Source organism: Pseudonaja textilis, chromosome 1 (assembly GCF_049901715.1).
Source record: "Pseudonaja textilis isolate UNSWEBS1 chromosome 1, rPseTex1.2, whole genome shotgun sequence".
In the NCBI taxonomy this organism is placed as follows: Eukaryota; Metazoa; Chordata; class Lepidosauria; order Squamata; family Elapidae; genus Pseudonaja; species Pseudonaja textilis.
This window is the reverse complement of record NC_141990.1, coordinates 228436855-228558750: the sequence shown is the minus strand read 5'-3', so window position 1 is coordinate 228558750 and position 121896 is coordinate 228436855. Positions and strand designations below refer to the sequence as shown.

The 121896-nt window shown below is 38.7% G+C and overlaps 4 protein-coding genes across 15 annotated transcripts; 2 read left to right on the top strand and 2 right to left on the bottom strand.

Moving 5' to 3' along the window:
* Window positions 1-6727: 6727 nt before the first annotated feature.
* INCENP (inner centromere protein) lies at window positions 6728-34105 on the bottom strand. Of its 7 annotated transcripts, none has more exons than XM_087920883.1 (18): window positions 33986-34105; window positions 28688-28832; window positions 28061-28171; window positions 23056-23813; window positions 21470-21518; window positions 20740-20773; window positions 18767-18863; window positions 17952-18003; window positions 14850-14964; window positions 14632-14766; window positions 12281-12390; window positions 12071-12191; window positions 10690-10812; window positions 9892-10064; window positions 9582-9696; window positions 9367-9462; window positions 8128-8278; window positions 6728-7051 (listed from the first exon to the last, which is right to left on the bottom strand). In XM_087920883.1, exons 2-18 carry the CDS (start codon window positions 28813-28815, stop codon window positions 6846-6848), a joined length of 2574 nt encoding a protein of 857 aa, XP_087777009.1. In that variant the 5' UTR covers window positions 28816-28832; window positions 33986-34105; the 3' UTR covers window positions 6728-6845. The 7 variants fall into 7 exon arrangements, with proteins under 7 accessions (XP_087777009.1, XP_087777012.1, XP_087777014.1 ...); XM_087920886.1 differs by having other exon boundaries at window positions 34025-34097; XM_087920888.1 differs by having other exon boundaries at window positions 28061-28168; window positions 33986-34085.
* Window positions 34106-34131: 26 nt separating this feature from the next.
* Window positions 34132-69869, top strand: LOC113440363 (inner centromere protein-like). Of its 3 annotated transcripts, none has more exons than XM_026706743.2 (18): window positions 34136-34282; window positions 34868-35008; window positions 37047-37163; window positions 38911-39626; window positions 41073-41121; window positions 44886-44916; window positions 46240-46354; window positions 46726-46819; window positions 58062-58197; window positions 58272-58391; window positions 59631-59740; window positions 59963-60083; window positions 60821-60916; window positions 61602-61699; window positions 62066-62147; window positions 62709-62810; window positions 68519-68678; window positions 69563-69869. In XM_026706743.2, the coding sequence occupies exons 2-18, from the start codon at window positions 34872-34874 to the stop codon at window positions 69775-69777; spliced, it is 2499 nt and encodes an 832-aa protein (XP_026562528.1). In that variant the 5' UTR covers window positions 34136-34282; window positions 34868-34871; the 3' UTR covers window positions 69778-69869. The 3 variants fall into 3 exon arrangements, with proteins under 3 accessions (XP_087777017.1, XP_026562528.1, XP_087777016.1); XM_087920890.1 differs by lacking the exon at window positions 34136-34282 and adding an exon at window positions 34289-34591; XM_087920891.1 differs by lacking the exons at window positions 68519-68678; window positions 69563-69869 and adding an exon at window positions 63990-64163 and having other exon boundaries at window positions 34132-34282.
* Window positions 69870-82103: 12234 nt separating this feature from the next.
* Window positions 82104-86886, top strand: LOC113440352 (ferritin heavy chain). Its single transcript, XM_026706727.2, has 4 exons — window positions 82104-82357; window positions 84159-84305; window positions 85627-85752; window positions 86571-86886. Exons 1-4 carry the CDS (start codon window positions 82247-82249, stop codon window positions 86733-86735), a joined length of 549 nt encoding a protein of 182 aa, XP_026562512.1. The 5' UTR covers window positions 82104-82246; the 3' UTR covers window positions 86736-86886.
* Window positions 86887-90201: 3315 nt separating this feature from the next.
* LOC113440207 (bestrophin-1-like) lies at window positions 90202-116781 on the bottom strand. 4 transcript variants are annotated; one of them, XM_087920880.1, is made up of 11 exons: window positions 116697-116774; window positions 115113-115358; window positions 112316-112478; window positions 111063-111157; window positions 109868-110101; window positions 102721-102875; window positions 101720-101797; window positions 96775-96927; window positions 96174-96254; window positions 94927-95078; window positions 90202-92840 (listed from the first exon to the last, which is right to left on the bottom strand). In XM_087920880.1, exons 3-11 carry the CDS (start codon window positions 112465-112467, stop codon window positions 91655-91657), a joined length of 2286 nt encoding a protein of 761 aa, XP_087777006.1. In that variant the 5' UTR covers window positions 112468-112478; window positions 115113-115358; window positions 116697-116774; the 3' UTR covers window positions 90202-91654. The 4 variants fall into 4 exon arrangements, with proteins under 4 accessions (XP_087777006.1, XP_087777005.1, XP_026562234.1 ...); XM_087920879.1 differs by lacking the exon at window positions 115113-115358 and having other exon boundaries at window positions 116697-116781; XM_026706449.2 differs by lacking the exon at window positions 115113-115358 and having other exon boundaries at window positions 112316-112475; window positions 116697-116777.
* Between the last annotated feature and the right edge of the window lie 5115 nt (window positions 116782-121896).

The window sequence follows — 121896 nt, the reverse complement described above, 5'->3', positions numbered from 1 at the left end:
TTACTGTATAGTTGAGTTTGGAATTTGTTGTGACTTATCAATCTATCCCATGCCTTTTGAATTCCCCAATGGTTTCCCCCTTTCAAATATTAACCAAGACTGACACTGCTTAAATTCTGAGATCAGGCTAGGTAAATCAGGTTGAAGTCAAACAGGTTTATTTTGGAGTAGACAAACGTAGAGATTTTTATGATTTACAAATAATTTACTTACCTACGTACCTACTATATTTGTATGCCACCTATTCCTCAAGGCTCCAGGGCAGATGATGAACAATATTTTTTTAAAAAAACCTAACCCTCTCATCCCCCCTCCCAATATTTATATAAGGCATCAGCCCTATGGAGCCTAGTGGCATTTGCTTCTAAAACATGCCTGGAATTACAGTCAATTTTCTCTTCTTTTCCCTTCAATATCCTGCATAATCTTTCTTTTATTACAGGAAGCAGTGCTGGCTGCATGCTGAACCTTTTGCAGAATTCTGGCTTTTGCAACAAGCTAATGCAAGATGCTGACTACGAACATCAGGAGTTGAAAAATAATACATTTTAGAAATGTGAATTAGCAATTAATCAATTCATTTATGGAATCTGTGTGTGCTGCTATTGTTTCACACTGACTGGGTCTTGAACACTTCCTATTTTATTAAATCGATTGTCTAGTGTTTCTGCATTTTACTAATGAGTGACAAATGCCTGCCATTGGTACACTTAATTCTGAAATGGTTCTTGTGGATTGAAGGAACATGATCAATAACTCAGCACTTTCTCCATCATGGACTGAGCATCTGTACTGCTGCACCAGACAGCATGCATATAAACCTGGCTCAAGTCTTTGGACCAGGTTCCAACGTCCCTTACACCTTTCTCCAATAGAAAACTGGAAAGGTATACCCAGCCCAGGACATAATAGGATGGAAAAGTTGTTTATTGGGGATCCCCCAAAGTTTATATATCTCAAACCTACTGGCTTGGGGCAAGGTACATAAGACTTGGCCCTTTTCATTGACTCTAGACCAGGGGTGTCAAACATTGTCACGGCATCGTCACGTTGACATATCGGGACCTTTTCCCCTCTTCACTAAACCGGGCATGGCCAGCACGTGACACATCCGGCCTGCAGGCTGGGAGTTTGACCGCCCTGCTCTAGACACAATTTTGCTAATCACTTAGAGTTAAGGTTAATAGATCTGATTTAGGGCTTCTTCCGCTCAATTCCTTTCACATTTGGGTTTTATCGGTTTTAATGCCATTTAAGCCATCCTGTTTTTATAGAATGGGCAGTTTTAGAAGTCAACTAATTAATCTACAGTAGCGCTATGCACAATAGAGGTGGGAATATCGATTGAGTTCATGTAGATTTTTTGTTCTGATCAAGACTGCAATCCACTAGGGAAGAAAAGTCAGAAGCCGTTCTAATTACAGAAATGGACAACAATGCAGTTTCAATCTAGGCTTTATATCCATTGTAGCAGGTACATTTCTAGACAATGTTGTAGGACTGTGTTTACTATTCAGACTGAACTCCAGTTGCTAGGGTGTACTACCCAATAGGGTTCTCGCATATTTTTTCTCTCAGCTGATAATTCTTCTAATTAGAGCCAAGGTACTGGAAAATTTACTATTTTATTATGTATTACATTTATTACGGTTGCCCATAAACTCCAAAAAACTTAAATCTTTAATTTAAACAGTTTAAATATCCTTAAATGTTTAAAGTTTAAAAATCATGAAACAAGACATTACAGCCTGGACTAAAAGAGCAACCCCCAAACCCTTACAATAGGGTCCCTGCAAACATTACTCCCCAGCCTCTCCCACCCTAACAAATACTTCAACCTGCTTTGGGATGATTTTGGCTGCTGCCAGTTATCAGCACAGTTGTTAAACTGCATCAGTGCCATATATAACAAGCTTTTATCAAAAGTAATGAGAAATCACTATAACTCTGGATCAGATAAACCTGAATTTAGTTGGTTTCTAAGCGTGTTTCTCCTGGGTATTAAAAAAAAATGGAACAAAATACATAAATCCAATTTTACACCAAGTTCCTACTATGTATAATCATGAGATATGACCATATATTTTCTATACAATAAAAAGGCTGATAAGTGTATTTGTTTCTAAAAACAAACTGCTTACCGTTTAGTGATATGTCATAACAGTGCAAAATATTGCTCTACTGGCTGATATTTTTTCCCCTCAAAATTATAAGATGGTGCTTTGCAGAACCATTCCAGAACAATCTAAATGGCAGAATTCATGCATTGTGTTAGCCCATAATTGTATGGCCTAAAAATGCAACTTGTTGCATGAAACACATTTTTTTATTTGTAACTATGGTTTGTGCCTTAGAATGAGGGTGGAAGAGGGGCAACTTTGCCGAGGCAAATATATTATGGGACAAAGTAATCAAAAGACTGATGCAATTTATTAAGGATACTAGAGATTAATAGCAGCCAATCCTATGCGCAGCTTTACTGAAAACTAAGCCCCTTTATCAGCAGTTGCATTCTGTATCACAGAGGTCCCCTACTGTTGTGGCTTGGCTGGAGGAGGGAACTGGGCCACATGAGTGGTGGGCTGGTGCGCACGTGCCATAACAAGCCTGCTGGTCTTCCGCGTCCATGGCCTGGTTGTTAATAGGTCATAGCCCAGTAGTGGGCCATAGCCTGAGGACCCCTACTCTTTCAAGTTTAACAATAAAGATAAAAAAATATATAAGATAACCTTAGACATGCTCCATGGTGCATTTCTATCTCCTCTACCCCCTTCAAGGACTTGATCTGTCCCAATTTACATTCAGTTATCTAATGATAGATTAAAATGAGCAATTACCTAGCCATTCAATGCCAAGGGAAGACATGTCCTTATTCTTGGTCCTACATGTCAATCCTACTGGACGGAATAGACTAGAAAATCATTGTCAGCCTCAAGATCTCTTCGGGTACCCCAACTATTATCCTTTATTTCTCCCTTAGTATCTCTACTACTAGGCTTACTTCTTTCGGCTGTCATTAGCAACGGGGGAGGGGTAATTGTGGGGGGGAAGAGAGCTGGAGGTGTTTTGCATTCTTTTACTGTGGGCAGAAGAAGGGGGATTTCTTCTTTCCAATTTTCCATTTCTTTCCTAGCCTCTATCCTTTTTGCGCAGCTGCGAGGTCTTATCAAAATATGTCAAGGTCAACGGACAGAGGCCTCATCACTACCTGAAGATGCTCACATGATCATATTCGGAACTTTTAATTGGCAGAGACTTCTGGACTTTGGGGGTGGGAACAATTCCATTTCTTTGTATGTGTGATCTGCGGCAAATTCTCACTTTCGAATTCCATTTGTAGCTTCCTTTTCATCTTCCAGTAAAAGAAGAACTTTGCTCTGAACCATGGAGTCTGAGTATTTCTTTCTTGGATTTTGAAAGGAGCACATACCGACATTATTCCGAAAGTCCCCATCAGCCCACCCGGAGAAAACACCAATTTTTCTTCCGAGGGGTTTTCACATCATGTCATCTCCAGCCAGCGAGGAGGATGAGCAGGGAGCTGTGGGGGCAGCAAATGCTGTTACCAGAGATGCCAGCCACCGATTTGTTAGCTGACCTTACACTGGAAGAAACTCCAACCGAGATGCCCAGATGGTCGTTAGGAGTTGGATGGAAAAATCGGAAGACCCCCTCCTGGAATCACTGTAAGTCGAAGAGGTGCGAGGGAACGGCTGTGGCAGGGGGAGGAGATGGAATGCAGGCTGGATCAAGCCGGGAAAAGCTTTAAGGATGCTTCTGAGAAACCCGGCAGGGCTCCAACATATGAGGGGAAGAGAGAGCGAGTTCAGCCTGGGGAAGTCGGGCTGCCACCACCCCCTGGCCCATCCCACGCCGGCGCAACCACCAGCTCCCGTCTGGGGAGCCCCAGCAGCGGGGGTAATGCCTAGAAGACGCCACCTGCCCTCCTTAGATGTGAAGTTTGGAGGAAATCCCAAGGACTTGGGGTTTTTCCTGGTGCAGGTTGGAAGCTATATGGCAGAATATGAAAGGGAGTTCACCTCTGAAGCAGCCAAAGTAAGATGTGTTACCAGAACCCTGGAGGATGGCAGCTGACTGGGTGGTGACTCTGTATAATGATAACTCCCCCCAACTGCGAGCCTTGATGTTTTATGACTGCCTTGAGGAGGAGGTTTGAAGACCCTCTGGCAGAGAGAAGGGCCAGGATCAGGATGAAAACCATAACTCAAGGGGAAGATCAGTTGCTGACTACACCCAAGAGTTCAGACAGCTGGCATATCGCATTCGAGGCTGGTCCCAGGAAGCTCTAATAGAAGCCTACAAAGATGGCCTAAATGAAGAGGTATACCACATGTGCATCTCCAGAAGGGATCCCCATGACTTGCAGTTGTGGTACCTGTTAGCGGAAGAGGTGGAAATAGATCTAGCCCGAAGTAGACGCAGAGGAGGCTCCGCATGGAGCACCATGCTCCCTCCTCGGCCCGAGAGATCCCTAAGCCCCGGAAGGGAGGGGTGATAACAAGGGCCAAATCCACTGCCTGTTTCCGTTGTGGGAAGGAAGGCCACCGGTGCGGATTGTCGAGTCAAACCAGATCCAAAAAGGACGGGGCCCTGGAAGGAAGCCGAATCCTCCCCAACCAGGCCTCGCGAAACCGGGCTAACGATAGGGAGGTTGTAGAAGTCACTCCCCAGCGGAAAAAGAGCTGGGACCCCCGACTCCTCCCGACGAGAGTGAGACCGACTCGGAAGATGACGTCTCGGTAAGTCCTAACCGGGGCCCCCTTACCATTCCAATTAAATTAAGGGTGCCCACCTCTGGGCACACGGTGATCTGGGTGGTGACCGACTTGTTTTCCAAACAGGCACATTTCATACCTTGCACCAAGATTCCCTCGGCGAAGTCGTTAGCCAAACTGTTCATTATACACGTCTACAGACTGCATGGTGTTCCTGAACGTATAATATCAGATCGAGGAGTTCAATTTACCTCGAACTTCTGGAGGGAATTTTGAAGTTGATAGGCTCCACCCAAGGGTTAAGCTCCGCCCACCACCCCCAAACTAATGGGGCCTGCGAGAGGACTAACGGGTGCTAGAGCAATATCTCCGATGTTACATAAATTATCAGCAAGACAACTGGGTGGACCTGCTACCTTTTGCCAAGTAGCGTATAACAACTCCGTTCACAGCAGCACTGGTTTTACCCGTTCAAAGTGGCCACGGGACAAGATTTTGTACCCATACCTGAACTTCCTCGCTGAGAAACCCAATATCCAGTCATTGGATGACTGGATATCTCAACTACAACTCAATTGGCCAGTCGCTCGCAAAGCTCTGGACGAGCGCATCAATCCCATAAGAAGTTTGCAGACAAGAAAAGAGCCCCACAACAGTCGTATCAAGTAGGCGACAAAGTATTCCTCTCAACCAAGTATCTGCAAACCACTCAGAGATCAAAGAAGTTAGGCCCTAAGTATGTGGGGCCTTTCCTATTGAGCGAATTGTGAATCCCGTGACAGTTCAATTGACGCTACCAAAGACTCTTCGTCGCATTCATCCTGTTTTCCATGTCAGCCTGCTAAAACCCGAACACACCTGTACATTGAGACCGACCCAGACTGATCCCCCGTCCCATTGTTGATTGAGGGTGAACAACATTTTGAAGTTAAAGAGATTTTAGACTCTCGTAAAGGAGGGGTCGCCTACAATATCTTGTAGCCTGGAAACATTTCCCCCTCTCATGCTGAGTGGGTGAACGAAAAGACGTTAGGGCTCCTGACCTGCTAAAGAAATTTTATACTAAGTATCCTGATAAACCATAAGAATGTATGCAATGCTTAACATATCTTTTTATTCTCTCTTACAGGGACTAATGTCCTTTTTCTAGGGGGTCCGAATGTCAGCCTCAAGATCTCTTCGGGTACCCCAACTATTATCCTTTATTTCTCCCTTAGTATCTCTACTACTAGGCTTACTTCTTTCGGCTGTCATTAGCAACGGGGAGGGGTAATTGTGGGGGGAAGAGAGCTGGAGGTGTTTTGCATTCTTTACTGTGGGCAGAAGAAGGGGGGATTTCTTCTTTCCAATTTTCCATTTCTTTCCTAGCCTCTATCCTTTTGCGCAGCTGCGAGGTCTTATCAAAATATGTCAAGGTCAACGGACAGAGGCCTCATCACTACCTGAAGATGCTCACATGATCATATTCAGAACTTTTAATTGGCAGAGACTTCTGGACTTTGGGGAGTGGGAACAATTCCATTTCTTTGTATGTGTGATCTGCGCGCCAAATTCTCACTTGAATTCCATTTGTAGCTTCCTTTTCATCTTCCAGTAAAAGAAGAACTTTGCTCTGAACCATGGAGTCTGAGTATTTCTTTCTTGGATTTTGAAAGGAGCACATACCGACAATCATATACTTTATTGAGGTAGGATATAGAAACAGAATCTTGCATGTCTGATTGTACTGTATCCCCCACCCTTCTTCTTATACCTCAGTGAATCAAGCAAACATTTGACTCAGCTGCTTCTAAATATTATCTTGTTTTCCAGGACTTAAATAATGTTTAAACCCTCTTTGCCTAGGTAAAGGTTTTTATATTTCTATCAAGGTCAACTCCCTTACTCTGCACAAAGATTTCCAATAGCTGTCATATATAACAGTTGGATCATTACAATACTTTTGTTAATCCTAGGTCACTTAGGCACTATGAGCAGAGACAGCAACTTCATTATAGGAGTATAAAATTTATTAATATGGATAAAAGAAAGAGTGTACAACACTATTAAAAAGCAACTCATGTTCTCCTTTGACAAACATATCCAGAAACACATTAGACTGAACAGGCATCAGAACCTCTTGAAGGCAGAAGACAGAGATTTGCCCCCTTGGAAAGGTGGGGAATTCCACACTGCGGAGCTTGTGCGCTTGAAATAACGTGGCTTGCTCTTATCGAAGATTTCTTCCAACTTGGGACTCTTCACTACTCCAAAGAGTGCTTGGGTGTTTGGTGGGTTATAATATTGATGCATGATTGCTTGGCTTAGTTGATTTCCTAAGGGAGGGAAGAATCAACATATTGAATGCCATCGATGGTTTGTATTGTGAGGTTTCAGTTCTTAAAATGCACAGCAAGGATTCCCAAGATTCCCAGATACATTTCCCCCAATCTCAGAGGAAATGGTCTTCTTTCCTCATAATTCAAATACATACAAAAGACAGTAGCAACAATTATGAACATTTTAAAATAAAAAAAAAAAAAAAACCACCCTGAAATTAGAATTGATCTTGATTTTGTTAACAAACCATTTCCTTCCTGAAATATTTTTGGACCATTATAGATTCCTGCTAGAAGCAGTGAAATCTACCTGTCAAAATATACTTAACGGATTTGGCCCATAAGAGAGATGAACATCCTATATAGAATGTAATTGTAAATTATTTGAAATATATTTATGCTATTTCTATAAAGTATTTTTTCTATATTAAAAATAAAAAGTCACCATTATTAAACCAGCAGGAAAAAGAAATTCTGCTTCCTAGCACATTTTTAAAATATATTCACAAAGTGTGCAAAAAGACAAACTGGTAAACCACCACATTTAAAAGACTATGTCAGGTTTTCAAATACATCATGAATACCATACTGTCACATTACACAGAATTTTCACATTTTTTAGTAGCCCAGATCTTTAGAAAAAATACAGTTCCATGTTGCATTAAACTCTGATTTGTTTTTAAGCAAGCATGTTACCGAAAGTTACAGTGGGCTATATCTAGCCCAGTATCTCATTCTCTCCCAAAGTACTAATGGCTTCTTACACAGCTTCTGAGCACAGATGTTCTGCTCAGCACTCAAAACTAATGCAGGATAAAGATGTTTTCTGTAAACCTATCTCCCACTTTTAAATACAAAGGTGAACTACCATATTCTGTGATAACAGTTTCCATAAAATACTAGGAAACCTTCCACAACCTAGCACCCTCTTTGCATGTTACTATTTTGTCTCTGTGAATTCTTAGCAATTCTAGAAGCTGCACTTTCCACACATCTGAACACTGGATTAAGGCGATCTAAGCAAGTGCTTAGCTGTAATGTGATTCAAAGAACACAGATGGGTTTCAACGTACCAGAAGCCCAAGCAGGGATGGTTTTGCGGGGCTGACTCTCATCATCTGTTGAATCATCACTGTTCAAATCCATTCCATAATCATTTAGATCAATCTTGGGTTGTTTGGGGCCTTGAGGTGTCATTGGATATGAATTATAGATAGGTGAGTTCTAGAAAAAAGAATGTCAGCAGCAAAATCAAGTCACTGGAACTGGATCCTGGAATTACTAAAAGTTGCAGCATATGCCAGACGATATCTGCTAGTAGTTTCCCACTGTTTTGCAGAAGAGTAACCCACATAACTTACGCATCCTCATACCCAAATAAACTCTCTAGTTCTTCCAACAATTACAGCAGTAAGTCCTAATTGTCTGAGCTGTACCCTCCCTTCCTTTTAAGCAGTTTTGGACATTTGTGGTAAAGCATAACCCAAAGATCTGAAGTCCCTTTCTATTTCAAGAAAAAATTTTTTAGAATAGTCTTATTTTCCCAACAATAAGCTCTAGGAAGCAGGGTTTTTTTTAAAAAAAAAAAACCCCAATGTATAGATCCCTATATTTTTTTCTAGCAATTTTATTTTCTCTCCTTAGATTTTAACTTCTGATACTTCCAAGTTTCTCCAAATCTGTGAAAGGATGTCTCAGAACGACACAGACACACTAAAAATCCCCCCACACAACACAACACATACACAGAGGGAGGAGTGATGGGAGAAGCAGATTTGATATTAAAATGACATAGAGCAATAAAATAGGCCAACATTTGTATTTGTTGTTTTTAGGACCAAGGCTATTTTATTCTGATTTATTCAGTGTCAGATTGTGTTTATTGCAGAATAATTAATTGGGAGCCACTCAGTTTGTTATAAGATGGGCAGCTATACCTTTTAAATACAAATACTAATAAAAAGTGACTGACTCCAGATGCCGCCAAGCTACAATTTCCAGCAGAAGAGGTGTATACAAAGAGATGTATCTATTCAACAACTGGAATTCTACTTTATTGGCATTACTAAAAATTGTTCTATATTTTAAAGCCTGTTTTCCAATATAATATTTAAGACCATATGTTTAGGGTTATTGTTACTTTTTGCTAATTATTCAGGGTAGTTCTGAGGTTACCTCAATATTCACGGTTCACAATATTCACAAATCTTAAGACTGGTAGAAGTAGCCTGCTTTCTAATATAATATTTAAGACCATATATTTAGGGTTATTGTTACTTTTTGCTAATTATTCAGGGTAGTTCTGAGGTTACCTCAATATTCATGGTTGCATTCAGTTGCTTATTAGCAACCTTTGCTTGAGCCTCTGAAGTTGTTTTCAATAGTTCCTCTTGCTTCGGTTGTTCCTGCTAAAAAGATACCATACAACATTGAGAAAGGTCATTGCTGTTGCTCAACAGAATACAGATGAGATGGATGGAGGGCAAACATAACAGGAGACATTCAGAGAGATGGAGTAGTCCCTTACCAACTTCCGCTCTTTTTCTTCCATTTCTTTCCTGAGCCTCTCTTTTTCTTTAGCTGCTTGTAAAACCTCTCTCTGCAAGCGGACAGCCTTTTCTTTTTCTTGCTGTTCGTGCTTCCTGCAAGCAAACATGCTACATTTACCACCTGAAGAGAAAAGCAATCAATCTTTTCATCATTAACGCGAACCCTATGGCAGTCCTAGCTATGCTGTCGGGTACATATATTAATCATATATTTGGGCATCTCAGAACCTTTCCCATGCCTACTTTTATGAGAATTCATGGAAGGATGCTCAGCTACTCTGTTCTTACCGCTGTGCCTGGATCTTTTCCTGCTCTTGCTTCTTCTCCAGTTCTCTCTTAGCAGACAGCTCTTTTTCTCTTGCCAGCTCAGCCTGGTGTTGTTCTGCAATCTTTCTTGCTCTTTCTTGTTCCTCCTCTCTTTTCTTCTGCATCAATTCCTTATGTCTACGTTCTTCCTCCTCCTAGGAAAAGACCTTGTTATTTTCCAACTGAAAGCCTGTTCATCTGAAAATCAGAGGAGTCAATGGGGACAGGGGGAAGTCATACATGACACTAGCTACATCTCTTCCATAATCTCGTATGAGATTGTGAACCTGAAGCATCCTGGGTTTTTTCCTACTCAATTCTCAATATGCAAGATTGTAAAGAAAAAAAGAAGCTAAAAAATTCTTCCAATTATACAGAGTGACATTTTGAAGTTTATCTTTACTATGTGGTGAACAGTTTCTCAGAAAAAAGTTCTATACAGGAAGAAAGTCTAATTGAACTTCATCTTCCTAGTGCATTTTTGCAACCACTGTACTAATGTGGGTGCTACTGAGGCAAATGACTTATCCAAGTGCTTTCCCCATTTCTATGATTTTGGACTGATTCAAATCTGCATTGGATGAGATCTGTTTTATAATCCAGGTTTTCCTTGATGCTCATGATATAAACATATTTAATCTGGTTAATCTAAAGACCACCCAAAATCAGCAGAAATTAAAAGAATTGTATCAATAATAAATAGGAATGCATTCATTTCCCCTTCTTCAGTCTCCTAGGTCCACCACTGTACTGCTTTTGCCCCTCAAACCTCTACTTTACCAATTGCAGTGCTCTCTGTTTGCGGGCATCTTCCTCTTGCTTGCGCCGGGCTTCAAGTTCTTCCAGCTTCTTAGCCATTGCCCTTTTCTTAATTTTGCCTTCTGCAATTTTTTCCTCTCGGACCTAAAATACACAACTTGTCTGGTACATAGAACATATTCTGTTCAAAACATACAGTGAGCAGATAATACATTATGCCAACTGGGCAGGCAGTATTTCCATCCAGGAGGGCTGCAGTGTCCACCTAGAAGGGAGTTTTGTTTCCAGCTTTGAGAAAAAATGGGGGAAGAGGGTGCTTTGTTTTTCTACAGTTTTCATGTATTCCTCACTTCAGATGATTAGAAAATGATTCTAACACCTTGGTAGGAAAGTATTGGGAGTAAGTAGAGAAGTAAGAATCATAAAAAGGTCTTATGATCTATACAAGGAAGAGAGATTCTAGAGTTGTACAGCAGCGGCTTAGAAAAGAACTAAGTCCAAAACATGAATGTGATGTGGAATTATATTCTGAAAAATTTGGAACTGAGTGAAGTATGAATAACATGAATCTATCCTGCATGGGAACAGCAGTAGCTCAGATGTTCTGCTGTACCTGAGTTAAAAGTTTCTAGAGATCAGGGGTACCAAACGCGATTTCATCGAGGGTCACATCAGGGTTGTTTGACCTTGGGAGGCCAGGGTAGACGTGGTCAGCATGATGTCACTCATGGTGTGTGTGTGTGTGGGGGGGCTGCCTGTGGTGGCCCAAGTGCTCTGCCAGAGAAAACGGGCTCTCAAGCTCTGTTTTTGGCTGGGACAGTCTCCTGCAACCCTGTGAGCCAGTCTTTCCCTATTTCCAGGGCGGCCCTGTGGGTCAGATCTAAGCACCTGCACTGTGCCAGATCCAGCCCCCGGGCCTTGAATTTGACACTCCTGCTATAGAATTTACTTTCCATCAATGCTGTGAGAAATCTGATAAATATGGTTCTGGTGTGGCCAAGGTTCAATTTGTTATTTAAAAGTAGATTATGATCATATTTCATTGTTCTAATATGTATATGTTGTTTCTGTTTTTATTACTGTTTTCTTCTTTCTAAGGCTTAGTTTTATTCTTTTGGCTTTTTTGCATTATCATTTATTACCGTATTGGATTCTTTCCTTTTTCTCTTTTGTTACAGATTAAAAAACAAGTTTTTTTTTAAAAGGAAATAAAAGCTATATGTGGTATTTTTTTTTTGCACAAGTCTGAAAAATCTGGTATAAATAGTAATGTGGTACATAGACTAGGACTAGTTCTGAGTTGAGAGCATGATTTTAACAATCTCACCTGGCTTTAGCAGAAGATACACTGGCAGTATCCTAGAGATCCCATCTTTCCCCAAAGCTATCTCACTGCATTTACCTTCTCATTCTTCTCTTCATGGTGAGCCAACTTTTGTTCAAGTCGTTTTTTCTTTTCCTCCTCTAACTGCTCTACTCGCTCCCGAGCCTGCAACACCTTTTGAAGGCGCTCTTCACGTTTACTGAGGGCACACAGGGGATCAGTTAGAAAAAAGTCAAAAAGATCAGGAGAGAATATAAAAGGAACAGCCAGAAGGACTCAAATCCACACCGTTTCATCTCCTCTAATCGCCGTTTCTTTTCCTCCTCCATTTTCCTTTTTCTTTGTCGCTCGGCCTCTTCTTTCTTCCTCAGATTCTCTAACCGCTGCCTCTCTTTTTCCTATATAGAATAGAGGGAAGAAGCTCATCTTAGGATCTTATGAAAAGCTGCATCCATTTTTATTGCGACTTAAAGTCCTCCCTGAGGTGAAAGGTCCAAAGCAGAATTGTGGTTTTAGCAACAACAAAAAAGTAACCCTTTCTCCACTGTCGCAAACACATTTCATGGTAAAACTGCAATGGATTCAGACACTAAATAAACCACCCTATTTGGAAGATGGGAAATTTCTGAGGGCATCAAGATTTATTTTTTTCCTGGACCATCATGATCGAGCCCTTTATTTGGGTTGTTAAAAACTTTCTGAAATAGACTAGCAGAAATAGGTATTCTTAAATATTTTTGAGTCAACATCAAGACAACTGGATTGGTGAGGCCTGGGGAAAATGGCGGGTAATATTCAAGAGTTCTACTCAACCTTACTTCAGGAACAAAATGTTTTATGTGTATGCAAAATAATAGTGTCAATTACTCACAATTTTCAAAAGGGGGGGGGGGGAGGCAATGTAGGAGCTTAAATAGTTCTTTGCAAGCCCAGCTTTGCTCCTGTAAGTCATATTCACTGCCACTACAAATTCCTGAAATTTTCAAGCTGTTGGCATAAAAAAGAAACTATTTTGATAAAACCTGAAACATATGACACACTTAAGTCTTAGCACCCTTTACAGCAGGGGTGTCAAACTCGTTTTCATTGAGGGACACATCAGGGTTGTGTTTGACTTGAGGGGATGGGGCAGTTCGACGTCACTCATGTCAGGGGACACCTATGGTGGCCCGAGTGCTCTGCCAGTGAAAATGGAGCTCAGGGTGGCTGTGTGTGGGTTTTTGAGTTCCGTTTTTGCTGGCAGATGTACCATGGGCCGGTCCTTTGCTGCCTCCCCCCATAGGCAGCTCTTTTGCTTTTGGAAACAACTAGGCAGTTAGGTAAAGGGATTGCTAAGCAAAACCACAACTCTGCTTAATAAATCTGGTTATTTTACTTCAATTTTCCTTTGCTCTGCGGACTTGCCAACGTTGTAAATGTGAAGACTGATCATAAAGTTATTTTTTAAACCACCATTTTAAGTGCAGACAGTTGCTAAAGAAGGCAGTCGCTAAACAAGGACTACTTGTACAAAAATACTGAGCATGAATGTTGTATTTTATTTACATTTCACACTGCACACCTTAAAGCAGCTGTATTATTAACAATATACATGAAGCGATCCAAAGGTAGCTTAAATAGTTTTTTTAGCTTGAAAAAATGGATCTAAGTTGAGACATGAATTAGATGAAATAATGTACAATATTCTGGAATATTAAAGGCTATCACAATAAACAGTACAATTCTAATGATGTATGTGCACTATCTATTTTTCAGTAGAATCTATGCTGGGCTTCTCTTAAAAAGATCTCTATGCAAGTTAGGACAGCTTTGGACAACACACACTGGGTTAATTATGCACAAATGCACCTACTGTAAGAGCATTCTTGTTACTTACAACAAACCCTCCCTGTATAAAGAAAAGATTGAGAAATGGTTAATAAATATATTCAGGTTTTAGAAAATCTTTTCAATATTTTGCCTACCACAGGGTTGAAAAACAGCCTCATATAAGATCCTGCCCTATTACACATTTCATTAATTCAGAATTAGAATCAATAAGTGTAATCTGCTGGGATATTTAACCCCAGAAGCAGCAAAGGATTGAACTATCTGCCAGAAACTCATATGGGAAGAATATTGAACTTGATGCATGAGGCAAAATTATTGAGCTTTCAAGTTTAACGAAGAGTTAAATCTAAAAACATTGCTCAGAATGTCAAAACAATGCATCTCTCAAACCCCATGTTTGCCTTTCAGTCTCTTTGGCCCCTTTGCCTATCGACTTTCTTGCTCCCACTGGTGAACAATTTCACCTGTTCAGAAGTTACCCTGGTCCTCCTTAAACCTTGTTTCTTCCATCAATTGTTCACATTCTTGCTCTCTTTTACTAACTCAACTCAGTTGAATATAATCATACAGTACTTTAAAGCTTTTCGCTATTTGAACCCAAAGAGCTCCAAGCAGGGACTTTCAAACTGAACATTTGTATAAACTCCTCGGTTAACAGCAGAATAAATGCAACGTGAGACTATGTTCTTAGCTAAACTTGAACCTGAACCTTTTGATGTTTACAACTTTTGAGGAGGGGCAAGTTCCACCATCAATTCAGAAGCCCCTCCCCTCTTTTTTGTCATTAAATACAGAGTACTTTACATTACCTTGGGAGTGAAGCGGAGGGGAGTGTTCTGCCTAAGGAATGATTTTATTGTGCTGTTTCGATTTACAGAGACAGGAGTCATCAGCATCTGGTTCTTCTGCACTGTGTGCAAGAATGTTTTGAAAGGACGCACAACCTGAAAAACCCAGAACATTCTCAATCCACAGAAGTCAATCCCTTGTCCTGGGTGTGCTTTCAGGGATATAACGCTTGTCTTACCTTGCTGGCAGGACACTGAGGAGATAGTGTCTTTTTTCTTGGTGGAGAGTGCTCATCTTCTGAGGGCTGTCCATTATCTCTATCATTAATTGCTCTCTTATAGCTTGGCTTTCTCCTGCAAGATTATAAAGAGCTCATTGGACTCATCCCTAACATTTCCTTGTTTCAGATACATGTGGGAAACATAAATTTTATATCCTATGGCTTTTAAACTCACAAATGATTCAGGGGCAAAAATAGCTGCTTGGCAACTATTTAATGAGGTAGAAGTCCAAGATCAGCTACTTAGGATTTAAGACTGCATCTAAAACCCCTTAACCTAAAATCTGAGGTACAGACAGGGGAAAGGATACAGAGTCTTTGTAAGATTATTATCACTTAAGCAGCGGATCACTAACTGCCTCCCATATATTACAGGAAAATTAAATGCTAAGGCTCTAGGGATTTTTTTCCCCCTTTTTCCAAGAAAATTCTCTTGATGTTTCCAAAGAACAGAAAAGCCCCCTTTGGTTTTAACCATCTGCAAAGGTTGCACTTATTGTTCTTTTCTCCCACTGGTGGCTCCTGATAGTAGTTTCCACATGTCTGGGATGCAGAATAACCTGCAGAGTTTATTAAATACTAACTATCATCAGCATTAAGCAAAGGTAACGCATACTGAGAGATGTGGAGCACTGACATCTGAAAAACTACATGAAGCCCACCTTGGCAGGGGGTACATAGAGGCACCACTGGATTATTTTGGCTGGAAGCTGGTAGAAGATTCCATTGAATCCCTGGAGGGACTGCTCTGTGGGAGGCTTCTGCTGATCATTTCTTAGTTAGTATTTGCGCAGATGGCTGGGAAGACTAGCAGCAGGAATTCCCTCAATAGCTTGGCCTGAAACCAATGACTCTTTTTTTGTCCTGTGACTTGGACCTGCTGAGCTTTCTTCTTTGTGGGTTTGCTACATCACATACTTCACTGGGGGATGCTGTGAGAAACAGAGGCAAGGAAAACAGAAAGAAACTGTGCAGCCTTTTTTCCTATCAAACTTAAGATTACAATGCTCTGAAAGCAGAGAAGTTTCAAAATCCTTGAAACAAGGTTTGGGGAAAAGGATTGCATCTGTTCTGAGCACACAGAAGAACTGGGAAGGAATACAGCCTTTGATATTAAATCACACAATTCCCTGTAATTAGCTACAAATATTTAAACCTTACCATGATTATCATCAAATTGTTTTTAACTCCTAGCAACCAGTGATAGATTTTTCTTCATGACAATCTATCTCTAACCTGTCTTTTAGTTTTAGTTTACTTGTCATTGCACCTCGTACAACGAAATCAAACACCATCTTCAGTGCACATCATGACCATGACCATGACAATAAACACAAACACACATCTTTCATCCTTCACACATTGAACCGGAAGCCCCAAACACCACACCAACACTGCATTATACAGCAGAATTCAACAGAGCTACTGCCCTGGGATAGAAGCTGTTTTTCAGCCTATTTGTCCTTGTTTTTATTATTCTGTACCATCTTCCGGATGGTAATAGTTCAAAAAAAGGGTGCCCAGGATGCGATGGATCTTTGAGAATGTTTTGAACTTTCTTACGGCAGGAGCTATAAAGCTCTTCCAAAGAGGGGAGAGGGCAAACAGTGATCTTCTGAACAATGATGTTTACCCTCTGGAGTGCTTTCCTATCTGCCACTGTGCAATTGGCAAACCATACACAGGTGCAGTATATTAAAATGCTCTCTATGGTGCAACAGTAGAAGGTCACCAGCAGTTTTTCATTCAGTTGTTGTTTTCTGAGAAGTCTCAGATAGTATAATCTCTGCTGGGCCCTTTTGACTAGGGCTATAATGTGGGCACCCCAGGTCAGGTCCTCTTTTAGGGTAACACCCAGAAACTTAAAACTGGCCACTTGCTCCACTCGGTCTCCATTGATAAGCAAGGGCTGGATGTTTGATCTGTTCCTTCTATAATCCAGTATAAGCTCCTTGGTCTTATTGGTGTATTGTCTCCACGAAAGCAACTGGTCCACCTCATCTTGGTAGGCAGACTCATCCCCGAACCCCCCGGAGATAAGTCCCACCACTGTTGTATCATCTGCAAATTTAGCAATAGTATTATTAGCGTGAGTGGGAATGCAGTCATGCACATAAGGAGTGTAGTGTAAGGGACTCAACACGCAACCCAGTGGTGTACCAGTGTTAAGAATAAGGGCTGAAGAGGTATGATTACCTAATCTGACCCTCTGTGAGTGGCCAGACAGGAAATCCATAATCCAAAGGCAGATTGAATTAGAAAGACCTAGGTCCAGAAGTTTAGACACTAGTCTATTTGGAAGAATTGTTAAACACAGAACTAAAATCCACAAAAAACTTCCTCCTATAGCCCCCTCTCCGCTGTTCTAGATGAGTCAATTTTTAATTTTCAAATGTCCCAATGGTGCACTCATCCCCACTGTAACTGAATCCATCCTTCTTGCTGCTGGCCATCCTATTTCACCATGCTTAGCACTACTTTTTTCCAGTGAGCTGATAACTCTGGTTTGATTTGTTCAATGATCCAACCATCTGTTTTACTTGGCTGTCCATGGTATTTTTGGAAGTCCAGCTTTGACTCCAGCTTTGATTTCCACAGAGTGTCACAGGGAATACCATGGCCTGCAGGATTTTGATCTTTATAGTATTGATATATATGGCATTTGAATATCTTTTTCAAAGTATTTGTGGCTAAACTACCAAGTGCTAGTTTTCAATTTATTTCTTGATTGCTTGTGTCTTTACTGTTGAAGGTTGATCCTGAAAGAAAAAAGCTACCCACTACTTCAGTATTTTCATTGTTAATTCTAAGGCTGGTTGCTGTACCTATTGTTAATTACTTTTGTCTTCTTTAAAAAAAAATTAATCCCATTTTTTCCAGTTTGCTTTTTGACTTTCAGGATTAAGATCTGCAGATCCTTTACATTTTCAGCTATCTTTACTTACCCTGGCTACCTTCTATACTCAAAGAACAAAGTAGAGAAGTTTCTTTTCTTATTTTCCTCCACCTCCCTAAATCAGTGTTTCATAGCTTTTGTCAAAAAGAGGTAAAGAAACATACCGGGCACTCAGAGGCTGCTTTTGTAATTCATCACTCATTTCAGAGCTGTCTTCTGCATAAAAAGAAAAATAGAGGATGAGCATTCAAGGGTTTGGCCAAGTTAGGCAGAAGCAAAATTGTTTTCATCAGAAAATAAATAAGCAGTCAATTATCAGGGCAGAATATTCGTATGCGTAGTTTATTTTTATAGAAAATACAAGTTTAGTGTAAACTAAATGATGGCAAACCCGTGACATGCCATCAAAGGTGACATGCTACCATGTTTGAGTGAGATACCAGCATTCACCAACACCCAACAACTATTCTCCAAAACATGCCCATCCTGCAGCACTCTGCCGGCCATTTGGCCAGCAGAGTGCTGCAGGCCATGGAGGGTGAAAACGAGGCACCGAGGGGCGCACACAGCCCATTTTAGCTGCAGAGGAACTGCGGCCTGGTCATTTGATATTTCCAGCCAATCCCACAGGTCAGATTCGGACCGCCGGCCTTGACGCCCCTGAAGTAAGGCATGAGTGACATTTTTAATTTTAATTTGTATTAGCTTTTTATAGTGTTCTGGCTTTAATTTTTTTAATTAGGCACTTTACTTCACAAAGCAAAAATGCAGTGTATAAATTAAATCTGACTACCAATGGAAAATGGCTGATTCTCCTCCCCCCTGAAAGAAAACCCTTATTAAAACTATTACTGCTATTAAACTTGCCCTCAAATAATTGGATTAGTACTGAATAAATATGGTTAAAGTTTTGTATTCCTTAGTCATGTTCCATCTGCTTCAAAGTTGGCTATTTTTGCTACTTAGTCAATATACTGACCTTCCCTGTCTCCTTTATGCTGTTTTTCTTTGGACTGGGGACTCTCTGGCAAAACAGTCTTATTAGAATGAAGGGATTTGTTGAGATTTTCATCAACCTATGATAAAGGTAATCATATTTTGAACTGCTTTCCAAGCAAATCACATAGAAGTATTAGTTGACTGAGTTAATGCTTTAATGGTTCAACCTAAATTTAGGATATTTCCAAACTGAATGTAGTAATATAATTTCTTTTATTGAAATTTATGCTTCACCCACTAAAATCAATGAGGCTTAAGTGGCAAGAGAATTCTTATTTTATAAGTTTTCACCATGTTCTGACCTAGGCTCCCCCAAAAAGCACCAACCAGACTCTTTGTCCCAGCAAAACCCCTTGTATTAAACAAAGGTGAATGTCTTGCATTCACTTTCAACCAAAGGCCTGGCAAACAGTCTTTCAAGGATGTAACTAGGAGCACAGACCTTATCTAGCTTGGAGAGCTGCCAAGTAAATATTTTCAAACACAGTGCTAACAAGGAAGGACTCGGCACAGAGTCTCTGAGATGCAGACAGATCTTCACACTGCTGCAACGAACTAATTGTTTCCTGCAAAAGCCCCCTCCCCTTTTGCTCCTAACCCTAACCCTATGGGGGGCATTCACTGTCCACCTGTGGCTTTACTCCCACATGGACCCTAAGTTCGTAATTTTTCTTTTCTTTCGGCAGCTCTGCACATGCGCAGCCGGGAACCGTCTTTAGCTGCTCCACTGCCTCACTGTTGTCTGATTCTGAAGGCAACTGATAACTGCCAGACTACCCTGGCCCCATCTCTGCCTCTGACGCAGAGCCCTCGTCCGAGCCTTCCTCAGCCTCCAGGACTGGCCCATGTTTCTCCCCAACATCCTCAATGTCCCACTCTGCTGCCAGCTCTGCTAGCCACTGGCAAGCTACAGCACCGCAGGTTAAGTTTGGTAGATTTAGAAATGTTTGTTTTACAGATGATCTGACACTAGCAAGAATCATAAGGCTCCCATGATATAATTGATATATTCTTTGTGACAATAGAGATTAATAAACAAAGAACTTTTTAATTAGACAGTCACAAATATAATGTTCATGTCACTTTAATACAAGCTGCTTTAAAACAATATAAAAATAGTAAAATCACTTAGGAATGTAAAGCTCCAAACAGGAATAGTTATTTTTATTGTACGACAGTTCATATAAGAGATTATACAACTCTCTATTATTAGGTCAATGTAACCAATTATGAATACTACAATACAAACTAAAGGTTCCTACTTCCGAGAACAAAATGTTCAAGGCTTGGCCACAAAAGCTGTATGCAAGGAAGTATTACATTTGGCCAAGAGTAAGTCGCTTATAAATTTTCTCATCCCATAATACAAGCTCACATGAATATATATTGTATGAATACACATTTATGTGCATAAATTTAATAAGTATATATAGTACCAACCATAAAAAGGCAACCTTCTGCCATTTAACAATGAAGCAATTGTTTCCTTTGGAAACACTAAGAAAATACATTTATAAATGGCCACCTGAAATTTAACATGTGCTCTGATATGGGACACTGAATATAGTCCCAGTAGTATTATAGATACTATACAATACAGATACTGACAATATATTATTATTATTGTTGTTATCATTATTATAGATGTAGTTCCTAGGGACAGAAAATTCTCTCTCTCTCTCTCTCTCTCTCTCTGTAAAGTTAGAAATTATCCAGGAAGTTCCAAAATGCAGTTCGGTAGACAGAAGGATAGAACAAAGCATTCAAAAGTGATCCAATGTTTGTTAATGACAGCAAATCCCTTCCATTCAAAAGTCTTTTTTGGCAGGCTTATATTAGAAGTTAGAATGACCCTTTGAAGTAGTTATACATTCTATCGTGGCTGATTAATACTTTATGAAGGAATGCTCTGCTTACATCAGCATGCTTTTATAAACATCTATTTTAACTTACCTTCTGACGATGAGACATAGAATCTAACGTTGCTCTATGGGAGAAAAAAAGAATATATATATATATTGATTTACTACAGATTTCATTTTAATAATAAGATTTTAATAAAGACTGTACAAAGCTCACAGATTCTAGAAAAGTCTGTTACTCTTTAATCGGTGATAAAACTTTTCTCTATCTAGATTTTGTTTTTCAAAGATTTGCAGTTTTTGGAATTAAGATTCCAAACCAGAAGTAGACCAAAGCAACCTATGTAGGGTGTTCCAGACCCCACTGACATACATCACTGTACATTAGGCTTCATGGAGAATAATTAAATTGCCACACAAGCATGAAGATATATCTATTTTGAGTAGCTTTGATTGTAGAAAAGCTAAGAAACTCTTGTGAACAAATTTGAAAGACTGCTATGTGTGAAAAGCAAGCTCTAAGTACCACAGGCAGTATTCAAATGTCTTGTTCCTCTTTCAGTTACTCTACATAAGGAAAATAGAAGTGATTTGCTTTTGTGCGATATAGTTTCCACCAATTCTTTCTTTTGTTGTTTTATCCGGTATTTATTTTTATTTACTTTTGTTCATGCAAGAGCATCTCTTCGACGACATATAATAAATGAATCAAAATGATTAAATTAAATTAATTGCTTATCAAAGACATTCCATATTAAACTACTGTCTTCAATCAAGAAGTTATTACTTTCACAAAACCTCTTCAACTGAAATCAGCTTACCTGGATTCAGTACTTTCTTTATCAGGAAACTCTTCTGTAATAGCCTCAGCTGAAAGCACAAATAACGTTTTATCCACAACATAAGCTAGACCATTAAAATAAAACACAGCGACTACAAACATATCTTTTTTCTACTGCATTTTAGCAGCACTCAGGCCAAAAGGTAACTCAATTTCAATTTCAAACCTTTATTGTCAGTGCACATCATGTGTATTCTATCTGAGACCAGACTTTTTTTTTCAAACCAGAAATTTGAGCTATATATATTGAGTGCATTTTAATTTCCTTTATGAATGTTGATTTGTTAAAATATTCTTTTACTGGCTTTTTAAAGTTTTAAATACTTTTGCCAGTTAGCTTCTGATATATTTTTAAGGATCAACTTTAAAGGTGGTCCTTGACTTACAAGCATTTAACTATGGTTCAAAGTTATGATGGCCTTGGAGAAAATCACTTGCATTTATAACCATCATACCAGCCTCACCATCACATGTTCACAATTCAGGCACTTGGCATCTGGCTCATATTTACATCTGTTGCAGCATTCTGCAGTCGCATGGTCACAGTTTGCAACTTTTTGGTTTGCTGTTTTCCAGCGAAAAACCCACCATTTGACAAACTGGATTAACTTAATAACCTTATAATTAACTTTACAACTGCTGTAAAAATTGTCCTAAAATTGGGTCAGATTCAGTTTATGATTACAATGATTTATGATACAAATTCTAGTTCCAATTGTAGTCTTAAGCTGAAGACTATGTGTATATTAAAAGAAAAGTGGTTTATAAGAATGAACTTTCTCCAGTTAAGATGCCTCTCCATTGCGAATATCAGCTATATTATGCTAACTCAGGTGTGCTTTATCTGTCCAATACATATAGCTATCCATCTCACAAACACGTGACTCTGGTGGCATACAAAATGATAAAACTATCAATAAATACTCAATACAATTATCATAATCAATAAAAGTGTTAAAATTTAAAAACAAGATATTTTCAGAATGCTCACTTACTAGACCCTCATGAAGGTCAGTGTGGCAGAGAGGTATTAGAATGAGGGACTTTTCTTTGGAGTAGCCCCAATCTCATTAAATCAGTTCCCTCTAGGGACATTTTAAAGGAGTTTTGAAAACACCTTAGACTTTAAATAAACCATGCTGTGTTAAACACTTTCACTCTTAAACTAGAACTGTTTTGGGAGGGATATGTGTCTTTGAGTTAGCCTTGACTCCAGACAACTGCCTGGGCTAGTCTGTCTGAAATAGCAGTATCCTTGGCAAGATTTCAGAAGGGACTTGCCATAGCCTACTTCCAAGGGCTGAGAGTTTGATTGGCCCAAATTACCCAGATAAGATGGAACTAGAACTCAGTCTCATAGTTTCTACCCATATGCCTTAACCACTACACCAAAGTAGCTCGTATCTAGTTTGAAACTGCATATAATTTTTTTTTTAAATTGAACTTCTTTAAAAGTAGTGTTTTTATAGTTTGATAGGGAAAGTTATTTTGAATTATATCCTCTGAAAGAACCACGCTTGGAATGATAGCCAGGAAACTTACAAAGTGAAAAGAAAAAAAACTTACTATTTACATGCATATGTACAGGTGACTGCTGGATAGATTCTTGTTTGGATACAGTCCTGCTACTGCGCCTCAAGACAATTTGTTCCCTTTTAGTACTTAGCGAGTATCTGTTGGCCAGAGAGGCTCTAGAGCTTGTGGAGGCTCTGCCCATCAGGCTTCGGCGCACTGAGCGACGGCTTCCTTTAGAGACAGTAGGCGTTTGTGGACATTCATTTAAGTTCAAAGTGGCTTTGGGTTCAGAGAGTGGCTTATCTTCTTGTTGCTGTGGACATAATTTTTCAGTGCGGGGCTCTTCATTTTCAATAGTTTTGGAGAGAGACACATTTGCTATCTTCAACTTACATGCTGTCCGTCCCACCTCTTTTTTTAGCTTTTCCTCAGGAGTGTCTTGGATTATAATCATAGACATTTCAGACAGGGTTTTTGATCTCTTAACAGGTGATGGAGACAAATTATGGCTTATGGAAACCTTTGCTATTTGAGGTGGTGTTTTTTCTATCTGCCCTTCTGCACTGCGCCTCTCATTGGCACTAATTTCTACTAGAGGTATCCTCCCTTTGGCTAAATCGATAACTGGATTCTTAACAGCAGCAACTGAGAGAGACCTGAAAGACCTGGCAGCCTGTGCTCTAGTTACACGAACACAAGGAGAGGTGTTCTCTAGTTCAGCTTTCTGAATGTCTAATTCTTTTTTGTGCTGCACATTTTGGGAGATCCTCTTTGAAGCTCTTATTCGGGCACCGTTTCTTTTAGATGATCTGGTAAAAGAAACATATTGTTAAGTGCACAATGACAAAACCAGCACTTAATGAGTGAGGCAGAACAAGTCTCCACTTACTTTTTCACACAATAAAAACAATTGAGAGTAGGCAGTTTGCTAAAATTAACTATGCAAAACATTTTGCTGATCTTTTGATCTGAGAGAGTGACCTTTGGTGGGATACAAATAAAGAAATAAAAATAAAGCCAATCTTTAAAACATTTCCTCAAAATTATGGCGAACACTATTTTACTGAACAGAAAACACATCATAATCATAAAAGCCATTTAGTATTACATAATCTAGTAGGCAGACTCTACCCAATCAATGAGCTCTAAGAAACTGCCTTCCTTTAAAAGGGCTAATGGAAGTCAAAGCGTTTTTGATGGAGTAGTGTTTGCAAATACCAAAATCTTCTCTTTTTGGCCAACAGCTGGGCTCAGAAGGCATTTCATTAGCCATTGTATGCTTTGTGATCAGAGATATTAGCTATCTTTCAGAATACATAGATGGTCCCAATCTGAGCAACTCTAATCAATGAACAGGAAGCAAATCAAAAACAGATCATCCCAAGCATTAAAAACAACACAATATTTTATAACGAATAAGTAATGGCAAATCATCTGGGCGTGAAGAGTATACTAAAAGACTTAAGAATCTTTCTGAACAAGAGAGCATGAGCCAAACATGTTGTCTTCCATAATGAGGGAGGGAGGGAGAGAGAGAGAGAGAAAATCAAGTTCAAAAATTGGCTGGATCAGAATTTGAGATATGCTGGGGTGGGGTGGGGAGACTCTTAATATATCCCTATGAAAGTTGGGCATCAACTTTGAAACACAATTCCAAGCATCATTTTGAAATGCCTAATTGCGGAAAGCAAACTACTTTTCAAACGTGTTGCCTAAAAGAAATTGGCTATTGTACAATTGTAATGAAAACCACTTATCTGGGGGGGATGAGTTTGATTTTTGTGAGTTAAGTGCAGCAGCTAATGAAATATTTTAAAAGCCCCTCTGTGACTGCTGAGTTCCCTAGAATCAGTTCATATTTCCTCCAAATAATTACATTTAAAAATAACCTATAATAAGCTATTATTCCATATAAAGCAATTCTTGCTCATCAGGGTCGTTGTATTTCATATGCTTTTATTACAAAGAAATCAATGCAGCCTTCAATTATCATCTTATTTTGCATGTTTTAATGTATGACCAGCTCCATTGACACTCAAGAAACAGTTCCATATAATTGAAACAGGACAACAGCAAAGACACATGAGTTGTGCTATTTATTTATTAGACTTATATGCCACTTATCTTGCCTAAGTAGCTGTGTTTCCCTGAAAGTAAGACCTCTCAGGATAATAAGCCCAATCGGGTTTTTGAACGCATGTGCTACAATAAGCCCCCCCCCCCCCGGCAAAATAAGCCTCCCCAAATATTAAACTGCACGTGCTGCCAGTCCTCTGTGCATCTCCCTTCTCCCCCGCCCCACCTGCCACCCCCAAATCGCATCCATAAAGGGAGTGGGTGGCCAAGCAAGGGGGAAGGAAGCCCTGCCTGGCAAGGGGGAGGAGAAGATGTTCTTGCCATCTTACCTGACTTCCAGCTCCATCGCGTTTCTCACCGCAGGGAAACAAGCTGTACCTTGTAATATTTGGGGAGAGGGCTTATTTGGGGGGCGGGGCTTATTGTAGTGCATGTGTTCAAAAAGCCAACCGGGCTTATTATCCTGAGAGGTCAGTTTCAGGGAAAGATGACTACCTAGGCAAGATAAGCAACATACAAGTCTAATAAATAAATAACACAACTCATGTATCTTTGCTGTTGTCCTGTTTCAACTGTATTAAAAAAAAACTTCTCATGAGTTCAAGGAGTTGATTGAACTCGCAAGGTTTTTTTTATTTTTATGGTACAACTTGTTTCCCTGCACACGGCGGTGAAAAGCACCGCCTCTTGGAGCCAGACTCTGCAAGGCTTGATGCGGCGGTGGCACAAGTCTCATTTCTGGCGGAGTATGGAGAGAAAGACTTCTACTGCTTTCCTTGCATGCAGCCAAAAGCAGAAGCAGAGTCCTGCTCCAAAGGGGGGTGGGGGGGGGGAGAGAAGAGATGGCAAGAGGAGCCCCGTCTTGCTCCATGTGTCTCGCTTTTCCCCTGCCCCACCCCTCCCCACCTGCCCCACCCCCCAAATTGCATCCATAAAGGAGGTGGGTGGCTAAACAAGGGGCAGGAAGCCCTGCCATGCCCAGAGAGAAGGGGAGAAGATGTCTCTTGCCGTCTTACTTGACTTACAGCTCCCTTGCGTTTCTCACCATTGTGTGCAGGGAAACAGGTTCTCACAAGTTCAATCAATTAACTCCTGGAACTCACTAAGTTTTTTTTAATGGTACAACTTTTTCTCTGCACACAATGGCGAGAACTGTGTCAGGGCTGGAAGTCCGGTAAGATGCATGTCCAGCTTCTCCCCCGCCCCACCTGCCACCCCCAAATTGCACCCCAAAATAATAAAATCTCCCCAAAATAAGGCCAAGTGCCTTATTTTCAGAAAAATATAAGACAGGGTCTTATTTTTGGGAAACCACGGTAGCTATGCCATCTTCTCAGATTTTTTTTTTCCTTTTCAACACTAGAGACTGCACATATTTCTGTACCAATGTAGGAGTGCATAGTTTCAAGTTCCTTACAAGCAAAAGAAAATTCAGGCATGCAAGAACACAAGCTGAATTCCTAGGCTCAAAATTCCAAAGATCTGAACTAGCCTGCACAAGTTTGCTAAGTCTGTCTTCAGAGATTGTGGCAAGTTGTTTCTTATCCCCAAGCATTATATCTGTTTGGCTTATTTTCCCTAAGATACACAAGCTCATTTCATTATGAATCTATAATCCATATAATTTGAAGTATCTTGATTTTCTCAACATGTCCACTTAAAAAAAATAGTGATCAAAATAAAGGACTGGTTGCTCTGCAAGATTTATAAAGAGGACAGGGAAAAAGAAACAAAACGCTGGATCTTCCAAAGATCCTCTGGCTCATGCAAACACACCACAGATATTTTAGTACATCAGACAAGCATCTTTAAAATTGGTTACAACTGAATTCAATTGGGGAGGGGTGTGTGTGCAAAACCTGTCAGTTCGAGGTTATCGTAGGCAGATTCCAATCTTGAAAACTCCCAAGTAACAGGGAGCCTTCAACTCAGTGGATCGAAGACCTAGAATACAATTATGCTGAATATTCAGAACTGCAAATCAACAATAAATTTCTATCTATGGAGATTTCTACAGGTACACCAAGATTCTGCTCCTGTTCCCACTGTCCATTTAGACAGCATATCCTAGTATCAGATAGGAGTGATTTCAGAGCAAGGACTAATAATTATGAGATCATAATATACTTATTTACAGATGCAGATAGGTACTATGTCTTTGTCTTGTAAGCCATAAACTGTCCCATTAAAAAGTATTAAAGTTTATAGCATTTGTAAACCATTCCCAGATGATAAATTTATTCAGTTCACTCTAGGTACTCCTAATCCTAACATTTTCCATAATTATTTATTATGCAATTTGTTTGCTGCCAATCTCGTGTCCAATGACTCGGGGAGGAGAGGGTTACAACATAAAAACATTTTAAAAAATTTAAATCATCAATTATAAATAACACAGCTGATAAAATCATTAAGAAAAGATGGGCAAAAGAGGGAGCTGGACAGATGGGGAGGAGGTGGGATTAGATTTTAATTAGTCAACCACCTTCAGTGTGAAGCGCCCCCATTGATTCTCCAAGCCATCTGGCAGAGCCACATCTTAAGCCTTGGAAGAGCGTGAGAATCAATCTTGCCTCAGGAGGTAAGATATTCCAGAGGGCAGGAGCCACGGCAGAGAAGGCTATTCTCCTGGATCCCACCAGGCAAAATTCCTTGCCTGATGGGATGAGCAAGATGCCCTTTGATTGCTTATTGTACCCTATGACTATTATTAAGTGTTGTACCTTATGATTCTTGACTCTTGACAAACATATCTTTAATTTTATGTATACTGAGAGCATTTGCACCAAGACCATTTCCTTGTGTGTCCAATCACACTTGGCCAATAAAGGAATTCTAATTCTTTGCTGGCACAGGGTGGGGCAGGCCAATCTCATTGGGGTGAGACAGTTCTTCACGTATACCAGATCCAAATATCAATTGGAACTGTACATATAACGTAAACATTCACATATTTTCAAACATGAAACAGAAACCCTACCTTCTTGTGGCAAGTCGATCATTCTTAATAGAAGAGATACATTTCTTTCTACTACGATTTTTCTGAGATGGGGTTTTTGGCATCAGCTCTGGTTCTCCATCAAAGCTACTACTTTGACAAAAGAAATACCAATTTAAGCATATTTGATAGATGCCTTTATTAAAAATCCCGTCAATTTTTCCTAGGATATTTGCTGACCACTAATTTAATTGTTCAGATTCAATTTTGTTCAGTATAGGATTGAACATTTTCTTAAAAAAGGAAAAACACCCAATTCATACTATAATGGTTGAACAAGAGAGCCATTTGGTGATCTGTTTCCACAAAGGCTGCTGGTTGGTGTGTTAGCACCTTTTTTGAAAATTAGAAGAAGCCAATGACCAATAACTAGGAGTAAGAACAAAGGGTCAGGACCAAAACTACTTACTTTTATATGTGTTTAATTTGAATATAGATAAAATCATTTCCTGTATTCAATGATTTTCTCCTCTTGTTTATAAAGATTTACATTAAGAATTTGAGATTGAAGAGTTTCTGGGAGCTATTATTGTTTGGATAGGTAGGTGGAAACACCACTACCCCACCACCTTTTTAGTACCATTTCTAGCAATTTGTTAGTTCTCTTACCTTTTGAACATCTTGATAGCTTCTTCAAGAATCTCATCCATCCATACACTATCTCTATTATGAACATTCTGGATAAATTCTTTGAGCTTTTTATTTGCCGCCTCTTCTAATGCCATAGGATTCAACATATTTAATATGTTTTAGCCTGCAAAACACAACAATAACAATTGCTGGATAAAGTCACAGAAAACATTCTGTAAATTTTAAGATGCTGTAAATTGCATTTTTCAATGTAAAGTTCCAAAAAGTAACCTTTTGTCAAATTCCATATGACCTTACAATTCTAGTCATATTGTTTAGTAACTTAATTTTGGTTAATATTACATTCTTTCTTTTCCTTGTGTTCACTATCGGGAATCCCCTAGTCTTAGTTAAGCAGCCATTTAAATGCTTAAATAAATAAGTAAACACTAATAATTGTAAAATATTGTCAAATTTGATATTTTTCCTCAGAATCACCCAAGCTCAAGTAACCTTAAAACTAAAATCTGTTTACAAATACATTCATCAATTTTAAATGTACAGTGGTACCTTGGTACTCACTGTTAATTCCTTGTGGGAGGTGTGAGGAGCATCAAAAATTATGAGTACCAAACAAATATTTTCCCATAAGCAATAATAGTGAATCATAAGGCAGCCAACAACAAAAGTTCTAGCTTGACAATAACAAGTTCTAGCTTGTGCATTGAGTACAAAACAAACAATGAGTATCAGGACAAAATTTTCATGTGTTGAGTACCAAATTTGATAAGTTTCAAAGCACTTGAGTGTAATTTTATAATATTAATATTTAATATTAACATTTACTATAAAATATATACTGTATAATTTACAGGTTTTCAAATGCTGTAGAATTGCAACTTCTTAAAACATTAAAACAAATTGACTGCTTCCCCAACAAATGGGAAATATTTTAATTGACATTATGACTGGCCAAAAAACAAATATTCTACTTTCCAGAATACATTTTGACAGCACTTCCTCTTGCTGCACATAGATGGTCTTTTTTTCCCTAAGTGTCCCTATCCCTTTTCTAAGTTGATTATAACCCAAGGATACAACTCAACCTGCAGAGCTTGACAATGAACAAATGAAGCAAAATATGATTTAATTGGCTGAGCTGACAACTGATTGGTATGGAAACCTAATTACCAGGAGCTGAAATTTTAAATATAATACTGTGGTGTTCTGCAAGATGTCCATCTTGACAAAACAACCTGGCCAAAAACTTAAAAGTGAAACCCATCAAAACATCCTTCAAGGGTAATCTCGTCAGAAGCAGGTACTTTCTCATATTCTTTTCCACGTTACAGACCATTTGGAAGGATATTTGGGTGGAATAACAACACCCTAGACTGTATTTGCACAAAAACAACCAATATCTAGATCTAGATGCAATATTTGCACGTGCAAACTTGGTTCGGTGTAACTTTGGTTATACAGCAGTATATCTAAAATCCATGATAGGGTCCCAGCAGCCGTTGGCTTTTACGAAATTACGATTCAACGCATCATGCAAACCCAAAGCGGATTTTTCGTCAACCAAGTCAAGCGCGCTGTGCAAATGCAGACTTCAGATATCAACCTTCTTTCAACACTCGCTTTTCAAACCCGCTAGCGATATCGGACTACAATTATTATTCCTAACCGAAACCATGTTGGAAGAGAATCGTGTTCCGGAGATGCACTCCACATTGACCGTTACTCGCCATTGAATCCACGAGAACAAAATGAAGCCTTGAAAGCTGTAAAACCCACCACTGTCCCCACCGTCTGACGAGCAAAGAGCCAGACAGACACCGATCGTCCTTCTTTCATGAAAGCTCGCCCGCTCGCTTATTCACCGCTCCCGCGGGGGGGAGACGAGCAGCCCGTTTCCTCCTGACCCGACACAGATGCGATGCGAGCGAATCTTTCTCTTTCTCTCTTCCAGCAACGGGCGCGGCAGGAACATCGGCATAACAGCCCCACTCGTGGCGCCCGCTACAAATTTCAAAGAGCGTCACGCTGCCAGACGTCCAATCAGAAGCGGAGTTTTTAAAAGGCGGGGATTGCTATTGGCCGAATAAAGGAAAGAAGACCGCCCCAGCGGCAGGTCCTGCTCGGTTCCGGGGGAGAGGCTTCCGGATCATCTGGAGGAAAAGGAATCGCGCGCAAGGGCGCCTGCTAGACGCAGGCTTTTTTTTTTTTTTTGGGGGCGGGCGGGCGAGCGCGGAATGCACAGACAAGGCAATCTCAATTAATTAATTAACTTCATTAATTACAATACAAAATCGTTGTAGGAAAGTCGTGCGGTGCCTTCGAGTCAGCGTTGACTCCTGCCGATTACCTGGACTACTTCCTACAGTTTTAATTGTTAGTATTCAGTTGCAAAAATAAAAATAAATCAAGATTCTTGCAGCATCTTTTCCGACTAATCTTATTTAAAGGCAAACCTATTTTCGTGAAAAAAATGGTATGTGTTACTCGGAAAAGATTTCTGTGTGTGCGACATGGTTGTAGCTGATAATGCAGAAATCAGAAAGTGAAGAAATCTTTTAATAACTGATTTAAAAATGACATTTCTAATTAAGAAACAGGAAAGGCAAAGGCAGAAACAACGAAAGTTTTGCACTATAGATCAAGGAAGAAGTGCTATCCAATAGTCCCAGAGATGCTTTATCAAGAGGTAACTGGACTTCGTTTTTCTTCTCATCCAAGAAGCTTCTTCAGTTCTGAGTGGATGGTGGGGAATGGAAGGATTTTATATTCCTTGCAGACAGCTGGTCATTTGTATTATTTTAAAGAATCCTTGAGGCTCCTTGGAGGTTTATCTGTGTCCTCAGGGTCATCTGAGTAGTGCAAATATGTGTGGAGTCTTGAAACTGCTGAAAGGACCAGAGATAGATGATGTCTATCCCACTCCCACAGTTGAGAGGGCTGTTTGCTGCCTGCAAGGAGTATAAAGCCTTCCATTCCTCACACAGTCAGAGCGAAGAAGCTTCTTGGATGAAAAGTGGAACATCTTCCAAAAAACAAACAAACAAGAAAATCCAATTGCCTCTTGAAAAAGCACCTTTGGGACAACCATGACTTGGATATCTGAGAATCATCATTGACATTTTGCTATCCAATAGAAATCCATTTTGAAGTAAGTCTCATGAACACAATGGGCATTACTTTCAAGGTATTTTTAGGTAGTATATGGTGCTTCTGGACCTACTGTGCAAAGTGTCTACAAGTTCTTTCTCCCTCACCATGATTGCAATCAGGCTCTTATGGCCACATCAGTTTTTCCAGATTTGTTTTACATGTGGGATTTGATTCTCTTTTCAGCCATGTCTTTGCTTTGACTTCACTCTTCATCCTCCTCAACAGGAGGAAGGCTCACAAGTGCTTTGGGTATAAGGGAAAATTACAGGTAGTCCGTGATTTAACAACCATTTGTTTAGTGCCATTCAAAGCTACAACAGCACTGAAAAATGTGACTTAGGACACATTTTGCTTATGAAGAATGGTTGCAGCATCGCCACAGTCACTTGAACAAAATTTGGACGCTTGGCAACTGGCATGTATTTATTATAGTTTGCAATGTCTGAAGTCATGTGACCATCATTTGCACCTTTCTGACAAGCCAAGTCAATGGGGAGGCCAGATTCACTTGTGTTACTAACAACTGCAATGAGTCACTTGACAACTGGCAAGAAAGGCTATAAAATGGGACAGAATTCACTTAACTGTCTCACTTAGCAACATAAATTTTGAGACTCTCTTATGATCACAAGTTGAGGACTACCTGTATTGCAAAAATTCAACTTGCTATACAGGTAATACAAATTCAACTTCTGTTGACTCTCTGGAGCAGTGGTTGCCAGGCAGTGGGCTGAGACCACTGGTGCGCTGCGAGAAAATTTTGGTGCTCCACAGAGAAATGTCACGCCCAAAGCAATTAATCCAGGCTGCGTGGGAACACAAGGCTGCACCACCCACATAGTCCGTGGGAACACAAGGCTTGCATTGCTTGCATTGCAAACACTAGGTAGTGAGGGGAGGGGGGAAAAGGCAGAGCAAGAGAATTTGCCCCACTTGCCTCACATACCTCTCCTGGCTGCTTCTTTCCACTTCTGCTTTTGGCTGCATGCAAGGAAAGCAGCAAAGGTCTTTCTTTCTGTCCCCCAAACTCTGACAGAAATGAGTCTTTGGGATCCTGCAAGGCATCCTGCTCTAAGAGGCTGCACTGGTGTGACAAGTCTCACAAAGACTCATTTCTGGCAGAGTTTGGGGGAGAGAAAGAAAGACTTCTGCTGCTTTCCTTGCATGAAGCCAAAAGTCTCTCTACCCCCCCCCTCCCCCAGAATGGAGTTGGAAACTGTATCCTGCAATCCCAAATAAAGAATGATCGATTGGTAGGAAAATGGGATTGGGGATTTTCCCAGGGTATCTGGTCCACGGGATTTAAAATTATGATTTGGATGGTCCCTAAAATCCAAAAGGTTGGCGACCCCTGCTCTGGAGCTATTATTCCTAAGGCTCCCTTAGCAACAACAGGGAAGTCGCTTGTCCTTGCTCTTCACTACTTAAAAAAATCCTCAGTCTAATTCGATCCTATAACCGAGAAATTTTTCTGGGGCTTCTCCAGCTAAATCAGGCCCCATTACCTTTTTAGAGATCAGCCACGACCACCTACTTACTGCTGCCGCGACCCTTACAATAAGTACCGCCATCCGTAGCTCGCTTTTCAAGTCGTTTGCTCTCCTAGTTCAGCCCAAGAGAAACCATTTAATGAGGCTAAGAAGGAGCGGCAACTCCCTTCTCAAAATAACTTTGCCGTTTCCCCACCTAATTGAGAAAGCGCGCAGACAAAAAGGCGACAAAAGCCCCCTTTTCCCAGAAGGGATAGGGGTGCGAACGAAAAACAGGAATCCAGCAAAAGCAAGCGAAGTGCACCTTCTTCTGTTACGTGACGAGGAAGCGCAACGCCTCGAATGGGATCAGCGGGCAGCTTCCTAAAGACGTTGTAGAGAGTAGTCGCCAGTTGCAACTCCTTCCTGAGCAGGTTCTATAACGTCTGTTGGTTTTCCTTCCTCCCCCGAAGCCAGTCGTTGCTTTGATCTGACTTCAAAGCCCCCTCTAAGGCGGAGAGTTTGGGGGGGGGGGGTCCTCCAACTTCAAGACTCGTGGACTTCAACTCCCAGAATTCCTCAGCCAGCCATGTTGGCTAAGGAATTCTGGGAGTTGAAGACCACGAGTCTTAAAGTTGCCAAGGTTAAAGACACCCACCCCCCCCCCCCACCCCCTCCTAATGCACCTGACACGAACCCGCGTCCCTTCCCCGTTCCTCTGCTACTGCAGCCTGACCGGACTCATTCAACGACTCTTCTTCCTTTCCTTTCCACCCTTGGATTTAAACGTGCAGAGAACGGAGTTAGTCAGGGCGCTTTAATTTAGAGAGAGAGAGAGAGAGAGAGAGTGGTGGGGGGCGGGGGAAATCCAAGGAAACTATCGGAGATGCGACGCGGCTGGAGATGGTTTCCAGCGGCGCAGCAAGCGCACGCCCACATTTCGCAGGAAGCGCCTTGTGTGTTTGGCTCAGGTGTTGGCTGTTGTTCCAGCGGGGTATGCTGTTGCAAATGCGTGCTATCTCTTGCAGAGGAATTGTCTTTTTTTTTTGTTGTTGTTGTATCTGAAAACTGCCTTTATTGTTAATAATGAAAGGGGAATATATTTATAAATGGAAGGAGGACAAAGTTTTGTTCTTAAAGTTTGTAGGACACATTCGTTATTTCTTACTCAGCTCTGCATTTGGTTCCTCTGGGGTTTTTTCTGTTACGTTTTTCAGATAAGCTAGAGATTGTCAAGAAAATGAACATGCCCCCCACAAACAACTAGGTAGAATTTAACTAAGTCTTCTGGGGATAGTTATCTGTAAGTGATTGTGAACTTCTGCAAAATGGTGACACTGTTCAACTTGTGCTCATCTATAGAAAAATTGTAGTATTACTTACTTTGTTGCTTACTAACTGTAGAAATCAAATCAAGATAAGAAGCTAAAGAAAATAAAGGAAAAACAATGTTTGACTTCTTCACTAAAAATCTGAGCATGTGGCTGTGTAACTGCACAACTGTCTTTCCCATCTGAAAACAAAATATTTCTTTAACATTCTGTTGCATTCTGTTCTCCTTTTCCTTTGTTTTATGCAGCATCATGGCTGAAGCAAGACAACCCATTCATCTTCTAGATGTTTGCAATCAAAAATTCTCAGAATTCCTGTTCAATGCTGAACACAAGTGCTTGATGTGGTTGAGAGAAATCGAGGAAGAAGCCATGAAGATATTTGATAGGTAGAGAATCTTGAATCTTGCAAAATGGAAAGATGGTTAAATTTTTTACTCCCAAGGGCTGTAAATTGATTGGTGTGTGTGTGTGTGTGTGTGTGTGTGTGTGTGTCATATTTTCACAGCAAAGTTTATTGCCTAGGGTGGGACTTTTTAAAATGACTTATAGAATCCTAGGGTTCCAGGAAAACAGTTGGGAGTTCTGAGAAAGGCAAAATAATAATAAATTACTCGAACCCAGCTACATTTCTTATCATTAGAGCTTTCTATCATTAGAGTCTCCTGATCAGTGATTTGGGTATTTCTAACCAGCAGGTTCTGCGACCTGAAAATGTTTGAAAACCTGTAGCATAAAGCAATGTTTCTACTACAGGTAGTCCTTGACAAAATTTATGTTGCTAAGCGAGATAGTTAAGTGAGTTTTGCCTCATTTTACAACCTTTTTGCCACAATTGTTAAGTTAGTAGCACGGTTGTTAAGTGAATCTGGCTTCCCCATTGACTTTATTTTTCAGAAGATCACAAAGGGTGATCACATGAGCCAGGGACATTGTAATTGTCATATATATGAGTCAGTTGCCAAGTGTCTGAATTTTTGATCATGTGACGGGATGCAGCAATAGTTGTGTGTATTATGGTGATAAGTCACTTTTCAATGCCCTTCTAACTTCAAATGGTGACTAAACAAATTATTGTAAGTTGAAGGCTAGCTGTATTCTGCAAGAAAGGCAAAATACATAGCTTCTTACTTCTTGGGAAGGAAAGCAGAGTGTAAAAAAACACCAGTCACTGGGAGTCAGGTAACAAAATTTAATAATAATACTGTACTTCCTTTGTCCATCCTCTTCCAAAAAAGTCTTATTAATTAGGAGTTTATTAATTACCCTGAATTAATGGATTCCTTTCTTATCAATGTAAGGAATGAAGTTGGTCAGATAGTAAGTCAAGTTACATTTCAGCATGGGTCATGAAAGCAAGCTACAGACTTCCTTTATTGTTGTTAATTGCAATTCTTGAGATCAATAGGTTGTTATTGTTGTTATTATTAAACACACAAAAAACAGTGTACACAGCAAATGAGATAACTATGTTGGATTTTGTATCACAAATCACTAGTTGAACACTTCCCAAGTGTTTAGGACTGCATGATATATCGATGGATTGTGCGAGCAAATCCCAGTAAGGTGGCCTTCTGCAGCTGACCAATGGTGATTTTGTCAGCGCCAATTGTTTTCAAGTGCTTGCCTAGGTCTTTAGGCACAGTACCCAGTGTGCCAAGTACCACTGGAATCACCTGCACTGGTTTATGCCAGAGTCTCTGCAGTTCGATTTTCAAGTCTTGATATCTGGTGATTCTTTCAAGTTGTTTCTCGTTGATTCTGCTGTCACCAGGTATGGCAATGTCAACGATCTACTCTTTTTTCTTCTCCACAATCATGATATCCGGGGTATTGTATTCCAAAACTTTATCAGTCTGTATTCGGAAGTCCCACAGTACTTTTGCATGCTCATTTTCAACCACTTTTTCAGGCTTATGATCCCACCAGTTCTTTGCTACAGGCAGATGGTAGTTGTCACACAGGTTCCAGTGGACCATCTGAGTGACTGTGTTGTAATGTTGTTTGTAGTCAGTCTGAGCGATTGTCTTGAAACAGCTCAGTATGTGATCAATGGTTTTGTCCACTTCTTTGCAGTCTGCATTTGTGGTCATCAGCAGATTTTTCTATTCTGGCTTTGATTGCATTTGTTCTGATGGCTTGTATTTGGGCTGCAAGAATCAGGCCTTCTGTCTCTTTCTTCAGTGTTCTGTTGGTCAGCCATAACCAGGTCTTTTCCTTATCTACTTTTCCTTCGATCTTTTCAAGGAACTGTCCATGCAGTTCTTTGTTACACCAGCTGTCAGCCCGAGTTTGCAATGCTGTTTTCCTGTATTGATTCTTGGTTTGCTATACTTTGAGCAGCTTCCTATTGTTGACCTCCATCAAAGCTGGGTTTTTTAAATTGTTGTTATAATTGTTATTATTGTTGTTGTTATTTTGGACCAGTAACAACTTTAGTACCGAACCTGAACTGATGCCCAAAACACCATCTCAGAAGAAGTATCGGAAAAAGAAGCGATCTTCATTGTTTAAGGATGAAAATAAAGAACTAATTAGAAAAAGGTAAAAAAATGGCTCACAATATTTAAGCTTTTGATTTTGGAATTGTACCCAATTCCAGGTTGTTTGGATTTTTCTTGTGCTATAAATTGCACAAGGTCTCCAGTCCCTCTGTGTATCTGTCCATGTAAAACTAACTTTTTGATGTTTGGCAATATAGATTGATAAACTAATGCAACTATCAGATTTCACCAAGATCATGTTCTTCACTGTGCTAGTAATATCTTCCTACATACTACCATAATATAAATGCCCTTCCCTTTTTATTTTTCAATTAAGTCTTTAATCCTATTTTTCCATATTGACTGCTTTTAAAGAGCATTTATATATACTGATAGACTTAGTTGAAATCAACATGGTTAGACAGCTGTTGATGGAGTAACCTACGCTCATTGGTGACTAAAGAAAATTCAGTGGAACATATTTTTAAAACTCCATTTTGACAAAAAAAAATAGCATGGTGGATGGAGTCACCAAGGATCTTCTGTATCATTAATGTTGATGTTCATGGTCCTCTAAAATAAATAACTTGGCTTACCCAAAATAACGTTCTTTGATTTCTAAAGCAAACAACTTGCTTCTTCCTTTAATTCTTTAACCTTTGATATGATTAAATGTTTTGATAATATTTACAAATCTTGGCATAACCTTATTAATATTAGGCCCAGATGTCTCACAATTGGAGATACAGGAAATGCATTGGTGTCTCCATATAATTTACTTTTAATAGATATTATTGTAAAAGCTTGCTATGTTACAAAACTTCATATATAAATGATAGTGCTTCATATATAAATTATATTTTCATCTCCTAAAACTTCTCTACAAAAGCTTCCTTTTTTCATACTTGCTGAATTTCCCTGCAAACTGCTTGATTTATTGCATGCCAGTCCATGAATTTTATTTAAAGTCAAAATATTATATTTTACCTTTCTCTGGTGAAAATGAAATGATTGCAATACAGTTTAACACAAACCAAAAGTTCCTTATATTCACTTATTTTCAAGGAAATTTCCTTCCAAATGCACATGGAATGATTTAATCCTAGCTATTTTGTATTTTTAAGACAGATTTATGTGCTTATGCATTTGTCTAACGGTTACCACATTACTGTATTACTATTAATATTAATATTCTCATCTTTCTTATCACCCACCTCTTCCCACTTATGACTTATGCAGTGGTGCGATTCAAAAATTTTTACTACCGGTTTGGTGGGCATGGCTTGGTGGGCATGGCAGGGGAAGGATGCTGTAAAATCTCCAGTCAGGTGGTATTTGCTGGTTCTCTGAACTACTCAAAATTTCTGCTACCGGTTCTCCAGAACTAGTCAGAACCTGCTGAATACCACCTCTGGACTTTTGACTGTATGACTGTAACTTGATGTTTGTATCTTTACGATTTATATTGATTGTTTCCTAGTATGACTTGATTGTTTATTTGTACCCTATGACTATCATTAAGTGTTGTACCTTATGATTCTTGACGAAATGTATATTTTCTTTTTATGTACTCTTGAGAGCATATGCACCAAGACAAATTCCTTGTGTGTCCAATCACACTTGGCCAATAAAGAATTCTGTTCTATTCTATCTATTGAGGAAAATTGCTCTATATTTTATTAGGTGCCTAGTCAATCTAGTAAATACATAGTGATGTAGGAAATACAGAGAATTGTTTTAATTTCTACCTGAACAATTTTATTGAAATTGTTTTAATGTTTGAATTAATCATTTGTTTCTTTTTTAAGATTATCTAAAGGACATGGCAGTGGAAAGACTGAATCCTTCCAGAAGCATTCTCCAAGAAGAGTACTGAATAACCTCAATGTGGGAGATACAATATCTTTGCCAGATATTATGACAAACTCTTCTAAGGGAAGTTCAAAAGTTCAGTTTGACAAGATAGCTATGGGTCCAGTAGGGGAACCACTTGTTACTGGCTGCTGTAAAAATGGTGAAGTAGAAGAAAAAAGAAATGAGGTCATGAATGGAATTCCTGAACTTTTTATTGTGCATTCAGATGATCATTTAGCTGATATTTCAAGGATCACTGAGATTCCCACCATGTCAGAGAGTCCTGTAATGATAGTTTCAGACATCACTGATCCAATAAAGGCAGAAAAAAATGGAATTAAACCAAGATTACCAGGTACACCCCCTCCAAAAGAATCTTTAAATGGGAAGCACACATCTGGAAAAGAGATTCCACCCCAAGAATTAGTTAATAATTTAGATCCAGAAGGAGAACTCTCCCAAGGCCTGAAAGAAAGTTCTGCTGCCTCCACAGGGCCTTTGTCGGCCCATCATCCTCTAAGTAGACCACACAAAACTCCAAGGATCTCACTGGTGGAGAAATACTCACTCAGCAATAAAAGAAAAAGCACAGTTCGAAAATCCATTAGCAGGACAATTGCCAGGAAGCAAGCAGCTCAGGACTCATCATCTGCTTCAAGTCGAGTAAGCTGTAAGTAAAGGCAATTAACCATGTCAATGTGCAATTGTTATAAGTTGGAAGAGAGTTGATAGGTCCAACTGTTTTTTCCCCCATAAAAATATGATACAGGGCTTTCAAAAGGGGCATCTTGCAATGGTCAAGACACATTCAGAGTACTTTAAAGGTAGGCATTGCTTACATTTCCCACTGAAGTTAACATGCGGACCTAGAAAACAAGAGATGTGAGTTTGAGCATAAAAGCTAGGTGACTTTGGGCCAATAGCTTTCTCTCAGCCCAACTTACCTCATGAGATGGTTGTTTTGGGGAAAACAGGAGAAGGAAGGAGCATTATGCATGTTTTCTGCCTTGAATTACTTATAAAATAATAAAGGTGGACTAAAGATCCAAAAAATAAAATGCAAAATTTCATCATTTGTCATGCATGGTGAAAGTGTAAATGGCTTGTAACTGGATCATCTGAGATAGCTGATTATTTCACATATGATATATTGTTCAGAGACCTCAGCATATTTAAGACTGTATCTACTACAATTATATATTATAATATATTAGATTAATATCTGGGCTTGCCTCTTTTCTAATTCAAATTTGGTATGGATCTGCAGAGCATTATTTGCTTCCAACTCTCTGAAGTCAAACTTGAATCTTGAATTTATTCAGTTATTTTAAAGTGTTTCTAGCCTTTGTTGGTAACATGTTTCCTGAAAAAACTATGCTTTGTCAGCAGAATTTGCTTGTTTATACTAAACATTATTACAGGTACTCTGGGGTGGGATTCCACTGGTTTGCAATGGTTCGGGTGAACCCCTTGTTCCGAAGATCAGCTGGCAGGGAACCGGTTCGTTACAACGATCATGTGGGCCCGCCCCCCCACCCCTGCTCTTTCCTGTGCTTTATTTCCTTTTGTTACCGCACAGCTGATTTGCGCGGCAGAGTGGTTTGCCATGCCTCAGCTGTTTTATTCACAGGGACTCCTGTAGAAGGTGCGTTTTTTAAATGTGGAGCTCACGGGTGGAGCTGAACCGGTTGTTATACCAGTGGAGTCCCACCTCTGCAGGTACTCATAACATACCTTTCTTGTAAATCCAAGTGAATATAATTTTTGGAATGAATAACCAGCTCTCTTTCTACTGGGACTATACTGATCAAAACTAGGCTTTGTTTGACATCACAGGTCTATTTTGGTGGATGAATTTAAGGAAAGTATTATTATTATTATTTATTATATTTAAATATCTTTGCCAGTCACTTGCCAGAGACTCTGAGTGGTTTACAAATTATTTAAAAGATAAAAACAAGATAAAAACAACAAATGCTGGAAAGTGCTAGAATTCCTCCTGCATTGGATGTGCAGTTTCTCTTTTATTGAAAGCAATACTCATATGTACTCCTATACTTACTACATACTTACTATGCTTACTATATTTATTCAGTCTAACATTTCTGTTCTCCAGGCCATAGTTCCACTGAAGTAGTTTTGAATGATGAAAATCACAAACATGGGTAAGCAAACTTGAAAACCTTTAAAGGATTCTGGTAATGTGAACCTTACTGAGTTTCATTTAGAATCAATGAACATTTTCTAAATCTGTTGTAAACCATATTTTTAAAAAAGATTTGATTAGAATCTTATGGTTCTATTTACATATTCAAAATTAACACTATGTTAAATGATTCAGAATCATGTAGCATTCAGACATCTGATTAAGAAGTTGTGTTTTTCTAGAACTGGAAAAGAGGTTATTCCTGGTGTTCATCTCTTCTCCATCAGTCTCACCAATTCATTTTTGAGGAATGGAACAAAGATTACCATAATACATCATTAGACTGTGTAAAATACCAAATGACAACAACATTTTCCTAAAGTTTGATTCAATGGGAAAAAAATAATCCAAGGTTTAAATGTGTGATGGAAGAGTGGGTGAACCAGATATGGAGATTTATATCAGTTCCAGTTTTTTGTTGTTTATTTACTTTGGTTTAATTATTGAGTATAAGTATTTGTATTTCTTTGGGACAAATATTTTCAAGGATTATATTTTTCAATCGTGCATGTCTTTGAAGGTTATTGTTAAATGGTCTATACAACCCACATCTGTGCTTTGATTTAATTTGGTATACTTGGCCCAAAGACTGGTCATTGCTTGTATTTTAGGAAATTGTACAATTCAGATAATTTGTACTGTGCTACTAAAGATCAGTGGTTCTTGTTGGGTACTTGGATCTGATACAATCATTTGTTTTCAAGTCCTTGGAGACAATAGCATATTCACTTTATAGTTATGCCACATGCTGTATAAACAAGTGGATACTAGTTTTATAATATTTACCCATTAATAAGAATGTTTAAACAATGATATCCATATATATGTATGATATTCAGCTTTGTTTGGGTATTTTCCCACGTCATTATAGTTGTGCTTTTAATGTTGTAGTGACGTTTAGGCAGAATCTCATCTACCATCATCAGGTTTGTGTATTGGGTTCGTCTGTGAGTCAGGTTTTCACAGCCATTTCTGTTTTAAATTTGGTGCTAGCCTACTGCTATGTTAGGATGGTTTTTTCTTCATCCTGATTGGTTGGGAGTCTTGGTCTGTGTTTATTGGTCTTGGAGTTTGCTGTGTTCTGCTTGATTGGTGTTTCTAATATCTGTCTTTTGTAGCAGTTTTTTTTGTCTTGATTGGCTTGCAACATTGTGTTTCCTGTATTGGAGGCTTTTAGTGCGGCTTGGCTTTGGGTAAACAGACGGCTATCATTTATTAGGAAGCTAGGTTTCATCTGGGTGTCTGATTGGGGTGTATTTGAGCTGGAGGTATGCGGGGGGGGGTCTGTTTGTGCCCAGGTGTTTGCTTGGCTTGTGGTGTGGAGATTTTTTAGTTTGTGAGTGCAGGCTTCCAGATAATTGACAGTCTGGTGGAGTCATCCCTTCTATTCATGCTTTCGGGTCTTTTTTCAATCTCTATGGCTTCTCTGATAATTCTGTAGCTGGGTTTTCTATAGTGGCTAGGGTTTTGGTGCCATTGAAGTCGATGCTATGACCTGTGGCTTTCATGTATTGGACTAGTGAGGAAGTGTGTTCCAGCTTTTTTACTGCATTTTTGTGTTCATCCAGGTGGGTACTTATTCTTCTATTGGTCTGTCCAATGTATGTGGCAGGGCATGATGCACAGGGGACTTCATATATGCCTTGGTTTTCCAGGTCAATTTTATCGTTGGGGTTTCTTAGGATGGCTGCTATTTTTCTGTCTGTTTTGAAGGCAGTCTTGATGTGATGCCTGTGTAGTATCTTACTGATTTTGTCTGTAGTACCACTTATGTAGGGTAGGACAGCTATTCCATAGGTCTGTTCATCTTCTAGGTCTCCATTATGTCTCAGTGTGATTTTGTGGATCAGGCCTGTGATTTTGCTTTTGTGGAAGCCGAACACAGCAAACTCCAAGACCAATAAATACAGACCAAGACTCCCAACCAATTAGGATGAAGAAAAAAGCATTTGAACACAGCATGAGGCTAGCACCAAATTTAAAAAAGAAACGGCTGTGAAAACACACAGACGAACCCAATACACATGCCTGATAATGGCAGATGAGATTCTGCTGAAATGTTGCTACAACTTTAAAAGCAAAACTATAACGATGTGGGAAAATACCCGAACAAAGCTGAATAACATACATACATACATGCATACTGATTATATGATACATTGAACATGGATCATATTGAACATTAAGATATTGAAGATGACATAGATGATGAGGAAGTGAATGATTGCAGGTTATACCTAAAAAATAAAAATCAGAGCAAGAAATGAGTATGTGTACCTTAGTAAGTTTATTAAAGATGCAGAAATGAAAGGAAAAATAGAGTACATAGATACTGGTAAAATATAATGAATAGTATGTGAGGATTGTTTGAAAAAATGCAAATAATTGTATTTAAGAGTGTGCTTCCGCCCACTGTCTTATGTGGAAATGAGAGATGGATGTGTTAGAAGAAATGTGAATATAAGTTGGCTGCAGTGGGAATGAGTTACATAAGAAATATGAGTAGTAAAATAGAAAGAAGTACTAGTAGGACCAAGAATGAATTGGTGAATGAATGTTGTTTTAATATAGAAATGAAAAAGAAGTGCTACACATTGTTGATATGGCCACTCAGAATTAATGAGGATTAAATTACAAAGCTAATATATGAAGAAAAAAAATGAATAGATGAAGAATAGGAAGACATATGATAGAATGGAATTGGTGAGGTTCTGAAAATGTCAAAGCTGGTAATTGGAAAGAAAAACAAGACCCAGTAATGAAATCATTAATGAATCAGTAATGGAAACAAATATGGCCTACAAATGTAGGAAATTATGGAGAGCACTATGAATGACTTTGCTGGAAACTAAAAACTAAAATAAAGTTTAGTTGGATTTCCTTTCCCCCACTTTTATCTCCTACCTGTTTTTTAGTACATTTGACTTTTTCCTATATTTTGCATAACATTGAAAGGAAATAGTATGTTGGGCATATAGTATATAGTGTGTTGCAGGAACTGGGCTTGGCTAGTCTAGTAAAGAAAAGAACTAGGGGAGACATGATAGTGGTATTCCAATATTTGAGGGGCTGCCACAGGGAGAAGTGGGTCAAGCTATTTTCTCAAGCTGCTGTAGACCAGACAAGGAATAATGGATGGAAACTGAACAAGGAGAGATTTAACCTGGAAACAAGGAGAAATTTTCTGACAGTGAGAACAATCAACCAATGGAACAGCTTGCCCTCAGAAGTTGTGGAAGCGCCATCAGTTGAGACTTTCAAGAAGAGATTGGACTGCCATTTGTCAGAAATGGTATAGGGTCTCCCGCTTGGGCGGGGGGTTGGACTAGATGACCTACAAGGTCCCTTCCAACTCTGATTATCTGTATCTATATACACAGGTAAGCTTGATTCAGCAACCACACTTGAGACGAGGAAACAGTTGCTAAATGAAGTTTTGACTATGCTTATGATCTTATTTCAACTTTGCTTTGCAGACCTGCAAAAGTCATGAATGCAAGAACTGATTGCAACAGTTGTAACTGTAAATCATCACTAAATGAAACAGTCGTGTGTATGTGCGCACGCACATGCGTGTGTTCACACAGACATCCATTTTCACTGTTTTTTGCATTGTTATTTTTATTTTGTCTTTAAATAATGTTTGTTGATCACAGTACATTTAAATAAAATAATGAAAATTGGAAAAAAGAATGGTTAATATTTGCCCAAATTTCTCTTTAGGCCTTTGACAGAGAATGCTGAATTAGGAGAGGTAAGGTCTTGAAGATGCGCCTATTTGTGTTTACATGATTGCCTTTTGCCTTTAGTGCAGTTCTCTGAACTCTGATCACAATTCTTAAGATAGCTCTAAAGTTATACGGTTGAATTTACCATTTCAGTTAATTATTAAGGCAAGGTTGTGGGTGACCAGTGCTTCAAATCATCTATTAGAATGCATGAATTTTAATTCTGTGGAGATGTGAGAATGTCCAACCCTACTGAAATCAATGGATTTAGATCCATAAACGCATAGGATCTGCTGGGACAGAAAATAAATATGCTATTCAGCATAGTTTTCAACTTCAACACTACAGCTTAATACCCAATGTGATTTTGAGAAAGCGCTTTTATTTGACATTTGTTTTCCATTCATAGGTGTTTTTTTGAGAAGAATTAGTGTTGTGCAATTATTTCATTTAAGGGGTTTTAACATATAATGGTGAACAATCAAGTAAAGGAAATAACTTGAAGTTACTACTTCAAAGTGTGGGGTATTCTTAATCTCTGTTGACCTAAGAAAAATTTAAAGCAAGCTGTTCTTTTTTATGGATTAGTAGTTTATATGTCTGGGCTAAATTGCAGATGAGTTTTATGGAGTGTCATTTCAATCTCAGTCCATGCAGATGCATACATATTCCTCATAGTCTAGTCTTTCTAGACTGTGGAAAGTTTAGAAGTTTTATTTGATCTTCACATGTAACATATATTCAGACTCCCTGGTAAGTATTTTCATGGCTTTGACAGGGTCTCTCTTACTTGGTACTAACCGGAAATTTTGCTTTTCTTGAAGATGGAAAATAGAAAATTAACTGAATGTTATGACACCCCCCCTTTTCCTTCATTGGACAATGTGAGAAATGATTGTTACTGTATTCATATGTAAGTAAAGGCTTCCTTTACTTACATATAGTGGAGATGAACACCTGATGAAACATGTGAATGTTGCTTTCTTAGTAACAATATGGAAATAGTTTGCTATTGCCTATTACTGAATTCTTTTTTCCATTTCTCATTCCACCCAAACGCTGTCCATCTTTTTAAGAACAGAAAAAGTCAGCTCAGAGCTGCCACATTCAACGACATGTGAAATGTTACTTATTTAACAAAAATGAAAAATAACCCCTCTTGCATTTGTTCCCATTGATAGCCCTGCTGCTTTAATTCCCCCCCCCCATTTTTCTAATCGTGGTACCTTGACACATATATTCATTTTAAAATGAGAGTCCAGAAATGGGAAAATATGATAAGAGCAATATTCTTCGATATATCTCTTTATCTAGAAAGTGTAAAAATAATATATTGTTTTTTTTCTTAGCCTCTGAACAGTCTACAAAAAGAGCCCTGTGCTCTGGATGCACCTAGTCTAGTTAGCACCTCTAAGCACAATCCAACACAATTTGAGAGGCACCAAGACAAGACTTGCAGTAAAGGTAAATAATGTCATGAATAGATAGAAATTTTCATTAAATACTATTAAAACCCTCACTAAAATTATTCTGTTTTCCCTATATAATTTTTATGTCTATGATCTTTGTCTAGACTTTTGTTTTTAAGTCATAACATAAAACAGTTGTCATTATATTTGCTAGTATACAATATTTGGTATCTTGTCACTGTAATTAAAAGCATTTTATGAAGCAGTTTTGAATCTTGATATAGTTTTTCTACTTACGGTACATTAGTGCAACTAGGAACAAGTTCTGTCTACAATATATGCTTTATTTCAACTTAACTGTTTTTATCAGGCAAAAAGATGGATTTTGTGACAAGATCTCTCTTATTAATTGTGCTTTTCTTGCAGACCGACTTGAGACTACAATTACTGACTCCCACATCAGTAATTCTGAAGATTTAGCCAGGAACAACAGTCCCCATGAACAAATGCAGAACATCCGGTATTCCTTCCTTCCTTCCTTCCTTCCTTCCTTCCTTCCTTCCTTCCTTCCTTCCTTCCTTCCTTCCTTCTTTCCTTCCTTCCTTCCTTCCTTCCTTTGGTTTCTCAGAATTCAGAACAGTAATCATTTGAGCACTTACTTAAAACTGCTTCATTTAGAAAGAGCTATCTTAGAAACTCTAGCTAGTCTTTATATTAAATATTTGTCTTTTAGGTTACAAGCATTTTTTAAATAAAAATTTCCTATAAATTTGTGCATTTTTCTGGCAGACTGGCTGCTATAGGCATTATAGCATAGATTGCTTCTGCAAGAACCTGCTGTATATATAATACTACAATGCTGAGGTTATTTAGAGAAAAACTGAATTTAGAAAATTTACCTAAATGTTTCGTTGAATTTAGAGCGAAGTGATTTAGTAGCATGGGCAACATATCTTTCAAATAATATCTGTGTATTTACTGTGGTCACTGCTGACTTTCATCTCAAGTAGCATGTTGGAGAACTTGTTAACAATTACCGTAATACTTCAACAATATAAATCATACTATTTTGATATACATTTACCTGTCAGTATTACATTTATGAAATGAAATATGAATGGTTTAATAGAATAGAATACTTTATTGGCCAAGTGTGATTGGACACACAAGAAATTTGTCTTGGTGTAAATACTCTCAGTATACATAAAAGAAAAGATACATTCGTCAGGAGTCGAGAATCATAAGGTACGACACTTAATGATAGTCATAGGGTACAATAAGCAATCAATCATAACTAGAAAACAGTCAATATAAATTGTAAGTATACAAGTGACAGTTACAGTCATACAGTCAAAAGTGGGAGGGGATGGGTGATAAGGAGTGATGGCAAGATTTAACAGTAATAGTAGTGTAGACTTTGTAATAGTTGAACAGGGTTGAGGGAATTATTTGTTTAGCAGAGTGATGGCTTTTGGGATAAAACTGTTCTTGTGTCTAGTTGTTCTGGTGTGCAATGCTCTATAGCAGGGGTCCCCAACCACCGGTCCGGGGACCAGTATCGGTCCGGGGAACAATTTCTACTGGGCCGCCAGTTTGCTGGGGGCCGCCATCTTGTTTTGATGAAAAAGTGCTTCCGGTGAGCTTTTCCGGGTAGAAAGCGGCGTTTGGGTGCTGAAAGAATCCTCGCACCTTAGTTTCATCGAGGGGGGGTGGCTTCGAACAAAACTAAGGCGCGAGGATTCTTTCAGCACGCATGGCAAGGCGAGCTGAGCAACCGTCCCGAAGTCGTCGTGAAGCCCATCGACACAGGTACAAAGGAGGAGTTGAAGGTGGCAGGGAGAAGCGGGGGTCGGCTGGCTGGCCGGTCGCTCGGCTCACCTTGCCAAGCATGCTGATGCCAGTACTGGGCCGCGGATGATTTTGTGATGCCGGTACCAGGCCGCGGCACAAAAAAGATTGGGGACCACTGCTCTATAATATCATTTTGAGGGAATGAGTTGAAACAGTTTATGTCCGGGATGTGAGGGGTCTGTAATATTTTCACAGCCCTCTTTTTGACTGGTCCTCGATTGAAGGCAGGTTGGTAGTAATTGTTTTTTTCTGCAGGCCTAATTATCCTCTGAAGTCTGTGTCTGTCCTGTTGGGTTGCAGAACCAAACCAGACAGTTATAGAGGTGCAGATGATAGACTCAATAATTCCTTTGTAGAACTGGATCAGCAGCTCCTTGGGCAGTTGAGCTTTCTGAGTTGGTGCAGAAAGAACATACTTTGTTGTGCTTTTTTGATTACATTTTTGATGTTAGGTGTCCATTTTAGGTCATGTGATATAGTAGAACCTAGAAATTTGAAGGTCTCTACTGTTGATACGATATTGTCTAGTATTGTAAGAGGTGGTAATATGGGAGGGTTTCTTCTAAAGTCTACCACCATTTCTATGGTTTTGAGTGTGTTCAGTTCCAGATTGTTCCGGTTACACCATGAGGCAAGTTGTATAACCTCCTGTCTTTATGTGGATTTGTTGTAGTCTCGAATGAGACCAATCACTGTTGTATCATCAGCAAACTTCAGTATTTTAACAGATGGATCATTTGAGATGCAGTCATTGGTATATAGGGAGAAGTGGAGAAAGCACACAGCCTTGGGGGCCCCCTGTGCTGATTGTACAGGTATCGGAAGTGATTCTGCCTAGCTTCATCTGCTGCTTCCTGTCTGTTAGGAAGCTTATGATCCACTTACAAGTGTGTTCAGGTACTGCTAGTTGGTTTTATTTACTTAGAAGAGTGTCTGGAATGATGGTATTGAATGCTGAACTGAAGTCTACAAAGAGGACCCTTGCATAGGTATTGGGAGATTCAACGTGTTGTAGGATGTAATGCAGAGCCATGTTAACAGCATCATCTGTCGATCTATTTGCTCATTATGCAAACTGCACGGGATCTAACAGCAGATTAGTTTTCAGATGGGACAGCACAAGCCTTTCAAAGATTTTCATAACTACAGATGTTAGAGCAACTGGTCTGTAATCATTCAGTTCCTTGATGGGGATGATAGTAGAACATTTGAAGCAGGAAGGAACATAGCCCATCTCTAGTGATCTATTGAAGATTTGGGTGAAGATGCGGGCCAATTGGTCAGCACAAACTTTTAAAAGGTCAAAGCAAAAAAGGTCTCTTTGGATGGTAGTGCGGCGGTGGTTGAGGAGTTGAACAATTTTTTTGCTTGATTTGAGATCCATCAAACTGAAACTGTCCCTTTGCCATCATTTACTCAGCAGAGCCCCCCCTTCATTGTGAATGAGCAGGATGTGAGGCAGACAATGAAGGCGGTTAATTCCAGAAAGTCAGCTGGGCCCGACTCAATTCCTGGTCGTGTGGTAAAAGATTGTGCTGATCAGCTAGCTGGGGTGTGGACTGAAATTTTTAATTGATCCTTGACACAAAGTGTGGTTCCTATGAGTCTCAAGGCTTCCACCATCGTTCCACTGCCTAAAAAGTTGCCCACAAATGGTCCTAGCGACTATTAGGGATATACCCTAGCAAGATCTGCAGGGCAGGCAGGCAGGCAGGCAAAATATGTGAGATAAGTGTTTTTGTAGCTTACACTCAGTAAACCAGATACACAGTGCCAATTAAATAGTTTTATTCCAGCAAGAGTTAAAGCATAGTCAAAACAGTCCATATATCATTCACTTAGTTCAGTCCGTCCAGGGATTATTCATTTGCAAATTGCTCCCTCTTATGGTGGTTTCACACCACACCCAAAATTACATGCTTTGCAGTTAAAGTGACACACACTTAAACTAACAATCATAGCTTATATATATTATTTTACCCAAACTACGTTAGGTGACCTATGTTATACCTAACATTCTCCCCTTTTGGGTACTATAATAATATATATATCTATTTACAACCTTAACCCATAGTCATCACAACTCTCTTTGTGTTTCACTGCACCTTGGGCTTTTGTGAACTGATCAGCAATGTTTTGCTCAGTCATACAATATTCCAATCTTATTAAACCATCCTTTACAGATTGTCTTACATTCAGATATCTAAGATCTGTATGCTTAGATCTCGTTTTTACAGCAATATTTGTAGCCATCTGTATGGCTGCTTGATTGTCCTCATACACAACAATGGAATCGTTAACAGTTAATCCCATATCCAATAACAACTGTTTATACAGAATTAAATCAGTACATAATAAAGATAGACATGAAAATTCTGCTTCCATTGTGGACATACTTATGTGTTGCTGTCTAATTGACCTCCAACCAATCAATGCTTTTCCTAATAGTATAGCCATTCCTGAAGTTGATTTCCTAGTGTTTATATCTGTTGCAAAACTCGCATCAGCATATGCACTTAAAATCAAATCATCTTTTGGCTCCAAATACAATGCATAGTGCATTGTCCTTTTAAGATATCTTAAGATACGTTTTGCTGCTTGCCAGTGTCGTTCATCGGGTTCAGCGTTGAATCGAGCCAATTGATTAACGCCATAGGCAATATCTGGCCTTGACCAATTACTAATGTACGATAGACTACCAATTAGCGACTGATAGATAGTCTTATCGAATTTTGAACTCTGAGCATCAGTGCGGCAAAATTCCTGACTCATTGGAGTTTTTGCTGGTTTACAAAGTTCCATCTTATATGTTTTTAGTAATTGATAAATCTTATCCTCTTGAGATATCTTATAGCCACCGTTGGTTTTATTTATTGTCAATCCTAGATACTGTTTTATCTCTCCTAATTGCCTTAATTTTATCCTCTTTCCTAATAATGATCTTATTTCAGTAGCTTCATTATTAGTTTTTGTAATTAAAGCAATATCATCTGTAAACAACAATAATAATGACACTATTCCATTTGTCTCTCTTCTAAATAAACATGGATCAGCTAAACCTGCTTTAAACCCTATATTGTTTAACTCCTTAACAATATATTGGTTCCATTCATAACCAGATTGTTTTAATCCATAGAGACTCTTTTTAAGCTTCCAACAGTCATTATTAGTTTTATCATCCTTAATCCCTACAGGTTTCTTTAGGTATATAGTGTGCTGCAATGGCGCATGCAGATAGGCAGTTTCTACATCTAAATGATTTATGATATAGTTTTTCTTAGCTGCCCACACTAAAGCTGCTCTCAAGGTTGTTGCTTTTAGACTTGGTGCAAACACTTCATCATAATCACATGCAGTTTGATTAAATCCTTGAGCTACCAACCTAGCCTTATGGGTAACAGTCCCATTTTTACCTGTTTTTAATTTAAATATCCATTTACAGCCAATGGACTTTTCACCTGGAGGTAATCTAGCATTCTCATAGACTCCCATCTGTTTTAATGAATTCAGTTCCTTTTGCATTGCTGTATGCCAGTTCTCCTGATCCTTCGCAGGATACAATTTTAGTTCTTCCACAGTGGTTGGAATTTTACTAATCTGGCACACCATACTTGCCTGGTACCTATCAGGTGGTCTACTAACTCGTGTTGACCGTCTAGGTAGAACAGGACTTACAGGTGGACTCTTATCTACAACCTGTTCCTGGTTATCTATTTCTTCTTCACTTATTTCTTCTGTAATTGGTTCTATTTTCTCTTCCTTTACTTTCTCTTCAATTGGATTTTCCTCATCACTAGTATGGTGGCTCGGGCCCCTGTAGGTTTCTATGATTACACTTTTATTCGAATCTTGTTCCAATTTGTGCCATCCTACATGTTCCAGGAATTTAGCACTAGCACTACAATGAATTCTAGTTGTGCCCTCTTCCCAGAACCTGTAAGATCTATGGTTTGATTCGTAACCTACGAAATATAATCTTTTAGCCCTATGCTGTCCCTTATGTCTCAGTTGTGTAGGAATATGCACCCATGCTGGTGCTCCAAATGTGTGCATATAGCTTAGGTCAGGTTTTCTACCATGCCACCGTGTGAATGGTAATTCACCTGTTGTTGAGTTAACAACATTATTCAATATATGATTACCACACATTGTTGCTTCTCCCCACAAATTCTCAGGTAATCCTGAATCTGACAACATAGTACGAGCCATTGCCTGCAGTGTTTGGCCTCGCCTTTCTATAAAGGAATTATGTTGTGGCCTATATGGTGCAGACTTTTTATGTTCTACACCTGCCATCTTCAGTCTATTTTGGAATTTATTATTTATAAATTCGCACCATTATCAGTTACAAGAGTTACTAGTTTCCTTTTAGTTTTTCTTTCTGCAAACTTCAACCAATTAAAGAAATTCTGATATGTTTCCGTTTTAGTCTTCATTAAATAACAGAAACCATATCTAGAATAATGATCCATTATACTTAATATATAACGAGCACCTCCCACACTTTGTTTTTTAGGACCTATAATATCAGCAAATACGACCTCTAGAGGCTCCTTAGTTTTAAATATATTAATTCTATTTGCTGGTATTACCTTGCTTTTTTCTTGACTGCAAGCATTGCAGTGCAAATACTTACTGCAAGGCTTCAGTTTTATACCTTTAGACAGTTCAACCGTTTGCTTGAGCATTTTAAAATTTATATGCCCTAAACGTCTGTGTAACAAATGTATGCATTCATCATGAGGCTTAACGTTATTATACACTGTGTTAGCCACCTCTAATTGATTATCATTTAACACATACAATTCACCTTTTAAAGTTGCAGTCACTTTTTTACCTTCCTTTTCTATTATGCAGTTTTCTCCCCTAAAGGTAACTACATAACCTAGTTTAATCAAAACTCTAACCGAAAGCAAATTAAACTTAAGTTGTGGTACATATAACATTTTTACATTTTCTTTTATGCAAGGACAATATGCTGTACCTTGAGCTTTTGCTTTCAGTTTCCAACCATTAGGTAATGATATCTGCTGTGAACTCGTGGACATCTTACTAAATCTTTTCTTATCTTTCGTTATGCAGTGCGATGCTCCACTATCTACCACCCAAAAATTATTATTGTTCACAGTTTGGTTGCTATACATGGCTAACTCTAAGCACTTTTTATCCTTTTGATGCCTTTTAGCATTCTGGCTGGCATTTTGGCATTTTGCTTTCTTGCAGAATCTGGCCAAATGTCCTTTTCTTCCACAATTAAAACATTTTCTAATTGTGTAGGCTGACGAAGATAATTCCTCTTCTTGTGGTTGTTCCCTTCTGAGTTGATCCCTTTCAAGCCTTCTCCTGGCTTCTTCAATTAATCTGCCAGTAATGTCAGTTAATGTGAGGTTATCCTTTGGCAGCACTTCCAATGAAGTTACGTAGTCATCATAGCTCTCATCCAATGAAGACAAAATGATATAAACCTGGTGTAGTTCAGTGAAGATAAGCTCTTTTTCATGCAGCTCCTGAAAAATTCTCTTCATAGTGTTTATATGAGTCAACATGTCTCCATTCTTTTGAAGATGTGTTCTGAACAGCTTCCGTGTAAGATTTATATGAGCTCCTACACTGTCTCGAACATAAATCTTCTTTAAATTCTCCCAGCACTTAGCAGCTGTTTCTTCTCCACGAATATGGACAAGCTGCTGGTCACAGAGTGTCAGTCCTATTATACAGAGAGCTTGTTCATTCTTCAGTTTATATTCTTGTAACTTCTGGGCATCATCTTCATCCTCTGGATCCCAAGCATCTACCTCTGGTGGGTTTTGAATTATATTCCACAAACCTTCTCTGCGTAGAAGTAGGCTGCATTTAATAGACCATGAAACATAGTTTGTTCCATCCAGTTTGGATATTAGAGACAAACTTGGTAAATTGACTTCTGCCATCTTTCTCTGGATATTAAACTATAATTAATAAAACACAGCTGTCTGTTTACAATATTGCGTAACTACACTAACTCTCACTTTATATAAGCCTGTTATATCCTGGTTAGTCTGACTGTGCAGCTGGGCCCATAACCAGTGTTAGGGATATACCCTAGCAAGATCTGCAGGGCAGTCAGGCAGGCAGGCAAAATATGTGAGATAAGTGTTTTGTAGCTTACACTCAGTAAACCAGATACACAGTGCCTATTAAATAGTTTATTCCAGCAAGAGTTAAAGCATAGTCAAAACAGTCCATATATCATTCACTTAGTTCAGTCCGTCCAGGGATTATTCATTTGCAAATTCCAGTGTCAAAAAAGAGAGGTCAGTACACTTACAAATATCAGTCCGGTGATATATCTCCTCACAGTAGAGAGAGATATGAAGAATTCAAAAACTCCTCTCTCCTGTCAGCAATTCTTCAGTAGGGAAACACGCAGCTAACAAACCATACAATGTAATCCAATCCAGTAATTGCCAGCAAACCGTCAGCGTCTCTTGCTCCCTCTTATGGTGGTTTCACACCACACCCAAAATTACATGCTTTGCAGTTAAAGTGACACACACTTAAACTAACAATCATAGCTTATATATATTATTTTACCCAAACTACGTTAGGTGACCTATGTTATACCTAACAGGCCAGTGGCACTAACTTCTATCTTAATGAAGTGCTTTGAGAAGCTAGTTCGAAATTATATTATCTCCTGCCTTCCTGATTCCTTTGATGGGCTTCAGTTTGCTTACAAAGAAAATAGATCAACCGAGGATGCAATTATTACTGTGCTTCACATGGCCTTATCCCATTTGGAAACACCGGGGAATTATGTAAGAATGTTGTTCGCAGATTTTAGTTCTGCTTTCAATACCATCATACCGCACAGATTAATAGCCAAGCTCAAAGATCTAGATTTTCCAGATTCTATTTGTTTATGGATATTGGATTTTTTAACAAATCGTCCACAAAGAGTTAAACTGAATGATTATGTTTCTACTGTCAAGACACTTAGCATTGGCACTCCGCAAGGTTGTGTCCTTAGTCCACTACTGTTCTCCATTTATTCATCTGATTGCACAAATAAACATCCCAACAATAAGATAATAAAATTTGCAGACGATACTACGCTTGTAGGACTTATTTCTGGGGATGATGAGTCTGCATATCGGGATGAGGTATTACAGCTATCCCACTGGTGCAAAAATAATAATCTTCTATTTAACATTAAGAAGACCAAGGAGGTTATAGTGGACTATAGGAAAAAAAGAGCAGACATTCAGCCACTGTATATAGAGGGAGTTCGTGTGGAACAGGTGGTTGAATGTAAGTATCTCGGGACCATCATTACAAATGACCTGACCTGGAGTGCAAACACCGCTGCTTTAATTAAGAAGGCACAACAACGGTTGTATTTACTAAGGATTCTTAGGAAACAACAACTGGCTGAGAGTCTACTGACTACCTTCTATCGGAGTTCAATTGAGAGTATATTATCCTACTGTCTCTGTGTATGGTTCTCGAGCTGCACAGTGGCAGAGAAAAAGGCAATTCAGAGGGTGATTAAGATGGCCCAAAACATCATTGGCTGCTCACTCCCCTCTTTGGAAGAACGGTATAGGAATAGATGTAAGAGGAAGATATTTAATATATTGAATGACTCCTCTCATCCGGGACATCAGCTCTTTGAACTATTACCATCGAGAAGGAGATTCAGGGTATTAAGAACAAGGACGACTAGATTTAAGAACAGTTTTTATCCAAGTGCAGTTTTGAGTTTGAATGCAGGGTCATAAGATTTTTGTGGAATTTAATGGCTGAGAGTAATGGGGTATTTACATTTTTAAATTGTATAGAGATTATTGTATGGTCTGTTGTGTTTAATTTTATTTTTCTTTCAATGGTGTTGTCCAGTTTTACTTGTGGAAGAGCACCTCATTTCGTTGCACCCGCTTGCGAGTGTAATGACAAATAAATTCTTATGTCTAAACAAGAAGGAGTGATCTTGTCTGGCCTTGGTGCTTTTCCTGGCTTTTGTCTGTGTAATAGATGTTGCACTTCTTTTTCTGTGATCACCAGAGGTTGTGAACCCAATGGATTGGGGCCGGTTGTAGGAGGCTTGGTTGTTGTTGGTGTGTTTGAGATGTGGGTTGTAGAGATAGGTGGCTGTAGTTTCCTTTCAAACCTGCAGTAAAACACATTCAGGTCATCTGCTAGTTGTTGATTTTCTTCTGCCTGGGAAGGAGGTTTGCTGAAGGCAGTGATGTTTTTAAGAGCTTTCCACATGTTTGCTGGTTCATTTATTGAGAACTGATTCCTTAACTTTTCAGAGTAGCTTCTTTTTGCTGCTCTGATCTCTCTTGTTAATATGTTTCTGGCCTGGTTGTATATAGCATTCTGTCACCTTTTCTGTAGGCTTCCTCTTTGGAATGACATAGCTGCTTAAGTTTAGCTGTGAACCAAGGTTTATTGTTACTATATATTTGCAGGTTCCTTGTTGGTACACATAAGTCTTCGCAGAAGTTATGATGTTACAGTATCTGTGAGCTCATCTAGGTCTGCAGAGGCATCTTCAAAAACATTCCAATCAGTGCAATCAAAGCAGGCCTGGAGTTTCAGCTTTGCCTCATTTGACCAAGTCCTCACAGATGTAATTGTTGGTTTCATGGTTTTAAGTCTTTGTCTGTAGGCAGGTACAAGGTGAATCATGCAGTGGTCAAAGTGTCCCACAGCTGCTCATGGTAAAGACCTATAACCATCTTTTACTGTTGTGTAGCAGTGGTCTAAAGTATTTTTGCCTCTGGTGGGACAATTTACATGCTGGAAATACTTTGGGAGCTCTTTCCTTAAATTTGCTTGATTGAAATCTATCAATTCTATCAATAAGAAATTATCTGGAATTACAATCATCTCATGACATTGAGTATTAGGGTATTGAATTTAGAAATTACTATTTGCTAGTTACCAACTTTTTCCTATAACAAATTTTGGAAGAGAGTGTATTGGTAAAAAAATAAAATAATGGAAGATTAACATTATGGTTTGAGTATAGAAATAATAGCTACATATGCTAATTCTTTTTAGTCTAGTAGTTATGGCATCAGGCTAGAAACCAGCAGACTGTGAGCCATGAAAGTCAGCTGAGTGACTTTGGGCCAGTTACTCTCTCTCAGTCCAGCTCCACTCATAGGATAGCTGTTGTGGGGAAAACAGAAGGCCAGGAGCCTGAGGTACTCCTTCACCTCTGTATGTTCACCACCTAGAGTTATTCACAAAAATATTAAAGGCAGGATATAAATAAATAAATATTGGCTATAAATGATGATACAATATTAAAATAAGATAAACTGCCATTATAAATGTGGTCCATAAGTAATGGGTTGAAATTATTAACACTTTTTTATGAAACAGAATCTTTTGAATGGTTGGACTCATAGCTCATGAAAATAGAACACTTTATTTTCAGTGCTTGATTAGGTACATACATCTCCTCTCCTTCCCTCTTTCTATTTCTCTCTTTTCCCCAACTTTAAGACTTTTCCAAGATTTTCCATTTTGACTTTTGAAGAGGCTAGTTTTTGAAGGAGAACTCCCAAACTTTTTGGATATGCTGAATAGTAAAAGTCCACTTAGTTAATCCACTAAGCAAGAATACGTACATTGTGTAACTGAGAAAACTTTGTGTATATTGAACCACGGTGGCACAGTAGTCAGAGTGCAATACTACAGGCTACTTCTGACTGCCGACTGACTGCAATTTGGCAGTTAGAATCTCACCAGGCTCAAGGTTGACTCAGCCTTCTATCCTTCTGAGGTGGGTAAAATGAGGACCCAAATTATTGGGGGCAATATGCTGACTCTGTAAATGTCTTAGAGAGGGGTGTAAAGCACTATAAAGCAGTATATAAGCCTAAGTGCTATTGCTATGGCTTTTCTTTTTTTTCCAGGAAGCAAAGTTATAGACAAGCAGTGGAGGACCCACCTGCTCCTTCATGCATAGAAGATAAAAATTCTAGTCCTTTCAGTCATACAGCCACACCCATTTCTGCAAAGAAAATGCTGCCAACGTCTGGCCCGTCCAAGGTAGGTAAATATCATATTAATATACTCTTGTGTATAATGCCCAAGCAGTAAAAGCATGTATACTTTTCTGACAGATAATGCGACCTTTCAAAAACTTCTTTCAAACCATGCAAAAGAATCATCTTCTCAAATCTCCTGGGTCTTCAGGGAACAAAGTCCCCAAACATAGTACTCCTTGTAGATCTGCCACCAAGGTAACAGATTTTTTCATTTAAGTTTAGAAATAATAACAATCTCTATATCAGGAACTGCTAAAATTGGTTAGAGAAACCAGATCTTTGTGGCAGAGAAAATATTCTGCATGATGGAGTCTAAGTTCAGCTCCTGTTTCAGTCATGTTATAGGTGTGTGTGTGTGTGTGTGTGTGTGTGTGTGTGTGTGTGAGAGAGAGAGAGATGAATGAGATAAATATCAGAAAACTAGCTACTAATGATATTAGTAATGATACAAATGTATTATTATAACCCAATTCTATGTTGAAGAGTTACAACTCCTTATACCACATTCTTGCACCACAGTGAACACGTTGATTCTATTAAACAGGGGTGTCAAACTTGCAGTGTCACGATGGTGTCACATGATGTATCAGGACATTTTTTTCCCTTCGCTAAACTGGGTAGGGGCGGGGACAGCATGTGATGCATCCAACCCATGGGCCACAAATTTGACACTCCTGCTATAAAATATTAGAAAATGGCACTATGAGAATAGGGGGATGTCCATTGAGGAGATCAACGGAATAGAAGCTGAATGTAGTCAACTCTGTTTCTCCCCACACCTTCCTCCTTCTCTCCTGTCCTCCCAGAGAAAACAAGTTGAAATAGACATCAAAGGGATAAAAAGTAAGTCAGCAAAGGAAGTCTCTTGTTTTGCTCAGACTCTTGACTTACTTGAAACGTATCTGAAATCTCTTCAAAATAGCGGTTGAGGTAATATACAGTACTTTCAGTGCTGAAGTCCTTGCCTGCTATGCATAGAGGATAATGAAGGTATTTATTCTGAGCCTGCTGCCATATTGCATTTTTCTATAGTCTTTTGCTTTACTGATGTACAATAGATAGAGCTGTTATTCAATCACATGATAAATGAAATAGTCATTAGGCATTTATGTTCCTGGAAGTTGATTTGTATTTTCTTTCCATGTTCGTTCTACAAAGGGGGAGTTTGTTGTAAGTAACTATCTTCCTTATTTTCTGGATTGTCATCCTAGTGCTTCAAATTGTTTAAAAATACTTTAACTGCCCTAAAACCACTGTTCACTCTTATTTTGGAGATGGGTCATTCTGCATGTGCTGGTGTTTCATATTTGCACTGCCACATTTCCTTGGTGTGATTTAATCTGGATAGAAAAGATAGAAGAAAAACTAGTTGGCAATTGGGCAGCAAATGGTCACAGCAACTTCAGTTAATATAAACCTTCCTTAACGTCTTAGGAAAAGGAGCGCCAGCGTCTGGAGAGTCTTCGAAAAAAACAAGAAGCAGAGCAACAGAGAAAGCAGAAAGTGGAGGAAGAAAAGAGACGCCGGTTGGAAGACATAAAACTGTTAAGTACCTGTTTACACCCCCCCATGCAAATAGGGATTACGCTGACAAATTTCTTTTAGCAATGTTGTTGTTGTGTAATGCAACTTTTGTAGAATGTGGATACTACAGTAACAGATACATGTTTATAGAAATAATAGCAAAGTTACCAATGTAAACTATTTGTGATCAATACAAAGAACCTTCATCAGAATAAATGCTGTGCTTCCTACTTATTACACAGAAAGCGTGAAGAGCGACTGCGAAAGGCATTGCAAGCTCGAGAACGAGTAGAGCAGATGGAGGAAGAAAAAAAGAAGAGAATGGAACAGAAATTTTCTCAGCTTGATGAAAGAAATGACAAGGTAAAAAATGGCCTGACAACAGACTGTCTTCAAATTTTAACAATTGTCTTTTAGTATGGAATGCTGAAACATATTAAGCCAGAAATCTAACAAAGAAGCAGCTGGTACATTTTGTTGGGTCATTCCACTTATGCTATACTTGAATGCATCCATGGACTGGAAACCCACCATTTGTTGGGATAATCAGTTCCAATGTCAGTTTGTTCTTACTGTTAGGATGCTTTTCTAATATTCAGGATTTCTTTCCTATAATTTAAATCCATTGTTTTACATTCTGCACTTTGGATTGATAAAAAACAAATCATGACCTGAGACTCCTTTGCTATCAAGAAAATCACATGGGAGTGTCAATCAACTGGGAGTGTCCATAAAATGACCTAAGTTGAATTCAATTTGAAGGATATTTTATCTTAGCTTTTAATGCCTCTCTAGTCCTTAATCTATGTTTATTATAGCAATAGCACGTAGATCATATACTGCCCCTTCGTGCTTTACAGCACTCTCTGGGTGGTTTACAGATTCAGCATTTTGCCCCCAACAATCTGAGTCTTCGTTTTACCAATCTCAAAAGGATGGAAAGTTGAGTCAACCTTGAGCCTATTAGGATCGAACTCCAGGCTGTTTGCCTGCAATACTGTATTCCAACCACTGTGCCACCAGGACTTGTTCTGTAATGTATCTCCCCAGTCTTTAGCACAAAATAAAATAGATAGAAATTTGATATGTTCTTTGCACAGATGCGAGAGGAGAAAACAGCAGAAGAAAAGACAAAGAAAAAAATATACATAAAGAAAACCGAAGCAGAAGTCCGAAAATCAAAACTGCCACAAATGGTAAGCACTATATTGACTTTCCAGTAAAATGGAATTATAGAGAAAGAGGCTCTGTATGCTTCAGTTTGAATAGGAGAACTCCAAGCGGCTTTAATCATGACTAAGAAATAATGTTTTTATTTCTATATGATCTAAAGTATGAAAGGCTTAATTGCTACAGGCTTGCTGTTAAACAATATCCAAACGGGATGAAGGATGAACATATAGTATAAATTAGTGTAGTTAACTTATTGTTAGTGTAGCTTTTTAAAATTCAGTAGAATTGCTTTGTATCTCACATTCATGGCCCCAAGTATTTCCATGTGTTTGGAGATAGGATAAATGTAGAATTTTCTAGTTGAAACACTACTTTCTTTGTGTCTTGAGCAATGGTGGAGTATTCTGTTCTTGATCTGACAATATATTTTAGTAAGATTTGAAAAATAGTAGCCATACCATCTCATTTCTAAAATTAGCTTTTAACATACATATTACTGCAACAAAAACTGTTTTATATATTTTATGTTATATAAATACATGATTGTAGACTTCTCATCAACGTAGTATTATAAGTGTTCTTGTTTTTCCATATATATATATACTTCTCTGTGTGTGTGCGTGCATGCACACACGCCCATGTATGTGCGTTGTATATATATGTATTTTTGCATGTATGAAAGACATTGATTCTCTATGCTTGTTTCAGGAAGAAGGGCCAAAACTTCAAGAACGTCCAGAAAAATGGAGAACAATTGGGGAGATTAAGAAAATGCTGGAAATCAATAGTACAAGACAGGAAAAGGGGTGAGAATTTTGTTTCCTTGATCTGTAAGCTGACCAGAGTTGTTTCAATACAAGATGGGTGGCAAATAAATAAAATAATAAATAAATAAATAAACCTCTGAAGGTTGAAACTATAGGCAAGCCAACATTCGAGGAATTACAGGAGACACAAAAACAATCAAAATCAAAAAAGATGAGCCAAATAACCAACTGAAATGGTGTTACTTCCTTTGAAGGTAACATTCAGCAAAGCTATTCACATTTGAGGAAAGTTTGCAATCCCAACCCATTTCTTTGGCAAGGCTTTCACAGTGATCCCAGGGGAACTTACTCCCAAGCAACCAATGCACTGCAAGTATTTGTCTATTAACTCAGCTTTGTTTTTAGGCACCAAAGGCATCAAGATAAAGAGAAGCTAGTGAAAGTTCAGGAACTCGCTGTAGTTAGGGAAGAGGAAGAAAATGTAAAGGTATGATCACTTATTGAAAAGTCAATATTGAGGAGGGGGGAGGAATAAGATCAAGCAAGCTTTTGCCAGCAAATAATATTTTTAGCTGCATTTCCAAAATGTATGCCTTCAGTTTCTCCCTGCCGCTTTGCTTCTGTCTGAAAGGAATGAAGCCTTTGCATGTCACTTGCTATTCTAGATTTTTAAGGGAGACAACAGATTGTTAATCACACATTTCCTCATGTGATTTATGGAAACTGAAATTATATATACTTAAAAGCAGACTATACAACTGTAGTTGGTTTTGCCCTAGGACTAGGAAAAGGCAGTGGTTATAACTGTAGTCCTTCTGAGCATACAAACAATAATTATGATGGAAGAGCAAATGCTGGATTTCACAGTGTGTTTCTTCAGTCAGGTAGCAATTAAACCAAAAACAAATCTGAGGAGTCATTAATAGATCACTTCAATGGAGATCTAAGGAGAAAGTGTTCTAAAGACTAGACTGTCTTATGTGAAACCATTACTATAAAATTATTAAATTGGTTGGCCTGGTAACTAAGACTCTTCTTTGGTTAATAGGAAGAAAATCCTGCCTCATTGACTCAGCTGCCACAGGTCAAGACAGCTGTGCAGGTGGAAAACGTCCCTGTTGCATGTGGGTGGCTGAATATAACTGCTCAGGTGAATAGGAAATATTTTGCAGGCTTCTGCAAGATGAGAAATGATTGAGGCCTTCTTCCCCCATTTGCAAATTGCTATGGCAGAATTATGATTTGACATCCTCTTTATCTCTTCCTGATATGTTCCTATGATACTGCCTTATCCCCAAGCTATGAAAAAGATTGATCTCGGTACAATACTCATAAGTGATTTGGTGGTGAAGTCACCTTATTCAAGCACTGTCTAGAGCAGGGGTCCCCAACCACCGGTCCAGGGACTGGTACCGGTCCGTGGAACAATTTCTATCGGGCTGCCGGTTTGCTGGGCGCCGCCATCTTGTTTTGATGAAAAAGTGCTTCCGGTGAGCTTTTCCGGGTAGAAAGCGGCGTTTGGGTGCTGAAAGAATCCTCGCGCCTTAGTTTCATCGGGGGTGGGGGGGCGGCTTCAAACAAAACTAAGGCGCGAGGATTCTTTTAGCACGCATGGCAAGGCCAGCCGAGTGACCGTCCTGAAGCTGTCACGAAGCCCATCGACACAGGTACAAAGGAGGAGTTGAAGGTGGCAGGGAGAAGCGGGGGACGGCTGGCTGGCCGGTCGCTCGGCTCGCCTTGCCATGCATGCTGATGCCAGTACCGGGCCGTGGATGATTTTGTGATGCCGGTACCAGGCCGCGGCACAAAAAAGGTTGGGGACCACTGGTCTAGAGCAGTAGTGGCTAATCTTTTTCAGCTCCTGTGCCGATAATTGCATGCGCACTCGCTTGCGTGCACTCGCATGCCAGTACCCAGAAGGCAATGCATGCTGGGGGGGCCCTACGCATGCGCACGCAACTCCCCTTGTGCACCACGCATCTGCATGTGTGTGCAATTCCCCCCTTGTGCGCTGCATGTCTTTGCGCATGCGTGCACAATTCCCCCTCGAGTGTTGTGCGTCTGTGCATGCACATGTGATCCCCTCACATGCAGCATGTCTCTGTGCATGCGTGCACGTCTCCCGTGCATTTCCCTCTGCCCCCTGTGCATGCGCGCCAGTTACCCGACAATCTGCTATTGGGCAGCGGCGCATGCACATGCTCAGGGCTCTTCCGGGCAACCTCTCACATGCCGGGGGAAATGGCTCTGCGTGCCACTTCCGGCACGTGTGGCATAGGTTCACCAACACAGGTCTAGAGGAAGCTTCAAGGCATATTGAATCTATTAGGCTTTGCCGCTACTGTGACTACTTGAATGGAAATCAGATGGCTGCAACAACTTGGAACAAAATAACAGACTTGGAAGGGATTTTGGAGGTCTTCTAGTCCAACCCCCTGCTGAATCAGGAGACCCTATACCATTTCAGACAAATGGCTGTCCAGTCTCTTCTTGAAAACCTCCAGTGATGGAACACCCACAACTTCTGAAGGCAAGGGAGAAAGCATTTTAACTCTCTTCTTACCAACCAAATTTACCAAACTTTGTTGTAGGAGAAGGAGGACAGAGTCTGAGGGTGGAGTCAAGAGAGGAATCAGCCTGGAGTTGTTATGTTCCCAAGATTAATGTCAGGCATGAAGATTCAAGACCACACCTTAGGGTCCAGATATGCTGATTTATTGCTCATATCTATACACAAGAATCTAGTCAACTAACGGTTAGCACTAAATTTGTGCTAGATAAGAGTAAATGATTTCAAGCATGGTTGGACTTCGACCACTTGTGGGAATGGAATGACTCCAAGCTGATTCTTTCTCTGACTCCACCTCCAGATTCTGTATGTTGTTGTATATCTGTTGCCTCTTTATGCTCTGGGATGCAGGTTGGGAATCCAGACTACATTCTAGCAACAAAATTGAGTCAGAATCAGAATCGAACTGGAAGGGACCTTAGAGATCCTTTGGTCCAACCCCCTGCTCAAGCAGGACAACCTATACCATTTCAGAAAACTGGCTGCCCAGTCTTTTCTTAAAAACCTCCAGTGATGAAGGACCTACAACTTCTGAAGGCAAGCTGTTCCACTGGTTAACTGTTCCCACTGTTAAAAAGTTTCTCCTTAATTCCAGTTGCTTCTCTCCTTGATTAGTTTCCATCCATTGTTTCTTGCCTTGCCTTCTGGTGCGTTAGAAAATAAGTTGACCCCCTGTTCTTTGTGGCAGCCTCTCAAATACTGGAATACTGCTATCATGGCCCCACTAGTTCTTCTTTTCTCTAGACTAGCCAAAACCATTTCCTGCAGCAGTTCTTCATACATTTTGGTCTCCAGGCCTTTGATCAACTTAGTTGCTCTTCTCTGCACTTTTCCCCAGTCTCAACATCTTTTTTGTAATGCGATGATCAAAACTGGATGCAGTATTCCAGGCGTGTCTTACTAAGGATTTATAAAGCAGTACTAATACTTCACTAATACTTGATTCTATGCCTCTGTTTATTCAACCAAGAATTGTATTAGCTTTTTTGGTGGTGGCTGCACACTGCTGACTCATGCTTAAGTGATCGTCCACTAGGACTCCAAGGTCCCTCCCACAGTTACTGTTTTTGAGCCAGGTTTCATCTAATCTGTACTTGTACCTTTGGTTTTTCCTGCCTAAATGTAAAACCTTGCCTTTCTACATACTAAATGTCATGTTGTTGGATATGGCACATTGTTAAGTTTGTCAAGATCTTTTTGGATCCTGAGCTTGTCTTCTGGGATATAGGCTATACCTGCCAGCTTTGTGTCATCTGCAAATTTTATGAATTCCCCTTTTATTCCGTCATCCATGTCATTTATGAAGATATTGAAGAGTACTGGGCCTAACTAAGATGGAACCTTGTGTTACCCCACTGCTTACTTCCCTCCATGTAGATTTAGTACCATTAAGAACTGCTGATTGATATTGTTTTTCAGCCAGTTGCAAATACATCTGGTGGTGATACTGTCTATCCCACATTTTTCTAGTTGACCAAGAAGTAGGTTGTGGTCTACTTTGTCAAAAGCCTTGCTGAAGTCTAAGTATACTATCAGGATCAGGATTGTAAAAGGAAGACATAATGACGCATGCCCAAGAATGGGTGAAGAACATTTTTACTCAGCAGTGGAGACTGAAATGTAAAAAGTATTGACATTGTCCAAGGCCTGGAATAATTTTCTGCTTCTAAACTAGAGGGACACTTCTGTCCCTCTGCTTTCAGATAGACAAATATCATTGAAAGTTATCTTGTATAATTGCCTTCTTTCCACTGTATGTTCTGTCATTTTTCAGAAACTTTCTGACAAAAGGTGTTGATGCTAGAATTCCAGACATTCTTTCTCCCTGAAATGTCAGTACCTTTGCTGTTGTATGAATATTGAACATTTCAATCACAGTTAACTTTATTTTTCAAAATATGTAGTCCCCCGCACTTAATTTGGCCATCTTTGATATACTTTCTTTACTGACTTCTTTGATTTAAACCTTATATTAAGCACTTCCTGGACTACATGCCATCTGCAAAATGTTATCCACCTGAATGCAAGGGAGGAATTTCAGTGGTATAAGCAATTGTGGGTTCTGCAATATTTGCATATGATCACAAGAGGGCATAGGACCATGGTGGATGAAGTTCACTGATTGCTCTGTTGAAGGGAAAGGTTATTTTGCTCAGTATAGTTGCTCTGTGAGACATAATTCGTACTTTCTCATGTGGTCCCATTTTAAGTAACCATATATGTTAATATAATTAAAATGAGATCCACAGGTATCTATGAAAGTATTTTTCTGATATTGCTATTCTGAAATATCAAATAATTTTTAAAAGGCATTTTGTTTGAAGACTAAAATTCTGGGTTTAAATTGCTCTGTTATGTGTTGTTATACAAAGGACTTCAGCATTTGCAAGCTAAACATTAATCTTCCAATTCTGTGGAAAATGCAACAGAAGGTGAAGGGCTGAAAGTATTGAATATATAACAGAATTAGAGAATTAAAAGAAAAAAAAACCTTAGGGCTTAATGTTTCACACTCAAATATCTTCACTTTAGCTAAGCTATTGTTAATCAGTACAAGATAGAGCTAGAATGTTTGAAGTATATCATTAATTGTCCAAGATCGTAGACAAACTAAATATAAAATATCCCTTGACACAAGGTCTTATAGATTTTAGACACATGTCTATTAAGATTTTAGCAAAATAAAATACTGGAGTATATTAAAGTAAAAATATGTTAGCATACTGTAGCATCGAGCGAATTAAATCACTGGCTTATTTTAGCAGAAATGCTTATAAAAATAATAGCTTGTCACAGCAATCTAACCCACAGAGCAGGAAATTTGTACTGTCCTTTTTTGATAAAGTTCAGCAAAGTTCTCTTTAAAATGATTATTTACTTCACTCTCATGTTTGGTCAATTGTCATGAACAGATATCCCAAGATAACACTGTAATATTTTCAAAATTGTTAAATGTTTGTGTAATATTTTATTGATATTTTATATGCATCAAATTCCTTGAACTATTTGGAATGCTATTTGTTGTTGCATCAAAATTGTTATAAGGTTTTGAAAAGGATTCCTACTGTACCAGTTAAATTGATTAACAGTGGCTATCAGAGCCTTTGTTTGTAAGATATAAACTGGATACATTTGAAATAATTTTTTACCACCCATAGAAAATAGAAAAACAGCTTCTGTTTTGGAAGTAAAAGCTTCTTGTAAAGTTACAAATGTCCCAAATTCTGCCAGTGATCACATGATATATGAACATAGCTGCAAGCCTGAATGCTTGTGGAAGATTATTTAGCAGTTCAAATAATCTGTTACTTTTTGTTCTCCCACAGTTTGTCTATTCAAATTAGCATCCTTCTATAGAACCGACTTTATCAAAACCCTGTGAAAATATCTCTTTCAAGAATGCTTGCAATAGAAACTTAGAGCATTTTATTTCTTAAAAATTAAAATATGCCCGCCAATATTTTGCAGCTTATGCTAGTTTTAAAAGCAAGATGAGTTTTTAGACAGGCCTGTACATTGAACTTGAGTACTAAAGATTTTACAAATTTATCAACATAAGACAGTGGTTATAGCTTGGATATCTAAAAAGAGAGGTAGCAGATACTAGACTTTAAGAGGTGAGATAGTAATAATAACAGCTAGATTCAGTTCTTGTTCCCCAATGGATTCCATGTTTTTAGCCTGGGCCAGTGAAAAATTTGATTAGAAATACCTATCAGGATTTTTGTAAGAAAACCTAGAGTTATTATTTCAGCCGTTTAAGGAGGAAGAGACATTATTATGATGGGTTTCTGAGTTTGTGAAATGTGTTGAAGCAAAGTTAGTGCTGGTACATAAAACAGCCAAAATTATGTAGTCACTTGTTCTTTTTAAATGCAATTGTTTCCATTTGACATATTCAAATAGAAAATTTGCCTCTACCCACTGTCACCTCCTTAGTTTATTTTTGGAAACTTGCAGAGCTGAATCACTTGGGTTCTGTGGTTCAGTCACCTGCCTCTTTCTACTTATTTATTTTTCAGACAGTAATCATTCACTATTGATTTTACTGTATATTGTTGGTGAAGAGCTTCAGATTCTGTTATTCATTTGTCTGTAAACACAACTGGAGAAGAACAGCAACCTTTCCATAATCTTTGTGTACATAAAGTCACAATATAACTTTTAGCTGCTGCTTCCATGAAAAAGTGTATGCATAAATTTTGGAAAGGCAAGCAGGGTAGTCACAAAGAGCCACTGTTGATAACTGCTGAGTTTGTAACGTTGATTAAACCTTGCCTGTATTTTAGAAATCTTATAGTGGGACTTCCAACCGAGGGGATGCCCAAGATCTGAAAGATATGAAGTCACTCAAAGTCAATCTGAATGATTATGGAATGGATCTGAATAGCGATGACTCCACTGATGATGAAAGTCAGCCTCGTAAACCCATCCCCTTGTGGGCCAATGGTATATACGCACCTTTCAGAATTACATTTTACAGTATATCTTGTATCTTACTATTATGATAAGAGTAAAAGAAGTAAAAAAAGCGCCAGTCAAAATTCAGTAAATTATGATATGAAACAGTGATACTGATAATTGGAAACTGCATTTTTTTCCCATAGTGCCGTCCTTTTTAGGCCACTAACAAATTTATGTCTTTATCTTTGAGTTGGAGTGACAAGCTTTGTTTGTTTGCTGCAGACCAACTGATTATTATTAGAATTGCTGGAGGAACTTCACATTCTGGCCATTTTATACAGGTAGCCCTTGAATTAATGGCCACAATTGAGCCCAAAATTTCTGTTGCTAAGTGAGACAGTTAAGTTAATTTTGTCCCATTTTATGACTTGCTTGCCACAGTTGTTAAGTGAAACACTGCAGTTGTTAAAGTTAGTAACAAGGTTAAGTGAAGTTGGCTTTCCCATTGACTTGGTTTGTCAAAAGGTTGCAAAAGGTCATGTGACCACCAAGATGATGCAACCCTGAGATGATGCAATAAATATGAGTTAGTTGCCAAATATTCAAATTTTGATCATGTGACCATGGGGATGCTGTAATGGTCATATGTGTGAAAAATAGTCATAATTCAGGTTTTTCTAGTGCACTTGTAATTTTGGTTACTAAACAAAAGGTTATAGGCCAGGGGTGTCAAACTCACGTTGTCACAGTGAGGTCACGTGACATATCGGGACCTTTCTCCCTTTCACTATACTGGGCATGGGTGTGGCCAGCATATGACGCATGTGGCCCGTGGGCCAAGAACTACCTATACATTGTAGAAGTACTTCGGTTGGAGATGTGTGGCTGCCTGAAGAATTACTCATGTATGAAAATGGTTATTTCCTCAGGGGGTCAACTTAATGAAGCTGTTACATACCAGTACTACAATCCTCCAGATGTCAACAGGTTATTTGGTCTCATAATGAGCCCTAAGCTAGAGGATATCTTCTATAAAAGTAAGCCAAGGTATTTCAAGCGTACAAGTTCGGCTGTATGGCAATCGCCACCTCTTCCCGGTTCCAAACCAGCACTCCGGACATCCAACAGCATGAAAAAATACTGAAACTATTTCTTGTCTAACTATATTTATGTTGCATCTGTAAATCATTTTAGTATTTTATATGTTATATAATAAAGGTTGACATGTTATATCTATCTTTAGTATTTCAGGTAGTTATGATAATTTGCTTCATATTTTGTTCCAAGGGGTTCATCATGTTTCTAGCATTTGTACTAATGGGGAAAAATTAACAATAATCACAATCTGATATATTGTTCGTTGGTCTTCTCATAATGCTACGCAATACTTAAAGGATTCTTACCTTTGAGAACTGATCGTTACACTAATTGCAAATGCTTCTACCAAGCCATCCTGGATGGTTCATTTCTGTTTTCTAATTCTGTTCTGGCTTATGCATATTAAACCCAATATTTTATAATTAGATCAATGCATATAGATTCACTTCTCTAAAATGATACTTTTCTTTTATGTGACATAGAAAATTGCATAGATTCACAAATAACTAAAATATTTTATTTTGGTTATTTTAGAAATAAGTTCATGGATTTTACATTTCATGATTACAGTATTTGCCTTGTCAAAAAGATGTAGTATTGATATTTAGTTGAAATAACCTGTATCTACTATTTGATCATTAGTGTTTGCTGTATGTTTCAATGTGCAAAGAGATTGAAGATTTTGCTGCTGGCATCTTGATTTGTAGAGATGTCTTATTTTCTTCTCTTTGTTTCAACAATGAAGAGTTTTGCATTCAATGTTTTAAATATGGGGTAGCTTCTGCCCTCTGAGATTTTAATAATCCTTTTGATTTCATTTTCGAGGAAATAAATTTTGGGGTTGTTTCATAATCAAGGAGAGGAAGGAACAATCCTTGTTACTTCAAAATGAAAAAGCATCTTACATCATGTAAAAGTCAACATACTTAATTAGTACCTTCTCAGCAATTATACATAAAAGACACTCATGTGTGAGAGGTCCAATTCATGTAGTACTGTATAGGCTTAGTTCAAAAAAACATTGAACCAAGATATTATTACTTACTGTTCTACAGGGAAAGTGAACCCTGGAGTTGATAGAATTAATGGGAGCAGATTTTCATTGTATTTTGTTTTTGTTTTTGTTGCAGACAGGGACAATCTGTTTAATCAGACCATCTTCATTCTTTCTGTCTTTTAAACAGTTTTGAAATTAATGGATTAGAGGCATAAATAATATATATATATATGTCTGCATGATAAATATAAATGGCATAAATAAAGATGGAGAAGATATGGAAGTCTTTAATTCCCTTCAGTCTGCATCCCTCTCTTATTTTGTTTTTCAACTATTCATACTAATCTTTATAACTTGGATCGGACTAGATTTCTTTGGTTTTCTCTGTTCCAATTTGGATATGCTTAACAACAAAACAGAAGGAGGAAAAATCTGAATCTGCATAATGACAGGAAGCTGTTTGGTAATTCTGGAAGGAAGGAAAGAGACAAACAAAAAACAAAAAAAAACCCAACCTTTTTCATGACTGCTTACTAGGATTATGAGTCACCTCAAGCATCAATTAAAAAAACCCATTACAACTCAGCATTTTTTGTTTGCACAAATTTGAGACTTTATGGCCATAATGTAATTTATACTTTAGTCTGTATTTAAGATTCCACGTGTTGATTCAGAACTAATGGATTGTGTTTCTTTATACTTTACCAATTGCATAATTGTGGTGGGGTGTTTGTTTTTGGTATCTGAGCAAAATGGACTTGGCATCTAGTATTGAATAATCATTTGATACAAAACACAGCAACCAGCTGATCTCTGGAAAAATTAAGAGAAGTCAGGTAATACCTATATTAAAAGCACTGCATTGCTATCAATTTGTTCCTGAACAAAGTTCCATGGCATTAGTTTTAAAATCTCATGTGGCTTGGATTCTGGCTAATTGAGAAAATACATGTTTGCCTGTTCTTTGAGATTATCTATGGTTGCTATGGACTTGTCTCACACAATACAGTCAAACTTCCCTATAACCTGCCATCCTAATCTCTTTTCTACCTTACAAAATGGGGTCATCAAATCACATTTTTTAAAACTGGCCCAAGAATTTTAAATAAAGATTTTTATATCTCTTGGCCTTATGTTGTATAGGTAGCTTTACCTAATGACAGTAATTGAAACCAGTATTTCCACCGCTGAGAGGTGTGATCAGAAAGCATGATGTCACAGTTGTATTGCTTAGCGATGGCAATGCCAACATGTCAATTAGTCATTAAATGAATCAAATGCCATAAAGCGCAATGTTTTGGTCACCATATGCATCCTCCTACTGGCTTCTCTGTTGACTTTGCTTGTTGGAACAGGCAATGAAGGTTGCAAACAGTGACCAAGGGACACTGCAACATCATAGTTATGAATTGGGCACTGGGGACCCAGATCATGACTGCAGGGATTCTGTGACTGTAGTAATTACTGTATGACACCCGTTGTATGTACCACTAGTTCAGCATTGTGAATTTGAATGGCTGCTGAGTAGTGGTCATTAAATGAGGATCACTTGTACTGTAAACTGCTGATAGATTGTCAATTCAGTCATTACAGAGGTTCCTGTAGCTGCCTGTAATTATGGTCTCTGCTACAATATCTTGTCATTCTCTCCATTAATAATTAAAGAGCCTTTATATTGCTACTGTCTCTTTAGGACTTGAATCTTCACGTTCTAGCATGATAGTAATTATGTTCGTCAGTTCAGTAATGTGGCAATGACTAACACTTACAGATAAAAATAAAACTCTGATACATAATGACATATTAAACAATGCATGTAAAGGACGATCTGCCTCTGAAGATCCTAATCAAAGTCTTCAGCTGAATTATAAGTGTGATTTGAAATAACATGCTTTTGCAAAAGGCAATGTAAAATGCACATTTTCTTCAGAATGTACTAAAAAACAGAATAACTGACATGCGGACAAGGAAAAGCATACAGGATTATTTTCAAGTTTTATTCCAGAGCACTTTGGCATGCCTCTGAAGTTTTTCATGTATTATCTAATGAGGAAAACTGCATTTCTGAGAGAAAATATGGACAGCATTACATAATTGCCCTTACAATGCATAGTTATAAGGAAGAAAAACTAAAAACCATTTTGTTTAGAGTATATCTTGCCAGTATGTATCTTGGCAAACCCAAATCATTTCAGTGTGTTGAATTACTGGGAGTTACTTCAAAGAGCACACAACCTTCCTAGCTCTAAATTCCAATGGATCCACAGAAATCTATTTAGAAAAATGGCAGAAACCTAAGAGATTTGCTTTGCTTCTGACTAGGAGAAAACAACTAGATCCTTTTGCATTTCTTTCAGTAAGGAGGAAAATGTGTGAATAATATTGGGCACACCTGTGGATAGGCGGACATTATTTGGTTCAGTGCGAATAGGAACAACATAACCCAATGGGCAGAGGAGGAAGTAGTATGAGTAAAAATAAAGCTGGGGAGGTGATGACAGCTGCAGAGAGCAGCAGAAAGGAATTAGAAAGGCTGCAAGTTCACTGGGCCTCAGGAAGAGTGTGTGTAAGCCACTTTCTAGTTGAAACTTCTAAGGTTCATTTTCAACATACATGGAAGCCATTTGGTTCAGGAAAACAGCCTTGTATGTTACTGTAGTGCCATAATAAAGGGCCAGGCAGACATTTTGCAAGGGGAGAATGCTTATATAACAGGAAAAATAACTTGGGAGAAAAAAAGAAATAATCAGGCATATAAAAGAAGCCCTTTGGTTTTATTAGCCTTTGTATATTGATTTTTCTAATGTAATTTCCACAAAGGTTTTATTAATAATTAGGATAGTTCCACAAATGGCAAACATTTTCAAGAAAAGTATAAGATTAATTATATGTTTTACTGTTACAAAATTTGTATTAACTTGCAAAATGATTTGTATTTAAATATGACTGTAATTTTTTAAAGTAAGGAATATCACTAACTTTTTTTAATGGCAAAAAGCAACAAGCAATTACACCACCAGAAAAAAACACAATACTGGTTATATAATAAAATTTAAAACTACATGCATCAGAGCCATTAAAATAAACTGAACATAACAAAAGGAAAAACTAATACAAATAGACCCATATAGTATTAAATTTAATATCAATATGGAATTATTGTAATTCAGTCCTTAAGCTGGTCAATAAATCTAGCGCATAGAAGACATTTCAATGTGGAAATTATGCATATTAGGTATGAATGGGTGATTTATGGCCACAAAGATACAGAGCATACCCCCATATCCTTGCTCACTCGGCTTACCTCTCATAGATTTTGTAGGACAAAATGTTGTTGTCCTTCGTCCAGGCAGAAAGTAGAAAAAGGAGTTGGACAGAGTAGAAAAATAGGAATAACTTCTCTTGGCATCAAGGAAGCTGTATCACATCAAGCATTGGTAAATACATTGGTAAATACAGCCTGATTATGAAAAATAAAATGATTGTGTTTTTTTTCTTTTTTAAAAACAAACTACTGGTGAATTATGATTGGGCTTATTCAGAATTAATTTAAGACCAGAAGTGCCAAAACATGTGTGGGCAGGAAAGCTCATGTTTGCCTGTAGGCAGCAAAGGAATAACAGACTTTTGAGCCAATAGCACAGGATGATATATTTGCACAAGTTCTGTTTTGTACTTATGCTATTTCAGCTATCTCAGTTTAAAATTCAAACACAAAGTGTAATACAATACAGGTTAACACAGAGGTCTAGGGGGAAATGGCATCTAATAATATGGAGAAAATTACTGCTCGATAAGTTTAAGTACAACTCATAAAATTCAAATAAAATATTGATCAAAATGTGGTAATTAAATAAAGAATAATTTAATGATTTAAATTATTGGATATGTTCTCTATCTTGAGTTATTTGTAAAAACAATGTGGAATATAAATCTAAAGATAACAAATACTGCAGCACTATTTGAACTAGTTTCTTCTCCTCCCTTCTTCTCTTCTCCCTTTGCAGTAATTTTGAAATAACAAGTTGAAGTGAAACAGTTTGATTTTGAATTTTATTCTACCATGTTTCTCACAAAATAAGGCCGGGCCTTATTTTTTTTTGACCCCCGAAAAAATGGCTAGGCTGTCTTTTCGGGGGTGACTTAATTCCCCCCCTTGCATCCTCGGGTGGGCGGGTGGCGACAGCTTGGATGTTCGGGGGACCTTCCGCCACCATTGCTTTCCCTTCTCCCTTGCTGCCGTGGTGTTACAGCTCTACCCAGCCCGCACGGCTCCGGCGCGGCCCTGGCGGGATGAGCAGAGGGTCCAGCGGGGAGGTGCTCGCTGCCTTGGTGAGAGCTCTGCTTCTGGGAAGGAAGGCCCACCTGTCAGCTGCGCTGGGCGCCCCAGGCGAAGCTCTTCGTGCTCTGCCCGGTGCCAGGCAGGGATGGCGGCTGGACGCTTCTCCCGAGGTAGGCCGACCCTGCACTGCGGCCCCAGGAGACTTGCCTCCCCACGTGGAGTTGGGCTGCCCTCTCGGGCAGGGGAGGCTTTGTTGTAGTAGAGTGTCGTTTTTAAAATAATTTGCTTTACCTTCGAAGGCAAAGGGAAGGTGGTGACAGGAGCGCCTGAAGCCAAGTGTCTCCTCAGGGCTCTGGTTGCAGGGAGGAGTCCTGACTGGCCACACGTGGCTGCGCCAAACGCCGTGACATTGCTCTAAAGCCGCAGCAGCAAGGGAGAAGGGAAAGCAACGGTGGCGGAAGGTCTCCCGATACGAAGTGCCCCACCAACGCAGGCAGCACCATATCCGGGCATGCAACAAAAGTACTTCCTAGCGGCAAGCCCCCCCCATTCCCTCCCCCCATTTTGCATGTTTAATATGGGCCTTAATTTGGGGGGAGGTGCTTAATTTGATTTTATGCCAATAAAACATGGTGGGGCTTCCTATTGGTGGAGGCCGTATTGTTGGAGAAACACGGTACTCTTGATATTACTTAACCTCTCACAAAGCTCTCACAAATCCTAGGGTTATCAAGGACTGAGCCAAGCATCCACAATAGGCCAAATCTGAGGTTATGGTAATTTATCCACAAAAACTGAGTTTAAGGAGCTGTCCCTCCCAAATTAACATTAATTAGTTTCAGCAGGCAAATTCTCAGGCAGGTCTAATTATTCAGACAAGCTCTAATTTTAAAATCACAACTGAAATACACCAAGAGATACAAAGGTCCTGAATATTTGAATTGAAATATCTCCATTTTTTTTACATCTTTATAGATACACATATATACCATAAATTAAAAGGCTTACAGTTCTTTGATCTGGAGTAGCATGACCACAGATGGAATGTAATAATGTTGATTGGCAAATCATTTGAAATGTTCTAAGTATGAAGTGAAATATCTTATTATGAATGTATGTGTTTTGCTTTTTCCAAGCCCAGGAAGATTGAAAAACAGTTGCTAAGTATTTAAAGGTTTTTATTTCCTCAGTCTGATTGCTGTTAATTTGTCATTTATGGCATACAGGCCCTTTGTTGTACTATAATCAATTTCCATTTTTCTACCCTACAATAAGCATCTAGGGTTTAGTGACTGAAGACCAACTTATAAGGGAAGAAGATAACTGCATTATATGGGTAAAGCAAATAAGTACTCTTTGTTAGCTAGTGATAGGGGATGAAATTCACTTTTTGTTAGGGCTTGAACTAAAATGAAGGCTTAAATTTAATAAGGAAGGCAGAATACTTTAATTTCTCCTATTATTGAAGTTGGGTCTGAGAGTCTTCTGCTTTGTTATCTGCCTAATTAAGTTGTACAAATTCTAATGGAACATTTGTTGGAAGAAATGTCCATCTAGGTTCAGTTCCAAGTGGGGAGAAAGACACTGGAAACATGGAAGTTGCTTGGAAAGGTTTATTGATGAACAGGATCACATGCCTTGGAGATCTTGGGTGAAAAACAGGAAAGAGATGCTAAGAGTCCCTGGGTTTTATATCCTTTCTGGCTTTGAATTTCCTGGGGCACAGGAAAAATATCCTGATTGTTTGTTGTCAGAGGTCACAGCTAGCTTTGTAGGTTGTCTGTGTGCTAAATTTGGTTGAATCTTGCTGGTTGATACAATGAGGGGCAGTTAAATGGCGCTGCCTTAAGGACGTGTATTAATCTTCTTAAATACTGACTGAGACTGTAGAAGAATAGTACAATCTTTGGACATATGGATAAAAAGGTGGAGGTCAACAGGGCGTCCATCACTTTGCATTAGCTTTTACTGGAGAAAAACAAATCTCTATAACCAGTCTTCCTATTTTTTGAGATGGGCCATATGTTTGGAAGTTTGCAGAACTGAAATTGGTGGCCAGGGATTTTATGGCTGCATTTTGGGAACAAATGATGGTAATATCCAAATAAAAATGTCAAATAAATTAATATGGTCACTTCCTAATTTTTTAGATCACCAGTAGCCTCTCAATTTAAACAGTCCTTACATAGTTTGAATTCTAAGCATAAATTCCTAAATAAATATCAAAAATGTACTGTCTCCATTCAATTTAATAGGCAAGTACTACTGTATATCCTTAGTCAAAATACTAAACTAAAATTCCATAATGTTGATTTGATAGAGAATATATAAATGGCAACACTGAATTAGCCCCACTTCATAAGATCTATGCTTTAAGGCATTATCATCTTCGAACTAAATAAATTATTAGGTATTCAGCCCTCGCATTGGCTCAGTATGTAATAAAATAAGGATTTTAAAAATTATAGTCTTAATACATTTTTATTTTATTATTTATGTGTACTATACTTTTATTATCCACATGTCTTCCTATTTTCCACATAACAACCCTGAGGTGAGTTGGGCTGATAAAGAATGACTGGCCCAAAGTCACCCAGCTGGCTTTCATGCCTAAGATAGGACTTGAACTCACAGTCTCCTGCTTTCTAGCCCACTAGACCAAACTGGCTCCTTCTTTACATCTTTTTCATCTGTGATAAGTTGTCCTCTATGGTGACCTGACATACAGTACTGTAATTCATATACAGGGACTAACAAAGTACCATAAATAATACAGGATAAACAACAGCATGTATGAGCTTTCATTACATAACTGCTATGATCTCAGTACTTGGGTCAGACATCAGGATGCAAGTACGCAATGGAAGCATTTTGTGCAATGTCACAACATGAACTGGAATCAAAGTAGTTTGCTGAAATAACTTCCTATTTCCTGCCACAGCTGTAGCAAAAATTAACTTTCTTAGCCTTGGCCTACGTCAAGGGATTTGTACAATAACCCACATATAGTTATGAATATCTGTGTGTGTCATGCAAGATGAATAATTGACCAAATAAATATCTCAGCGCCATTAGCAATAATGTGTGTTTCTCCCGTCTGATTCCTGCTCTGGGTAACTTCTTTGTTTTACTGTCCAGTTCTCTAATTGGCTATAACAAGATGCTGCGTATTATTGTGGTTTAACTTACCTGAACACCTGTTTTAAGTACAGATTATGCTATCTTAAACCCTTAGTCATCTCATCTTGTGATGAATTTTGTGTTGTTGTTTTTCTACATCGTTGAAAAGTCCCTCCATAGCTTAACACATAGTTTCAGTATCTACAGCCACTCCCTGTTGCAACTACACTAAACAGCCTGGTATTTGCTCAATAGACTCTCTACTACCTTAGTAACACATTGCCAGGCTCAAAACAAGTTGTCAAATATATATATAGTTAGAACATTTGTATTTATCCTAAAGGATTATACCCATTTGCCTAGTTAATTTAATTATATCCCAAAGTGTTACTCAGAATGAATTTCTTATTCATCTTATCCACAACATCTACATTTCAAATTTTGGATTATCACTACCTATCAGCCCATTGGCTCTTCTTTTACATTATGGGAGAGGAGGATCACAAGAGTTTCCTACTGCTAGCATGCAGTAGTTCATGGACTGACCACATCCCATCTTCTTCAGATATGAAGAGTTGAAACTGGTGAGGCTGTAACCAGCAGTTCCCTGGCCAGAAGGACAACTATGAAATTGTCTCCCAATTACTTCTCAGGACCATTGAGAGACCAGGCAAGGGTCATTGGCTCAGAAATGTAGGAGGAAAAAGGCAAGGTGTAAATATATATATAAATATAAATATATATGACCCTGAATTTTTTATTCTGCTGTGAAGATGAATTGGCTTCATTCTGTTCTGCATACAATTTGAGGCTGCCAGAACTAGTTGAATCCTGAAGAAGGGATTAGACATCATTCAAGAGCCATGTAAAGGTTCCCCTCGCACATATGTGCTAGTAGTTTCTGACTCTAGGCGGTGGTGCTCATCTCCGTTTCAAAGCTGAAGAGCTAGCTCTGTCTGAAGACATCTCCATGGTCATGGGGCTGGCATGAATAAATGCCGAAGGCAGACAGGATGCTGTTACCTTTCCACCAAAGTGGTCCCTATTTTTCTACTTGCATTTTTACATGCTTTTGAACTGTTAGGTTGGCAGAAGCTGGGACAAGTAACGGGAGCTCCCTCGGTTACGCGGTGCTATGGATTCAAACTGCTGAATTGCCAACCTTTCTGATTGACAACTAGTGTCTGAGCCACTGCGTCTCTCCATGATGCCATGACATACTGCCAAACCCTAGTATAAGGCTGATAGGGACTTTGGTGTTTACTCATATAGTCAAGATTCTTCACATAAAATGTAATTAAGATGTTCTCCCACCACCACATTGCTGACATGCAAATATCAATTGAGGGGCATAGAGAACCCTTTCTTGGCTGGTAGGAAGCCTGATAGATACAAGGGTGAAGTATAAAGGTGGAAGCTGAATAGTACAGAGTAAATCCCTTAAACATTCAGGGAGTTTAAGATACTACCTGACATTTTGCTTGATTATATTCCCATTCAAAACACTAAGATCAAAGCCAATTAGTGTGCATTCAGCATCTAGCATCCTATATATTACTGACATATGTTGTATGCACAAAGAGAGTCTCACTAAAGCATTTCACTGATTTCCCATCCTTTTCTATGCTTTCCAGGAGATTTTTCTTGTTTCTTAACCTATTTTTTATAGTCTGGTTCCTGCAACTCTGACCCTCTGCATACTTCATTCAGTTTATTCCACTGTGGTCCTGTAAATGTCAGCAAATTTATCTAACATTTCCAAATAATGTGAATGTTCAAAGCCTAATTACAAATAGCTATACAGCCCAGAATATGTATCTGAAATCTCCAAAAGGATTGGTGCACTTACTTGAGAAATACTTGGGAGTACAAATTTTGGACATTTGCTCTATAAGGCTTCATCTAAGAATTCTGAAATCATGGCTGAGATAATTCCAGACAGAAGTTCAAATGTTTGTAGACGATTTACATAAATATTTGGAAATACCAGTATACAGATTTATATTTCACACTGTAGAGTACTATGTTTTGAAGTACATTTACGAGAGACTTTAGAATTCAAGTGACATTTTGTTATTGTTCTAAGATTTTCTTCTTCCATAATGGTTTCATTCTTTCCTGGAAATACATATATACATTATATTTTTTGAGGCTTGAATATACTGAAACAGTCTCAGCAGTGTAGAAATTTGGATGGGGTTCATCATCTCCAAGGAGTAATAATTACATTTTCAGTACCTAAATCTCTTCTATTGTCTCTGTTGCTATTCTAAATCCGTACCTTATGCATCTTTTTAATTGACTGAATCAATTCAACTGACACAGAACTAATTTCACAAACTTCATTGAAATGTTCTGCATTTCAAAATGCTCAAATTGTAGGGATATTGAGGAGGATGTGCAATGCTTTTTAACAAAAATAGAGCTTGATATACTTTAGAATTAAAATCTGTTTCTGTCTCTTGTAAGGAAATATGGGAATGCATATTTTAGAAGAAAAAAAAACTTGGTAGAGCTTGTTCCAAAACTGGTTTCATTTATTTTGGCTTATGGTTTACCAGACATACAATGAGGACAGTGTTTGTAGTTTTCTTCTGCAGTGTAAAAAATCCTTTTAAAAAAAGCTTTCAACTTATTTTTTCATAAGCCCTTGCAATTTATTTGGAAGAATGTCAGTTCCCTTTTAAAAATAAACATTTCTAATAATTACTTGATTCAAAATGAATAAACTTTAATAGAATTGAATTCCTGAAAGAGATCACAAATCTGCAGAAACATGATGGAAAAATATTGCTAAACAAAAATATTTTTTAAATGGGTGCTTGTTGCAGTTTTGCAAAACATATATCTCAAAGTTGAGCAGCAAACGTTTACCAGGGACTGTCAAAACATATAATTATAAATTGTTCACATAGTAGCAACAGTGAGTTGGTGCTCTGCTTTTAGGCCAACAAGATCCCTACCCAGTAGGACTCAAAACAGACTTGCTGTATAACCCAATTTGCTAAAGATCAACTGGTAGGACTCCCATCTAAAGTGACAAATCATTTTATCAGTTCCTCTATTTTTACAGCCTTTGGCTCAGAGTTTTATTCCTCAGGTCGCTTATAGTTTGATCTGCTTTAGTGGAACACTTTATATATATTTAGGAAAATATTTCCATGACTTGTAGTAAAAGTATGGCACAGTGAATACTACTTAGGGTCAAGTTTAGCTCCCGATTGTCCATGTGGCTTTTTTGATAAGCAGTTATTCCACTTTTCTTGAATATTTTTCCAACCGTAGCCTTGGGATTTCTCTTCACTAAGAGCTAGTAAATCTGACTTAGCTTTAGATTTCTGGAATCAATTTGTACAATTAGCTAGATTCTGTCGAATGCTGAACAGCAGTGTTAGGCAACCTTTCCCCTGAAATTTCAAGCAACAGCGCTATCTTTTAAAACCAGATGAATATCGGATTCTTGTTTTCGCGTTTATAAAAACGGAGATCTGATCACCTGCATATGCAGTATGGAAAAATATATGAGCTTTGTATCTTCCGAGACACTGCGTTGCGCGCGCTTGCCTCGGCACGTCAGAATTGCCTCAGTTTGGAAAGGATCGGGTTTCTCTCCAGGGGCTCCCCTCCCCCGGGCTCCCGGGGCTCCCCCCCCGTTTACTGTGTTGACATGTAAACACGGCGGCTACTCAGCAGTTTCTTGGAATCAATCCTCCCACCCGAAACGCCTTCCGGTCCAAATAAAGCTGTTCCGAACCGGACGGAGCAGCGAGGCTGAAGAAATGGCTGAGTCACGCTTACTCCAGACTAGCGTGCATCCAGTTCTGAAAAAGACTCTCCCACCTTCTCAGTTGACGGAGGGCGTGGTTTCTTTGTGTCCAATTGTGACGTGACTTCGGCACGTCTCTCTCTCTCTCTCTCTCTCTCTCTCTCCCCCCCCCCCCATATATATATATAGGTACTACGTCAGGCGGACGAGCTCAGAACGTTTGCGAGAGCCGGCGGTGCAAGGTGGTTCCTGCTTCAACAGTGATTGGACGGAACCGACCGACCCACCGTGCTTGGGCCTTTTTATCGACTTTTCTGCATTCAACACAGTAGCCCCGCCGCCGCGCTGCCATGGCTTCCTCCCCTTCTCAGGTGCGCCAGAACTACCATCAGGATTGCGAAGCGGCCATCAATCGACAGATCAACCTGGAGCTGTACGCTTCTTACGTGTACCTCAGCATGGTCAGTAACCGAGTCTCTTGGAGGGGCGGGAGAAAAGAGGGAGACCGCTGGACACCCCACCCTCCTCCCCTCTCCTCTTCTCTCTCCCCAATCTTGGAAGCCCCGGCACGCATCCCTCCTTACGGGCTGGAGGAAATAATCCTCCGCGGCCGCAGCTTCTGTGTTTACGCCGCTTCTTCCCTCGAGTGTCCCTGAGCCGCCAGCGAGGCCTGCCGCCTCTGCATGCGAGCGAGCGGTATAGAGTCCTGCGGGGTTTTATCCCTCGAAAGAAAACGAAGGGTGTTTTTTTTTTCCTCCCTGCTTTGGGGGTGGGTGGGTGAAGAGCGTCTGTGAACGATCCGCTTCCAAGATAGCCAACTCGCCTCTCGGACTTGGCCTGTCGCTGGTTTCGGGGCTTCTGTCCACGGGCGCGCGTGGGTTGCTCTCGTGCGTTGCTTTCCGTGGAAGAAAGCAGGGCCGCTCCGAAGCCCTCGATCTTTGATCAAGCGGCCTGCCCCCCCCGCCCCCTTATATGACGATTCAGAAGAGGTTTCTAATAAAGGAGAATATTTGTAGCTCGAGGTTGGAATGAAGGGTCCTTGGTGCCCTCTGAGCTTGCTGCTTTTCTTGCAGACGTTTCCTTAACCCAAATTAGGTAACATCATCGGTGCTAAATCAGAAGACGTTTCCTTTAGGCCTAAGCTACCTTGCTTTCCCCCCAAAAAACATTTGCAATGCTTGGCCGAGCCTCGCAGTTCCTTACCTAGAAATAGAAGCCCAGGCGCCTCTCTCTCTCTCTCTCTCTCTCTCTGTGTGTGTGTGTGTGTGTGTGTGTGGTGTTTTAACTTTCACTTAAAGGATTGTAAGGGGTGGGAGCGGGCGGAGGAAACCCTCTTGATCCTGATTTTTATGCCTCTGGGTGGCTGGAGAAGTGACGCAACTTGTTTATGAGCAGTGTGCCTGCTGTGGTATCTCGGATTTAAAAAAATGGGATTGCGCTTTAATTGACTTTGTACTTTTTTTTCTACGAATTTGATTAATGTGGACTTCCTTGCTGGGGTTAAACTAGTGTTTGATTTTAGTAAAAGGCATTTGGTAACATTGTTTGGTACAGATGTTGAAGTCCAACACATGCAAGAGGGCAGCAAGTTGGGAAAGACTCTTGTTGATACCATGCATGTTAACTCTGGCAGTGGTAGCTGCCTTTTAAAATTGAAGGGGTTTGTATAGCCTTCCTTGAAGAATTGCTATATGACTGAAATTATAATTCAGTCATTGAGGAATTGGATCAGAATTGTTTTTTTAAAAAAATCTGGATGGTATTTTATCTAATTTAAAAAAAACTTTAATTTTTTGACAAGCTACATTTGCCAATATTTATCCAAATAATTGTTTCCTGTCCTTAATTAGGAATCTGGAAAAGTTACAAGCTGACTAATTTTGCAAAGAGCAAGTTCTTTGTTGCAAATGAACTAGCTATCTTGATTTGGAGATAGTTTTCAGGTCCTGTTCTTGCTGTAGGATATATAGAATCCTTGATGATTTGATCTTAAATGTACCAGCCCTTCGTATTGTATAATCTAAGTCTAATTGTTTAGTAATAACATCTGCAGGGAGGCAAGGGAATTAGATTGCATCAGAAGTAATGCAAGCTGCCTTTTTCCCTACCTGTGTGTGACATTGCATGCCCCAAAGCGGTGGAATGTATGTCACATGTCCCGTGGATTCTGCTAGCAGTTGGTTGTCTTAGGAAAATGCAAACTGGTGAATTAAGCATAAATAGATGACTGTCCTAACGCAAGAGTTTTATTTTGATTTTCAGTCTTATTATTTTGACCGTGATGATGTGGCCCTCAAGAACTTTGCCAAGTACTTTCTGCACCAGTCTCACGAGGAGCGTGAACATGCAGAGAAACTCATGAAGCTGCAGAACAAGAGAGGTGGCCGCATCTTCTTACATGATATCAAGGTAGGTTGTATCAGGGGAGATGAGATGGCAGGAATATAACAAATGAAATGTTGCTGCTTTCTGCTTAGGCTTCTATAGAGAAATTCAGAATGATGTATCATGAATCTACGTTTGACTACAAGAAACCACATAATTGACAGATATTACTTAAATTAGTTCAGGAGGATGTGTAAGCAAAATGATGTGATCAAAACAGATGTGGAAAAATGACAAGAACCGTTGCTTTACCTGGAATGCTTTTGGTTTGCAAGGAACTCCCATAGAAACCCTGACTTTGTTCTCTGCTGAAAATGCTGATCCAAAGTTACTCTGTTATGTTATACTTACTGTGTGTGGCTGCTGAGCCTATTTTGCCTTGATCACTGGTTTTGAGAATCCTCCTTACTTCCCACAATAGGGCATTAGCATACCTCCCTGATAAATGACAAAAAAAACCTTACCCCCATGGTTTATCCCTGCCCATGATCAGGTTAGATTGAGAGTCTGTATAAGATATATACAGGCTGCGATATGTCCCTATAGCCTTTAGAACTTGCAGAGGCTCTTGACTGATATACTGATGTTTACAGAGGTCTTTCTAGATAAGTAAACTTGAGAACTGCTGGGAAAAGCATAGATACATGTGTTGTCTCTGGTGTACTGATAATTAGGCTAAAATGTTCAAGAATGTGTTTAAAATGCTTTTAGCTGATTCTATAGTGCTTGCACAGGACAAATAACCTATTTAATAAACCTACATAGTGTTTGAAGTTACATTGCCTGTGTCTTAAAAGGCAAAACCCTTCCCTACTTTACGTTTGTGAGTGGTGGGTGAAGCTGAAAGAGCTATTTTATTAAAAGAAACCTAACTGAGAATATCTTCAAACAATAGAAAGATAATCTTGTCACTGAATTGTAATCAGTTGGTGGGCCAACAAAGATTGCTAGAAACTGTAACTGAGCAACATCTAGAAGACTGCAGTTTGTCTACATCAAACTTCAATCTTCAAATCTTTCAGACATTACTAAGCCAGTTGATTACTTTTACTCCTCAATTGTTCTGAGCTGGTGGAGGGGTGGAAAGATTGCAGCAGTTGGTGGAAGCAAGTTCATGGAGGCTTCTTTTGTAAAGTTATTTCAATCGGTGACCCTGTTTCATTCCAGGTTCAGGGACTGGAAAAATGGTGCTATTAAAACATGTGATCTTGCAACTTGGAAAACCAAGGGCTAAGGTGCTGGCTTCAGTGGCCCATTTTTCACTATATCAACCAGTTCTGAACATCATTATGGTGTTGTAATCATTCTGATTCCAGTGGTTCAGCTTTAAAAAATATTTTTTTAGAAACCGGATCGTGATGACTGGGAGAATGGACTGACAGCCATGGAGTGTGCTTTGCACTTGGAAAAGAATGTAAATCAGTCACTTCTGGATCTACACAAGCTAGCAACTGACAAAAATGACCCTCACGTAAGTCATACTTGCTCTATGTAATGTCTTTGGCTGGTATTGAAAACAATGTACCTTTGACTTTTTTGTAACTATAGTAGTCCTTGACTACTTGACTTACAATCACAGTTGAGCCCAAATTTTCCATTGCTAAGCAAGATAATTAAGTGTGCTTTGCCTCATTTTATGACCTTTCTTACCATATTTAAGTGAATCACTGCAGTTGTTAATTTAGTAACACAGCTTAAGTGAATTTGGCTTCCCCATTGTCTTAGCTTGTCAGAAGGTTGTAAAAGGTGATCTCATGATACTGGTACACTGTAACTGTCATACAAGCCAGTTGCCAAATGTCTGGATTTTGATCATGTGACCCAGGGGATGCTACAGTGATTGTAAGTATGAAAAATGATCATAAGTCACTTTTGTCAGTGCTGTGGTAAGTTTGAACAGTCACTAAACAAATAGATGGAAGTCAAGGACTACCTGTATTTCTTTAAATACAGAGCAAGAGGCAACTTATTGATTCAAATTTAACTAAAGAATTAAAATACCAAACTAATGGATTTTCAATGTATCCTAAGATACAAACAATAGATTTAATTCTTGCATTCATCCTCTGAAGGGTCAAGTTCTACTCTTTTGCTGCCCATGCATCCAGATATATGTTTTCTAGGCAAATGTGGCTTTTTTTGACTTGCTGGAGGTGGAACTTTTAAATAACATTGGTTGAGTTTAGTAATTCATGTTTTTTAATCTTTGTTTCTTTTATTTGCAAAAAAAAAAACTTGTACATCTCTAGGAAGAGAGACCAGGTTTGTAATATTGCTTTTGTCTTCTAGTTATGTGACTTCATTGAAACTCACTACTTGGATGAACAAGTTAAATCCATCAAAGAGCTGGGTGACCATGTGACCAACTTGCGCAAGATGGGAGCACCAAAATCTGGAATGGCAGAATATCTTTTTGACAAGCACACTCTGGGAGAAAGTGACAATGAGAACTAAAGCCATTCATGAATGTTGCAGAGACTCTTACCCTCAATACATGTGCATGCTTCTTTGGTTTATCTCTTAATATTTCCATAATTGTAAAAAAACAACACTTCTGTTCTTATGTGTTATATCTCACGCCCAATAAAATGACTAGGTCTACTTATTTCCAGTTGTGCTGTGGTATGTTTTGAGTTTGAAAAAAATACACTATGCAAGAAGAGTTTCCCTATAAATGAAGTGTTGGTTCTGGTCTCAATCCAAAGCTGAAAATGTGCTTCAGAGTGGTTGTGATATGGTTTCTTCAAGGAGGCATTAACATGCCTAATAGCAAAACACCTTTTTGGATGTGGATCCAAAAGGTAGCTCAATTTTATTAATTTATATTCTAGGCCCATGTTTGGATTCCCAATTACAATACTGCCCAACTTCTGAATATCTGATTAATATTAAGCTTGTTTTGTCAACTATTCAGTTGTATGGGCTGCAACTTACAAAAGTCCCTATTTTTATACCAGGAAATGCAGCACAGTTTGAGCTATTATATTTACTTAGGAGTAAATATTGAAATAGATGGCACTTTGATAAATGTGGATAAGAAAGTGTTAATGTCATGTCCAGACAGCTCTGTGTTTGACCTGTAGAATCTGTATAATTATGAGTAAGAAGTTGCTTCCATATAAAGAGCACAAACCCACCTTTGATGGAAATTAAGCTATACCATATGGCATACATTCTCAAACTTGGTCTATATTTTAAGGCAATGAATTTCCCAGTGTTCTGTATCACTGGAAAACTAACTAAACTAGCTGTTGGAGCAAGTTTAAGTTAAAATAAAGATGCTTACTTTGAAAAAAATCACGTGGTGTTACACTGTTCGTTGAATTGTATATGCAGAAAAGTTTAAAACCTGTTGCCTGGATGCATAGCAAAATTTAATGATTCATTAAATGTATGCTGCATTCAATGGGGCACAGTTTGGGATGTTGAAGGGGGATTAGGTTTTTAAGTGATGTGGCATGTCAATGTCTTTTATGGTGGCAGCACATTGGAAGCCACCTGAATACTGACCATGTACAGCAGGGGTGTCAAACTTGATTTCACTGAGGGCCACATCAGGGCTGTGTTTGACCAGGGGGAGGCCTGGGGTGGGTAGGTGTGGCCAGGGTGGGCATGGCCAACTCGACGTCACTGGTGTCGGGATAAGTGATAAGGCAGGACTTCCCACAGACCCTCACATAATTTTCCTTCCGTCCATCCGTCATTCCTTCTTCCCCTCTCCTTATTTTTCCTTCCTTGCTCCCCTCCCTTCTTTGTCTTTCCCTTTCTCCTTTCCTGTCCCTTCTTGCATGCTCAGATGCAAAAGGGGAAACATTTTCCTTTTGTTTTTTGTTTGTTTTGCTAGGCCGCTGCCAGCGAAAACTGAGCGCGCACATTTTCGCTCTGCAGGAGGCTGTCGCAGCCCTCCCGAGCTCCATTTTCGCTGGCGGAGGCACTTGCAGGCTGGTCCTTTGCTGTTTTCAGGGCGACCTCCTGTGCCAGAGCTAAGCACCCAGTGGGCCGGATCCAGCCCGTGAGCCCTGAGTTTGACACCCCTGATGTACAGTCCAAATGTCACATTTATTCTTCATTGGATTACTATGGGCTGTACTCTTGCTCAGCCATAATAAGGAATGGGAAGCTCAGTGGGAAAAATGCTGCAAAGCAACAAGGGATTATTTTTGGAGTTTCAGGGAACTTTTTGAGAAGTCCGCAAGGGTGGGGCAGTGATGCAAAGTTAGTCAGCCAATATTAGGCATGTTTGGGTGCAGCCAGATTTTTCTGTGGTTTTTGGTTTGTAACCAAACCTGCTTTACAAACAAATGCCTTGTATTCTGCATCAACACAATAACTCATACTATCAGTTTTCTGTTAAGGAGGCCTTTGGGTCCAGAATAGAGAGCTAAACACAACATGTGACATGAAGCCTCACATTGCTTATCTCTCTAGATCAAAAGCTAAAGTAACAATGGAAAATTACAATGTTGGCCAACACACATTGTGACAAATGTAATTTGTTCCTAAAACCATTTGGCTTGATTTTATAATAGTGAAGACTAACTTACCTGCCATAAAATGGTTCTTTTTCTCCAGCATTTTTTAAACACTTGAGATTGTCCTATTTTTCTCTGTCATATGCCAAGTATGTTTACAGAATATTTTCGGACATGACATAGACTTTTAAGACATTGCAAGACAGGATAAGATCTCTTCGCTATAGACTATTCTGTTACTGAAGTAGTCTGAATATTGGGATCTCTAACTGATGCAACTCTATTCATAGCCCCTGTCTGAGGTTTCTCCTACTTTCCCCAGAAAAAAAAATCAAAACAATGTTAAGATGTTGGATTAAAAAACTGTGAAGACAGATTCAGGCTCAGTCTTCACCATATTTTTAGTAGTTAATTTTGGGCCAGTCACTTTTCTATCCTGCAGGATTGTACTATGACGATGAAATAAACTGGACAGCCCCATTCTATAAGCTTCCCTTGAGACCTTGGAGAAAGGTGAGAGAAATCTAAAGAGCAAAGAAATTGTTTACAGAACAGACTTGCTCTATAGAAAAGATGTTCTCCTTTGGACTTCATAAAAGACAGACAATGAAAGTCCTCAAGTCTGATATGCATTTGTTTTATTTCATAACTTATTAGGCCAGCTTTCCACTATGATCTCTGGAATTACATCTGAAAAGCACAAGGTTAAAGGAGAAATCAAAAGGAAGGATAAACAAAGATTTGAATGTTGGGGACATTTCCACTGGGTCTCTAAGAAAACTGTGAAGCCTCTCAAGGTTTCTAACATGACAAACACAGCCACTGGTGTAATGGTTAAGGCAGCCCGCTAGAAACCAGGAGACAAGAGTTCTAGTCCTTAGGTACAAAACAGGCAGGCAGGCAGGAAAAATATGAAAATGTTGCCAAGAATACTGTAGGGACCTGCCTAGACATTGCCAGGATTCCAGACTGACTTGAAGGTGAGAGGGATGGAGAAAGGAAAGGAAAGGAGGGGAGAGGGAGAGGGAGAGAGGGGGGGAAGAGAGAGAGAGAGAGCTCAATCTGCCAATCTCAGATAGTGATTTTTCATATTTGCTTGGCTGCAGTTATTCTGGCACCTATCCCACTGTCCTAGCACAAATTTGATTATATCTATTAATTGCACAATTGGTTTAATACTACTGTCTGCTTTCTATCTGCAGTTTATATTAGGAGGAACTGAAACCTTTTCTTCAGTTGGTTTCAGGTGTTACTGTCACCTGCTTTCTACCAATAGATTATAAACAAACATACATGAAAAACATTTTAAAATGACTTTTTCTTGCTAATCCTTTCCTCAGAAAGAGAATACAATGTAATATCTAGTTAGTATTCTAAAATGTTTTTGCATTCTACCACTGAGTTAGACAGCCCGATATAAATCTTTTAAACTTTACAAGAGAAGAAACTTCCAATTTTCTACTTCTCCATTTATTTTCAAGTTGTCTTATACAAGTAAAACAACATTTCCCAAACTGTTGAAACACTGGCCCATTTTTTAACATATTGAAACTAGCAATGCATCTCCTACATATTTTCTAATTGACCTTCAATAGGCATCTTGTTTGCTAAAGTGACCAAATAATATTGTCCTCTGATATCTCAACTTCTTTTTTAGTCAAGGTAGAATTCTTCTGTAAGGCAACCTGTCGAGCCCGAAATTGACATATATGTAGCCATTTTATTTAGCTCTATATTCTAATCATATATTCCTTTTCTTTCTCTTTGCTGATAAAGGGGGAGGGTTTCAGGCTCGCCATATTCCTAAGGTGGGAGGAGTAGTTAGATAGTAAGGATTGTTTTGGCTAGGTGACTTTCCTTCCCATGGGAACAGAAGCTGTTTCAGCCGAGACCTGGAGGTGGAGATTGATGACACCAGGCAACGTTGATTTATTTCTATTGGGGAATGTGACTTTTGGAGGCTTGTTTCTAAATTCCAATATTATGTGGTATAATTCCGGTTTGTTCAGATCTGGAATTACAACAGACTTTGCCAATTTGATGCTTATCTAAATAAAAGAAATCTGTTTTGGAAGATGGACTTTACTCAATTCTTTTTAAATGGGATTCATCACTTAGAAACCTGACACCCCCAAGATTTGCATCCTCTCCTGCCATCTGGAGCACAGGACATGCCATCAAGTCCTGAATACCAAAGCCATACTCACTTCTATTAAAAAAACGTTAGGTTTTGGGTTGGAAAGTTTGGTACTGTAAACTGACTGGATGAGTTGAGTCATATTGGTGTTGCCCAATTTGAATGGAGTGTACCATCATGCCACTATCCAATCTTCACCTGTAATTATTGCCTGATAATATCCACATGAAGTATGATCTTGTGTAAAAGAATCCTTCTAGGGTCTAATAAATATAATTTGGCTAAGTGAACTGGTAATATTCCCAAGAAAAAAAAATCCCCTTTGTAAGTAATTGGAGGATGGGGAAAAGAAGTCATTGTGTTCTTGGGCAATGACCATACAACTGGACATATGATTTATCTGTTAAATTGTCTCTCCCTGAAGTGGGATGTGCATTTGCAACACTGGCAGCAAGGTCCTGTTCTTTGGTACTTTCAGATAAAATAGCAAACAAAAGATTAAACATGGAATTAAAGTAACTGCTGAAATTAGAATTATTTCCTTAGTTGTGTGGTGCTGAAATTCCATGAGTGGCCCTTAACTTGCTTGACAGTGTCAGCATATATGCATTTATGGAATGAGCTGTCCAGCCTAAATGTTGATTTCCACTTGTTTTGTAGACTGTAGTGTGGGCTTTTGCTACCCTTAAAAAGTTGAATAATAATGTTAAATATAATAAAGCAATCCCTCCCATCACACCTACATGAAAAAACTCTGAGCCCACTTAACTGAACTGTCCCTTCTCTCCCTTCTGTTCATCGCTTGTGTTCTCACTTATTTCCATGATCACTTCCATTAATCCCACAAAGTCTCTTTCCGCTAGAGAGATGCCAGAGTCATTAGGTGAAGAGCTGGTGGTCTTTCTCTGCTCCTCAGTGTAATAAATACTTTCTGGGTCATTTGCAGCTTCAGAAGCAGCTGAACTATCTTGCTTTGTAACTCCAGGGGAAGCTTCTGAACGAGTGACAACAGCAGCATTTCCTTTGCTCCGATGAGATGGCTCAAGCCCTGTGGGAGTCAAAGAGGTGAAGGGAAAGAAAGTGACAGGACCATTGCTATTAGGAGTCTTGTTGTTATGAGTATAAAGGAAACTGGAATGGTCTGGAGATGTGTTATCTGGAAGTTGCTGGTGGCTTTTCAGGTTATTCAAGTTTTTGAAACTGGTTTGTATCTCAGGGCCTGTGTACTCCACAAAGGGGAACTTGGTACTTACAGAGTCCCCTGAGGACAGAGGTCTTTCCGGGCTTCCGAGAGGAGATGTTTCTTTTGACCAACTTATGGTTTTTGTATCGTCTTTAGCTGACATGTTTAATGAATCTGAAACATGGCTTTTTTCATCTGGCCACGGAAAAGACTCCTTTGATTTTGAGCCAACCAAGTTCTCACTTCTATCCAAATCACTGGCTTTGCAAGGAGACTGGCTTGTAGCACTGTCCTTCTGAAAAGTGGGACATGCAGCAATATTGGAGAGAGCAGGAGGTTTTTTCCGGGTTTGACGCTGGGATGGCAAGATCATTGGGACTGAGCTGATGGGTGTCTGAGGAGCACTGTAGAATCCAGGTCTTTCATAGAAAGGGCTTGATGTGAAAGCATCAAATTCTCTCAGTTTACTGGCTGCAGTGTCCCATTGATCTTGAGAACCGATGCCTAATGGGGAACTATCTCCCCTTACCTGGTTAATACTTTGGAGGTTCCCAGGCTTAACCCCATCCATATAAGCATAACAAGGAGAAGGAGAGATATTTTCATTCCTCTGACGTATAAGGCTCATTCTTGGTGACCTGGTAAAATTGGGAGATTGTACATTCAGAAAGCGGCTTATGTGCCCCAGTAGTGGTGTTGAGTGGTTTGCTTCCTCGTTCTCTTTGATCTTTTCCAGGGGTTGGAATTCCATCTCTTCTTTCTGCATGCTGTAGAAAGGAAATAGGTAGTAAAATACAATGATGCATTGAAAAAGAGAATTGAAATCAAATGTCTGCAGGGGAAACTTTGGGGTGGGTGGGGAGGATGCACCTGGGACTCTGCACGTGATATGACAGACATATCAACACTTTTCATTCAAGGCGGGGGAAATGACATGTGCAAATATAAACCCCAAGAATCATTCCAATACTTCAGATTTCTCCATATACTTCTGTTTTTTGAATCATTTGATCAATGATCAAACTACAATGAAGGAATGAAAATGATATCAACAAAAGATATACAAGGAATGGAATGGAATGTTATATGAACATTCTGTTCTCAACCTTCTTAAAATCCTTCAAAAGCCATGATGACTCTCAGCAGCACCATCTCCAGGTACCAGTGGTCCCCCTGTCCTTCAACCTTGGCCATGTAGCTCAAAGAGTCTCAAGGTAATTGCTTTTACTTATCCCTCCCTATTATTGCTCATTGTTGCTTATCACACTGAGAGACAATGAAGAAAACCAGCTGAATGCAACTCTTCTTTCTCATTCTCTTCTTCCTCCTCCTGCTCCTCCTCTCTGTCACTGATGCTCCCTCTTGGAGAGGAGAATGATAGAGGAGAAGATAGGGGAAAAAATGGGGAGGAAGGAGATGAAGCAGGCCCAAGAAGCTCACAAGTGTGCCTATCTATACCAACTCTTAAGGCCAATGCTGTCTGTGCTTGTTAATATTAATATGCCAACATTCATCATTCTTGATTGCCTAAGGCATTTTGGCAGAACAACAAAGTGCCCCCAAACTAATGAATGTGTATATGTGTATCACTGTGTATTTATGTATTCCCTACTTTTTTACTAAGTGAAGGGCTTTCCAGTTGTAAAAATCATGCAATATAAAACTAACTCCATCAAATGCATACCACAATACTGTACATTTTATAAAATCCATTCAAAATGCATAGCATCTATGGTTGGCCAAGTTATTTTAGCACTTAGGTAGAGAAGCTCACAGCTTCCCAACTGCCTCCCCAATTCCAAGCAGGAACATTATTTCTGCTATTCCTATAATGGAAGAGTATAAGAATTCGCTTCCCTTTCATGTTATACCAAATTACCTATGTGAGGTGACTGCCTGATTCTGCCTACTTATACAGGTTTGAATAGCTTATAATAGTAATAGTAATCCTGATTTGAATAATTTAATTATGAGCAATATTGCAGGTGCTTAAAATATAACCCCATTAACAATTAAATATCACACCAAGAAAAGATGACTGTGGTGATGTGTCCTTATAATCTCATCACTCAGAACATGGTAGCGTAGTCCTTTTAGAAATACTCTTATCTTGCAATAATTATTTTGTTTGATTATTTAGATTTCTTATTTTTTTTAACCACCCATCTTCCTCATATCAGTAACTTGATATCTTTGGTTAACAATATTTGTTTTATGAAGAGCTCAGAGGGAAAACTGCACAGGACTAAAGGAAGCATTTTGCTCTGGTAATTTGACAAAATCAGCTTCACAACATTGGGTTGGAATGAGTGAAGTTGTTGTAATGGGTATCAAAAAGCTCCAAGTCTCAAACTAGCCAAATGAAACAATTTGGGTTGCTAATCTGGTGTAAAATACAGGTGTGTGTCAATCTGATATATATTTACTGAGAGTGAATCCTTCTGAAGATAAAATGGTGGCACCTACCAACAAGAGAGAAACAAGAAATTAGTGACAAAGAACAATGTTCTGAAGTTCCTTGGATGAGAAGCAAAATACTTTCAAAGGAAAAAAAAGTTGCCTTTTGAGGAGGAAAAAAGCACCTTTGGGATAGTCAAATGACAAATGAGCATGTTTAATGTGCATTGAATTATTTCTTACTATTGAAGTTATGGACGGAGAAGAAACTGTAATATCCAAGCTTGGCATGGCTGCCTGAAACCCTGAACCGGTCCAATCCATACTGCAGAGCTGTGTATAAATCCTCTTACAACACCAGAGAGTCATGATGTTCCACAGGGAAGAGTCTACTGCAGATGTATATTCTATGACAAGAAAGGGATCCCTGTGGTTATTTGCTGTAGCTTCACTTGCCTGATGTCAAAAGTTGATCCAAGGAATGATGTCCTCTTATATTCTGCTGTTGCTGCAGTATAAGGTGGCTGGGGGTCTGATTCATTCCAATATGGATCCTTCTGCAATGCTGGTAAATCCTGGTGCATTTCATCCACAGCCATAAGGGAGACCTGCCAAGATATGGCACACTATCTCAGTTGCAGTAGTTGCAGGTATTTGTTTTTTATTTCTCCATTTCTGAGAAAACACCCATTTCTAATAATTTAGGGACAGCTGCAATCTAAGAAACAATTACGGACCTGTTGCTATTTAGTAACTGGATAGCTTATGATAATGGGTTCTGCATGAAGATAAGAATGAACTATGGCTTGATAAGGCTTCAAGCCCCAAGCTGGCAACAAAACTAGGAGGGCTGTTAAACCCCAAAGGTTCACTTCATGGCTAAATGTTTCATAGACAATGCAGTTCTGTGCAGACAAGCAGTTAGGCCAGTGGTGGGATTCAATTTTTTTTTACTATCGGTTCTGTGGGCATGGCTTGGTGGGCATGGCAGGGGAAGGATAGTGTAAAATCTCCCGTCAGAGGTGGCTTTTGCTGGTTCTCCGAACTACTCAAAATTTCCGCTACTGGTTTTCCAGAATTGGCACAACCTGCTGAATACCACCTCTGAGTTAGGCTGTTGGTCCTTTTGCATTTGGAAAAAAAATATGATTTCAAGATTAATAAGAATGTGTAATGGGCAAGAAAGCATGAATGAAGATTGGACAACCATTTGTCTAAAATGGTATCAAATGGTATACAGATTGCTGCTTGAGCAGAATATCCAAGGTTCTTTCCAACTTTGCCATTCTATTATTCTGTTAATGCTTGGTCAGAACTCTCTATGGGAGAGTTTAAATTTCAGGTTTTTAGAAATCATCCACCCACTGAAAACACGTAAAAGAATATATGTTGAAGATTACTATATGTAAAAGATGAAAATACAAGTTTTTAGTAGCTGATCTTAGGCCAGCCATTTAGGTTTCTATGACAGAGTATACCATATCTGACAAGTAATATCTCAAAGAAGAGGAACGTAACATAAAACTTTTCACAGCCATATTTCCTTTGAATATTAGACATCTATTGCATTGCTGAGAAAGAAGAGAAATTAAGTTCTAATTTGTGCTATCATTTCTTCATTTAAAGTTACATATCATGAACTACAGAATTATTATTTTTTTGAGACATCTCAGAAAGGATATATCCTAAATTCTTCAATTCACCTGCAGATTCCTATCAATAAGCCAATTAGTTTCAAAGTCGTCATCATCCTCCCCAAATGGATTGATAAGCTGTTCTGCTACCTGTGAAATGGGAATAAGGACAAGATCAAAAAAAAAAGTCAGTGGTGCTTCAGCAAAATATATTGGACTCTTATATTTAAAGTGACATTACCTGTTAGTAAAAAAAAGGGAGTAAGATTAGTAGAATAGGATAATCTAAGACTCTTAGAAAAGGAAGCAACAATATATTTGTATTTCTTAAAGACCTTGCAGATTTCCTATCTTTGTCAATTTTTTATCAGTCTCACTTATGAGTTTAGAAACTGCCTGGAAAAAACACTGCTGGAGCTAAGGATTGCTGAGGTAAAAGAGCAGTACATGAGGGGGCTAATCACCTTCCTTTTACTATTTACTTCATAATACAGTATATAAAAAAGCATAACTGTACCACTGTTACATGTTATTTGATTCTCATTAGAATGTTGAGCTGGTCCTAACTACCATAATACAGAACATAGCTTTGTCACTTGAAATTCAAGAACAAACTTCAGAATATTATCCCAATGAACAGAAATTCTCTGGAGGACAATGTTAAACTGACCTTTAGCCAGCCAGCATAGAAGAAAAACTGCAAGAATGTGAAAATCGGCACATAGAGGTCCATTTCATGGCCAGGATACCCCTTAGCTGGATCCAAGAACTGCCGACCAATTAAACATGCAAGGAAGAAGCTGTAAACAGCTACCGTCACAACCTTGGAGAAAGAAACATTGTTAGGTTCTCTTTAAAAACCCTGACTCACTAGGATAGGTTTCTATTGAGGAGCAGTGTTGAACTAGAAGTCATTCCAAAATATGCTTTTAGGAACAGAAATACTATTATCTACAACAGGGGTGGGCAATTAAGGGTCTTGTGTGGCTCAGGAATTCTAGGAGTTGAAGTCTACAATCATAAAGAGACCATAGTTTTCCATTCCTGATTTACACTCAAGTCACTAGTTCAACAATTCAATATCCTCAACAAGCACAGCTTCTCACATCTCTTTTGTTGTGTGTGCTTTTGCAAAAATCCTGTCACCTCTGAGCCACAGGTGTCTAAATGTCTGCTGCAGGCCACATGATATAGGCCTCACTGTTGCTTATTTAAACCATATTAATTTAAACTCAGTTGATGAAATCTTTCCCCAATATAACATTTGCCTGCTTTCTGCAGTATCTTAGTGCATATTTCATTCCATTTACAACTTTACATTTATATCTTCCAGTATTTGCCTGGTTCATTCTCTTTCTTGATGGGGAAATAAAGATCTTTCATGGTACACTAGGACTACTAAAGTGATAAAATGAAATAGAATTGCTGTCTGGAGAAAAAATATTAATTGGAAAGATATAAAAAATTTGAAGAGCTACATCCCATTTTTGTGGAGAGGTTTTCTGCTTAATCCAGATTTTAAAATATACTACAGTTCGTACGCTATTCTATAGTTTCACATTTCAGATGGAACATTCTTAGGGCTACCACTGCTACTATTCCATATAAATTCTTCATAATCAACAACCTGTTTTGGTTTTCAGAGCCAGTTTGGTCTAGTGATGAAAGCACTTGGCTACAGACTATGAGTTCAAATCCTACCTCAGCCAAGAGTCCACCTTAGCCATGAAAGCCAACTGGTGACTTTGGTCCAGTCAGTCTCTCTCTCAGATGAACCCACTTCGCAGGGTTGTTTTTGTGGAGAAAATAGGAGGAGGAAGGTACATTGTATATGTTTGGTGCCTTGAGTTATTTGTAAAAATAATATAGGACAGGATATAAATAAATAAAATCTGAAATCCAGATTTTCTTCCTGCCATTGCTTATATTTCACTAACACAAAAATATATTTGAACTTCTAGAAGATAATATATGGGTTGAACTGTGGAGTCCTTGGTGCTCTCTGAGTTTAGTTGTTTGCTTGCAGATATTTTATTCTGTTGTAGTCCACAAGAACTCCGCAATTTGAACCTCAGCTAGAAGCTGCATATGCACGACTATGTGCTAATTGCTTTTAATATTTTTTTTGTTAGCAATTTATACTCAAATGTCATCCTGCAATAAGAGATTATTTGTAAAACATTAGAAACAAAACTATTATTTGGAGTAAAATGTGGCAAAATTTATTATTGTTCTGTATTGCATTATTAGACTTGTTAACTAAGGCTGGCCTGTTGCCTAATTACTTGTTTCTTTAAACTGAAAGTTTAGGGCAGCAGTTTCTGCTGTTTCACTTTTAATCCACCTGAAAAAGCAAACAGGATTCCAGGGGCACAACCCAGCCACTGAGAAAAAGGCATAAACAAAGGGATAGAAGGGAAATGAGCAGAAAAAGCAAGCGGTGCCTTATATTAAAAAGAACATGGATGTAAAGGCGTCTTGCAAGACACAAGCTGCCTTTCATTCACTCTACTCAATTCTGTTTCTAGCAACAAAGACTCTCCAAAAGCGGTGCAGCTAGCTTCCATAAACGTTGTGACTTGCTGTGACCAATTACATTTCCATGGGCATCAGATCTTGGTTTCATCTACTTTGGATTTGATTTGTAGGAGACCTAGTTGGGCTGAGTGTGAATTTCCCATTATACTTATTGGTACACAAGGAATGGATTTTGCTTCTACCCCATAGAGTCTAAGTTCATTATCTAAATAGTAGGCTCAGGTTTGGGTGGCACTGAACAACTTATCTGCCTGGTGCTTGAAGAAGATAAAAAGTGTGCTCTGCATGCACGCTGCTATCATTAAAGGCCATAGGATGTTTTCCAGTAGCTGAGAAACTGCTCTTAAGACTCCAGAAAAAAACATGATCTGTTGGAAAGTCATGCAAAGCTTCCTGTTTTTCCTAAGGAAGACATACAGAAATGTGCTTGCTTTGTGACAGTTGATGGATCCATAGCATACATTTAATCAAGTTGATTTAAATAGTGGTCATTCCCCATTTATTCTTAACTGTGGCACAAACATGTTTTAGCAATATAGTTTATTTTTTTGCTCAAACTTTCTAACATTGGCTTTATCTCATCCCCAGCTCATAAATGAAGTTGCCTTAGGGTTATCATTAGTATTAAAGTAGTTCTCCTTATTCTAACACCATCCAAGCCAGAGGTGGTATTCAGCCGGTTCACACCTACTCGGGCGAACTGGTAGCAAGAATTTGGTGTGGGTTGCCGAACCAGTAGCAACATCTAGCTGGTCACGCCCCCAACCCGGTCGCCCAGTTTCCACTCACTCACTTGCCCTGCCCACCCGATGCTTGCTCACCCCAGTTTAAAGGAAGACTGCTCCCCCGCCTAGCCGTGCATTTTCAAGCAGCCACTTGAAAACATGACTGTGGGCAGAGCAGCGGTCCGTTAACCGGCAAAACTGTTCCAAGGCTGGATTCTTCATGGATATTAGAAGTATCACTTCCCCTTGTGAGTAAAGTGCCTGGAGCAAGAGGGAAAGAACACTGGGGGGTGGGTGGGAATCCAGCCATGGGGAAGTTTGCAGAAGCTGCAAATGCAAGTCCGTTAACCTGTAGAACTTCTCCAATGCTGGATTCACTTCCCCCTGTGAGTAAGGTGCCTGGAGTGAGAGGAAATGAAGGCTGACAGGTGTGTGTGTGTGTGTGTGTGTGTGTGTGTGTGTGTGAGAGAGAGAGAGAGAGAGAGAGAGAGAGAGAGAGAGAGAAAGAAAGAAAGAAAGAAAGAAAGAAAGAAAGAAAGAAAGAAAGAAAGAAAGAAAGAAAAAGAAAAAAATAGGGAGAGAGAGAGTGTGGTGTGTCTGTGAGAGAGAGAGAGAGTGAGAAAGAAAGGAAGGGAGAGAAAGACAGAAAGAGACAAAGAGAAAGAAAGAAAAAGAAATAGGAAGGGAGAGAGACAGAGAATACTCTGTGCTATTATTTTTAATTGTTCCATTATTTATCATGTGTTAATATTTTACACTGTCCCTACACCTAGAGTGATCCTACTGCTGTTCTTTTGCCCAGGGCTACCACATATTTTTCAGGGTTTACATGCATTCAATGTCTATAATCCAGAGCATAAATACATGTGTGTTTAACAGAGTTGAAAGGGAGTTTGGAGGTCTTCTAGTCCAAGCCTGAGGATGCCAAACTCTGAGTAGAGGTCCTGGGAAAGGTGTCAGAATAACACTGAGAAAGGACTTTGGGGAGAACCCTATACCATTTCAGAGAAATGGCTGTCCAGTTTTTTAAAAAGTTCCAGTGATTGATCACCCAGAACTTCTGGGACAAGCAGGTCCACTGGTTAATTGTTCTCACTGTCAGAAAGTTTCTCCTTAGTTTTAGGTTGCTTCTCACTTTGTTCAGTTTCCATCCATTTCTTCTTGTTTGCCTTCTGGTGCTTTGGAAAATACATTGCCCCCCCCCTTCTTTCAGGCAGCCCCTTAAAAGCCTGTTACTTATCAAACTCTTGGGCAAAGCATGTGAGCCATTTTCTCCTTTCAATGGTCCATGAAAGTACATCTATTGTATGTAGATAATAAAGTCAAAAAAATGGTGAACAACAGTTTTACAGAACTATAGATAAGTTGAGGCTGGGTGTGACAAGGAATGGCTGGGAAGGGAGAGGCCAGGTGAGGCAGCCCTCGACGTGAGTAACATTAAGTTAGCCACACCCACTCAGTCACATGACCACAAGCCACGCCCACCAAATAAACCACGCCCACAGAACCAGTAGTAGAAAAATTTGAATCCCACCACTGCTCCAAACATATTTCAAAATGTGAGGCTTTATATCAGGGGTGGGCAAACGTTTTGGCTCGGGCGCCTCATTGACTTTTAAAATTTGACAGACGGGCTGCCACCTGGTGTCGAAATGACTGTCATTACAAGTCAAAATCAAATGAATGCAATCATTCAATCATTCACATCAAACCTTAATTCTGTACCATTCTTCGGCAGGCCGGATTAAAAAGACCAACGGGCCGGATGTGGCCCCCGGGCCGTAGTTTGCCCACCCCTGCTTTATATCCTTTCCTTTGGAAGATAATCAGCTGAGTGGCAGTGATCAGAAACAGAGACAAATAAAATTAATGGGAACAAGTCATGGGATCTGTAATGCGAACAGAACATTTCATATGAAACTTGTATGCTGCCCAACTGCCAATAATTCTGAGTGGCTTGCAACAAAAGAAATTATAACAAAATCAATTAAAATTGGCAAACACAATGAAGGAAGAGGTCTCATTCTCCCTTGTCAAATGCCTGGGTTAAGAGATAAATCTTCAAGGCCCTTCTAAACAACAGCAGAATGGAGACCACCTGAATGGTGCGGGGGACCTTGTCTCAGAATGCAGGTGCTACTACAGAGAAGGCATATCTCTAAGGTCTGAATATATGACATTGTTTAATTTAAAGTATCCGGAACACACCAACCCTATAGGAAAGTTAGATAGCAGTTCAACTAAGCTATAAGAAAGGCTTAATATGAAGCACATATGAGATCTATTTTCTTATAAATGGGATGTAATTTTGGCTGCAATCAGTCCAAAATACATTTGTAGTACAATTCCTACCTGTGTGTAGACCAAGGGAATACTAATCCAATCATACCCATAGAGACGCCCACATTGGCTACGCAGTGTGTTCATTTCCTGATGGAAGAAAGGAAAAGTACCATTAGAAGAAATAAAGTTTCACCATAGGATTTCAGTTCAATGTGTAGTTTGTTATCCATGTCTTTGTCAGCAATCTCTGAAAAGTGTACTACTAAACTCTTTTTATTTAGTGTTTTTATTTAGACCAGGGTATTTTGGGGCTAGGAGAGTTTAACAGTGAGCATAGTCAAAAGGTCTTGTTGTACAAGTAGTAGAGTTGTAAGAACTTGATAACTTCTCTACATTAATCCTCGACTTTCCTTTGCACCAAAGGCCTCTCCGATTCTAGGTTTCCTTTCATGCTACCCATTCTGGATTGTGTACAACAGAGTTTCTCAGCCTCAGCAGCTTTAAGGTGTGTGGTCTTAACTCCCAGAATTTCCTAGCCAGCATCAGTTACACTGCCTGAGGAATTCTGGGAGTTGAAGTTCACACATCTAAAAGTTGTTGAGGGTCTTGTCTGAAGTTGAGAAACACTGATATATGGCAATCTTTCCCACCATGATGGTACCAAGCTATTAATTTTTCCACAGGCTATAGTTAGCAGACCCAATAGCTGAAATGATGAATATTGCAACATTAGAGAGAAATCTAGATTTAATGGAGATTTAGAACTTTTCCTTAAACCAAATTTGTCTTTTCCCAGCAGTGAATTGCATTTCTGGAGGGTAGCAGTGCAAACCCAGGAAAAGATGCAGCTTCTTTAAGAAACGCCCTGTCAGTGCTCACAAATAAACCAAATTATCTTTTCCCTTCAAAATATAATTTGCTGTACAGCCTTATCTAATTATAGTAGGCCTCTAGCATGGAGAAAGCTGAACTATAACATCTGTTTTGCTGGAGCTTCTCCTCTGCTAAGAGACTAAAAATGTCAGGTAATGAATTCAAAACATGACATATGCAATGTATATCTGACTCACATTCAAGATGCCTTGAAGGAGTACACTGTCACGGATTCGCCCATCGTTACGTGCCTTCACTGCCAAGTTTGAGAACCAGACACATGGGATCCAAAACTTGTTATGCGCTGAATTTAAACTTTCAAACTTCTTGTGCTCTTCTGGTGTCATCAGGCCTACATAGATAGAAAGAGATAGTAGAAATGTACTGTAGGAAATACACGGAGGAGGGCAGGCTAACTCCAACAAACTGTATCCTTTCAAGTGAAAATCAAGCAAGCAATTATGCTTGAGAAACAGGTAGGAAGAAGTTTGAAAACTCACAAGAAAAGTGCAGTAAGAGCTAAAGAAGAAACACAGGAAATTCTAAACTATCTATACCCCAATGCAACTAAGTGAGCAATAGATTTTGAGGTGCTAAGAGTTAGTACAACTAAAGGCACACTTGCAATGTCCCTTCTATATTCATGCATTAATTTACCATTCCCATCATCTCACAAAGTGGTCTGAGACAATCTCTGAACAAAAGTTTAGTGAATTCATCTGCCATCATCTCTGCCAATGGGCAGTTTTTCAGGTCCATGTCCCCTTTCTTGTGTGTTGCACATGTGTGCCTTTGTGCTGTGTCCTGGATTTATTTGTGTTAATTGTGAATACATTCCTTATTGTGTTGATATATCTACTCCATAGCCCATTAACAATTTATGTAGCCACACAGTTTCTTCTCACATTTGTGTTGCTGATATGCATTCTACTTTTGTGGATGACAGAGCTTCAACTGACCGCATTCAGCTTGGCCAAGTGATCGGCCCATTTCCTTTCAGGAGCAGTTATCCAGCTGTAAGCTCACAGTCTACTCTGCCTCTTGTTCTGTTTGCATCTGTGTAGTCTATTACTTGGCTCAGCTGGTAAGCTGGGTATGCTGTGTCCTTGGGTACCTGTTATTAAATTTAAAAAGAGGTGCTTCACTAGTACCTTGCTCAGATGAAGTTCAAATTCATCAGAAAGACACAGCAAAAATTAATACTACAATCTAGACAGAGGCAGAACTTTATTAACAATGAATACAGGGTACAGAATCTATCTTCTACTAATTCTGCTCTTTATTTACAGTTTGAGTCTTATTTTGTGTGTGTTGTACTTGTATTTGGCTTTTAATTGAGTTTATGTTCACTACTCAGAGTAACTTGTTTGAGATGGGTAGCTATAGAAATTGAATAAAATAAATGTGTATGAAACATAGAACACCAACAATTCAATGCTTGGTCAAACTTTGATTTTCCGTTTTAAAAATGGCTTTTGACTTCTTTCTACATCATTCTTAAGGTGTTTTAGGTATCTTTCAAACTTATAAGCGTATATTTGTATGTTGATTTTATTGTTGTAGGGCAATTTGTTTTTCTCTTTGAGACTGGGTAATTTGTTTTTCTCTTCAGCCATACTTAATCATATTTTCTGATTATAGAATGTCTCATGAGAGGAGTGTTCTAATGATAACTTCCTTTGAAATATAACTGAAGCCATCAATCTACTAGATACAGTAGGTGATAATCAATGAAAAATAAAATATTCATACATATCCCTTGTGTATCTTTTAGGCACAAAAGCCTCACTCTGTGATAATTTAACTGATTTTTTTTTCCTTTCCTTCAACAAAAAATGTAAATGTTTTTTTCCAACCTAAAATCAAAATAATAGTTCACCAGATTAGCTTTCTAGTCTAATTACCCAGATTGCAATTAGACTATTAGTTGGATTCATTCTATTATACCACAATAGGACCTGCTTGTTTTGGCTTACCAAGAGATATGAAGTGTTATATATGAACCAGATCTATAGCTTGTTCAACAATCTCTGGTTAAACAAATAGCTAAATTCTGTCAGCCCTGCAAGATAGTCCAGACAGGAAGCACTCCCAGATGTATCAATTATATTTATTGTAAGATTACATTAAGACTTGTAAGTTTGGAAATATGTACATCCCTCTCTCTTCTAACCTTTACAGCTCAAGAAACTAGAAAGGGTGATTTCTGAGATTTTTGCCATACCCATACTCCTGTTTCATAGGCTAAGCTACCCCTTATTCCACCAAACCTGTGGCTGTGGCTCTTCCTAGTCTCTTAAGCCTTCATTCCCACATATAATTACAAGTTCAGACATTGTTCTAAGTCTTGTGATTTGCTGAATAAACTACAATGGTTGCATGTACATCTTTCTCAACCAGGATTCACAACCAAATCCACATTGTGGCTTAGCACAAACTATGGCTCTACACACAGAGAATTAGGATCTATAACCTTACTGCTTGGAGGTAAATAGGACTCTTACTTCTGCTTTATCTCTAACATTAGAGTGGAAGAAAAAAGCCAGTTACAGTCCTTCCAATTGCCTTGGTTACCCCTATGAAACTGGACTTCATTGACTGAATCTCAAAGGAAAAAAAACTTGTTGAACACTCTTACCATTTGTAATTTTTTTTATGCTAAAATTGAATTTTATTATGGAGTTGCTGTTGCCTTAGTAACATGATATTTTCAGATTTCAATTCTAAAAAAAAAGTCAGTTCCTCTTTCATGTGTCACATCCTTGTGCACTGTTGGAAAATTACTTCAAAAAAAAAAAGTTTCTAGGCCCAAAGAAGGGCAATCACAGCAAGGGGAAATAAAAGGCAGAAGTAGAGAGAAGAATGGCTACTAGATTGTTGACCCATTACTACAAATTGTATTGGAGAAAGACACACAAGAGAGAACGTTTCTCTTTTACTTGTTAATCTGATACTCATTCAGTATATCCATCTTCACTGGGGCTGTGCTGATCATTCAAAAGATGCTTCACTTCATTGGAATTCATGAGACCAGGAAGTCCAATTAAATTCCCATTCTCACAATGAAGCAGATTTGTTTCTTTGCTTCTAAAGTGTTTACGAAGCTAAACAGCCAACTGAAACAGATCCTGGGGCAGAACAATTCACTTTGTGAGCTGTAGCTCATCTTATCATACATAGATTTCATGCCTAAGGGGACTACCAAACTGTCCTGTGGTGGATATGCTTATTATTAAAATTATATAGCAACATTGTTTATTGGGAGATACTTCTGAGTGTTGGATGAAACTCTTAAGTTTAGCTGGGAAGTCAGTCTATAGCTAAATATAAGTTTTCAGGGGACCCAACAACTAAGGTTATTTGATATTTTAAAGACAACTTGGAATTTATGAAGTAAGAAAAGTTATTATTGGCCTGCAGAGAATAATTTAAAACATGACAAAAAGAGACAGAAAGACAAAGACAGTAGTGCCATCAAGCATCCACTCCTCTACTCGTTGCAGAATACCTTATGCCACCAGACTCGAAATTCTAGACCTAGAAAACCTAGAACTAAGCCACCTTTGGTCTGATCTAAGTATAGTATATAAAATCATACATTACAATGTCCTACCTGTCAATGAATACTCCAGCTTCAACCATAACAACACAAAAGCAAACAATAGATAGAAACTCAAGGTTAATCGCACCAAACTTGATTGCAGGCAATACGACTTCAGCAACAGAGTGGTCAATGTCTGGAATACTCTACCTGACTCTGTGGTTTCTTCTCCAAACCCCAAAAACTTTAACCTTAGACTGTCTACTATTGACCTCACCTCTTTCCTAAGAGGTCTGTAGGGGGCGTGCATAAGCGCACCAATGTGCCTACCATCCCTGTCCTATTGTTTCTTATATATATATATATATATATTCTTATATGTATCCATGTATTCATAACTATGTTTTTACTTATGCCTATTATCTTGTAAGCAATTGACAAATAAAAAAACAAATAAAATAAATTTGGGGACTGAGAGCCAAAGCACCTTTATGCAGAGTAAGCAGGAGGAACTCAAATCAGCAGGGCCTGCTTAACAGAAACAGAAAGGTCAACTGAAGAAGCCCCCTCCTGAAATCATTAGGTCTTCTCAGACTAAGGACAGTTCTAGATAGTTCTGAGAGCCTGCTACTTTCCCAAGGAGGCAGGTAGTAAGCTTTCAGTTGAGAAATGAAAGCAAAAGAGCCATGGAAAGCTTTATGGAACTACGCTGGAAACGGAGCAATCAACAGGATATATATATTGGAATGGAAGTTGCATTGGAGAGACAACCTCTCTAGGGATTGTCAGGGACAGTTCAAAGAATCCATAGGGTAAGATTTTCCATATCTTCCACCTGTACGAATAATCACTTCTGTGGTGGTAGTGGGGGTGGTGATGATGATGAAAACATTTTTAATGTATGAATTGAATATGAATCCAAGAGATTTTTCTCCCTGGACAATGCAGTGCTGAATTTGAGTAGTTTTAGGTTATACCTCAATTATAAAAGAGATTATAATTGGAAGGGGGCACTTAGGCCATCAGGTCCAACTAACTGTTCTTATTCAGAATTAGCTATAGATAATTTAATTTGATTTATCCCCCAGAACAAAAATATTGGACTGCAGTGGTAGCATTTCTTGGATTGATTTATTAATAACAATTTCATAAAGCTCATCAATGTAAACTTTTACAATCAATCTCCGAACAACAAAAATACACAGTAACAGAATGAGGAAAAATGTAAACAAAGCCAAAGCCAATGGAAATAAAACATTGCAACTGAAATAAAAAACCCCATCTTGCACCCACTCAAGTTGATTGTTGGAAGGCATAGGATAGTTTGCTGGTGTCATTTCTACATGGTCGTATTAGCCAAGTAGAGACTGCCAGTAAGGATATGGCTTGGTTATCATAGAAAGCTGCTGCTGGTTTTTCTCCCTATAGTGATTGATTGCAGACATTCCTGACATAAAATGTTCTCTTGGTTGAAAAAAGCTGCCTTTAGATACCCTAGAGTGGCGATCCATCAGCCTGTGAGCCATTATGAGATCCATCAGCCTGTGAGCCAATATGGCTAATCCTTTGGTCAATGCATGGCTTTGCTGCTTAAACAACCTCTCAAAACACCCTCCAACTTTCACGATTGCCTATAAGATCTAGGGATGAAGCAATACATCCATCTAGTTACATGTTACTTGATTTTAAAAAACCCTTGTTTGAAGGTTGTCTGAAGTTATCTGAAGGTTGAATCATTGCAGCTGGACTAATTTTTAGTTTCAAAGTCATTTCACTGCCCATCCAGGCAGCTTCCTCAGTCAGCACAAGATAGACAGTTAGGCAGAGAGTTGTTGGAATGTACCAACTCCTGCCACAACAAGCTCAGGGGATTCTTCCCCGAAATGTGTTGCAAAATGTTGATGAAGATTCTCAATAATCTAGGCACAGATGTCTGAAGGTTGTCTGAAGTTATCTAAAGTTGAATCATTGCAATTTTTAGTTTCAGACTAATTTTTAGTTTCAGAGATGTTTGAATCTTCTCAGGTTGGTGTGGCAGGAGTTGGTACATGCCAACGACTCTCTGCCTAACTGCCTTGCGCTTGACTGAGGACACTGCCTGGATGGGCTGTGAAACATCTCTGAAGCTAAACATTAGTCCAGTTGCAATCATTCAAACTTTAGACAACTTCACACCACCATTAGACATCTCAGCCTGGATGATTGAGAATCTTCATTGAGAAAGATTCCTCATTAAATGTAGGATCTGATTTCAGAACTGAATGGATCTTACTCTAATTACTTTGGTTGTCTTTTAAAATAGTAATGTAGGGCAGAAACAGTCAAGCTGGTAAAGGGATTATCACAGAGAAAACTGTTTACCAAATAACTATACCGAGCCAGTTTGTATAGTAGTTAACATATTAATCCAGAAACTAGGAGCCCCTGACTTCAAGTTTCACCTCAGGCACACAGCTGATGGTTGACCTTGGGCCAGTTACTTTCTTTCAGCTCTAGGAAGGAGGCAATGGCAAACTACTTATGAAAAACCTTGGCAAAAAAATTGCAGGAATTTGTCCAGACAGTCTCTGACAATCAGACCCAATTGGATGGAAGAAAAAAAGTAAAATAATCTGAAGGAAGTCAAAAGGGCTGGAGTCTTAATGATCTGGGGAAACTGCTGAAGCTGCTTGGAGCCATTCCTTTTAAAAGACAAAATTAGTGATCATTTAAGTCTGCATAACCCTCCTCATTTGATTGAGTATGGATATCCATAGGATTAGCTATGTGGCTAGAATCTTGGTCTTGACAAAGGAATGTTAAGCACTTGGATTTTTAAATGATAGTATTCAAGGAGGGGGGCTGCCTGTTATAAACCTCATAAGCAGGGGTGGGATTCAAACGGTGTTACTATGGGTTAGGCGACTATGTGTGACTACGCTGTGCGCACGTGTAAAAAACATTAAGCTGTGCCTCCTGGACAGCTGAAAAGCGCTGCGTGCAGGTGCGCAGCTTTTGAAAAGTGGCTTTTGAAAAGCCACTTTCCCCCTGCTTTTTCAACCTCAGCTGTGCCATGCAAAGCAGCTGAGGTTGAAAAAACAGGAAATAAAGGACAGGTCAGAGCGGGCAGGCGGGCGGGCGGGTAGGGCAAACAGCAGCAAACACAGAACAGGTTCGGTGTCTGCTGCTCTTCAGAGCTACCGGTTCTATAGAGAACCGGTAGTATTCCACTCCTGCTCATAAGGACTCAGTAATGTTCTCCCAAAGAAAATCAAACCCAGTTACTTATGATTTGAGATTCGCAAAAAAAAAAAAGTTGAAACTGCTCCAAATGACCGAACCCTTCAGCTTCATAGAGTGTGATACTGAGAGGCAATGTTAGGAGGGGGATATCAGGCAAAGATCATTTTAGATTGTCAGTCCTATAACTCATTGAGTGGCCTTATTCAGCAAGCATTCTCTTTCTTTCTAAGCTATTTTCTAGACTAAAAAAGATAAAGAGAGAAAACTACGTATGATGCTGTGAGTCCTTTGGAGAAAAGGCAAGTAGGATAGAAATGTAATTAATAAACATTATTTATTTATTCTTCCTGTCTGCGTCTTGGTAAGCCATTTCCTCCTAATCTTGTATTCCCCAGATGTATTGGACTATAACTTCCACCATCTCCTCCTAGAAGGTCTGACATGAGTTACAGTTTATTATAGCTGATAGACTTACTACTAGAAATAATTCAGTCAACTTCAGAGCTTGCAGAAGTATCATTAGGAGGTGCACCAACTTTCATGGCATTTCATCCGAGCTGAGTTGTCTTGGCAATGCCTACCTGCTGTCACTACATGTTCCATGCTGGGAAACCGCTTGAAGACTGCAGTGCTGACTGAGCGCAAGATCAGCACACTCAGTAGATTAATGTAGCGCATCAGTGTGCGCCGCAGAAGACGCCCATACTCGTCCTTCCCATCCACGCCACTTGAAACCAGATTCATAATGCGGTCAGGCCATGGGATACTCTCGTATTGTCCCCACCAGCGAGATACCACTAAAGTTACATAAAAGCCTAGAAAGGAATGAGGACAGCAAGGCACAGTTCAAAATCAGCCAGTTATCTGTGGACAGAATCCATTTTTTTTTGCATTTGATTGTCCAAAAAATACATGCTCTTCTATGGTAACAAAACCGGGGCTTTGATGAAAGTTCCAAATTTGTTTTTGGAAAATAATAATAATAATAATAATAATAATAATAATAATATAATGATGATGATTTTGCATTGGGGGAAATAACTGCCTGCATGGCAAAATAATATCAGTAATGCTTCAATTAAACTCTTGCTGAGAACTACCATTCATTTTTCAACCTTTTGATCATTTGAAGATAAAAACACAGGTCATAAATAAAGAGGCACTGCAAAATTGTCTTGCAGTAACATTCTGCAATAGGGAAAGGCTTGTAAATCATCACAAGTGCTATAAATTAAAAATAACAAAAGTAGTATAATTCATCTTTTCCCCATCTTCTACAGTTCTTGTGATCATTTTTTTAAAAAGAGCAATAAAATCTAAGGGCTACATTACACCTTTTGGGGAAAGCAGAAAAAGAAAAAAGAAAGAAAAAGAAAACAATAACCTGATTCCATAATGTTACCAATATAAAAAGGAAGAAGTCACCAGAAGTCACCCTGAAGTCACCAGGTGTGACCTCAACACAAATGTCTTTATTTTTTAAACTCTATTTTGTTCTGTTGAGAATGAAGTGAGTTGAACCCGCTAGAGATAGTGGACTATAAGTAAGCTTAGAGACAGCCAATTCAACTGGACTTTGGTTTAATGGTTTTCATTAAACACTAATTAATTAATACTTCATTTTAAAAAGGTCACATAGGAAATGAGAAACAGCATTTGGATTTTCTGCCCTAAGCACTAAAGTTAAGAGCTAGTACTTGTAGATAAATCAATTAACTAACATGTATAGGGAGACTTCACATTCATAGCATTTGTCTCACATTTTTGCAATCTTACCTAAGACAAAAGACACAGGAATCAATTCAGCATAACTATTGCAGTAAAGGGCTAATTTTTCAAACATCAGCCTTTGACTCTCATTCAGAATTAACCTGCAGTCAAGCACATCACTGTGATATGTCTCAAAACAGCAAAAACATTTCTTATTGGTGAGAACAAACAAAATATTAATTGCTCTATAAATATAGACTCAGGTGCATTCCTGTAAATACTGGGGATTAAGTATTATTGCGGTTTTGCAAAATTACAATCTTTTTTATTTGTTCCACACAGGTTACATGTGCTAATGCAGCACTTTTGCTATAGGATAGTACCACTTTTTTAACCAATCAAAGACTATTCTTTAAACCGGGGATATGTAATTTTTACTGCAGATAGTAATTTATTTGGTATTTATTATAGGAATGTTAGCAATTATGGTCCACTATTGATTAGATCTCTTGTATCAGATCAGATACTGTTTTATCAATCATCCACTGGCTATTTTGATTCTGTTAAAAAAAAGTGGTCACATGTGAGAATGTATGCCTGAATGGTAACAATGAATTGCAATTGCCACAATAGGCTATAGAGAGCAGCCTTCTTTAATCTGGGCAGTTCCCAGAAAGTGCACCAATAGCCACACATGATGGAAATTCTGGTGGCTGAGGTTGACACATCTAAAGGGTGCCATTACAGAGGGTGCCATCTAAAGGGAAGGCCGTTACAGAGAAATATTGTGTATTTTTAAAACATCAAGTATCTGCTGCTTTTAGGATCAGATGGTCAGAGAAAAGGAGGGGGATATTTATTTATTTTTACATGCTGCTGGGAGGGTGGGGAGAAAGAATTTTCAATCTGGAAACATGAATTTACCATTATTATTTTGCAATTGTATTGTTTCAAATCCTTAAACTCTGTTACAGCATATCTTAAACATTTTTATGGGGAAAAAAGAAGCTGTAGGAAAAAAAGAAATAAGGAATGGGAGATTACATCGTATGAAATTACCTTCCAAAGAAAAATCTTTTTAATGAAATGTGCTCTTAGAAACAAGTACTGTTGTTTAAGATTAGACCACGCAGTTTATCTGCTAAGAAGTGCATGAGGAACAGAGAGTGGAAAACAATTTTTGAAGGTGTTGGCTCACTATACATCTTCAGAAGATACAGAAGTAACAACCAGACTAAGAGGAACAAAGCTGCCCTACTGATCTATTTTTCACATACACACACACACAAATTCAGGTTTAGAGAACTGGAAATGCTCACCTGTAGATGAGGCTGATGCCAAAATAAAGTGATACGAAGATTAATAACTCACAATAGAGGAGCTTGTAGATGCTGCCTTTCCATTGTAGCAGAAGCTGTGAGAAGGTGCCCAGGCGGGCCTCAGCTACACGGTATGTGTAGGTCACTGTCATCACAGGGCCTGCTAGAAACAAACAGCAGCATGGAAAGAATTAAACAAGAAGAAAGACCTGTAAAAAGACTACCATCATCCCAATACATTCAAACTCAAGAATGAAACAGAGTCCATCATACATAAATATATCTTCAAGTACACTATCTCAAATAATGGTCAATGCAAACTTTGGGCTAAGTCCAGCTCAATTCTTCCTGGTATACCATACATTGTAAAAATCTTATATCCAGTGTGGGCAGCCATAATCCTAGTCTAACTGCATAAGATCCCAATTTATTTCCAAAAGTCATCCACAAGTGATCAGGCAAGAGTTCTAGTCAGTGTAAAATAGCAAGCCTCTGGACAAAATGAGGGGAAAAAGAAAAGAAAAAGAAAAAAAAGAAAGGGGAAGGAGAGAAAGACTAGCTCTATATCTCCTTATATTATAAAATACTTTCCAGAAAATGAAAAAAAAAATCTGATGAAAATGGCACATGAACAGTATTTTAAAGTATTTGCAAACCAACTAGCCCATACATCAGCCCATGGTATTTTCAGGCTATTTCAGAGACCAAAACGGTGTTCAAAATTTCACAGAGAGAAAGGCAGACAAACATGAAAAGTGTCACATGCTGGCCACGCCCATGCCCAGTTTAGCAAAGGGGGAAAAAGTCCTGATTGTCACATGACATTGCAGTGACGATGTGAGTTTGACACCCTTGCTATAGAGAAACTTCTCCAAATTGGGGCATAATTGAAGCTCAGAATTTTTTTTAAAAAAGGCAATGCAGAAAAAGTCATTTATTAGGCAGTACCATGACTCTGGTTGGAACTGCTGCCCAGGAAAAAGTTTACAGATTTAAAAGGAAGATTAAAGCATGTTGATCCCTCAAAGGGCCTTTTCTACATTGCCCCAAGCAATCAGCAACACTGCTCTGAAGTACTGTTTTTGGCTAACAATGACTAGAGTGGGTGATTCTGTCCACTCTGTATTGCAGAGTGAAAAAATAAAGTATGAGATGGGAGACAATTTCTACACTGTGTCTTTGTCTCAAAGAAGCACACAAGGGACAAATGATTAAGGTAGAATGCAATGTTTGACATCATTTCCCCCCTTGATTATGCAAATGTCATAATTTTCCTTTGAGACAGCTCTCCTGGCTCACTTGCATCATGCCTGGAGTTGCTCAACTTAATGGATTACATGCTTTTCATAAAGTTCTAATGTTTATACTGTGTTTCATCCTAAAGTTTGCTGGAGAGATATGATGACCAGCCCCCAGAAATATTAAATTATGTATTATATATAAATGGGGAAAAACTGGAGGAAGTAAATGACTTTGTATGCCTTACTAAAATGTTTACTAAAGATGGGAGTAATTATTATTTATTTATTTAACTTCTTAAATGCCCACCTTCCCTCATATCTAACAATTATATTTTGCTTGAAATTGAAATGGCTCTTAGAACATTTTAAGAAGTGCAATGCTGGTAGAAAGCTAGGGGGTAGTATGCGATCTGCTATTGTAAAGAATACATGTTTGTCAAAAGAAGTGACGAAAGAAGTGTGTATGAAAATGCTCTTGAAACTGTCCATTGTTATCTGGAAGCAAAAATTGTGTATATCAGGAAAAATATTTAAGTTAATTGAATGCAGTAGGAATGGGTTATGTAAGAAGTATGTATGTGATAAAACGAGAAAGGGCGGTGTCAAGAATTAATGGGTGCTGAATAGAAAAGTGAGTTGTTTGTGCCTATATGGAGAAGGAACAAGGATCAAATTTCCAAAGAAATATATTAAAGAAGAATGAAATGGTGAAGAGGAAAGAAAAGACTTATTAATTTGTTAGATGGAGTTGAGGAGCTTCTGAAAAAAGAAGCCCAAATTTAAAGAGGCAATGTATGAATCAGGAAGAATGGTCTTGGAGACAAAATGATAAGGGAAAGTATAATGAAAGATTAAAAAAAAAATTTCTCATAAGTAAAAGATCAATAGAAAATTACATGGAATTAAATTAATGAAGAAGAAGAGAGAAAATAATAAGTAGAAAAGACATTGTAGGTTAAAAAAAAAAGGAAAAATATATAGGGCATAAAGAAGCAGCTTCCAATTTTCTTTACAACAGCTACAAACAGCTTCATTATTTCTCCTCCCTCTTTAAAGTTACAACATGGTCCACTTTATCCCATATTCAACCCTTTTTAATTAGCAAATCCATAAATTCATTTTTTCCCATTTCAGCAAGCCCATAAGAGGTTACCAAGAAGTATAATCAATGATTTGATGCAAGCCAAATTTATCAGTATTTTCTTCTGTTTCTTATCTCATACTTTAATCTCTTCAGCTTACTGTTTCTTACTATTTTTTTTACTCTTTGTCTATCACTGCTTACCCTGAAAGAGAATAATGTTTAGGGCATCTGTTTTACAAATAGAAATGAATTGTTAGAATATTTCAGATATGCAGATTACTCAGTTCTTAAATGTTGGAGGGTTATCTGCAAGAATCTTAAGGTAGGGGTATAAATAATAGAGTAATGATAAAAGCATGGTTTTCATGCAGACTTGAGAATCATTTACAAATATTACTGCTTTGTATAGATATTTTATTATTTCTTTTGTTTTTCCACTGCATTCAGGTAAATTTGCTGCCATGAAACTCACATGCAGAATTCTTATTTTTTACCAAACATGGAAAACTTCAAATCATGTCTGTGAAAATAACACCCACGAATTTTTGCCAGTTGATATTTCTAGGAACAGAAGCTCAGACTGAAAAGCTATACTGCCTCCTGTATGTAATGCAGCAGAGCTACAGTAAGTCCTTCAGCTTATTGGAGTGAAGGCTGCTAAGAAGGAAGGATAGTCTCTTAGCAGATAGGATATTCTTTTTAACTGCATCTTGCAGAGCTGAGAAGAATAGACAAAAGATACTTCAGGACAAAATTAACCCTTCCATTCACAGAATTTTATAAGCAGAGAGGCAAACCTCATTTTCCATTGATAACCCTGCTGTTTCTTCCACTACTCCCTTCTCCTTTGGAACAAAAAATATCTATTATGGCAGGAAAAACATTCCCCCTTTTAATAGTAAAAATCCACAATGGGAAGTACCTTTGATCATCAATGCATACCTTTTCTGTGGACCAATGCTAAAGCCCAAGATCTCCTTCTCCCACACATACACATTGGGAGAGAGAAAGAGACAGCTGATGAGGGAATGATCACGATATTATCTAAAGGTAAAAAAAGGCAGGCTGCTCAGCTGATTGGTAGACAGATCAATCTTAGATCATATAGTTGTAATGATTTCTTTTGCAAGACTCTCTTCTGGCAAATTCCTCGTAAGGAGTGACCAATTCTATGACCAACAATCCTATAAATTATCTTATCATGGCAGATAATCTTAAAAAAAATTGTCACTTCAAAAAGTATACAACACAAATCCATCTTCTTTTAAAACTTTCATTTTTTCTTATAAGGGTACAGTCTACATTGACATTCCTAAATATAGCCAATGTGGTAAAAAACAGATTTTTCTACTGATTTCAGGTGTGGATTTTTCACATGGAATCGTGACTGAGATCTATAAAATATAATATTTTATATATACCGTATTCTGATAGGATGTCGTCCCCCCCGCCCCCGATGATTTGGCAGTCTGGAGCAAAGACTCATACTCTCAAACAGAAGCTATTAGATTCAAAATGTTTTAAAGATACCAAGCCAATTGTAATTTAAAAATGATTATTTAGGTGCAGAAAGAAGCAGCTCCTAAAAGTTCAAAATAATTATTAATATAACTAATATAATTCAATGTAAATATTTAATAAGAATATTTATTTTTGGAGAACTCTAATAAAAATGGAAAAAGCCAATGATTCATCAAACAAAATTAAACAACACAACCCTAGATTGTCAGCAAGGTGACCAGGTACTCCAAAATGATCCACTTTATACAAGGTTGCAGGATGAATATGAACATACTAGTGTGAGCAGACCAGGCTTGCCTTGCTGAAGCTCCCATCCCTTTTATGCATCCTGAAAGAATGCAGGATCTGTTCTGTCCCTTTCCTCCTCTCTTCATTTCAAAAGATTCATTTTTCAGGTCATGCATCTCATAATAATGAGTGGATTAACATAGAGCTTGTACTCCCCTCCTTTGTCGCAAATATATTTGCCCGAGTAAAAAACACAGAAACATCGAACAAGTTCTCCACATAGAACAACAACAGAGGAGCTACTTACAACAATAGCTTCTGTCTGTCTCCTTCAAAGCTGAGAAGATGGGCCTGGTGTGGATTCTGGCAAAGTTCTTTTGCAACACACTTAACACTCCACCTCTTCCCACCTCTGTGGCGTGTGGCTGATTGAACCTGACAGTGTGGTGCACTAAGAAGCATAAAACCCACTTGGGAGCCACAGCTGGTCACCTGGTGTCTTAATCCCACTCCCATTACAAAAGGCACTCTGTGGTCTTTTGCTGTGCTCTTTCCTAATCTTCTGAGTAAGCCTTATGTGTTTAGAGAGGTAGCAGCCCGGAAGAGAGGGGAAACAGGGGGTGGCCCTTCAGCTGGGGCTGCTCCTGTTGGCTGACTCCTGGCGCAGCCGTGGCCTCCACAAGAAGAAAGCCATTTATCACACTAATTCTTTCTTGTTTGGATATTTCTGAAATGTCATTTTTAAGAAACCCTAGGGATTAAGCGGGGCTGGAATTTTCCACAATGTTTATAGGGGGGTTTGTCATATTGGATGGAGCTCAAATGAATAGATACAAACTATGTCTTGCTATGAGCTAGGACATTGCGACCTCCAAAAATATTGAACCCAGGCGTGTGCTTATCTTGATGTGCTATCACATCACTTGATCAGTTAAATGTTTTATATGAAAGGGGTATTTATTCTACACAATCATAGAATTGTAGCATTGGAGAGGACCTGAGAAGTCATCTAGTCAAAACTTGCTGTTCAAAGCAGGTTCTACTGTGTTGACTTAAGTCTACGGCTGTTCAAGAGGTAGCTGTTCACTACCTCTTGCAAAGAAAGAGTATACCTTGGCAGCTTGTTCAACTATCAAAACCCTTATCATACTTTTTGAAAATTTCTCTTTATATCTTACAATTTCCAGCCATTTCTACCCAATAGGGAGTAAATCTTCTTCATCTTGTGTTTGAGAAGATGTGATAGAAGTTCTGTTTGAGGAATTGGTTCTGTGAAATCTATTTTTGCAAATGGAAGGATCTACACATGTCTGTCTTTGTGATTATAATATCAAACCAACAAAATATATTATATGTAGTCCAATATTTTAACGCTCTTTCTCCTTAAAAACTGTATTCTTTATACTGGCTAAAGAATCATCATGACTTCTGGGTGCTGCAGCATACAATGAGTTTCAAAGTTGCATATTATTAGTTTAGTTGTGGACATAGCACTGGCATAAAATTGACTGGACTAGGTTTTCAGATCAGATTAAACTGAGAAATTCATTAGAAATTGCGAAGCTTCTTCTGAAGGATTTCTGAGTAGGAAAAGAGATGTTTTCCCTTCAATATCAAGTGCACACAAATTAAGGAGCTATATTTTGGACGGTTCATATTTGCCAAAAGAAGCTTGAGTGAAAACAATCACAGAAACAACTGGAACTTGTAACTCCAAACAAGTTGCTTTTCCAACATCCCCTTCTTTTCTTAGATTTATCAAGTTTGTGCCCAGTGTTTTCTCAAATCCATGGATGCAACCAAATTTGTTGGTGTCTCCTTGTTTCTCAATTACTTCGATGGAATGGCTTGCCTCCAGAAGTTGTGAGTGCTCTATCACTGAAGACCAACCATTTGTCTGGAATTGTAGAGAGTCTCCTGCTTAAGCAGAGGGTTAGACTAGAAGATCTCTAAGGTCCTTTCCAACTCTGTTATTCTGTATTCTGGACACATAGAAATCATCTCCTAGCAACTCCATGTATTACAGAAGGGACTGTTAATTATATTAGTATTCTATCTCAGAACTAAGTTTTAATCTAAGTACTATATATTAGGCATAAAGATTATGATCATTTGGTGTATAAGCTGAATTTGGTCTAAACAAAGGCAAGGGCACTGAATTCACAGAGCCACCTGGCCCTATTGCTGGAGCAAATGAAAACCAAAACTGTCACAGTAATATGAGTTGTTAGTAGTATCTGCAAAAAAATAGTGCTCATCCTTTGTCTTTCTGCTTAGCTTCAATCTAATTTTAACATAACTATCCTTTCACAATGAGCTATCTTTGTGCTTTTCATTAGAACCAGACACAAATTATCTGGGAATTTTTAACCAACTTTGTGGATACATGTGTAATCAGAACACAGACTATAAATTTATGGGGCACTGAAGAATTAACAACTATTAATGCTAGCAGTCACATTTCTGGAAGCAACCCAAGAATATAGTGAAAAGTAGCCAGAGAGAAAAAGAAAATGAGATCCCTCCTTATTCAGATTAGAAAGAGTGGGGGAGGTACATTCTGGGTACACAGCTCAGCTCCATCTCGTGGAGGGTTGTGAAGCTGCTTTTGTCAGCAATGTGAAGAACAAACTACACCCAGCAGTTCTCTGTCCTATGCACCTGTGTAAAAAGAAAAGCTGCACTGATCCCATATAAAAATGTTGATATACTTTTTCTGATATTAGGAAAGATGATTTCCTTTCTGACTTTGGTGATTTTGGAAATATGTTTCAAGCAATTGGAAGGAAAAAAGAAATATTAGAGGCATTTTTTTGTTTCAAAGAGGATGCATAGAAAGTTAACAATTAAATATAGGTACATGCAAATGCAAGTGGGCATTCCTTGCCTTGACGTCAAATAGAACAATTCGGTAGTGATGGAGGACATTTGAAGACAACTATCAAATACTGGGAATTGAATCAGAAAAAAATCGTTTGAAGAATGTATTTGTCCATTTTGGCCACCTTAATCTTAGCTGAATTTCTTCAGTTCAAACTGGGTTGTTTTTAAATCATTTCTTATATGTTTGTACCTTTCCTGTTTACTGTTGGCATGCCACTTTGTGTAGACAACTGTCTAAGAAGCAGGATATACAATATTCACTAAATCAATAATACAATATCATTATTTAGAAATGTATGTGTAGAAAATGGTTTACACATTAACTGGTTGTCATTTTGAAAAGCGTTTTTAAAAATTGAGAATAAATATGGCTGAGAGTCTGTAGATAAAATGTAACCTAGATGAGAGCCGTTATACACAGGAATAATATTGCTTGTTATTCTTTACTATATTTTTAATCCAGAAGCCATACACCCATAATTATAAAGGGCAGTCCTTTCTTTCAGAAGCTATCCTTTAGATTTATTTAATTTACTTATTTATTTTTTTGGTTTTGCTCTTGAATTTTCCTTTTTGAAACAAAGTTATAAACATAAACAATTATTATTTTTATCTATACAAACTGTTTCAGATTTGCTCCATTTTCAGCTTCATCCTTTATTTTTTCACCAAGAAAATATGATCATTGTACTCATATTAGAACAGAAAATGGGATGCACAGTGCCGTAAAGTATTCAAAATATTTATAGCTCCCCTTTGTAGTTAGAAATTCAAGCTGCTTAAAGCACCTTAACATTAAATGACAAACAATTCAGACACAAGAAACATGCTATCAATCTGAGCAATGAGCTGAGTAAACAGCAAATAAGCAAAGTACAGTGAATAAAAATTATTCACCAAATTGCTACTGAAATTAGTCATTAACATACAACCAGTGACCAAATATTATCAAAAAAGCAACAGATCTCCTGTGGGAGTGAACATATCAAGGGAACCTGAGGGATTCAGACCTTGCTGGAAAATTGTGAGCTGATAAAACCTTCAAGGTTTTCAGAGTCCTTAAAGTGACAGACCTATTATTCTTGCTATATTAGTACAAATTTTCCTTTGTACCTTCCTGTTCTATGGTATTGCTGCCTTTATTCAAAAAATTTTCCAGGTCATAATTCAAAATATGCTTCAGGCAAACAAAAACATGGCCTCCAAGGATGAGTGTATGTCCAATACTATGTAAGGGTTGCAAAGACTGATGTTGTGAGATTTTCATGCAAGTGCTGAGATAGGTTCCTAATAAATAGAACAGATTCACAGAAACACACTGACTCTGGACCTGAAATGGTTTGCATTTTTAAAAAATACTCTGTAACTGAAACACATGTATTTGTCTATCTCTTGGCTCAAAATCTGCTTCCTTTCATACATTTTTTTAAAAAATTAGTAGCTAGAGATTGAACTATCTAAATCAATATTTTCCAAACTTGGTATTTTTAAAATGTGTAGACTTCAACTCTCAGAATTCCTCACATCTTAAAGTTACCCAGCTTGAAAAACGCTGACATAAATGATAGTGGTGATAGTGAAAACTGGGGAATCCTCTGCTCAAAGATGACTGAAAATAGCCCTCAGCCTTTGGTTGCCTGTTCATGCTCCACTAAGCAAAACATTATTGTTCAGAATACAAAATCACCAAACTTTCTGCAGGAAATTCCTTCTTTCCTGTCTATTCCATGTTTTAAATGTGAAAAGGGGAACCTTTACCACAAGGGGGCTCCAAAGACTGTTCATAGACAGCTTCAAAAAAGAATAGGATTATTGAGGGAGAGCAAAAAGTTTGCAAGTACAAAAAGTACTTGCATCCTGGCTTAACCCAGCCTAGATTAGCCGAGGCTGAGACTAGCCTATGATTTGCAATGTCTTCAGAAAAAGTGCTACTGTGATTACCACCAACTTAGATGGCTTTAGGAAGTTTTCAAATAAATTTGATAGATTAGTAGAGGGACAAGGGTGGGAGGATGCTGTTGCACTTCATTTGTTAGAAGAAGCAGGCAAGCCTTTCAACTGATTCAGCAGAATCCTTCTTAGATGCCTCCTGTGCCCAGAGACCAGCATAGGTTTCAGCCTAATTAATGAGTGCCAAGATGAAAGAGGAGATATTCTATTAGAGCTGCAGGGTTTTGGTCTTTGGCAGATGCAGAGATGTAGAGATGAAAGCCATGCTCCTTACATTTTCTTCCTGCCTTGTTGAACTTTTACCTCTGAAAAGATTTACTCTTCACAAGTGACCTTTCCAAATAAGAAATAAGTAACTAGGATATCATTATCAGTCAAGAATGCCTGATAATTTTCTTTCTTTCACTTGTGGACAATAGCCAGTTTTTGGATATTCAAACCTATCTGCTACGTTTGGCCCCATCTGTGAAAGTATGCATGGTACATGCAATCTGGTAATGCTGAGAAAGCATGCCCAATAGTGGACTCAATGTACAATTTTAAATAAAAAGATTTGGGCTCAAGTCAAACTCAATCCCTGCTGTTGTTTTCTTGGCAATAACAGAGAAGTGGCTTGCCTTGCTTTCTTCCAGGATAATTTTTCAATTTCCCAGAGTAGTCTAATTATCAGCCAA

Bases quoted from the DNA above. Each gene is read 5' to 3' on its own strand.
- LOC113440352 (XM_026706727.2), top strand. From the start codon at position 82,247: ATGGCTTCCTCCCCTTCTCAGGTGCGCCAGAACTACCATCAGGATTGC. The intron at 82,358-84,158 runs GTCAGTAACCGA...TTTGATTTTCAG, and splicing joins CTTACGTGTACCTCAGCATG to TCTTATTATTTTGACCGTGA. The intron at 84,306-85,626 runs GTAGGTTGTATC...ATATTTTTTTAG, and splicing joins TCTTCTTACATGATATCAAG to AAACCGGATCGTGATGACTG.
- LOC113440363 (XM_026706743.2), top strand. From the start codon at position 34,872: ATGGCTGAAGCAAGACAACCCATTCATCTTCTAGATGTTTGCAATCAA. The intron at 35,009-37,046 runs GTAGAGAATCTT...ATTTTGGACCAG, and splicing joins GCCATGAAGATATTTGATAG to TAACAACTTTAGTACCGAAC. The intron at 41,122-44,885 runs GTAAGCAAACTT...ATTTCTCTTTAG, and splicing joins GATGAAAATCACAAACATGG to GCCTTTGACAGAGAATGCTG.
- INCENP (XM_087920883.1), bottom strand. From the start codon at position 28,815: ATGTTGAATCCTATGGCATTAGAAGAGGCGGCAAATAAAAAGCTCAAA. The intron at 10,813-12,070 runs GTAAATGCAGTG...TGTGTATTTTAG, and splicing joins ATGAAGAGAAGAATGAGAAG to GTCCGAGAGGAAAAAATTGC. The intron at 7,052-8,127 runs GTACGTTGAAAC...TCCCTCCCTTAG, and splicing joins CATCCCTGCTTGGGCTTCTG to GAAATCAACTAAGCCAAGCA.
- LOC113440207 (XM_087920879.1), bottom strand. From the start codon at position 112,467: ATGACAGTGACCTACACATACCGTGTAGCTGAGGCCCGCCTGGGCACC. The intron at 95,079-96,173 runs GTGAATTGAAGA...ATATCTTGGCAG, and splicing joins TTATTGATAGGAATCTGCAG to GTCTCCCTTATGGCTGTGGA. The intron at 92,841-94,926 runs GCAAGTGAAGCT...TCCTTTCTACAG, and splicing joins GGATCAACTTTTGACATCAG to CATGCAGAAAGAAGAGATGG.